The sequence below is a fragment of the Trifolium pratense genome, linkage group LG4, assembly GCF_020283565.1.
Source record: "Trifolium pratense cultivar HEN17-A07 linkage group LG4, ARS_RC_1.1, whole genome shotgun sequence".
Taxonomy (NCBI): domain Eukaryota; kingdom Viridiplantae; phylum Streptophyta; class Magnoliopsida; order Fabales; family Fabaceae; genus Trifolium; species Trifolium pratense.
The window spans coordinates 31041795-31185973 of record NC_060062.1 but is presented as its reverse complement, the minus strand read 5'-3'; the positions used below and the strand labels follow the sequence as shown (position 1 = coordinate 31185973).

Below are 144179 nucleotides of genomic sequence, written 5' to 3'. Positions count from 1 at the left end.
ATGTATTTTATTTATTAATTGGCTTTTATTATTTTAGTGAGCGACGAATAATTATTTAGCCGAACGTAAGTTATTAGACGCGAGAACCTTTGTTTTGGGCTTAATGGGCGTGAGAGGCCATTTGGGCCTAAGCCACTTGGGCTTGGTTCATGACTTTTAGGGAGAGGTATTTAAGGAAACCTTGTCATGAGACTTAGCTCATTTCATGACTTTTGTCTTAGAAGCAAGAATAGAACAAGGGCTAGGGTTTGATCAAGAGAGAAAGCTTGAGCAAGAGAAGGCTTGGATCATCATCTTTGCTTAAGGTAAGAGATTAGAATTCATGATTCTTGAGTGGCAAGGAGAGGGGAGATTGTCTATGTCTCCATTCCCGAACTCTCCCACTCAATTTCTTTTAGACTTTTGATTAAGCTTTTGTATGTGAGTGTGATGTTCTTCATCATCACTTTGTATGTGTTAATCACTAACTTGATTTCATGAAAAATATGCATGTGTTTGGATCATGTTGAAAAGTTTATGAAAGTTGCTTAAAACCCAAGAAATTGGCATGATTTTGATTGTTTGAGGTATTTGGATGTTTGGAAGGGATGATTAATGTTCCTTGATACCATATATGCTTGAAATAGCTGTTTATAAGAATTTATAACATGTTTGAATGAATTTTTGAGTTGATTCAATGTTAAACCGCCTTATTGAAACTCAAGAACAGATATTTTTCTGGTATAGTTCGCTAAGCGACCAGGAGTTCGCTGTAGCGAACATGTTCGCTGAAGCTCGCCAATGCTCGCCATGAGCAGGTGATTTCCTGGTGATGTTCGCGTAGGCTCGCTAAGCCTTCGCTCAGCGAATAGTTCGTTGAAGCTCGCCAATGCTCGCCATGAGCAGGTGACTTCCTGGATCGTGGTTCGCCATGTCTCGCTAAGCCCTCGCTTAGCGAAGGCCTCTGTGACAGCAATTGTTGTTGATGTTTGTAAGTGTGATTTGGCACTTGTAACATGGTTTAAGGGTATCCTTACATGATTGTTGATACATGTTGATACTGTTAATGCTTATTGTTAATCGTTATATGATTGATAAACGTGTATGCAATAAGTTGTAGCTTAAAATGAGCAATGTGATGTTTTGGCATTAAATTGTAATGTTAAGTGAATGTGTTAGGATTGTGTTCCCGCATTCATAAAAGAGTAGCTTCGAGCTAGAGAATATCATATGGTTGATATGTGTATGCATACATGCATTCATGATTGTATGTGAACATTGGAAACTTGGGTTCCAATAACGAAAATGGATTATGTGTCCATAATGAAGCCGAGGATCGGATTAGATGAATCCATGAGTCCGGAGTTGCTATCCAACAGGATATAAAACTGTGTTGGCTTATCCAAGGGAGATAAGATGGTTCGGTAAGTTCCGACATATCCAGCAAGATATAAAACTGTTCTTGGTCCACCGTTGGTGAGACACCTTGGTACCACATGCATTTAGTTATGTCTAGGGATGGCATGACAGTGAATTAATTGGCATTAGATACCTTAGGGTAAATGCGCATATATTTGATAAATGGTATGTGACATTATTTGGTTGAAATGTGTTGAACTTTATTAATTGATAATTGTTTAGTGAGATGTTTTGGCGTGAGTTAGAATATGTATGATGTAGTTCGAAAGTGTAAGACCTTTCTTATGCTCGTATGTTATGCGATTATGTTTTCCAACTCTCTGCTTTGTGTTATTTGCTGGACCTTTGGGGGTTCAGATATTCAGGCTGAGGACTGTGCCGACGTTTAGACTGCTGTTTTAGCTTGGTGTTGAAGTACCTTTTGGTGAGGAGACTTAGCATAGATTTCTCCTTTTAGTACTAGCTTTTGACTAGAGGTTGTAAATAGTAAATGCTCTGGTAATGTAACATCGAGTCGGGGTTTTCGCTTGGATTTCATCGTATATCGGTGTTACCTTTTTGATATGCTAGTTCTTGTATAAGTGACATCCTTAGGGATGAATATGGCTTATGTATATATATATATATATATGTATATATATGCATGCTTGGTGTGATTGAATCCGCTGTTGCTTTTGATGTTAAACTTCATGACGCTCTGTGTGTATGCTTGTGTTTTAATTACCGCGTGGCACTCTGCCTTTACACTTGTTGAAAAGTTTTTAAAATTACGTTTTTAAGGGTAGTATGGGTTAGGGTGTTACAATAGTGGTATCAGAGCAGGTCGGTTCGGGTGAACCAATTAGGACTTTTCTTTTCCCCGTATGAGCATGTGTAGGGAACACTGTTAGTACTTTCTAACGTCTAGTTGTGATTCGTTCAGGAATCATGGCTGCTGCGAGAACGAATGCCCAGATTGCGGAAGCTTTGGCCGCACTCACCAACATAGTGGTTAGAGATCATCAACCTGGAAGAGAGGTAGAGATGAGGTTGGAAAGGTTCATGAAGCAGAAACCGCCAACATTTACCGGAGGTTACAACCCGGATGGAGCTCACAAGTGGCTGGAGGAACTTGAAATAATTTTTGAAGCAATGGATTGTTCTGAGGAAGGGAAGACAACCCTTGGGACATATGTGTTGCGTGAGGAAGCGAACGTGTGGTGGAAGAACGCCAAGTTGAGGCTAGGACCCGGTGGTATGGCTATACCATGGGCAATGTTTAAAAGAGAATTTTTGGTTAAGTATTTTCCTGTTGATGTGAAGAATAAGAAGGTGGTGGAATTCATGGAGTTGAAACAGGGAAATATGACGGTAGCTGACTATGCCGTCAAGTTTGAGACTTTGTGTGCGTTTAGTCCGCATTACAACACTTTGGAGGCGGAGAACGACAAGTGCGTGAAGTTTGAAAGTGGTCTACGTCCAGACATCAAGCATATGATTGGATTTTCACAGATAAGGGATTTTGCGACCCTTGTGAACAAGAGTAGGATTTGTGATGAAGATGGTAGGGCAAAGGTGAACTACTACAAAGCTGTGAACGACCGAAAAGGGAAAGGACAAGAGCGCGGAAAACCTTATGACAACCGCGGTAAAGGGAATACAAGTGGTGGTAAGAAGCCGGTGAATGGGAATTGTTACAACTGTGGAGAACGGGGTCATATGTCTTATGATTGCCCGAAGAAGGGAGATAGGTGTAAGAATTGTGGAAAGCTGGGCCACAAGACCGAAGCTTGCAGAGTAAAAGTGGTGTGTTTCAATTGTGGTGAAGAAGGCCACAAGAGTCCGACTTGTAAGAAGCCCAAGAAGGTGATGGGCAAGGTGTTTGCTTTGAGTGAAGAGGATGCTAGCCTTGAGGACAATCTCATTAGAGGTACGTGTTTCATCTATGACACTCCTTTAATTGCGATTATAGATACGGGAGCGACGCATTCTTTTATTTCTTTGGATTGTGCGAAGCGTCTTAGTATTCCTTTAACGGATATGACGGGTAGGATGGAAATAGAAACTCCTGCTAATGGTTCAGTGATTACCCGACAAGTATGTCGTAATTGCCCCGTAACCATTTTTGGTAGGCACTTTGGTATGGATTTAGTGTGTATTCCACTTAGTGGTATGGATGTAATTTTTGGTATGAATTGGTTAATCTTCAACCGAATTCATATCAACTGTCGTGAGAAGGCCGTTGTTTTTCCGAAGCCGGAGGAGAACTTGCATTTGATGAGCGGGAAGGAAGTATCGGAAGCGTTGAAAGAACATGCCGAGATGTTCATGATGTTTGCATCATTGAAACTCGAAGGAGGAGTTAAGATAGAAGAGTTACCGATCGTTTGTGAATTCCCAGATGTGTTTCCGGATGATATATCTGACGTGCCTCCAAAGCGAGAGGTAGAGTTTTCTATCGACCTAGTACCTGGAACTAGCCCGATATCGATGGCGACGTATCGAATGTCAGCGTCAGAGTTGAATGAGTTGAAGAAGCAACTTGAAGAGCTGCTTGAGAAGAGGTTTGTTCGACCGAGTGTTTCGCCATGGGGAGCGCCGGTATTGCTTGTGAAGAAGAAAGATGGAAGCATGAGATTATGTATAGACTATCGTCAGTTGAACAAAGTGACGATCAAGAATAAATATCCACTTCCGAGGATAGATGATTTGATGGATCAACTAGTTGGAGCTTGCGTGTTTAGTAAGATCGATTTGAGATCTGGATACCATCAGATTAGAGTGAAGACGGAAGACATACCTAAGACTGCATTCAGGACGAGGTATGGGCACTACGAGTATTCAGTTATGCCGTTTGGTGTGACCAATGCACCCGGAGTTTTCATGGAATATATGAACCGAATTTTCCATTCATTTTTGGATAGATTCGTGGTGGTGTTCATCGACGACATTTTGATTTACTCAAAATCCGAGGAAGAGCACGAAGAGCACTTGAGGATTGTTTTGCAAGTCTTGAAGGAGAAGAAGTTGTATGCCAAGTTGTCAAAGTGTGAATTTTGGATGAAAGAAGTGAGTTTCTTAGGGCATATAATTTCAAGTGGAGGAATCGCGGTAGATCCTGCGAAGGTTGACGCTGTGTCACAGTGGGGAACGCCGGAATCTGTTTCAGAGATTAGAAGTTTCCTTGGTTTAGCCATTATAGAAGATTCATCGAAGGTTTTTCGAAGTTGGCTTTGCCGTTAACCAAGTTGACGAGGAAAGATCAAGCGTTTGTTTGGGATGGTAATTGTGAGAAGAGCTTCCAAGAGCTCAAGAGAAGATTGACTACTGCACCCGTGTTGATTTTACCTGATGCCAAAGAGTCGTTCGTCGTGTATTGCGATGCTTCGAAGTTAGGACTTGGCGGAGTGCTTATGCAAGGGGGTAATGTGGTAGCATATGCTTCAAGGCAACTGAAGGTTCACGAGAGGAACTATCCAACGCATGATTTGGAGTTAGCCGCAGTGGTGTTCGCTTTGAAAGTGTGAAGACACTACTTGTATGGATCGAGATTTGAAGTGTTTAGTGATCACAAGAGTCTGAAATACTTATTCGACCAGAAGGAGTTGAATATGAGGCAACGAAGATGGCTAGAATTCTTAAAGGACTACGACTTTGGATTGAGTTATCACCCCGGAAAAGCCAATGTGGTGGCCGATGCATTAAGTAGGAAAACTTTGCATATGTCATCATTGATGGTGAAAGAGTTAGAGTTGATTGAAGAATTCCGAGACTTGAGTCTTGTGTGTGAGGTTACTTCTTCAAGTGTGAAGCTTGGAATGTTAAAATTGACGAATCCTTTTCTCGAGGATATTAAAGAACGTCAGAAATCGGATAAGAAATTGATGGAGAAAATGGTACTCATCAATGAAGGCAAGGAGACCAATATCAAGATTGACGAAGGTGGAGTCATGAGATTTCACGGAAGAGTTTGTGTACCGGATGTACCCGAATTAAAGAGAATGATCATGGAAGAAGGTCACAGAAGTGGTTTGAGTATTCATCCTGGAGTAACCAAGATGTATCAGGATTTGAGGAAGTTATTTTGGTGGCCGGGAATGAAGAGGCAAATTTCTGAATTTGTTTATTCATGCTTAACTTGTCAGAAATCGAAGATCGAACATCAGAAGCCGTTTGGTTTGTTGCAACCAATGTTTATACCAGAATGGAAATGGGATAGCATTGCAATGGATTTTGTGGGAGGTTTACCGAAGACCAAGAAAGGTAACGAGGTGATTTGGGTAGTGGTAGATCGTCTGACGAAGTGTGCTCACTTCATTGCTATCAGGAAAGGTACTTTGGTGCCTAAGTTGGCCGAGATTTATGTGGAGCAGATTGTGAAGCTACATGGTATTCCAACAAGTATTATTTCGGATAGAGATCCGAGATTTACTTCTAGATTTTGGGAAAGCTTGCAAGAAGCTTTAGGAACGAAGTTGAGGTTGAGTTCAGCGTATCATCCTCAGACAGATGGTCAGTCGGAGAGGACGATACAATCCTTAGAGGATTTGTTGAGGGCTTGTGTTTTGGAGCAAAACGTGAATTGGGATTCTTGTTTGCCGTTGGTAGAGTTTACATACAACAACAGTTACCATTCTAGTATCGGAATGGCACCGTTTGAGGCTTTGTATGGGAGAAGGTGTAGGACACCTCTGTGTTGGTATGAAACTGGAGAAGGTGCAATTCTTGGACCAGAGATTGTACAAGAAACAACAGAGAAGATTCGGATGATTCGTGAGAAGATGAAAGCGTCTCAGAGTCGACAGAAGAGTTATCATGATAAGAGGAGGAAGGACATTGAATTCCAAGAGGGGGATCATGTATTCCTACGAGTTACATCGACTACTGGAGTAGGACGTGCGTTGAAGTCGCGAAAGTTGACGTCGAGGTTTATTGGGCCGTTTGAGATTTTGAAGCGAGTTGGGAAAGTTGCGTATAGGATTGCATTACCGCCATCATTGGCGAATTTGCACGATGTTTTCCATGTATCACAGTTGCGCAAGTATGTGTCTGATCCGACACACGTGATTGAATCGGACGATGTTCAAGTGAGGGATGACTTGACCATCGAGACTGTGCCTTTGAGAATCGAAGGAAGAGAGGTGAAGAGGTTGAGGAACAAAGAGATTGCATCCGTGAAAGTCGTGTGGGGAGGACCGGCTGGTGAGAATGCAACGTGGGAGCTGGAAAGCAAGATGAGAGATTCTTATCCCGATCTGTTTCTAGGTAATTTCGAGGGCGAAATTCTTTTAAGGGGGGTAGGATTGTAACGACCCATTTTTCGTATTCGTATATTTTATTAAATGTATTTTATTTATTAATTGGCTTTTATTATTTTAGTGAGCGACGAATAATTATTTAGCCGAACGTAAGTTATTAGACGCGAGAACCTTTGTTTTGGGCTTAATGGGCGTGAGAGGCCATTTGGGCCTAAGCCACTTGGGCTTGGTTCATGACTTTTAGGGAGAGGTATTTAAGGAAACCTTGTCATGAGACTTAGCTCATTTCATGACTTTTGTCTTAGAAGCAAGAATAGAACAAGGGCTAGGGTTTGACAAGAGAGAAAGCTTGAGCAAGAGAAGGCTTGGATCATCATCTTTGCTTAAGGTAAGAGATTAGAATTCATGATTCTTGAGTGGCAAGGAGAGGGGAGATTGTCTATGTCTCCATTCCCGAACTCTCCCTCTCAATTTCTTTTAGACTTTTGATTAAGCTTTTGTATGTGAGTGTGATGTTCTTCATCATCACTTTGTATGTGTTAATCACTAACTTGATTTCATGAAAAATATGCATGTGTTTGGATCATGTTGAAAAGTTTATGAAAGTTGCTTAAAACCCAAGAAATTGGCATGATTTTGATTGTTTGAGGTATTTGGATGTTTGGAAGGGATGATTAATGTTCTTTGATACCATATATGCTTGAAATAGCTGTTTATAAGAATTTATAACATGTTTGAATGAATTTTTGAGTTGATTCAATGTTAAACCGCCTTATTGAAACTCAAGAACAGATATTTTTCTGGTATAGTTCGCTAAGCGACCAGGAGTTCGCTGTAGCGAACATGTTCGCTGAAGCTCGCCAATGCTCGCCATGAGCAGGTGATTTCCTGGTGATGTTCGCGTAGGCTCGCTAAGCCTTCGCTCAGCGAATAGTTCGTTGAAGCTCGCCAATGCTCGCCATGAGCAGGTGACTTCCTGGATCGTGGTTCGCCATGTCTCGCTAAGCCCTCGCTTAGCGAAGGCCTCTGTGACAGCAATTGTTGTTGATGTTTGTAAGTGTGATTTGGCACTTGTAACATGGTTTAAGGGTATCCTTACATGATTGTTGATACATGTTGATACTGTTAATGCTTATTGTTAATCGTTATATGATTGATAAACGTGTATGCAATAAGTTGTAGCTTAAAATGAGCAATGTGATGTTTTGGCATTAAATTGTAATGTTAAGTGAATGTGTTAGGATTGTGTTCCCGCATTCATAAAAGAGTAGCTTCGAGCTAGAGAATATCATATGGTTGATATGTGTATGCATACATGCATTCATGATTGTATGTGAACATTGGAAACTTGGGTTCCAATAACGAAAATGGATTATGTGTCCATAATGAAGCCGAGGATCGGATTAGATGAATCCATGAGTCCGGAGTTGCTATCCAACAGGATATAAAACTGTGTTGGCTTATCCAAGGGAGATAAGATGGTTCGGTAAGTTCCGACATATCCAGCAAGATATAAAACTGTTCTTGGTCCACCGTTGGTGAGACACCTTGGTACCACATGCATTTAGTTATGTCTAGGGATGGCATGACAGTGAATTAATTGGCATTAGATACCTTAGGGTAAATGCGCATATATTTGATAAATGGTATGTGACATTATTTGGTTGAAATGTGTTGAACTTTATTAATTGATAATTGTTTAGTGAGATGTTTTGGCGTGAGTTAGAATATGTATGATGTAGTTCGAAAGTGTAAGACCTTTCTTATGCTCGTATGTTATGCGATTATGTTTTCCAACTCTCTGCTTTGTGTTATTTGCTGGACCTTTGGGGGTTCAGATATTCAGGCTGAGGACTGTGCCGACGTTTAGACTGCTGTTTTAGCTTGGTGTTGAAGTACCTTTTGGTGAGGAGACTTAGCATAGATTTCTCCTTTTAGTACTAGCTTTTGACTAGAGGTTGTAAATAGTAAATGCTCTGGTAATGTAACATCGAGTCGGGGTTTTCGCTTGGATTTCATCGTATATCGGTGTTACCTTTTTGATATGCTAGTTCTTGTATAAGTGACATCCTTAGGGATGAATATGGCTTATGTATATATATATATATATATGTATATATATGCATGCTTGGTGTGATTGAATCCGCTGTTGCTTTTCATGTTAAACTTCATGACGCTCTGTGTGTATGCTTGTGTTTTAATTACCGCGTGGCACTCTGCCTTTACACTTGTTGAAAAGTTTTTAAAATTACGTTTTTAAGGGTAGTATGGGTTAGGGTGTTACAGCTACTAAGTACAGATGCATTAAAACAAAGAACTTGAGGTCTCTATATATAACTTTGAACTCCCCCTTGCTTCACTTTTCTAAGCATTGTGGTGGGACTTCTCCAGGCTTAATTAGTAAAATGGTCCGTTAAAGACATTTTTTGTTTCAGATTGGTCCCTTAAAGAAAAAAAATGTTTGAATAGGTCCCTTAAAGAAAAAAATGTATGAATAGGTCCCTTAAAGACATCTCTGTTAATCAGTTTGGTCCCTAAAAAAAGGTCCGAATATGACCAAACTAATTAATGGATATGTCTTTAAGGGACCTATTCGGATCTTTTTTTTTTAAGGGACCTATTCGGACCTTTTTTTTAAGGGACCTATTCGGACCTTTTTTTCTTTAAGGGACCAATGTGAAACCAAAAATGTCTTTAAGGGACCATTTTAATAATTAAGCCTTTTAAAAAATACCTTAAGTTTCATACGCTACTAATAAGTGGCCCTGCAAAACTATGTCATATTTATGCAACTCATACACATTTTACTGGAATGGTAATTTTTTGAATCCAATTGTTATGTCTCAATTGACTTTCAATCTCTATTGACGTTAAAATTCCTTAGTCACAGTCAATTAAATCAATTGAGTCATGATTATTCTAACTAGTTGAATCGTTAGATTGTTGGAATTTGAATTCATAAATGATTGTTAGTCTAAATAGGTAGGATTGAGAAAATTATAATTCTTTTGTCAACGTTGGTAGAATTATTTGAAACTTCATGATTTTTCTTAGGAATCAGGTTTCTTAAGTCACAGTTACTGCAATTAGTTGAGATGGAACTGTTAGATTGTCGAAATTTAAATGTAGGCTTAAATGCATTTTTGATGCCCATATTTAATATTTTTAAACTTTTACTCTCCTATTGTAGAATTTTTTGGAAAATTCTACAATACATATGAAAAATTAATAATCGACAGATAGCTTTTTAATTTATAAAATAATCGTTAATTTATGAATTAATTGATCTAATGTATCGGTACATTGAAATTTTCATATATACCGTAGAAACTTCCTAATTTTCTAGTCCTCGTATTAGTTTTAACAATGTGGCACTAGACTTTGTTACCGTTTGGCCTAGCTTTTTTTCTTTTTTTTTCATTAGAATTAAGAAATTAGACCAATCAACAATTTTTAAAAGCTCTGAGAGAAAAAACAACTTTTATATTTTAAGAAAAATTATAAGATATTATCAAATATATCTTTTAACCTTATTATAATAAAATTTAAAAAAAACACTTTTTAAATACTTTTTATAAAAAAAATAAGGTTTACCAAATAACTTTAATTTTAAAAGCTGGAACAAACGATAGATAACATGATGTGATGGAACTAACTTTTTCCATGTCATTACTTTAATTTTTATCTCATTATAATACTTAATATAAATTTAATAATAATTAAATAGTAATTATTTGTTATAAAATAATAGAAAAATAAAAAACGCTCTCTGCATCGTTTGTGGCTTTGTTTACTGTAACAGCTCGGGCCCCTGCTCTTATATAGTAGGCGGCCCAGCATTGTGACTCAGAATCTTCTCTACTCTTCTCTCGGTAGAGTTTTTGCCTTCCGTGGAAATCGAACCACGTAACTCGGAGTTCCATTCATTCCTGCTACCACGGAAGGCAATCTTTTGATGAAAACATTGTCACTACTCAAATCATTATTTATTTCTTCCAGCCCCCTCTCGATCGCAAATACTGGGGATCGAATTGTGGTCCTTTCTACTAAATTCAGTATCAATCACCATTGAACCAATGATTAGTACTCGAACCAATTTTAAATAGAAGGTACTTATGCCAATTACCTTTTTTTTAAAAAAAAAAAATAAAAAATAGGCTAGACCACAACAATACATGTGTTTATTGTAAAAAAATTAAATAAAAAAACAATACATGTCTTTCTTATGTTTCGATTTCCTCAAATCTCATGTTTTTTATGGTTCTTACTGTTGGGAAATAACAAGCATAGAGGAAATGAAAGAACACAATGACAACACAAGAATATAACGTCGAAACTTTAAAAACAGAGAAAAAACCACGGTTGTCTCAACTGACAACCAGAGAATATCACTACGTGAAAATTGTTACAACATATAGACTATCCTCAACTTTCCCTCGGCCCTCAGTACACCCACACTCTCCAAATCAAATACCTAACTACATCTCACAACACTCTAACAAAAGAGTAAAAGAGAAAAACAAAAAAAGTCGGATATAAGTTTAAAGTACTACTAACAGATGCATTAAAACAAGGAACTTGAGGTCTCAGTATATAACCTTGAACTCCCCCTTGCTTCACTTTTCTAAGCATTGTGGTGGGACTTCTCCAGGCTTAATTAGTAAAATGGTCCCTTAAAGACATTTTTGGTTTCAGATTGGTCTCTTAAAGAAAAAAAGGTCCGAATAGGTCCCTTAAAGAAAAAAAGGTCTGAATAGGTCCCTTAAAGACATCTCCGTTAATCAATTTGGTCCTTAAAAAAAAGTCCGAATAGGACCAAACTAATTAACGGATATGTCTTTAAGGGACCTATTCGGACGTTTTTTTCTTTAAGGGACCTATACGGACCTTTTTTTCCTTTAAGGGACCAATGTGAAACCAAAAATGTCTTTAAGGGACCATTTTACTAATTAAGCCTTTTAAAAAAAAACCTTAAGTTTCATACGCTACTAATAAGTAACCCTGCAAAACTATGTCATATTTATGCAACTCATACAAATTTTGCTCGAATGGTAATTTTTTGAATCCAATTGTTATGTCTCAATTGACTTTCAATCTCTATTGACGTTAAAATTCCTTAGTCACGGTCAATTAAATCAATTGAGGCTTAATAATTATTTCACAAAACCCAAGTTTCTTAAGTCATGATTATTCTAACTAGTTGAATCGTTAGATTGTTGGAATTTGAATTCATAAATGATTGTTAGTCTAAATAGGTAGGATTGAGAAAATTATAATTCTTTTGTCAACGTTGGTAAAATTATTTGAAACTTCATGAATTTTCTTAGGAATCAGGTTTCTTAAGTCACAGTTACTGCAATTAGTTGAGATGGAACTGTTAGATTGTCGAAATTTAAATGTAGGCTTAAATGCATTTTTGATGCCCATATTTAATATTTTTAAACTTTTACTCTCCTATTGTAGAATTTTTTGGAAAATTCTACAATACATATGAAAAATTAATAATTGACAGATAGCTTTTTAATTTATAAAATAATCGTTAATTTATGAATTAATTGATCTAATGTATCGTTACATTGAAATTTTCATATATACCCTAGAAACTTTCTAATTTTCTAGTCCTCGTATTAGTTTTAACGATGTGGCACTAGACTTAGTTACCGTTTGGCCTAGCTTTTTTTCCTTTTTTTTTCATTAGAAGTAAGAAGCTTATTATAATCAACAATTTTTAAAAGCTCTGAGAAAAAACAATTTTTAAAAGCTCTAAAGAGAAAGCTCTAAGAGAAAAAAACAATTTTTAAAAGCTCTAAGAGAAAAAACAATTTTTAAAAGCTCTAAAGAGAAAAAACAACTTTTATATTTTAAGAAAAATTATAAGATATTATCAAATATATCTTTTAACCTTATTATAATAAAATAAAAAAACACCTTTTAAATTTTTAAAAAAATAATATAAGGAAAGAATATAAGGAAAAATAGTAACAAAAAAAAATTGTAGAAAGAATATAAGGAAAAAACTAACATAAAAAATTATAGAAAGATTATAAATAAAATAAGATGAATAATCATAAAACAGGAACAAAGGCTCTGTTTGGTAACACAAATAAGCTAGCTTATAGCTTATTATATGAGCTTATAAGCTTGTTTCAAAAATTTAGAGGTGTTTGGTAACAAGCTTTTTGTACTAGCTTATAGCTTTTTTTCAGATGCTATTTCAAGTAGCATTTGAGCTTATAGCTTATAGCTTTTTACACTTTATTCCATTTTTACCCTTTAATTTAATAACTACCCACTCTAAAAAATAAACTACCCACTATCAATTATGTAATTTTATATTTAATAACCACTTTAAAAGCTAATTTTACCAAACACTTTAATTTCAATAAGCTAGCTTTTCAGCTATCAGCTATAAGCTAGCTTTTCAGCTATCAGCTAGCTTATCAGCTATCAGCTAGCTTATAGCTTATTTTTACCAAACAGACCCAAAATACATAAATACACGCATAAAAAAGGATTGTAGAAAAAACAAACAAAAAGGAATATAGGAAAATAAAATTATGGGTCTATGCATTCATAGAAAAGAGAAATAACAAGGAAATAAAAAGAAGACTTAAATGCAGTTTTGACCCACCAAGTTTCACAAATGCTTGATTTTGGCCCTCACGTTTCAATTGCTTGATTTTAACCCTCTAAGTTTCACAATTGCTCGATATTAGCCCTCTAAGTTTCAATTGCTCGATTTTGACCCCCAAGTTTACCCCATTTTGCATTTGCTAGTACCCCGTTGAATTTTTTGACTAAAAATTGCTTATGTGGCATTTTAAAATTAAATAAGTATTTAAAAATAAATAAATTACAAATTGTTTTTTAAAAACTAAATTATAATTTTTTTTATTATATGTAGTTTATAAAATAATTTGTTATATTAAAAAGAAAAAAAAAGATTTATGAACTATTTTTTTAAAACTTTGTAAACTTTTTTTTAAGTAAGAAATAATTATTAAACCTTTTATTAATAAAAACAATTTTTAATACATTTTTGCATATTCTTTTTACGGTCTGGATGCCTACCCTTAAGCGGGTATTATAATCTTGAAAACACTTTTGCATATTCTTTTTACGGTCTATAAATTTGTAAAAAAATAAATATATTATTATTTAAAAAATTATGTAGAAACAATGCAGCTTCATTTTATTTAGTGAAAAAAAAAATATTGCATCATTTTGTGTACAATTTTAAATTTAAACATTATATACGGGAATAAACATTTAAAAATAAATGGGTAAAAATTTTGATATTAAAAAATACCAAATTTGATTGTTGGATCATCATCAACAACCAAAAATTAATTTTTATGATATTTCTTTTTACTATTAAAAACTATAACATGACATTGGATTTTGTCTACAGAATACGGGTACTTAACTAAATTTCGAATTATCAGAGCGTTCACATTTAATTAAAGTTTAAATATATTTACTTAAGTAATTCACAGTTGTTACAAAAAGAAATTAACAAAAAATATTATTTTTTATTCAAACAAAAATAATTATAAATGTAAATATTTTAGTTTATAAATACGAGTCATGCTAACCGGTGCTCAAAGAACTCTAATTAAAGAAACTAAAAAAAAATTGCATATAAAATGGGGTTAAATAAGTTTTTAGTCACTATAAATATGTCGAATTTTATTTTTAGTCCCTATAAAAAATTTCAAGAACTTTTGGTCCCTATCTTTGATGTTATTCTGAGTTGTATTACTACTATTATTATGAATGAAATACCATGAGTTTGTTTGCGTAAAAAATAAAAAAACTTTTGGTCCCTCATATGTTTTTTGTCACAACTTTTGGTCCTACTTTTAATCAAACTCTTGTGTACATTCACATATTTTTAATGATTTTTTGTGTTTATGTTTATAATATCATAAAAAACTTCTCCCACAAAAAATTAACTTTTTTTTAACATAAGATGAATTATTTATGAATTTTTATGCGCAAAAACCTAAAAAATTCATAATTAATTCATCCCTTGTTAAAATATTTAATGTTTTTCTACAACAAATAATGCAAGTCTTCTGCTGCCACAATTTTAAGCGTCATAAGCATTTCGCGGCGGTTAGAACCAATCGCTAGAATACACGCCGAAAGAGCATTTTGTGGCGGTTTCTGTGGCGGTTTATATTTAACGGCGGTTTGTAGTTACCGCAATGACCATTAAAATCGCCGCACTTATTTAATTAATTGTGGCGGTTCATATAATCGTTGCAATTGGGTTTTATAGTGGCGGTTCCGTGTCAACCGCCGATTGCCGCCATTAGACACTTTTTTTTTGTAGTGATTTGAAAGAAAGATTCCTATAGTGTACTAAACGTAACCACTGAAAATAATTTAAAATTTTGAATGATATACATAAGTTGACTGAAAAGTATGACAAAAAATCTTGACAATAAATATTTGAGCGATCAAAACTTGCTAAATTTTTTCATCAAACTGAAAATAAAATTTAAAATATTTATAGAGACTATAAATATATTTAACGAAAAAAATAACACTTTTACATTTTATGAAGTTGACTACACAAATTAAAAGACTTTACTATATTTAATTTATTAACTAATGCATTAGAGCCATGTATTTATTTTCCTTTTTCAAAAAATAAATTTTTTTTGATAAAATTCCTATAAATAATTTAGGGAGAAAAATGGTTTGTAATAGAAAAAGAAGAGAGAGAGAGAGAGATAGAGAGAGAGAGAGAGAGAGAGAGAGAGAGAGAGAGAGAGAGAGAGAGAGAGAGAGAGAGAGGAGAGAGTTGACTTAGAAGGAAAATCATGAAAATCATGTGTGGAGGGCTCATGGCATAATGGTGGGTTAAAAATCAATCTAAAGTTTGTTATTCATTCTCCATCATGGACCACTTGTGTCAAGGGTCCATTTTATAATTTGTCCCGGATCAAATGACATTAATTAGTTTGACATCAAATATTACATTTTTTAATAATGTTTTAACCGATATAAATTTTATAAAATCCACCATTAGATTGAAAGTTTATATTATATAAATCATTTGTGTCAGACAAATCTAAAATTAAAGAATGACTTGCCTTTATGTATGTATCTTTAATTGGTTATTAAGTTGTTTTTGTTAGTGCAGGGGTAATTAGGAACAACGTTAGCAATACTCATGAGACATTTACGTACTAAACATATTTTTAATTTTTTTTTAAATTGAAAATAAAATGCAATTTACACATTTATCCTTTACTTAAACCTATTTTAATAGATACAATTGGTATTTTTTGTCTTTATGTAGTGGGAGTAGGCTTGCTAACTTACTCCCACATGTTTTTAAGTGGGAGTAAATTAACAACCCCATATTGGCGCGCCATCTCATCTAAACAATTTTGAATATTCTCAATATTTCAAGTGCATGAGTTTAATCACTTTACCGCTTAACCAAAAATTTTCTAAACAATAATTTGACTAGAGCTTCGATGGGTAGGTGCAGAAACAAGTTTGTGTGGATTTGACTGAAATTTCTCCAATTGTGGGACTAGGGGTCGGGGATTTTACTGTGGGACGAGCAACCCTTAAAGCTGCTTCAAGCAAAATGGTCAAACATGATAAAACATGCTCTGGCAATCAACACGTTTTTATACCGTTTGCATTCGACAATTTTGGATTTCTAGCACCAAAGGTTGTAAACCTTTTGAAAATAGTTCAAAAGGTCATGCATTGTAATGTTGTGACGCCTAGGTCTTTGAATGTAGTTTTTCAAAGATTGAGTTTTGCTATTCAAAAAGGATTAGCGACGCAACTTGTTGTCCGTCTACCTTTAGTTCATCTATATATATATATATATATATATATATATATATATATATATATATATATATATATATATATATATATATATATATATATATATATATATATATATATATATATACATATGTGTGTGTGTGAGAGATTATAAATAAAAATAAAAATAATTTAAGAATACGTGTTTTTTTATTATAATTTAATAATATTAGGCTCTATTTGGTAAAAAATAGCAGATAGCTGATAAACTAACTTATAATGGATGAACTTGTAACGAATACTTTATAAGCTAGCTTTTAACTTTTAGCTAATAAGGCAGCTGATTGAATTTGTAATGTTTAGTAAAATTAGTGGTTGAACTAACTAAGTATGAAATGACATAAAAAAGAAATGATTAATTAATATTTAATTTTTTTTAAGTAAAATGTTAGGGGGTGTTTGTTTCAAGGTTAGGAATAATATTCCTGTGAATATATGGGTTGGAATAAATATACCCATGTTTGTTGCAAGGTTGACATGAAATTATTCTTGGATATGAAGTTTCCTTGGAATAAAATAACTTTCAATAACTTCTCTTATTCCCATGATTTTATTCCCAAGGAAATGGGTGGGAAAGAAAAGTTCCCATGAAAATGGGAATACATTTTAAATAACTTCAAATAACTTCTCTTTTACCCACTTTTATCAATAATTCCTAGGAATGTAGTTAATATGAACCAAACATATTTTTTCTAAAATACCTGGGAATAAAGTTATAACCTATAAGTTGTTTGAAATAGCATCTCGAAAATAAGTTATAAGCTAGTAAAATAAGCTATAACCTCATAACGAAAAGACAGTTCCAAAACAGAGTTGTTAGCTTATAAGTTACAAGCTATAAACTAACTTATTTGTCTTCCCAAATAGAGTCTTAGTTCAACGGATAAAAATGCCAAAATTGATAGCGCGAACGTCTGAATTCGAACCACAAATCCATGTGAATTTATAATAGTTTTATCATTTGTAGATATTAATATAATTAAATTAAATTTTGTCATATGTACAAAAAAAATATTAAATTTTGTCAAAAAAATAATAATAATTATACTCCCTCCGGTCCTTATTATAAGAAACACTTTGACAAAATCACACAGACCAAGGAAGGTAAATTTTCTCATTAATGATTCTATCATTTTATGTTATATTCCAAAACTAACCTTTGACTAGTATGAGAAATAGACTTCTCTAATTAATGCACTAGCATTATAATGAATTATTTGATTGTATTTAATAAAGGTACAAATGAAATTGTGTCAAAGTGTTTCTTATAAAAAGGACCAAATAAAAATTCCAAAGTGTTTCTTATAAAAAGGACCGGAGGGAGTATTAAATAATAATGGGAATGTAAGAAAAATCTCATTCCCAAATATTTGGAACCCTAGCATGATGGATTTATAACTTCATCAAAGCAAAGTCTACCACGCAATCCCATTATTCAATTTCAATCGAATTCATTACCCTTTCTTTAACTCCCAAAATCCCCAAATCAAAATCTTCAATCTCATAACCACCTTCGACAAAAAAAAAAATCCCAATCCTTCTCCTCGTTTATGGGACAACAAAACCCTATCAATTTCTCAATCCAAAACACAAAACCCCCAATTTTACACCTTCTTCAAACCCTAATCCCCAATTTCTCAATCCTTATTTTTACTAATCTTATTAGTTAATTTTAGTTTTTTTCTCCAATTTGTTAATTTTCGCCAAAACCATGGCAACAGAAGCAAGAGCAAAATTCCAAAACCCAGATTTCCGACCCGATTTCCAAACCCTAACGCCGTCAACTCACGACGGTCTTCACTTCTGGCAGTTCATGATTGCCGGATCCATCGCCGGTTGCATAGAGCACATGGCAATGTTTCCGGTTGACACCGTTAAAACTCACATGCAAGCAATCACATCCTGTCCAATTCGATCCGTTTCAGTTCGTCAAGCTTTGCGTTCAATTCTTCAATCGGAAGGTCCGTCGGCGTTATACCGTGGTATCGGTGCAATGGGCCTTGGCGCGGGTCCGGCACACGCCGTTTATTTTTCAGTTTATGAGACTTGTAAAAAAAAGTTCTCACAAGGGAACCCTAATAATGCTGTTGCTCATGCTGCTTCTGGTGTTTGTGCCACGATTTCGAGCGACGCTGTTTTTACGCCGATGGATATGGTGAAACAGAGATTGCAGTTGAGTAATAGTGGTTATAAAGGTGTTTTTGATTGTGTTAAGAGGGTTATGAGTGAGGAAGGGTTTGGTGCTTTTTATGCTAGTTATAGGACTACTGTTTTGATGAATGCGCCTTTTACGGCTGTGCATTTCGCGACTTATGAGGCAGCGAAACAGGCATTGAATGAGGTTTCACCGGAGAGTGTTGATGATGAACGGTTGATTATTCATGCTACGGCTGGTGCTGCGGCGGGTGGTTTGGCTGCTGCTGTTACAACACCACTTGATGTTGTTAAAACTCAATTGCAGTGTCAGGTATAGCTATATCTATAACAATAGTAGTAATAAATTATTGATTTTGAATTGCTTAGTAATAGGTCATGCCATTAAAGTTTAGCATATGAATTGGATGATGTGCTTTTTTGGGAATTTGTGTATTCTGCGCTTATGTGCTCTATTTCTGTGTTTGTGACTTGTAAATACAACAAAGTTTTTGAATAGCGTCTATTGCATAGCAGAATTTGAACAATTCGCAAATATTCCATGATATACTATTTAGTACAAACTGCTATTGACCACAATGGAATGCAATGGTTATTTTTTGGTTTGAGCTTGGATGTCAGTGTGTGTTTTGGTAATGTTAGTTTAATAGGAAAATTATGTGTTTAGGTAGTGTTTCCATGTTTGTTACGGCAGAGCCAGTGTGCAAAAAAGTGAAGCAAATGGTAATTAGTCTGGTTTCTATTGGTTGGGGATTACTAATAGAAGGTTGGATAGTTGTATAGCTATGGGTTGGATAGTTCAAATTAATCTATTATGAATGATTTTGAGTTAAGTAGTTTTTTTAGATATGATTCATTATAAGATGTTATGATGTTGTTTGATTTGATCTATGTAATTGACCCTCTTTAGTGGAAAAAGGTTACTATTAGTGCTGTTAAAATGGTTAGGGAATGATTTTTAAAACTTTTGGGGACCAATATTCTGTAAGTAGTTTGGTGTTTGAACCAATAGAGTCAATTTTATGTGGCCATCTCCTACGTTTTTTTATAGGACTTTGTTGTTAAATTCGTAAGACATGTTAAGGGGATGGCTAAAGCATAAAAATGGCTTGAGTGTGAGTTTACGAGACTGAATGAGGATCAAAACCCAGCCTTAGGTGCTCCAAAATGAATTTATGTTACTGGGTTTGGGCTGCTTCTAGATGCTATTATGTTACACAACAGAGAGTTTGGGTAGCCTTGTTGCATTATTTTTTTTTATTCCTTTTCTGAAGCCTCTTCCGGTGTGTACGATTTGTTATCCTCCTCTTTCATCATTAATGAGTTTTCTTTTTCTATCTAATTTCAATAATAAAACAGAATTTGGGTGCCAGCATGCTACCAGGCTAGGCCATTAGTTTATTACTTAGAATAAAAAACATTTTAAGTAACATGTCAGACACTTCTCTTAACTGATGACTGACTGACAGTCAAGAAACCAGTAAAAGCTAGGTAGTTAACGAGGTCAGTAGCGGTGCAATCACAGCGATGTGGAGCAACCGTTGGGGGCTACTGTGATGCCAGGTGTTTCGCGTATCACTGTCGAGGCCGCCACAGATGCATTAGTGAAGAACAACATGGCACACGTCGCTACCATTGTGGAGTCACTGCGCAGTGCACGTATCTGGACCAAGAAGCAGTGAAAAATCACAGTAGAATTTTGAGAGATGAAGAAGAATTGAAGAACCATAATTCGAAGGGAGAAAACAGTGACTTGCTTGATTTACAGTGGTTGCACTGTATGTCTGTATGTTTTGCTAGGTTAAATTAGAGGGGAGAAGATAAACTCTGGGCCTTTGACTTTGAGTGCCTTAGGCTTTGAAAGAAAACAATACTACTAGTAGTTAGCAATAATAAACAAATAATATGTACCAAAAAACAAAAATAACAAAGTAACATAATCAAATAAAAATAATATTTTTTAGTAATAAATGACCAAAAATTGATAAGCTATCCCGCTATCCCATTTTGGGGTTTCGCTCGCCACTCTGTGCCGTATCTGGGATTGACTACCTAAGTATAAAGTTTACCGTTAATTACTTTTATTAGTACCAACACCTTATTTAATTTGCATTACTTGCTTAAGATATGATAGGCACCAAGTGCAGAATGCACAAATCCCCTGTTACTGTATAATTCCAGAACTGTATATTAAATGAAATAACAATGAAGATGGAGCGATACTCCTTACAAGATATAGAAAAACAAATAATGCCTTGACCCTGAAGGAATAGCTCCTTGCTCAACCTCGCTGCCACCTTAAAAATCACTTTTTAATTCCAGGAAACCTATTCCTTCTCCATATAATCATTCTCTCTCTCTCTCTCTCTCTCTCTCCCTCCTACTTTAATGATTCCGTCATCCACTTCCTCCACTCCACTCCTTCCACGTACATTATGTTATTTTTCCTTTTGTCTCCTCTCTTTCTCCCTCTCCCTCCTTGTCCCACTTGTTTCTTTCTTATCTTATACGTGAAGTTGGATCCTCTCATGCACACATCCCTCTTCAACCATAAGAATGCGTGTGGTAGGAGAGAGAAGATGGGGGAAATGAGGAGTTGATTAGGAGGGAAATGAAATGTTGTAGAGGGAAAGTGTTGTTAAATGGATGTCATGGTGAGCTGTGGCAGATTTTTTGACAGCCGCCATAGCCAATTTTTGAAAGGATGCCCGTCATGGAGGCACCGTAGGCTGCAATGGTGTTTTTATATAGCGGATTTTTGGCCTTCCTCCATGTTTTGGCATCCGCCGTTGACAACACTGTAAATGATCCAAATCCCTCCCAACACCCATGCACTTTGGGCTTATATCAAGACAAGAAACATGCATGATGTATTGTACACACACATATACACATTAGTTAATAATATATAGATGCATGGTGTCTATCCTACCACAAATTGTAAAAGTTTATCGTTTGAAAATGATGATTGATTGCTAATAAGTAATAAGTAACACATTTACTTTTCGATACTAGTTTAGATAGAAGTGATATATTACATATACATGCCAGTTATGAGAAAGAATGAAATACAGGGTGATATTATATGATGAACCACAAACTGTATTGTTGCATTTAGTAGTTTCAAATGTTCCTTTCAATTGTTGCATTTTGATCACTAATATAAAATTGGATGACTGGAATTTTATGATTCTAATGTAAAATCTTATGTTGGTTGAGTAGCTGGCAAGATCCTCTTGTATAGATTAGCATCCTTAGAAACTTTTATCATCTTCCCATTGTTTATTTGGGGGTTTATAAGACCATGCTCCATGCACTAAGTCAGAATAACTTAATATTTTCTAATAAAAAAAGGTTTCAAATTAGTTAGGGTTTATACAATCATGGTTTGAATTATTTTTGGATATATGTTATTTTATGTTAGAGCATTACGGTGTAGTTTGATTCATGTAATCACTAGTCACTCCATCTAGTTGAAAATGCTTTGATTGTTATTGTTGTCCTATTATGTGATATAGTGTTTAATCAAGTTGATACTTTATTTGGAAATTGATTGTTCAGCAACTTTATTATATGAATGAATGTTGGGTATCCTTGGGTTGAGAGTGATGGTAAATCGTTTATAAAATGACTAAAGAATGATAGTAAATCAGAGGGAGTTAGACAGCAATTTTTTAAGCCCTATCTTTCCTTCCCTTGGGGAATTTATCTTGACATTGGTTTCATGGTGCAGGGTGTATGTGGGTGTGATAGGTTCAAAAGTGGTTCAATTGGTGATGTTATTAAAACAATAGTGAAAAAGGATGGTTACAAAGGGCTCATGCGAGGATGGGTTCCAAGGATGCTCTTTCATGCTCCTGCGGCCGCTATTTGCTGGTCTACATATGAAGCTGGAAAGTCCTTTTTCCAAGATTACAATGAGCAGAAAGATACCGGAACCATCACCTAAATAAAACTCAATTTAGAATATTCACCATTCATCGGTTCCACTACAGATTACTCTGTCTGTAACATTTGTTAAAAGCATCAAATAGATATGAGCAAGCAAGTCCTGACTTCTGAAAATTATATGCAAAGGACGTCGGATTAACTTCCGAAATAATCAGTTTTGTTTTTCTGGAATAGCTTTTTGCTTTAGACAGAGAATTTTGTTAGCTAATTCTTATAGACACCTGTGCTACATGAATTTTTTGTTCACAAGTTTGGTGACACTGTACTTTGAATTATGTGAAGGATTATTTGATGTATTATTATGTAATTTGGGGAGTCTCATTTCCCATCACAGTAATATGTTAGCATTTGTCAAATTTGGTGATAGAACACATCAGAAAATGCTAGCTTTTGGCGTTTGTTGGGTACTTGTTCATTAAAATGTCATTCTAGTTATTTTCCTTGGATTATCAATTCTTGTATTATCTCTATGATTAGTGGAACCCATTTCTATCGTTTCCTATATATCAAAATAAATAGTTTCGAACAAATTTTTCATTCCTTCGTTCCATTAGTCAGAACCATGAAACACAGTAGATTAGACGGGTGGGATAGTTCAACTGGTTTGAGTTATGAGTTTTTTTTTTTTTTTTTTTGTGACAAAAGTTTGAGTTATGAGTTAACAGCTAATTATTTACATTTGCCTATCCGAAGAAAAAAAACATAGGAGGTTTGTAGACAACATGATTCTCTTGTTACATGGTTTTTGATAGGATAACATCAATACTTGTAAAAATTCTATAAACCTTAGAGACCAATCTAATGTCCATTTCTAATACATTTTTATCTTGTATCATTCACTTTGTTTGAAGGATACTTTCATGGAACAACCTTTGTTACACACAAACTGCTTAGCTTGGTTATTTGTCTAGTTCCATGCTTTTTATCTTATTTTGAGCATTAGTTACTTCCAAACTGAATTTGTATAAATTAAAAAAATCGATGGAATTCCCGGTGATACGTAGTATTTTTGCTTCTACTATGTTATTACCAATCAATTTTTTTTTTTTTCATACAACAATTCTTCTTCAACAATTCTTTTTGTTTGAACACTTATTCATTTCTCGCTTTCCATATTACTCATATATGAGCAAACCCATATACTCAAAATTTCTTCACACTTAAAATATGTAAGTCTAGCCACTGGACTATTTGTCAAAACGAGAAAAAAAAAAAAAGGAAAATGTTTGATGTACCCTTAATTTATTTTTATTTTTTGTTAGATGAGTCACACAAAAAAAACTATGTGGATGAGTGTATGCAAATTATGGGGTGTCCATATATTTAAGGATGCTTATAGAATAAATAGCTCTCTTTCTCAGTTCTAATTCTCCACAACTATTTACTATTAGCAGTTATAGAATTTTTATTTTTAGCTGACTTAATGTTGTGATTATCAGGTATTTCTTCTTCTTTCTAGAAAGAGTGAGCTAATCAAGGTCGGGGCGGGAATATCGATGAAATTCAATCATTTCCTTTGATAATCATTTCCTTGTGAGAGATTTGGGTAGTATGTTAAATGTTTTAAATTCGATCCTCAGCTCCATTATAACCACAAAAAGAAAAGATAATAATTAAAAATGCTCCACTTTTTCTACAAAGACTAAATTTCATTACGACAATTCAGAAATTCTCTCTAATTTCTACCCATCTTAAGAGAGACTATGATGATTGAAAAAGTACAATGATTTGATTGAGGAAGAAATATAAGTTTATTATTATTGTTTGTAAGAGCATCTCCAATGGTTATACCATTTTGGGTATTATATATTATTAACAAGTGGTTCCTACAATGTCATCTAATATTTATGCAACTTATACATATCTTGTTTCAATGGTGATATCACTTTTAGTATCATACACTATTAACAATTGGTCTTTTTATATTAATTTTTTTAACTTAAAATTGATGATATTAAATTGATGATACAGTATCTTAAACAAGGTACTGTATCATCAATTTTGATGTCATTTATGTCACGTCATGAAACTCCAATAATTTAAAAAAAAAAGTACGAATCATACCTATAAAACTCTCTTAAATATTCTTATTGGAGATGCTCTAAGTGACCAATTATAACTTAATTTATATTTCATATAAAGTGATTAATACCTAACACTCTACATAGACACTATATAGAAATAAATTCGAAATTTGTCTCATTTTTCATCTAAGGAAATGAATTTCTAACTATTAAACTGCTTAAAACAACATTCAAAATAATTGTTGAAGTGTCAAAGAGAAAGATCGACAAATCAACAAAAATCATATAATCATATCGTATCATATTATATTTTCATAGGTGTCCGATAATTTTTAGTGGTCAAAGTAACTTTTTTGAATATCAATGATCCAAAAATATTTATTTAATTCTTAACTTTCTGGATGTGAAAACGATTTTGTCCTTGATTGATTTTATATGATTAAGGTTTTTTTTCTTTCTTGTCTTATATTGTAAGAATTTAAGGTTATTATGAATAAAGAATGGTTAAAAATTTAACACAACACCCATCCACTAGATGTGCTATTGACTTGTCTGTTTATTTGTGTGTCAGCAACAAAAGTTGTTTGGTTTATTTATTTAAGAGTGACGCTGAGATTTTTTTTTTTTTTTTTTTTTGACAAAAGAGTGACGCTGAGATAATATTCACCAATCATTACTTTATTATTTTTAAACAAAATAATATATATCACTGAATTTTTATATCGTTAAATTCTACGTTAGAATTTAAATAAAGATAGTCAATTTAGTAATATAAAAACATCTCCAATAATAGTATTAAATAGAGTTTTATAGGCTAATGATCCGTATCTTATTTTTTTCATTGTTAAAGTTTCATGACGTGACATAGATGATATCAAAATTGAAGATACAATATCTTATTTAAGATATGGTATCATCAATTTAATATCATCAATTTAAGTTAAAAAAATTAATATATAATGAATCACTTATTAATAATGTATGATATCCAAAGTTGTATCACTATTAGAGAAAAATATGTATGATTTACGTAAGATTACATGATATTGTAATTTATAAGGATCACTAATTAGTAATGTATGATATTCAAAGTGGTATCACCATTAAAAATACTCTAAGAATTGTCCGTTTAGCCAATACTAATAAATAGTTAAAAACATTTATTAGCATCACTCGTATATAAATAGTATATCTTTATTTATAAAATAAAGAAAATAGTATTTTTTTTATATTGATTTTTTTTTTAAGCAATAGTATATCTTTTCTAGTTACCGCAGTATATCTTTTCTTAAGCAAACAATTAAATGGAAACACAATTAAAGAAGTACAAGTTCGCTATGTTGTATTTAATGGAAGATTTTCGATTTCCATAACATAATATATGGACAATGGGTTGCGATTATGGTCCGGGAATTCCTGTGTATGAGCAATGTCTCTCTCACTTAAACTCATTATCATTAGCTGATACTATCGAGATAACTACCCTTAGAGTCATTGTTGTTTAGTTGCATCTTTCTTTGGGCTTAGGCCCCTTTGTACACCAAAAATATATATATATATATGGACATTTAGCTATTTTGTTCAAATCTCAACTTAGAAATACTACTTATATTATTTATTTATTAACATGTTCCCATAAAATATAGTTTAATTGGTAGAAATATTGTAGTTAAAAATATGCAGGGTTCGGAGTTTGTATCCAGTACTCTCATTATTTCACCTTAAAAAGTGAAATTCTAGTCACTAGGTTATTTGACCAAAAAAATGTCTCATACATAATAATAATAATAATAATAATGTTAGAACATTTGTTGGGGGTCCGCTGCAAATTCTTGAACAAAAGAAGTTGATGAAGAACATGACGAACATTGCACATAAATTCCAAAGTGTGTGTATTACACTAAGCTTTAGGTTCGATTCGCCCCCACCAGTTTATGTAAACCGAATGCAAATGGGTTAACCGGCGAATCCCCTTCAGGATACTTTGGAAACCTTGACATGGATTGCATACACACATCAAGCATATCGATCAATGATAGTTTACAGAATAAAGTTCTTTCGATTCCTCTCGTGCACTAGAGAAATGAAGAAATGATTTAGATAATTTAGGCAGAAATTCTGATTCAAGAAACTCATGATTTTCTCATTATTATTATCATTATGCCTCCTAAGTGTCTCTATTTATAGAGAAACTTATGCCAAATGGTGGAGGGACACAACCCTTGAAAGGTTTTCAAAATTCAAATTTGAATTTCAAATTAATCATTGCAACCTTTCAAATATATTTTGGAAATTCTCCAACAATCCCCCACCATTTTCAAAATATATCTAAATCCATTATTCCGGAAATCTCATGGTTTCAGATAAAGGTATCTCACGATTTGAACCATTACTTAGTAAGTTAAGTTTCCACTCATCCCCGAATAGATTGGTAGACAAGCTTTGAACCAACTATTCATCAGAACAAGTGTGCATAACTCACACATGAAATCTCGGTACCATTGATCGAATTATAAATATGACACATTTGTTAAGGCGTTGTGTCTCATATCCTTTTCATGAGAATTTAAGAGTCAAGCCCTTGAACTCTATGAAGCGGCCCCACTTCATTCTCATATAGGTAGACTATATCATAAATGCACCCATAATTATGCATTCAAGCAAATATATGCTTTTTTTTTTTTGGTATCACAAGCAAATATATGCTATATGTCTATTAAGAGGAAAACCTCATCCTACCACTTTGTTCTTATGGTCCAAGTACTTTTACTCCTTGGGATGTAATAATTATTGTCAAGTACTTCAATCACTCTAATAGTGTACTTTCACCATTGAACTCAAGACTTGATTTTATTCAAGTGTGAGTTGAGTTTCCACCATTGGTGATCAATTAGATATGGGCTTGTACCACATCCCAAATGATGTCTTCAATGACTTAACCATCATATCCGAAAACATCATATCCTTGTCAATTCCTTCGTCAAAGAATTGCAAGATTTTTCAACTTTATAATTTTGAATATTCAATCAACCACATAGCTATGCATTTTACAAACTTTGAATATTCCTTATACATTTTTGATAGTTTTAACCCACTATCACAAAGCCATGACACTTTTGTCATTTGATTATATTGTGTCATATGCACAATCTTTATGTCATTCTCCCTTTGCTATTACATATATAATAATCATTTCAATTTGAAATTTCAATTCCACTTGAATGTATCCAACAAGATACCATACATTCAATGCATTATAGATGTGTAGCACAAACAAAAATGATCATAAAGATTTGCCATGACCAACTTTTATTTAATAAGATGAGTCACATATGTAAGTCATATACCTCACATGAACTTAAAATAATACTTTAGAATTCATTTCAATTTTATCGTAAGAACATTTTCATATTAGTTATCACATAACTAATACATGTATCATAAATTCTAAATCTCAAAAGCAAGTTTCATGTATCATATGTTCTATGGTAAATTCAAATAATCATCATATTAGAAAAACAAACAATGATTTGAAATCATTAACATTTCCAATAGCATAATTTTCTCCATAAACAATTACCAACTTACAATAATTCAAAACATACTCAAATCATTTTTAATATCAATAAGCAAGAAATCAACAATAACTTTCATATTATCATGCACATATGAGATCATGACAATTCTAAATTTAAAAACTTCTTGCACAAAATACTAATATCACACAAAAATATGCATTTTCATATTCATGACAAGTCATATACACTACTTTTATATACAAATAAGATATCATAAAAACTTATCTCATAATCAAACTTATTCATACTTGTCAGAGTTCACATACTTGAATAGTTTCAATATCATGCATATCAAATATTGAGACAATTTAAGTGTGTACCTTTCACCATATTCATATGTATATGTGTGTTCATTTATTCTTCAATGATACAAACCAGCACCAAAATTGATGTAATAACCTTTTATGAACCAATGTGATTTTTCTTCATATCGACCACACACTGCTTTCTTGCATAAAGTAACGATTCTCTCCCTCATCATAATCGTCATTTGAAAACAATTTTTTAACACAAAAGTCATATCAAATTTGATTAGAAATAATACTAGTAAAAACTGTAATATATTCATATTGAAAGAAACTTCCATTCGCACATACATTTTATTGTCTGATGTGATATATCACAATGCATTATTACATACATGCAAATTGTTTCCAAGACATAAAACTAAATTTCGAAATTCAAAATATTAATGTCAGTTTAATTTGTAAATAACCACCTTTTTGTATCCTGTACATATCTTTTAAAAACAAATTCAAAATATATGTACCATTAGATACTTAAAACATGAAACGCATAACCACTGTATCAACAAGGCCATTACGTATAAATAGCAGCACTTTAACCAGTATTCAAAACACATGAATTTATGTATCTCAAAATTCATAACTATATTTTTGATATCAAATTGCATGGATTTTTAATCTATATCAATTAAAAGAAGCGATATTGGTACTTATCTCTTGAAGCCGATACCAATTGCATAATCATCTTCAAAATTTGCAGTCACTGAATCATCACAAATAAATTATAGATCGAACCTAAAGATTGTTAGAACATTTGTTGGGGGTCCGCTGCAAATTCTTGAACAAAAGAAGTTGATGAAGAACATGACGAACATTGCACATAAATTCCAAAGCGTGTGTATTACACTAAGCTTTAGGTTCGATTCGCCCCCACCAGTTTATGTAAACCGAATGCAAATGGGTTAACCGGCGAATCCCCTTCAGGATACTTTGGAAACCTTGACATGGATTGCATACACACATCAAGCATATCGATCAATGATAGTTTACAGAATAAAGTTCTTTCGATTCCTCTCGTGCACTAGAGAAATGAAGAAATGATTTAGATAATTTAGGCAGAAATTCTGATTCAAGAAACTCATGATTTTCTCATTATTATTATTATTATGCCTCCTAAGTGTCTCTATTTATAGAGAAACTTATGCCAAATGGTGGAGGGACACAACCCTTGAAAGGTTTTCAAAATTCAAATTTGAATTTCAAATTAATCATTGCAACCTTTCAAATATATTTTGGAAATTCTCCAACAAATAATAATAATAATAATAATAATTTTTTGTCAAGTTGTCTAGTAGAGTGTCCGGATTTCGAACTCCATCTTCTACATATATTGTACGATATCCCTACCGACTGAGCTAAAATATATCACTATTTTTATAGAATTTTATATCGAGCAAAAAGTTATTTAATTCAGAATAATTAGGGTCGGCTAGTAGTAGTACATATATGGAAGTATTCTTTTACTAAATTTTGCGCCGCCAATTATTTTATTCGTAAACCAAAATGAATCAACTCTCAAGATCAATTATTGCCACTATATTATTAACTGCCAAAAAAACACTCCCTCTAATCCTATATATAAAGAAAAAAAATTACTTTTTAGATTTATAGTAAAATTGATGAATCTAGTTTATATTATAGTCTAAACTAATCAATTTTAAATAAATCTAAACAACGAACTTTTTCTTTATATATAAGACCGAAGGGAGTAACACTAATAACTATTTTTAATTTAGAAAATATCTCCGCAGCGTGACAACCAATAAGGTTATGCATCCATCCCATGCTAGTAGTATATTCAAATTCAATTGCGACGAGTGTCTTGTTAACCTTGGTTAAAGAAGCTATATAATACGAGCAGGAACCAACATAGTGTGGCAGTTGATACATAGATACTTGAGTCTCTTAACTGTTTGGTCTGGATTTAATCTTCGGTCGATGTACATGGAGAAATATTTATTGGAAATGTCAACCTCTTAAATGAATCTCAGTCGGCTCGATGAGATTCGTTCATGTAGTTGCACGCAGAAAATACCATTAGTTTAAAAAAAAAAAAGAAACTATACAAGGAAATTTGTCTTATAAAACTAGCCTCTAGTAACACTAGTTAAAAGAAATTAAAAGAGATAAAATTTATATTGAAACTATAATTTTTTATTTTGAAAAAATATATTACACAAGTTTTAAGGTCATTTTATTATATTAAGCACCATCACTAGTGCGATAGTACAACTGTCAAAACGGGCGACCCGACCCGTTTCGGGCAGGTCCGGTCGGACTTTTATCGGGCTGGGTTAAAAAGTCCAGAAAAAATACGGGCTATAAAAATTAGTGCCCGAGCCCGGCCCGGTACGAGTTGTCGGGCTTTCGGGAAGCCCGGTTCTTTTTATTATTATTTTTTTTACTTTTATTGCTCAAACTCAACATTATAAATAACTAAACAACTACTAGTTGTGGATGTCAAAAGTGAACATTCAAATTAACTACTACGCTATGTTAACCATTACTCTTCTATTATACATATAAATATATGATAAAAAAATTCTAGCGTGCCCTATTTTTACTCACTCGCTACCTACAAGTTCATCGTGCGCCCTATTTTTATTCATCCGCTACCTAAGAGTTTCTCGCGCGCCATATTTTTATTTATCCGCAACTTACGAGTTTCTCGCGCACCGTATTTTTAATCATCCGCAACTTACGAGTTTCTCGCGCGCCCTATTTTTACTCATCCGCTACCTACGAGTTTCTCGCGCACCCTATTTTTACTCATCCGCTACTTAGGTAGTAAAAATTAGAAATTTGAGGAAAAACATCATCCGCTACTTAAGTAGTTGCTACTTAAGTAGCGGATGATATTTTGAGACACTCATAGAGCGGCAAGAAAAACTCATATAATACAAACTATGTTCAAATCATCCAAAACATGTTACTTATAGTATTTATTTTGAAAAAAAAGATTTATTATAATTTATTCAGGCTTGCGGGCCGCCCGCGGCCCATTCGGGCTAGCCCATTTTGACAGGAGAAATATTTGTTGGAAATGTCAACCTCTTAAATGAATCTCAGTTGGCTCGATGAGATCAGTTCATGCAGTTGCGCACAGAAAATACCTTTAGTTTTTTTTTTAAAAAAAACAACGAAACTATACAACGAATTTGTCTTATAAAACTAGCCTCTAGTAACACTAGTTAAGGAAATTAAAAGAGATAAAATTTATATTGAAACTATAATTTTATATTTTGAGAAAATATATTACACAAGTTTTAAGGTCATTCTATTATATTATGCACCATCATAGGACCACTAGTTAGTATTTTTCATAATTTTTTGGATTAAATAGCTTAATAATGTTTGTAAAAAAAAAAGTAGCTTAATATTGCGATATACAATATTTTTATCAATTTTATTAACTAAGTTATATATATTTCTGAAACTGTCAAAATAAAAAGTTATATTCCTCAAAGATAAATCAAACATTTGTTAAAAGTCAAACATATATTATTTAGGGTCTGTTTGTTTTAGATTTTTCACCAAAAAAATCTATTTTTCCCAAAAAAATAATCTATTTTTTTATCTTACTTGTGTTTTTTCAGATTTTTTCAAAAATCATTTTAGTAAAAAAATCATTTTTTTCATCAAAATGAAAATCTATTTCCAATAGTTTTTATCAAGATCCATTTTTTTTTATCATTCATCATCGCTCACCATCTTAAAAAATAGATTTTAATAATTTTAAACAAACGACAAATGACTTTAAATTTTTTCCAAAATCTCTAAAAAAAATCAATTTTTTTTTTAAATCTCAAACAAATGGGCCCTTAATTTGTTCATTTCTTAAACAATTACGAGAACTTGTTAGTCTTTTTCATTCCAAATATTCAAGCCAATTTATTATAAATGATGAAATAATGAGGCAAGAGATTCAGCGCATGTTTGTTTGAGATTTAAAAAAAAATGATTTTTTTTGAATAAAATCATTTTCAAGAAAATAGATTTTCTTGAAAAAAATTTAAAGCTATTTTCCGTTTGTTTATAATCATAAAAATCTATTTTTTTAAGATGGTGATGGATGATGAGTGATAAAAAAAAATGGATTTTGATAAAAGCTATTGAAAATAGATTCTCATTTTGATGAAAAAAATGATTTTTTTACTAAAATCATTTTTGAAAAAATCTGAAACAAACACAGGTAAGATAAAAAAATGGATTTTTTTTTTGAAAAAAATAAATTTTTTTGGTGAAAAATCTGAAACAAACAGACCCGCAAACAAACTTTTTAAAATCTGATTAGATACTGAACCACATACTTAAAGATGATTTTTTTTGATACATATCTTATTTAAATATGTACAAGTTGATAGATGATCATTGAAAAAAAATATTGACGTAAGGTGTTGGATCAGGAGGAGGCAGTCAGAACATTGCATATTACCTGAACTAAGTCAACAAAAAATATTAATAGATGATCATCCCTAGCCGTCACAACTTTTTCTTAATCTTTAGAGAGGGGTGATTCTAGGCCAGTTTTGACCTAGAATCACCCCTCCAAATTGTTTTTTTCCTTCTTGTTTTAAATAAGTGTGATTTTCACATATTTGTTTGTTTTGATTTTCCGTCTTTGTACGGTATATTTGTGTTTTCCCGTCTTTGTGCGGTGTATTTGTGTTTTCCCGTCTTTGTGCGGTGTTTGTTTTTTCAGGTTGAAGGATTATTTTCGATCTAGTGCAAACCCAATCAATGTCGACTTTTGTGTCATCAACGCTACAGATCTGGAGGCATGGACATTCCAGACACTTCAATATAGTCATATTCGTAGGCTTATGTAATTTGCCATTTTATGCTATTAACACGGATACTGTGAGTTTGTTCGCAGATTTATCCTTTTTGTTTTTAGCGAATTTGAATTTGTATTGCATCGATGTACTCTATCAATTTGAATGAATGAATATCGTTTGTTTTTTGTCAAAAAATCAAAAGAAAATAATGAATCAAAGTTATAATAACTCCAATTAGTAGTATAACCTTTTATTGGATCCATATATATTATGAAATTCATTATTGAATCGAAAGTTATACGTAAGTCTATCAATAAAACTTGATGTTAATCTAAAATTATCTGTTGGGAAGCGTGAAAATAACATCGTAATAAAAAGTGTATATAATGATAATCATTCTTGACATATTAATATATAGTGCACTATGAAGCACGGACTCCGACACGGACACCGCGACACGACACGGACACGGACACCACGACACCGCTAATGTAAAAAATATAGGACACCGACACCGCTACATATTTATAAAACATATAAATTGAGAATCAAAATATATACATGTAAATCTAATTTGAGCAAGTTATTTTTTTAAAAAAGTTTTAAAACAAGATATGATAGTATTTTACCTTTATTTATCCATCTACGATCGAAAAAACTAAAAATATCGTAATCAAAATGTAATGTCTTCAATCCCTAATTGATCAATATTGTTGTTTCTACACATCTTTAACTCTTGTAGATATGTCTAATATGTGCCTAAGGAGAGTATAAGCAAAGAAAAATATTTTTTTTGGGACACTTGTCCGACACGTGTCATACGAGTGTCTTACAGGTGTCGGATACCGATCAAAGGAGTGTCAAACTAAAGAAAAAATTGAATTTTTCCCGACACTGATATGAGCTATCCGACACGTGTCGGACGAGTGTCATAAGAGTGTCGGACACCGACACGTGTCGGACACCGCGACACACCTAATCATAGAGGTGTCGGTGCTTCCTAGATAGTGCAAGTTGTTGGTGCACAATGAGTGTTATAAATCTCAAGATATCGAGTTCCATTCCTACAAAATTTTCAACTAAGATATATACTTCATCCTTCCATTTCAAATTACTTTACTTTTTAAATATTATTTTTTTTCAAATTACTTGTCTTTTTGATAATTTATGTTATATTTTGTCTATTATACCCTCCTTATATTAAATTTATTGGAAAGATAAAGTGTGTGCAAAATAAAATATTGGTGAATTAAAATAAGGGTATAATAGGAAAATAAGGTGCAAAAATACACTTTCTTAATTTCTTGTTTTTTTCTAAAAATACAAGTAATTTGAAACGGAGGGAGTATTAATGGTTCGCTTTTGTTTTTTATTTTTTATTTTAAAATTCTGTATCCAACCCTAGGACCGACTAATATGGTTCGTTTTTGTTTGATTTCCAAAATATAAATATTGGGTAGAACAGTACAAGACAACAAGACAAACGTTAAGGTATATAATATATTTGGAACAAATTTTGTCTTGTATGATGTTTGGTGAACAAATTGTTATTTTGATATTTCAAACAACTTATGCGGAGGACAAAAAATTGTCTTTTGGTTTAGTGAAGGACAAAAATCTCTATTTTTATCCCGTCACTTGACCCCCAGTTTGTTCAGTCCTAAAAACAGTTTTAAAATCAAACAGAGTATAACTAAAATTATTCTGTCCAATCTTTTATTTTTTAACAGATCAAACACATTCACAGCCATTTTTGCTGAGCTAAAATGATGTAATATTATCCAAATATAACCTTCTCATACTCTGTTTAGTCCCAAAAACAGTTTTAAAATCAAACACAGTATAACTAAAGTTGTTCTATCCAATCTTTTACTTTTTAACAGATCAAACACATTTTAATATCACAATAATTTTTTTTTCTTTATGAGCTCACTCACAGCCATTTTTGCTGAGCTAAAATGATGTAATATTATCCAAATATAACCTTCTCATGCATATCTCACAATAGCACACTTCTCTTCCTTGATATTCCCCATAAATATGTATAAATATACACACACATACCCATGAGATTACAATAGCTGAATAGCCCTTAATTCATGAACCAAAACATGTCACCCCTTAATGTTCTTTTACCTTTAGCTCTCTTGCTAATCTTCTTCTACAAAAAACACAAAACATCTAAAACACAAACTCTTCCACCAGGTCCTAAAGGTCTTCCTTTCATTGGAAACTTACACCAACTTGATAGTTCATCTCTTGGTTTAAGTTTCTATGAACTCTCAAAGAAATATGGCTCTTTAGTCTTCCTTAAACTTGGTTCAAGACAAACACTTGTTGTTTCCTCAGCTAAAATGGCCAAACAAGTAATGAAAACACACGATATCGATTTTTGTAATAGACCGGCTTTAACGAGCCATATGAAATTCTCATATGATGGATTAGACCAAGTATTTTCACCATATAGAGAATATTGGAGACACACTAAGAAATTTTCTTTCATCCATTTTCTAAGTGTCAAAAGAGTCTCAATGTTTGCGCCGGTTAGAAAATACGAGGTAACTCAAATGATCAAGAGGATATCGGAACAATATGCTTCTTCCAACAAAGCTGTGAACTTACATGAGCTTCTCATGGGTCTTACAAGCGCGATAGTTTGTAAGACTGCATTCGGTAGAAGGTTCGAAGATGAAGGAACCGAGCGTAGTATGTTTCATGATTTGCTTAAAGAAGCGCAAGAATTGACTGTTTCGTTCTTTTACACGGATTATTTGCCTTTTGTTGGAGGGATTGTTGATAAGTTTAGTGGAATAATGAGTCGTCTCGAGAAATTGTTCAAGATTTTGGATGGATTTTTTCAAAGTGTTGTTGATGAACATCTTGATCCTCAAAGGAAACAGTTGCCTCCACATGAAGATGTAATTGATGCCTTGATTGGATTGAAGAATGATCCTTACTGGTCAATGGATCTCAAATCTGAGCACATCAAACCCTTGATCATGGTTAATGATTTTCTTATTTTGGTTTTCTTTTTTTCACTCTTATTAAGTCTTAATCTTGGTTCAGTTTTTAAATCCCTTTTTTCTTTTGCCAATGAAAGTTCGTTCATACCCCACAAGGACGTGAGTTCAACTCCCGCTATCAGACCTCTTTGGTGGGTGATCTGTAATAACTTACGTAAGAGGTCTGCCCTGATCCTGGTGAATCCACAGGACCCAACTCACGTGAACTTATATTATTTTATAAAAAAAAAACCTTCTATCTTTGAAGAACACTTCATGCCTCTTCCAAAAAATATAAATGGTTGAACTAATCTAACTTATGCAAGATCTCTACTTCAGAAAGTTGAATTATTGATAGAAAATAAAGAATGAAAAATGAAATGAATTTATCTCCAATTTTGGCACTTTAGTCTAATAATTAGTGACAAATTTCATTTTTATATTGTTTAGTTTCTTCAATAATTCAACTTTTTTTTAGCAGCAACTAATCTAATATATCTGTTATTTATGCTTACATTAGCATTTTTTTTTTCTTCTTTTCTATCTGTTACAATTTGGATCTATATGGCCTGCATCTCTTCCATTCAAACCTATCATAGTTTTAATCTAACAGCATTAGATGATCTATGTTGCTATTTATTTTTATATTTTTTGGTACAACTATGTTGCTATTTATTACTAGGTAAAATAATTGATATTGATTTGTCTCTTTTGTTGTTTGGCTTGGAGTTAATCATTATTATTAATATAAGATAAGATATGATATATTTTTATTGAAATAATATTATTAAAAGAAACTACAAAAAAAAAATACAAACAAGAACCAAAACTCGTTTATATTTTATCTTGTTATTATATTTTCTCATAAAATGGACTGTTTTTTGTCAATATTGCAGAATATGGTGTTGGCAGGGACAGACACAATTTCTTCTGCAGTGGTTTGGGCTATGACTGCACTAATGCAGAATCCAAGGGTGATGCAGAAAGTACAAGAAGAGATTCGCAAAGTGTATGAAGGGAAGAGTTTTATAGAGGAAGAAGATGTCGAAAAGCTTCCATATCTCAAGGCAGTTATAAAAGAAACAATGAGATTGTACCCATCATTGCCGATACTTTTGCCAAGAGAAACGATGAAAAAGTGTGAAATTGAAGGGTACGAAATTCCAGAGAAGACATTGGTGTTCGTGAATGCTTGGGCGATCCATAGAGACCCAGAAGCATATGAGAATCCAGAAGAGTTTTATCCAGAGAGATTCGTAGGCAGTGATATAGATTTTAAAGGACAAGATTTTGAGCTAGTTCCATTTGGTTCAGGGCGAAGAGTTTGCCCCGGCTTGAACATGGCTGTTGCTACCGTGGACCTATTACTTGCTAATCTTCTCTATTTGTTTGATTGGGAAATGCCCGAAGGAGTAAAGAAGGAAGATATAGACATTGAGGGTCTTCCAGGACTTGTTCAACACAAGAAAAACCCTCTCTGCCTTGTTCCTAAGAAGCGAATTGAATGTGCATGATCTTGAATGTGCATGCTAAGTTATATTATATGTTTAGAAAATAAAGTGTGGATGTTGTAACTAAGCCATTACTATATATACCATTTCCCTTGTATTATATGTTCAAAGAAATAAAAATCATCTTCCTATATAGATTTCTTGTGGTTCAAGGAAGTGGTAAATAGAATGTATTTGATCTAGCATGTTGTGTTGTGGGAAGTCTTGAATGTGCATGTCATGTTATGTTCACAAAAGATTTGAAATGAGAACAAACATTAATTGGCCTGTTACATACAGAAGCCAGTTTTGATGCAGTCAAATGAAATTGATCAAAACCAATAATGGAGCAATTAAGTTTGGGACTACTCAATGTAATTGTGATAATATAATTGATTAATAAGTACAATATTTTGATTATTTACCCTTCCCCATCTTTCCTATTTCCCCATCTTTATTCTTATGCATTCTATTTTCATCCTACTTTAAGCACTTTCACAGGCTACATTTAACTTATAAAACAAAAACTTGCCTTCATATTGTATCACTAAAATCATATGATACAAAATCCTTTGGACTTCCAAAACGAGTCCACTGCTGGATTCTTCACAAGTTGTATGTGAATTTGCCAATCGATATTCAAAATGTTTTGCCGATGTTGGACTTTACTAGATGTATGCCGGCAGTTCTGCAAAAAGACTATTGAAATTTCACCAAATTTACTACCAAATTTACACCAAACTAAGCCCTAGCTTTAGGGGAGCAATGACAATGAAGTAAGTTTGGAGTAAAAATAGAAGTGAAGGTAACAACCAGTTTGGTTCTTAAAACTGCAAAATCAGTTAAAAAATAGCCAATAGTTCAGTTTGCAAAGAAAACAGTTTGGTTCGTAAAGGTAACAACTCGGTTCTGTACAAATAGAATCAGTTCGGTTAAAAAACACAGAACCTGGTTCATTAGCCTTAAATCAAGTTTGGGATGAACCATGAACAGTTTGGTTTTACCGAACAGTGCTACAAGTTATCCCACTAGATAATGTTGAGTACATGGATTAAATGATGTCATTGGAGACCTATTGAAAACAAAACCAAAATTTCAAAAATTTATTTAGAGCAGTATTTTTCTTTTTCTAATTTTTTGTTAATAATTTTTTTTTTTTAATATAGTATAGTTTGACAGTGACGCAATATATTTTAACCGGCCAGAACAGGTCAAAGGATAAATATATAAATTTAAAGGAATAGGAATAGGAAACACCCTTGTCTAGGTGGAATGATTCAACTTGCAGATGCAGCATAGCAACACCAATGTATATTTCCAAATGAAAATAATGTTTCAGAATATCAATTGACTTTGTAACATCATAATCAATAGAAAAGAAATTTGTAATTTAATGTACCTGTTATACAATTTGTTTATCCTTAAGTATACGCAGCCGCCTGAAGTTCACTGTATCTGTCCCTTTCGCTCCTTATAACTCTTGCTTTATTGTCTATAATTTCTAAAACCTGGAGAATAAGAAGTCAACTGTAAATCACGATAATTACTAGTTGGAAAATGCCGGTGTAAGAGACTCGTCATGTATTCATTGCCTTAAGGTTGAGTCGCACGTTGAGCACATCTCTAACTCTACTTTAATTTAATCAGAATACTAACTATGATAACTTGAATTCACTTATTTACATAGTTTAAGGCTTTTTCTTTGGTCCGGGAGAAAGGTTTTGAAGCATGCTGGTCATCTCTTTTAATATTTAGTAAATAGTATTCAACTTCTATCGATTGATTCATAAAAATATGGCACTGAAAAATGGTCATTATCTAGGCATTTGATTTACCTCTGGTCTTGAATTAAGGACTCCACTGGACATTCCAACATCTACGCGCCATATGCTACAATTGTACTTACTGTAAAAAAACAAAGAACTGAATTAAATGAATAGAAGGTTTCCATCCACAATGTACTAACTGACCTAGATATAGTATCTGTCGTTTATGTTTAAATTAAATAAGTATAGCAATATAGAAATTATATTCTAAAGATTGTGACAACTTGAGAGGCTATTTATCTTCACTTACCAATTTACACCAATAGTTTGGGGAGTATGCCCGACCACCATTGCCTTAGCACCGACTGCTTGCAATGTTTCCTCGAGAATGGAACTTACCTGAATATTATATTATTAGGTTTCAAGATGTCAATCCAAATCATACCGAAAAAGAATTTCATTAATTTACTAAACATCTCAAAAAATAAGGTAAATAATGTAGTTAAGATTTAAGACGAAATCTGAAGTAAACTAGTTTTGTTTGATAGAATAATAAAAAGAGTCCCTATAGTTCTATACCATGCTAAATCAGTTGACATTTTTTGGGAACAATAAATAAAAAGTTACAGAAAGATGGAGTGACGAAGTTAGTATTCAGGGAAACGACTACACATCAGTGTCGTGTTTGATGTCTCTGATACTGCTTTATAGGTATTGACCATATAATCTTTGTAGTTACAAAAAGGGGGATGGATAGTGATCACGTTTCTTTTATTTTTTTCTTCATTTTTTTGTTGTTGGTATTAACCCTCTGGTTCCCAGGGGAAGGAGCCCCCGGTAATCAAAAGTTCGGCCGTGAGGAAAGTAAAGTCTGGCCAAGAATAGTTCCCAGTAGGAATTGAACTCGGGTTCTACCAAACAATTCATTCTAGGGGGAGCTCATTAACCACTTGAGCCCAATGTCTCAGTTAGTGATCATGTTTCTATTAACACCACATAATACCTTCCTATTAATTACAGAATATACTAATAAATTTTCCTACGTATATTTACCTGTTCAGCGTCATAGTCCATCAAATCTGATGAGTCTCTTGAGTATAACCGATTCCAAACAACACTGTCGTAACCCCTAGTGGCAATGAATGGTAATTGGAGAGTACTGTCATTCGTATTTGGATCTCTCATCCACTCAGACACTTCTTTGTTCATCCGCTCTAAGCCATATGCAACTACAGAAAATGAAGAGAAGAAAATTATGAAGAGAATATTACAAGGCTTCCACGATTAGAGAAATATTCAACATATTTGAAACAACAATGTATAGTAAAACCAAAAACAGACACAGTAAAATATTGACCGTGATGAGGAAGAAGGCCGCCATGACAGAAGACCCAATCATTAACCTTAAGCACAACAGGATGCCTTGAAAGCTCGCATGCCAGTAGCCCACCGGGCCTAAAGAGGACTGATCTGGCTATGACTCCCTTTTGCCTCTGTCCTAATGATTGGAAAACTTCATCAAAAACAACGATAAAATATCACATTTTGAATAACATAGAATTACATTTTGAGACAACAGAACTTATATTCTTAGTGATATGATTTCGGAGTTAGGATACTTTAATTTTGTGATTTTGCCAAATTAGTTTGAACGAGGAATTTATTCTTAGTGATATAAATAAAAGTACATGTTAATGAAAAGTGTGACCGAAATTTATAATACCTTCACTAAATTCCAAGGTCCCCAATGATTTGTTGACATTGTTCGATCTTCTTTCAACTTTGCAGATACATCAACCCAACCAGTAAATATTGTGTCCCAGTCATCTTCAGAATTACTGATATATTCCAAGAAATCACTACATTCATCAAATCCCCCAGAATCAGCATATCTGAAATCGCCTTCCACGTTCATGGTCTCATGATTTCCGTTTACCTAGACAAAACAGACTCAGTTATAGAAAATTAATTTTAAAATGTTAAAATGATAAATCAGATTTTACACACAATTTCTACTTAACCTCAAGATTTAGACCCTATATGGACATGTCATAAGTTGCTTCTATAAGCTCTATCAAATAGTCTCGCAAGTGTTTCCATAACAATGATAAGGGAAAGAGGGAAGTATCAAATTACAAACCTGAAACACAGCTCCCCCTTTAGCTTTTGCCTGTTTATTTAACGACCGCAGCAAGGACAAGATAGCAATTTCATCTTCACCTCGGTCTAATATATCTCCAAGTTGAATCAAGACCTAGTAATGGCAAAAAATAAAGTGTCATACGTTAAAATATCTCAAATTTATTGATAATCCTTTTTTTTTTTTACTTTAATAGATGACGTTTTCCTGATTTCATTTGTACAAGTTTGAGCATTCCATAAACTAAGTCTTTTCAACAACTTTAATATTAAATAGCTAAAACGGAAGATAACGATTCCAATTAAAACTAACAGTAACCGATTTTGAAAGACAGTAAGCATACATTTTCTCCACCAGTCCACAAGTCTTGACCATCAGAGCTCAACACACCAGCAATTTCAAGTGCAGATCTAGCTTGCTTAAGATCTCCATGTAGATCTCCAACTACTCAAACAAAACAAAACAAAAATCAGCTTCAACAAAATCTATACAAGACACAAATATGTGATAAAAATCAAAACTAGTTCAGATAATACTTAGCAAGAACACCGCCATATTAGTGAATTGAAATCACAGGACACCATTCTGTTCACAGAAATTTTCATCAATTTTACTTGAGAATTTACATTGAAGTTGTAAAGAATAAGACAATCAAATAGAGAATGAAAACAATTATTCATACCGATTATCTAAGTCAACAGAAACAATTAACTATCGGTAATTACTAATAAGTAAAGGATTGCATTTTCAGTTTCATATTTCAAACACAAAATACTAGACTCTTAGAGAGATTGCATAATAAAGATTCTGAATAACCAAACTGAGACGCAAACTTATAAGTTTCCTTCAAAAAATATTCACTCAGCCATTCTACATCTGTTTCACAAACCCATCAAAAGATTTACTATATAGCAACTAAACACAATATCAAGGTTTGTATTCTACTGCAAGTGTGGCATTATCAAAAGCAGTTGATCACAATTTTTCATAATACTGAGAATCATCGTGTTATTATAAATGTGTATGTTTTTTTTAATAAATATAGGATAATTAAACATGAATGAAAGACAAACGGGCAACAAGCTGCGCCGCTAACCATTTTGAATGGCAAAACCAATCCTCTTAAAAACAACAGTAATAGTCCTAGGAGTAGGAGACACAACATTGCTAATGGCTAACCATTTTTGAATGTTCACAATTTTTTGCAATTTAAAGAATCACAAACACAATTTTGGCAGCATCATAAGTATTGAAACACAATTTTTCACAATATAAAGAACCAATATGGACAATTTTTATTTTATTTTTAAATTGAGGCAGGGGAAATAATGAGTAGCAATTTTAAAATTGCCTCCGCCGAGGGTTTCTAAACTTCTAGACACATCATTGACTAGGATAGACAAATAAGACAAAGTGGCATTGCCACCAAAACCCACACACACAACCAAAAAGTCCCAATTTCAAACCAAGGCATCCAGCCTAGCAATATCGACATTTTCCAATTGAGTTAGGACTTCCGACTACTTGAATCTTTTTTTTTTTTTGTAGATAGACGAAATGGTAAGCTATCAGAAACTCACGTACACAAAGTGGAGAGACCGTGGTTCGAACCCCAGTCATGGCGTCCGGCCTAACAATTTCTCGACATTTGTGGACTACTGGACTACGACTACTTGATTCTAATCATGCAAATAAATAATATAGTTCAAGCACTAATCCAAAATATGCCAAATTTAATTATGACTAGTAACTTACTGTAAAATAAAATAAAAAATTATGACTAGTAACTATGGAAAATCCAATATATATAACAACATACAAGTATACAACCCAATTGAATCCTTCACATTAAAATTTTTTAAAAAAAAAATAACAAAAAACATAAACAACGTGAGAGTTACTAAACACATGAAACAAAAATAACAAAATTGTCGGAAGAAGAGAGAGAGAGAGAGAGAGAGAGAGAGAGAGAGAGAGAGAGAGAGACAAACCAGCGAGAATTGTGCGACCAGGAGCAGAAACAAAAGTAGGAGGGTCACCAACAACAACAATAGGTTTCAAGGTACTTGTTGTTCTAAGGCTATTATTGTTGTTGTTATCAAGAATCAAAGAAGAAGCAGAAAGAGAGGTATGAGTAGTGAGGTTGCGAGAGTGAGAAGATGATGAAAGTGGTACCAATGAGTTCATACATAGCGATGCCATTGAGAATATCTCTGCTATGTTATTATGTTCCCATTACTCAAAAAGACTAAAAAAATATGAGAAAATTTTGAGAAACAGTTTTACCATACACAAAAGCTCACTCCTCAGCCAAGTATTTTTAGTTGGATTTTGGTCTATAGCATTATCGATGGGCCACTCAATTTTCAATTATTTTTTTTTATTATAATTTTCAATTAAGTTAATACTAAAAAAAGTATCAAGAAAAAAGTATTTTATATTTTATTTCTCAAAAATGTACTGTTTTTAATACTGTTGGTGATACAAATGAAATTTTTACATTCATATTGATAGTTTAATATTAGTTTTAAAAAAATGCATGTTTGAATTTTAATTTTAGTCTTATAATCAAATTTAGAAGTGAAATTACTTACAAAAAAAATATTGAATTCTTTTTTAACATAATGTATTATGGATTTTTTGGAATGATGATATAACTATTTGGAATTCTTAAAACTTAAAAGAATATTCTTCCTAATTATGCCCACGCCAAAACAAAATAAACATGAGTCAAAAACATTACTAATTTGGATAGTTGGTGGTTGAATTCTTGTAGACCGTATTCAGTTTATGGTAGCCGGTCTTTCTTGATCTTCAAATAAATTGATTTGCATGCTCTTCGATTTTTCTCTTATGTTTTCTCTTATTTTTCTAATCTAATGGTTGATTCTCTCTCTTCTTAAGTGTATTTTTATTCTTTGTAATTTATCAACTCTTAGATTAAAAAAAAAGAGAGAAAACATGAGCGGAAGATTGAAGAGAATCCAAATCCCAAATAAATGTAGCTAGCCTTTTTTAATTTTTTTATTTAATGACTTGGTTAGTACCATAAATTGGGATTTAAATCCACATGAACGCAAAATTAATTTTTTTTATTTAATGATTTGTCCAAATCCCAAAAAAATATATATCAATGTTAGTTTAAATAAAAATAATAAGAGAACAAAAACAACAAAGAAAAAAAAAACTAATATCTCTAATTTAAATATACAATTCCACTTGTCCATTTATTAAATGAAATCAAATAATGCTTCAAAAAAAAATCAAATCAAATAATTCATGCTATTCTGGTGTAAATACTCCCTCCGTTTCAAATTACTAGTCGTTTTAGAAAAAAAAAAATTGTTAGCTATCTAAGTCACTCATGTAAATTCCAAATATTTAGAAGTAGTTGAAACCGTAAAAGATTTGTATATTTGGAAAATTAAAGTTTGTTTTTTTAAGTTTTCAAAAAAAAAAAGTTTGTTTTTAAAAAAAATTGGTACATAACATATTAAATTAATTGGAAAGATAAAGTGCGTGGAAAAAAACAAAATAAGCTTATTGGTGAATTAAAATAAGGGTATAATAGGAAATTAAGTGCAAAAATACACTTTCTTAATTTATTTCTTTTCTAAAACGACAAGTAATTTGAAACAGAGGGAGTATATAATATTTATTTTTTCAATCTCTTTAAATCATTGCATAGATTAACGTTGGTTGACATCATATGGTAGTCAATCGTGCGCGATCCCGGTGGGATCCCGGTGACGCGGCGCGGAGCGGTGGCCAACCGCTACGGGAAGGCTCGGAGCGGAGCAGCTCACCTTCTCGGTGGGATCCCGGGTTCTCAATGGAGCGGATTTGTGCGCGGGTCGCGTATATCCATCGCGGGATTGGACCGGGTTTTAAAAAACATGGGTTTTTGGGAATTTTATTGATTTTAGTAAGGGCATATTTGGTATTTTACATCTTGTTGTTCACAACTTCACAAAAGTAACCCTAGCCGCCGCAGCAATTCACGATCTATTATTTTCTTCACATCAAAATAACGATCCAAAATCAAAGCTTCATCGTACTTCATCAAAGCTTCATCGTATTATCATCTCCAAAATCAAAGCTTCATCGTATTATCATCTCCACCTCCTAACTTCTTCAAAGCTTCATCATCTCCACCTCCTAACTTCTTCAAAGCTTCATCAAAGCTTCACCATCTCTCCAAACTTCACCAAGGTTGGTTCTGTTTCTTTCATCATCTCTACTTCATCATCATCAACTCTGTTAATTATCACACCGAATGGTTTTTGGGAGAGATGGGAGAAGATGGTGAACCGGAAGAAGAATTGGTGTATGAAAATGATAATTTAACTTGGTCTCAAGTCGCCAAAGCAAGTGGGGTTAATGAGCCTCTAGTTTACACCAGGAACCAAAGAGCAAAAGATTTGGCAGCTGCATGTGCACGCAAGGAAACAATGGCACAACAAGTGGAGGATGAAGGTGTTGAAGAAATTGGAGATGATGTTGAAGATAATGTTGTGGAGGCTGATGAGGATTATGAAGAAGACAATGATTTTGATGATGATTATTAGACTTGATTATTTATTTTAGTTACTTTATTAATCTAAGTGACTTTTGCTTATTTATTTTGCTTGACTTTTGTTGGTAATTTTTGTTACTTTATGATGATGAAGGTGTTGAAGACTTGAGATTTGTGGTTTGAATTTATGATTTATGAATGTTTTATGGATTTTGAGATGTTTGTTTAGTTTTACATTAATTATATATTTATAGTATTATTTATGTAATTTATAAAAAAAAATAAAAAAATGAATAGCGGCATCCCGGCCATCCCGCTCCCCGGGATGCCGCTATCCCATTTTTGGGGTTGGCCGCTCCGCTCCGGGATCCGGGATTAACTACTATGGTTGACATGATGTCGGTCTTAGAAAAAAGAGGGGAAAAAAATTAGGTTAAGTAATTAGGTTTAGGTTTGCGACAATGATCCGACCTTTCTTTTAGTTCAGATGAACTATTTATGTTTTTACTTGTGATCAATAGTTAAACCCTAAACCCTAAACAAGTTCAAGAGTTAGTTCGTCTTCTTAAAATAGTCGAACCTTTTCATTTTGATCGGATAAATTTCAGGTAGACCGCACTTGTGATCAAGCGAGCTCCCGTGTGTATGTTTTCCGACAATGGTCCGACCTTTCTTTTAGTTCAGATGAACTATTTATATTTTTACTTCTAAAGAAGTTCAAGAATTAGTTCGTCTTCCTAAAATAGTTGAACCTTTTCATTTTGATCGGATAAATTTCAGGTAGACCGCACTTGTGATTGATCAAGCTTCTGTGTGATTGTTTTGCGACAATGGTCCGACCTTTCTTTTAGTTCAGATGAACTATTTAAATTTTTACTTATGATCAATAGTTAAACCCTAAACCCTAAACAAGTTCAAGAGTCGTCTTCCTAAAATAGTCGAACCTTTTCATTTTGATCGGATAAATTTCAGGTAGACCGCACTTGTGATCGATCAAGCTTCCGTGTGATTGTTTTCCGACAATGGTTCGACCTTTCTTTTAGTTCGGATGAACTATTTATATTTTTACTTCTGATCAGCTAAACCCTAAACAAGTTTAAGAGTACGTTACTTGATATACCTAGTCTCTATTTCCTTTTATGGAAAGGCAAAACAAATCATTTTTATTTATTACTAGCTCATTCCTTACAAAACTCATGTCCATTGCATATTGTAACCCGAGTAAACTGTGAAATACCCCCTGAAAATTTAAAATTCGTCAAATACCCCCTGAAATTTGGAAATTGGCAAATACCCCCTCTGAAATTTTAAAAAGTCAATTAAATTGTCTTCTGGCGTGGACTCTGTGACTGGTAGTGCAAGGGGGCAATTTGATTGACTTTTTAAAATTTCATGGGGTATTTGCCTATTTCCAAATTTCATGGGGTATTTGACGAATTTTAAAATTTTAAGGGGGTATTTGACGGTTTACTCATTGTAACCCATTACTTGGTGCAATTAATTCGATTCATTTGAGTTTTGAATTTTCAATAATATGGTAATAAATATTGAATCATATTCCTTATTAGTCAACAATCATAAATCAAATTCTTCTTAACTCAGTGGCCAATCAAGTGGATCAATTTTCTTGATTACATTCTCCTAATTTCATTTTGTCTTCTCTGAATTATTTTGTTTTCAATTTTTTCCCGATATGGACAACCAAAGAAAACAAAAACAAAATGACGATGAATAGGAATCACATTCTATGACATAACAGGAAAAAATAAGGAAAAGAAAAACAGGAAAAAATACGCTAAAAAACATAACATCTAAGAAATTGAAAATCACAAGTTTTAGAATCTTGAAGAAATCCGATAGATCGGTGGCGAAGGCTGTAGTAAAGATTGACATCGGATAACACAAAAGCGGAGGAGCCGTAGAATGCTAATATGACGAGGTGGAGGCTGCGGCAGAGATTGAAAGGATTAAGAAGAAGAAGAAAGTTTTTTGACGATAAGAAGAAAGTTTTTTTTTTTTTTTACGCCAAGAAGAAAGTTGTTTGAGACGTAATACAATTTGAAGAATAATCAAACAAATCAGAAGTAATTAGGTCCAAAATATAAATTCATAGAATATAATACATAAAATATAATTAAATGAAAATAAAAGTAGTCTAAATTACTTTATGGTAAAAAATTAATTATGTTTGACTTAAATAAATGTGGATAAATTTCATTGGTGCCACATCATCATAGGGCACCTACCCTCAATTTATGTGAGGGTTAATTAGAAAAAACCTTTAATTTTTCTCTAGGTCTAACTTATTCGTTTATCTTGTTTAAAAAAAAAACCTTATTCGTTTATCTATGTCAAAAAAAAAAAACTTATTAGTTTATCTTTTATTTATGTGTAATTATCTTCAATATACTATATTATAGTCAACAATAAATATCATAGCGCAAGTTCTTTAGCCTTGGAGCAAACTAGATTTAGGCTTGCGAGTTGCGACGATGTTAAACCTTTTTGGAATAGAGTGATCAAAGCATATCTTTGGAGAAAGTTCTTTAGCCTTGGTATATATGCTTGACTGGAATGGAACTTATCTGCAGCTGATGTTGGAATATGCCCCTGGCCGTGGAAGCTTTTTTTTTGGCGTGGCAGTTAATTTCTTGTGGAAAGACCATAACTCTTTAATTTTCTCTCATCAGACAAATCTTGATCGGGACTTATAGTACGAGGTGATTAATCAAATTGAACAGATTCATAATTCTTTAGCACAAAATCATCATTTGAACCAAAATGTGAACACTGCTATTGTCTGGGAAAAGCCTATGTTTGGTGAATTCAAAATGAATATTGATGGTGCACATTCTTGTGCAAATGGAGCTTCAGCTTGTGGTGGCCTTAGTCGTGATCATAATGGTCACTTCATAAAAGGTTTCTTCACAAAGGTTAGTTCTAGTAGCTCTCTCTTTTCAGAAATGTGAGCATTGCGCAGAGTAATATTTTGGCGCAGGATCTTGGAATTAAGAACATTATCTTTGAAACCGACTCTCTCACCATTTATAATATGGTCAAGAAATGTCATATCAACTACACTTTTTTTTTGCTGCTTAAGAAAATCTCAATCATGCTTTCATAGTGCAAACTAACTACTTCTATTTGTTTTTCTCCAAGAGAAACTAATAAGTGTGCCCATATGTTGGCTCAATGTGGCTTTATGGCTTGTTTTTCAATTTCAATTCTGAGCATGTTGCTCCTATTTTAAATTCTCTTTTGATGTATGATGATGTTGGAGTTTCTACCTCCCAACTTTCTTTTTAGTTAATACAAGGCCTCCTTTATCAAAAAAAATAAATAAATATCGTAGCACTAAATACAATAATCATAATCAAATTTCCCATAGGTCTCAAATTTGAGACTTTAACGAATGCTAAAAGCGAACGTCATTCTTAGCCGAAATTCGAACTTAACTCGCCATATTGTGGAAGATTAGTACATCATTTTAAAAAACAACTCATTCAATTTTAACGATATTGATAAACTCTTTAAGAAACTAGAATAGATTCGGAAATTTATCATATATTTATATTTTAAGTTGATGAACTATTGCTTGTTGAAAAACTCGTTTACTCGAATATTAATGATGAAGAACTGGAAAAAATTAGTTCTTAGACATATGAACCATAGGAGATTCTTTAACGGTGACTACAAACACATTTTGAAGTTAACTTCAAATTTAGAACATGAGTAGGATTTCAAATTTTCTTTGTACTTGAAAACAAATATTTCAATTCATTCGAAGACAACACAAATTGAGAATGTATCTTTGTTAGTAGTTGTTTTAGTATTTGGGCTTAGTCTAGTAGCTTTGGGCCTTGCGTTTGTATCAAGCCCATTGCTCTTATGTTGTAATGCCTATATAAAGGTGTGTATTGAGCAATTTATCGATTAATGAGAAAGCCTTTACAACATGTGGTATCTAGAGCCTAAAGACCAGGCCTAGCTCCAAGAAAACTGCAGTTTCATCTTGGTTAGTTGTAACCGTTTTTTCACTTTTCCGGCGACCGTTACAACCGCTCATTCTTTCTTCTCCGGCGAGCTACTCTTTCTTCTTGCATTCTCAACGATCCCTGTTCATTCTTTTCACTCCATTCATGGCAGAAAACTCCACTTTTCTTCAAACCTCAGTTCCTAAGTTTGATGGCTACTATGAGCATTGGTCAATGCTTATGGAAAATCTAATCCGATCGAAAGAACTATGGTCTCTGATAGAAACTGGTATCACGGTGGCTCCTCCCAATGCCACAGCTGAGAAAATCAAAGTTGCCAATGAAAGCAAGCTTCAAGATTTGAAGGTCAAGAACTATCTTTTTCAATCTATTGATCGCACGATTTTGGAAACGATGTTGGTTCGTGATACAGCTAAGAATATCTGGGATGCGATGAAACTTAGGTATCAAGGCTCAACCAAAGTGAAACGTGCTCAGTTACAGGCCTTGCGACGAGAGTTTGAGCTTCTTGAGATGAAAGAAGGTGAATCAGTGAATGATTTCTTCTCAAGAACACTTACTATAGCTAATCGCATGACAGCACAGGGAAAAAGAATAGAGCAACACACTATAGTGGAGAAGATTCTTAGATCTATGGCACCTAAATTCAACTATGTAGTTTGCTCAATTGAGCAATCAAATGATGTGACAAGTCTTTCAATTGAAGAATTGCAGAGTAATCTTTTGGTTCATGAGCAATGCATGCGTGGCCAACAAGTTAATCTTGAAGAACAAGCTCTTAAGATCTCAAATGGTGGCAGAGGATCTGGTAATGGAAGGGGTCGAGGTAGAAATTCCAGCAGAGGAAGGGGGAGAGGAAGGCAGAATCTTGAAGCAATTGAATGCTACAAGTGTCTCAAACTTGGACACTATCAAAGTGCTTGCCCAAATTGGGGTGATAGTGTCAACTATACTGAATTTGATCAGGAAGAGGAATTTCTTCTAATGGCTACAACTGAACAAAATCAAGAAATCAGAGAAGAAACTTGGTATTTGGACTCAGGATGCAGCAATCACATGATAGGGAATAAAGATTGGCTATTTGATTTTGATGCTTCATTCAAAGATTCTGTGAAATTAGGTAATGATGCAAAGATGGCTGTTATGGGAAAAGGGAATGTCAAATTGCTTATCAATGGTAAGGTGCATGTAATTTCCAATGTGTATTATCTCCCTGGTTTAAGCACAAACCTACTGAGTGTAGGCCAATTACAAGAAAGAAATGTGACAATTGTTTTCAAAAACAATACTTGCAAAGGGTATGTTGATGAAAGAGGACTGATTTTCTCAACTACAATGACTGCAAACAGGATGTTCTTGCTCACTGCACGTGTCATTATTCCAATGTGCTTGCAGGCATCAAAACAAGAGAGAACTCAACTTTGGCACCATAGATATGGACATTTGAGTATCAATGGCCTGAAACTTCTAACCAAATTGAAGATGGTTAATGGACTGCCTGAATTGGGAGATATGGAAGAAAAGTGCTCAGATTGCTTGTCAGGCAAGCAACAGAGAGCAGCCATACCAAAACAAGCCAAATGGAGAGCAACAGAAAAACTCCAACTTGTCCATTCAGACATTTGTGGACCAATAAATCCAAGCTCAAATGGTGGTAAAAGGTATTTCATAACCTTTACTGATGATTTTACCAGGAAAACTTGGGTTTATCTGTTAAAAGAAAAGTCAGAAGCTTTTGATATGTTCAAAAACTTCAAGGTATTGGTTGAAAATGAGTCTAGCAGTAAGATACAGTGTTTAAGAACAGATAGGGGAGGGGAGTATACATCAAATGATTTCAATGAATTTTGCATATCACATGGTATTAAGAGACAATTAACTGCTGCATATACTCCACAACAAAATGGAGTCTCTGAAAGAAAAAATAGAACCCTCTTGAACATTGTTAGAAGCATGTTGGCCAGTAGAAGTGTTCCTAAGAGATTTTGGCCAGAAGCACTAAAATGGAGCACTCACATTATGAATAGATGTCCTACTGTATCTGTCAAAAATCAGACCCCTGAAGAATGTTGGAGTGGTATTAAACCTTCTGTGAATCATTTCAGGATATTTGGATGCATTGCATATGCACATGTACCAGATAATCATAGAAAAAAGCTGGACAATAAAAGCATCAAATGTGTTCACTTAGGCTTAAGTGAAGAATCAAAGGCCTACAAGTTGTATGATCCAAGTGACAACAAGATTGTGATAAGTAGGGATGTTGTCTTTGATGAGGCAAAATCATGGAACTGGGATAATAAGCAACAAAAGGTTAGCACTGAAGGTATGATACCAGTTGATGATGAAGAAGTTACTGCAGTAGACAATAATGAAGCTCATGACAACAATAACACTCCAATACAAGATATAGATATGGATATTGGTTATGACAGCACAGATGCTGAAGATGAACCAACAGAAGGAACAAGCAACAATAGTGAAGATGACAATGTGCAATTGGGAAAGAGAATAAGAAAACCACCTAGTCATTTTGAAGATTTTGTAATGGGTCCAGAAGCTGAAGAGGAGCAAGAATTGCAAAATCTTGCTGTCTACAGTAGTCTTGAGGATCCATACACTTATGATGAAGCCAGTCAAAAGCAAGTGTGGAGAGATGCTATGGATGCTGAAATTCAAGCTATAGAGGACAACAACACTTGGGAACTAACAAATCTGCCTGAAGGTTCAAAAGCTATTGGAGTTAAATGGGTCTTTAAGACTAAATACAATGAAACTGGAAAGATTGACAAATACAAAGCCAGATTAGTAGCTAAAGGGTACACACAAAAGTATGGAATTGATTATAATGAAGTTTTTGCACCAGTTGCAAGGTGGGAAACTGATGTAGGAGGATTTCTTCTGTATTTTATTATTTTAGTTAGATTTAGTTCTATTATATTTTAGGTTGATTCCTTATTTTTATATTTCACCTAGGTTAGTTATTTTTATATTTTAGGTAGATTTGTAATTTTTATTTAGCTAGGTTTGTTGTTTTTATTTTTACAATCTTTAGGAGATTTGTTAATTTTATTTGTCACTCCTATTTAAGCTAAATTATTGTAGCCTTGAAGGCAACTTTTTGATTGAATAAAAATTCGGAGATTTTTCTCAAATTTGGTGGACTCCAAATTACTCTTTCGGTGGACTCCGAAACCCTATTTTGACAAGTTTGTGCTTGCGGCTTGTCTTTATCAATTAGGTTTAGCGTTTTGCTAACCTAGCGCTTCCGTACTGCGTCAGTTGGTATCAGAGCATGTTTCTCCTGTTCTTTTTCTAACGTGATCAGATGGGAGATCACCCGGTGACGAAAGCAGAGTTTTACGGTGCCATGACGGCTTTAACCGCGGCCATCACAGCTCTGACAACACAGGTGACAAAGTTATCCAACAACACCACCACTCAAAAAACTCAATTCAATTCCTCCGCCACCGCCTCTCTCACCATGGCCGCCGCCAACGATCCAAACAACCAAACTCAGATGGCGTTAATTCTCGGCCAAGATTCCACTCACTTCGAATCCCTAATTACAAATCTCATGTCAACCTCCAACGACCACCGTTCCCAAGCCGAAAATCTCTTCAATTTATGCAAGCAAACTTACCCTGATTCCTTGCTGGATATTGAAGATGATCCTGCTTGGCATGCTGCACTGACCGAGGATGAGGATGCTTGTGAGACTACTAACTATGGATTTGGACAGGAATGTTTGGACAGACTTTCAATTTCTTTGGGTGGGAACACGATTGTGCCGGTTGCGTCTGAGTTGTTGCCGACTTACTTGGTTTCCCCTGAATGGCAAAAGCACAATGCTGCGCTCGTTGCCATCGCACAAATTGCAGAGGGTTGTTCAAAAGTGATGACAAAGAATCTGGAGCATGTATTGTCAATGGTTTTGAATTCATTTTCTCACCCACACCCTAGGGTGCGATGGACGGCTATAAACGCAATTGGGCAGTTGTCCACAGATTTAGGGCCAGACTTGCAAGTTAAATATCACCACTTAGTGCTTTCGGCATTAGCTGGTGCCATGGATGATTTTGAAAATGCTCGAGTACAGGCTCATGCTGCTTCTGCAGTGCTAAACTTCACTGAGAATTGCACCCCAGATATTCTAATACCTCGTTTGGATGTGTTGACACGAGACAGGTCCTCTCACTTCATTCAATGGGATCCAGGAGGGTGGTCTCTTGTTCATTGGAGGAGTCAACCTGCAAAGGAAGCTCTTTATCAAGACGAGAACTCGGGGACGAGTTCTTTTGAGGTAGAGGAGACTGATGTAGGAGGATTTCTTGTGTATATTATTATTTTAGTTAGATTTAGTTTTATTATATTTTAGGTAGATTTCTTATTTTTATTTAGTTAGGTTTGTTATTTTCTTTTACAATCTTTTAGGAGATTTGTTATTTTTATTTCTCACTCCTATTTAAACTAAATTATTGTAGCCTTGAAGGCAACCTTTTGATTCAATAAAAATTCAGAGATTTTTCTCAAATTTGGTGGATTCCAAATTACTCTTTTGGTGGACTCCGAAACCCTATTTTGACAAGTTTGTGTTTGCGGCTTGTCTTTATCCATTAGGTTTAGCGTTTTGCTAACCTAGCGCTTCCGTACTGCGTCAGTTGAGACTGATGTAGGAGGATTTCTTGTGTATATTATTATTTTAGTTAAATTTAGTTTTATTATATTTTAGGTAGATTTCTTATTTTTATTTAGTTAGGTTTGTTATTTTCTTTTACAATCTTTTAGGAGATTTGTTATTTTTATTTCTCACTCCTATTTAAACTAAATTATTGTAGCCTTGAAGGCAACCTTTTGATTCAATAAAAATTCAGAGATTTTTCTCAAATTTGGTGGATTCCAAATTACTCTTTCGGTGGACTCCGAAACCCTATTTTGACAAGTTTGTGTTTGCGGCTTGTCTTTATCCATTAGGTTTAGCGCTTCCGTACTGCGTCAGTTGGTATCAGAGCAGGTTTCTCCTGTTCTTTTCTAACGTGATCAGATGGGAGATCAACCGGTGACGAAAGCAGAGTTTTACGGTGCCATGACGGCTTTAACCGCGGCCATCACAGCTCTGACAACACAGGTGACAACGTTATCCAACAACAACCGAAACTACAACAGCAATAGAAACAATAACAACAACAGAAACGGCGACAATAACCGCAACAACCCATCTACTGATGACTCGAGTTCTGAGGATGAGGAAGTTGTGTCCGAAGAGGGAGGTGAAGAGAATCCAACTAGGATAAAAAAAATTGTCTTGTGCAAGTCTGGTGATCCACAACTTGATGTCGACCTACCTGTGGCGGCTCCGTTTAAGCCAGATGTATTTGTTCGAAATCCGGCAACAACCTCACCGCCACTAGAACCTCCGGACACTAGGATGCAGGCGGCGACTTCCATCTCAGCAAAACCGCTGCATCACAGCTGTCACATTGAACTCAAGGATTTGCTTATAGATCGGGTTCAATTCGGATTTTACCTTAAATCTTATGGTTTAGGCACTAGCTCAAACATGTTAACTAAGTTGGGTCAAATACCCTTTTGTGATAAATTTCAAATTCTGTGTTCTATCTTTGAGCAATGGAACCCCAGTGGTTATTTGGATGTGTTGACACGAGACAAGTCCTCTCACTTAATTCAATGGGATCCAGGAGGGTGGTCTCTTGTTCATTGGAGGAGTCAACCTGCAAAGGAAGCTCTTTATCAAGACGAGAACTCGGGGTCGAGTTCTTTTGAGGTAGAGGAGACTGATGTAGGAGGATTTCTTCTGTATTTTATTATTTTAGTTAGATTTAGTTCTATTATATTTTAGGTTGATTCCTTATTTTTATATTTCACCTAGGTTAGTTATTTTTATATTTTAGGTAGATTTGTAATTTTTATTTAGCTAGGTTTGTTGTTTTTATTTTTACAATCTTTAGGAGATTTGTTAATTTTATTTGTCACTCATATTTAAGCTAAATTATTGTAGCCTTGAAGGCAACTTTTTGATTGAATAAAAATTTGGAGATTTTTCTCAAATTTGGTGGACACCAAATTACTCTTTCGGTGGACTCCGAAACCCTATTTTGACAAGTTTGTGCTTGCGGCTTGTCTTTATCAATTAGGTTTAGCGTTTTGCTAACCTAGCGCTTCCGTACTGCGTCAGAAACTATCAGAACTGTGTTAGCTTTAGCTGCAAGTAAAGGGTGGTGTGTGTATCAGCTGGATGTCAAAAGTGCATTTCTACATGGAGATCTATCTGAGGATATCTATGTGGAACAACCATTAGGATACCAGAATGGTGATCAAAGGAAGGTGTATAAATTGAAGAAAGCATTGTATGGGTTGAAATAAGCTCCCAGGGCTTGGTATAGCAAGATTGAAGCTCATTTCATAGTTGAAGGATTTGAAAAATGCCCTTCTGAACATACACTATTTGTCAAGCACAGTGACAATGGTGACATTCTTATAGTCAGTGTGTATGTAGATGACTTAATAGTCACTGGAAGTAATCAAAGCCTTATTGATTATTTCAAGCAGTCAATGACAAGGAAATTTGCTATGTCAGATTTGGGAAAAATGAAATTCTTTCTTGGAGTTGAAGTATGTCAAACTGTTGAAGGAATCTTCATTCACCAGAAGAAGTATGCCTCAGAAATCTTAGCAAAATTTGGAATGGAAGATTGCAATGCAGTCAGCAGTCCCATTGTAACAGGCTGTAAGCTAGTGAAAAATGAGGCAGGCAAAGCTTGTGATGAAACTCAGTACAAGCAAATGGTTGGAAGTTTGATGTATTTGCTTGCTACTAGGCCTGACCTAGCTTACTCAGTGTGTCTTGTAGCTAGATTCATGGAAAGACCAACTGAAATACACATAGCAGCAGTCAAAAGGATTATGAGGTATGTTAAAGGCACAGTGGGTTATGGCTTGCTATACAAGAAAACTGGTATGGAATTGCAACTCAATGGATGGACAGATTCTGATTATGCAGGGGATCTTGATGACAGAAAAAGTACATCTGGATATGTTTTTATGTTAGGAAATGGTGCTATTTCATGGTCTTCCAAAAAGCAGCCCATTGTGACACTTTCAACAACAGAGGCTGAATTTATTGCTGCAGCCTCGTGCTCTTATCAATGTATCTGGATCAACAATGTGCTAAAGCATCTGAAGGTTAAGCAAAACAAGTCTACTGTGATTCACTGTGATAATAGCTCATCCATAAAGTTGTCAAAAAATCCCATTTTACATGGAAGGTGTAAACATATCGATGTTAGATTCCACTTTCTTAGAGACCTTGTTAAAGATGGAGTCATTGAATTGGTGCATTGCAAGTCTCAAGATCAGTTGGCAGATGTTATGACTAAGCCATTGAAGCTGGAAACCTTCTGCAAACTTAGAAGTAGCTTGGGAATGATTGATTTGGTTTGTTTAAACTGAATTTGTGCATGATATGCTTGACCGTCAAATGAGTATTCAGTTTAAGGGAGGGTATGTTAGTAGTTGTTTTAGTATTTGGGCTTAGTCTAGTAGCTTTGGGCCTTGCGTTTGTATCAAGCCCATTGCTCTTATGTTGTAATGCCTATATAAAAGTGTGTATTGAGCAATTTATCAATTAATGAGAAAGCCTTTACAACAATCTTCAGTTAAGTCGAAAACTATGTATTTGCATGAAGATTTACTTAAAAAGAAAAATAAACTAGCCTTTACCAAGGGAAAAAAACAGTCAATTATTGGAAAAGCTCTTTGCTAATAAAAAAGGAAAATGCTAAACAGTGCCCCCGGGCACTGGTTAAGCATCTTAAAATAAAAATTCTGTCTCAAAATGCGTGCATTCAATGCCTCAAAAGTACAAAAAATTGTCTTTTCAATATAAATTTTATTTTTTATTTCCTTTTTAGGTATGCTTAACAAGTGCCCCGGGGGCACTGTTTAGCATGACCCAATAAAAAATTATTGGCAGCAAACTACCAACAATAGATCGTCAACATTTGACTCCTCAGTAAAAGCTTGTTGACATATTTGTTGAAACTCTCGTTTCTTGTCGCGATCACCCTAGTTCCAACTAAAATCCGTCACTAAACATATAACTAACGTTTCAATTGTGCATGATATAGACACAAACCTTGTAAATATAAATTCTAAAATTTGAATATCACAAACTTTGATTACCTTGTAGTAGTACTACTACTTTTTTTATTTTGAACAGCAAATATATTATTACCCAGGTCTATGCATAAGACAAATATAGACCGGTAAAAAAGAAATTACATAATACTATAAAGGGAGATTACAATAAGACAATATATCTTACTCTATGGTTTGGCTCCATGTAATATATGACCAAGAAATTCTTCCATATTATTTTCTGATGACCCTCCACTTGCAATTGAACTTTGACATACTTGTTGAAGCTCTCTTGCTCTTTTCCTCATTTCCTTCACTTCATAATCATCCAGATCCATAAATCTTCTAACAAGCCTAGCAATTTCATCTCTTCTAATCAAAACAGTCTCTTTAACTTCCTTTTCCACTCTCCACCCAACTTTCCAATCCTCAACTATATACTTACTATTCAAAGGTTGGTCCATCATTATTGGAAAAGTAAGAAAAGGCACACCACAAAACAAACCTTCTCTAGTTGAATTCCACCCACAATGTGACCAAAAACCACCTATAGCACTATGCATCAACACTCTCAATTGGTCACACCATGGCAAAACAAACCCTTTATCGCCACAAATATTTTTCCAATTCGAACTCTCTCCACGCATAACCCACAAGAATCGTACACCACTTTCACGCAAACCATTTGCAATTTCATCGATTTGTTCACTCGAAACCGAAAGAAAGCTCCCTTGTGAGACATATAGAACAGAACCTAATGGTTGATTATCTAGCCAATTTATATAATCATGGTTTGTGCTTACTACTTGATTGTGAGTTAAATAAGGTATTGTTGGGCCAATTGTGTAAATTGGTATAGATAGTTCTTGTCTTAAAACATCAATTGCTTGAGGCTCAAGTTCATATATTGAAGGGAACAATAGATATTGTGATTTCTCCGCCCATGGTATGGTAGCCAAAGCAAATTGTAATAATCTACGGCTGCGAAAGCTTGCATCCTTAAGTGGAAAATCAACTAGACGAATTGATGAGTTCCCCGGAATATAATCCACTCGTTTGTCACCAACTTCTGTTGCAACCATTTAAAAAAGAATTAAAAAGTTCACATATTCTAAATTGGAGTATTGTCTAAAATAATGAAATTAAGATTTAGACTATGTTTGGCATTGCTATGGTTATGCAAGAATCACGATAAGCCACCATAATTTAATAGAAGCTATATCTTTTGAAAAATCACGGTGGATTATCATGATTCTGTCGTATCCACCGTGATACCAAACATAGATTTAGTATTTTTCTTCTTCATTTTTACATCCTAATTATTTGACTATGAAAACATTTTATATGGGTGTGTATGGGTTGGATCCCAAGTCTCCGCACCTAAACGTTTTTCAAAAAGAGTTTATAACTTATTTTTTAAATGTTATTTCAAGTAGCTTATAGCTTATATTTTTTCTTTCAATTTTATTTACTTCTGATATCTTATATGAAAAAGTTAAATATTAACTAAACATATACTCCGTATTTTTTTAAAGTTATTTCATACTAGTTTAATAGCCAATTTTATTAAACACCACAAATTCAATTAACTAGCTTATTCGCTCAAAGCTAAAAGCTAACTTTATTCGCTATAAATTCATCCTTTACAAGCTAGTTAGGGGTGTGCAAAAAATTTGGCTATCCTTAACCAAATTATTAACCAATCCATATTCAATTTTAGTTTGCAAAATCTATTTAAAAAAAAAACACACTACTCCAATAAAAAAACACCAATTATAAACCATAAGCACATTTTATAATTTGGTTTGGAATTGGTTTGCAAATTCAGGCCCAATAGCTAATTCATTCCCAATATTCAATTTTTTAAAATTCTTTAAATTGTTTATTATATAATAAAATAATTAATTAAAAGAGGTGGTGGAGGACCGGTGGTCAACGCCGGACCACCGGTGGCCGACATGGCGGCGCTCCGACCGGCAAAACGGCGGGCAGCGGTTTTCCGGTGGACCTCCAGAGACTTTTGCGGCGGCCGGTGGTAGTGCTCCGGCAGCCGGCCGCCACCAACCACCCATACTATTTATTATTATTTAATTTTAAAAATCAGACTTTTAATAATTATTTTAAAAATAATTAAAAAATCAGTTTTTAATGTTTTTAGTTTTTCAAAAAATCAGTATTTTAATGTTTTTCCTATAATAAATATTAGTTTTTTTAATTTAAAAATTAGATTTTTTAATTTTAAAAATTACTCTTTTTTTAAATAATAAAAAATATTTTTAAAACAATATAAAAAACATGTTTTCGGCTAAGTAAAAAATAATTTGGGTTTAGAAAAAAAAACTTTGTGGGTTGATTATAAACAAATTCAATCATAAAATTAATGAAAAATTATGTTTTTAAAATAATTAATAAATCTATTTTTTTTAATCAACTAATAAAAAAATTAGTTTAAGTAAAAAACCTATTTAAAATTGGATCATGTGAATAACCTAAATTTTATTACAAATCGGTTATAAATTGGTTTCGATCCGATTAATAACCAAATCCAGTCTTTTCAAAAAAATAATCAAATCCAAATTAGTTTTAAAAAATAATCAGTTTGTCATTGAAATGATTTTGATTTAGAGCCAAAACCATCAATTAGGTGTGGTGTGGTTTTCAAACCATGCGCACCCCTAAGCTAGTTTATACTATTTTTGGGTCATGCTAACCGGTGCCCCCGGGGCACTGGTTAAGGAAACCAAAAAAAGAAAGTTTTGAAAAGAAAAGAACACTTTTTAAACTTTTGAGGAGTTGATTGCACAAACTCCAATGTCAAATTACTATTTTTGCATCCTTAAACAGTGCCCGGGGCACTGTTTAGCATTTTCCTTTTTTTTTTATACCGAACACTGTCTATAGCTCAAGTCTTCAATAAATCATGTGAATTGAAAAGTAACTGACCTGAAGCGTTTACTGGATAATGACCATTTTGCTCAAGAAGCTGATAATGTTTAAGCACAAGAAAAAACGACGCCGACATTGGCCAAAACGACGCAACAGGAACATTTCTCTTAGTCGCAACTCTTACAACCCATGCTAAATAACTGTCGTGTATAATCACCGACGGCGGCGGCTCAAGCCGATCGAGAAGCCGTTCAAAAGGGTCTTCCATTTTGGTCATAACAGATTCGAGGAAGTTAACGAAATCATTAGCTCGACCTTCTTCGGAGGGAATAACGTTTGGGATTGTGGCGAATTGAATGTTGTTTGGTTTTGGTTCGGAGCCGATGAAGCTGAGCCATTCTTCGGTGACTACGAAAGTTATGAGGATGTTTGGGTTTTTTGATACGAGGATTTTGGTGAGGTTCATCATTGGGTTTATGTGGCCACGACCTGGATATGGTATAGCTACCACGTGGCTGGTTATGGTTGGTGGAACTGTGTTTAGATTTGGAGCTTCCATGGAGATGGAGATGGAGATTGGTTGAGTATTTTGGAGAGTGAAAGAAATATTTTGTATCGTATGAAATTATACTCGTGGTGGTGGTAGGGAAATTAGATTTTCCATGGTCACGGAATCTGATTTGGATTATGATGTCATAAATTCATTGCGGTCCAAGTCAAATAGTCACATGTTTTTTATTATATTGTCTTAATTAGATGATCCTCATTCAAGTCAAATATTATTGTCAAAAGAAAATCTAGCATTATTAAATAAACATAAATTTGGTTCACAAATTCACAAGTTACCGGTAGTTGGTTTAGTGGTGATTGATGCTGAATTTAGTAGGAAGAATCACGGCTTGATTCCCTACAATTGCGATTGGGAGGAGGCTGAAATCACTTGATGACAGAACCGACCCCCGAACCAAATTAAAATAGTGGTGAAAACAAATAAAAAATAAAAAATTCAAAAAAAAGTTTTAGGTCAACCGACAAAAAATGTCAAAATTGTTAGTTCAGAGGTCATGATCAGGGTTCGAACTCGGCTTTCTCACTTAAGTGTATGACTTTATGATAACTTTGTCATTTTGACTTTATGTAAAAAAAATAAAACATAAATTTGTATTTTCTCGACAATTAGATCTTGATCAAACGGACACAAATGTTGTGACTGCACGGAAAAGCCACCGCATCTAATGCATTTCCCACAAAATGGCTCATTTATGGCATTGACCGCTTTCAATAATTCAATTAAGATTAGACCAACTTGAATGATGGAAAGCCTAAAAAAGGTAGTTACGTGGATCAATATGGATTTGGATTTAATTCAATTATTACGAATATAATTGTTTGTGTTAATTGTCTAATTCGAAATTGACAGTTAAAATTATGTGTAATTATTATATTAAATATGCATCATTGGACTATCCTCATAACATATAAAAATCACACTTAATAATAAAAAATAAAATATGATAATTTAAAATATGTTTTTATGGGTTATCCTTAGAATAAGTTTCACAGGAAGAAAGGGTCTTCCTATATATTTCTCTCTCTTTTTTCTATTCATTAATTTATATTTCACATACTATTAAATGTGGGCAAGCCTAATATGGACCCCCAAAAAAAGTTCCAGCAATGATCCCTCACTATTTAACCTGCTACCAACAGTCACCAAATAAATTTTGTTTTTACAAAAAATAATAAAAATAATTGACAGGTCACTTATATATAAACTTTAAATAAAAATAATTATTAAAGAATTGTTTACCGTTTTGCGCATAAAAAAAATTGTTAAAGTTCTTCCATCTTATTCTCTTCGCATACATGACGGCGGACATGAGTTCTCCAATAATCACCACTCGCCGAAGTGCCAACGCCTTACTCAACAATCTCCGATAAACCTTTCTGTCTCTGTGTCTTTTGGTTGGGAGTGAACGCAGATCGGCATCGACATAGATCTATTCCCGTAAGTGTCTCTTATTTGCTTTCCCAATTTACCTTTCTTCTTCCTTTTTCATCAAATGGGTTTATCACTAAATCCTTCTATTTCTCCTATAATAGTAAAAAATTTCATCTTTCTTGTTGGATTTGTGGAGTTTTGTGTTACTGAGAAGAATTAATAAAAAAAAATATCAATGAATATGAAAAGAAAGTGTAAAGAATACATGAATTTGATTTAAGAATTGATGATTTCATTTCTAGAATTTTATTTGTGCTCTCATTTCTTTGTTTAATTTAACATGAAATGCAATATGAAAAATGTCAGTATTTAATTCGGCCACATATAACATTGTTGGGAAATCGTTTCATAAAACACTTTTATAAACGTAGCGGAATTTTAAATTAAAATTTCCCATCAATGGATTCTTGTGAATGAGCATGATCAGGTCTAGAATATTACCTTTGAAGAACAAATTTGTGGTCGCCTTTCTTGATCACAAGCACCGCACTTGCAGCACCTCCACTTAGTCCACACGAACAGGAACCTTCGATCTCACAGTGCTAGCTGTTCTTGGATGAAGGCTGAGGGAATTTTGTGCGGTTTAGGGTTTAGAGAAATTCAGAATTTTTCTAAACTCAGTTAGGGTTTTTAAAAAACGTAACTACTGAACTTCATAAGGCTCTATTTATAGAGTTTCTTATGAGGTCTTTAGTTTACACGAAATTGGGCTTCTCAAGCCCAATAACCGTTTTTCACTAACTGCACCCCCACAATAAGTCTTACTTATTTTTCCTTCTTAACTGTCCTTATGTGTGTGACCCTGTAGGTTCTTATGACGTTGGCAATAATATTAATCGTAATATTATAAACAGTGAGCGGTATCTAGCAACACATCACTGTTACCCAAGTCACAGGAATGTCACGTGATCTGACTAACCTTTCCGTGATAAATATCTTGTGTACAATTACCCTTTTGTCCTCATGTCTATATTGAACACAAGGCATAGTATGTCATCCTTGTCTAGTTCAATATTGGGCCCATAGACATATCTCCCGTTATGTAGGAGGTACAAATTCCATCTAGGTCACTCATGTCCCTCAGCATGATTCGTGGGATACCCATCAACCAACTTTATAATTATCCAGTTACGGATAACGTTTGAATGGCAACAAGGTATTACACTCCTGCATCTAGGGTACATAGTGGTTTCAGGTCGAAGGGTGGAATACACCTTTTATCACTATGAGAAAACTTATGACATTTCATAACACTCTATGTAGTATTCTCATGGTGGGTCAATCCGATATAAAGTTACCCTTAACATTTATATCTATGTGAAGACTTGATAACTCATTATCCATGATCAGTGAGATATGATCATCAGTCTACCAACATAATAGTCTTTATGCTTTAACGTTATCCCATTTCACAATAAAGCTTGACTATGGATATGTTTAAGAATAGTGTTCTTATATTTAATGGAATCTCACGATTAAGTCATACTTAACGTTCCATACAATGAACTTACTATTCTAGGGACTCTATTATTATTTAACACATAAACATAATAAAGAAAAGCCTTTATTTAATAAGTAAATTATTCAATACATTTATTATGCAATTATAAATAATTGGCCTCTAGGGCTTACACCAACAAACATATGATTGAGGGAAATTAGGGAGTAAATGGAGAACACTGGGTGACTAAACTGGCTTAAAAAGAAGGAAATCAGCATCACACAATCGTCTTACTTAATATTTGTTGTTTAAAAAAAAAAAACTCTTTTGTGTGTCTTAAATTTTCACTGTATGATTTAACTTGTTTGTCTCTTATTTCATTCAATAGAAGAATAATTTTAACTTGTTCTAATGAGATGTTGTGGAATTTTTTGAAATATAGATATTAAATATTCCTGCAATGACTAACAGTAACGAGGAACAACTTATGAGTAGTGGTGAAAATACATCACAGGTACCTCCTATTCCATTGTAATTTGATATAATAATTCAGGTTAATTTAAGCTAGTTAGAATTTGCAATGTAGATAACAATAGCTACAGTTTCTTAGATGTGTTTATATATTTATTTTTTGTTAGCGTATGGAGTTTGGAGATATTCAAAGTGATATGAAATGCATCGTTGGCTTTGCTATTGGCGGAATGGAAGATATGGGTAGACTTGATTTAAAAAATTTAAGTGCAAGTGATTTGATGAAGTTCTATTTTCCAAATGTTGGGGTGACTTTTACATTTTACAATTGGTATGCTTGAATGAATGAGTTTTCTTCCCGTAAAAGCAAAGTAAGGAGAAACAAAAATAAAGAGATTATACAACAGAGGTTTGTTTGCTATAGACAAGGTTTTAGAGAAGAAAAGTTTGGGAATGACAAAATTTGTAAGCGTGAGGCAAGGGTTGATACTAGGTGTAGATGTGATGCCAAATTTAGTGTGCACATTGATTTTGTTAGTCAACGTTGGTATGTATGGGATTTTAACAATGTCCACAATCATATGCTTTTGGATGAAGATTTTATTGGATTTCTACCGGGTCACAGGGGGATGGATGATGATGATATTTTACAAATGAAAACTTTTAGAAAGTCTGTTATTAGAACCTCACAAGCTTATGGCTCATTTGCTAATCATTATGGGGGGTAAAAAAATATGACATTTTTGAAACAAGACATGTACAATGAAGTTGATAAGGATAGGCGAAGTAAAGGTAGTGATTCAATAGCTGCTTTGGCGTTCTTACGTTCTCTGATGAATGATGATCCAACAATGTTCATGAGGCATACAATTGATGAACAAGGAAGGCTAGAACATTTATTCTGGAGTGATGGTAGGAGTCAATTGGATTATTCAATATTTGGTGATGTTTTGGCTTTTGATGCAACATATAAGAAGAACAAGTACTTGTGCCCACTTGTTGTTTTTTCAGGGGTTAATCATCACAATCAAACTGTGGTGTTTGCTACAGCTTGAAGGTGAGAAAACACAAGAAGGGGGGGTTGAATTGTGTTTTAGTCAAGTTTAAAACTTTTTCAAGTTCTTAACTTAACTACAACAGCAGCGGATAAATAACACAATAAAATACGTTGAGAGAGAGAGAGATCACACAAGCAATTTATACTGGTTCCTCTCACAAAACGAGAGTAGTCCAGTCCCCTTGCACTTCCAAGGGATTTCACTATAATCACACAAGATTACAACTGCTCAAGCACACAAGCAAGAGACTTCTCAACAATGCTCAAGCACACAAGCTTAAGACTTCACACTTAAGCACACAAGCTTAAGTTATCTCAAGTACTAGATATAATAAAGTAATGAAAGTATACAACAGCTCTTAGACAGAACCTAGAAGAACAAATACTAAATATTTGAACTAAAAGTGCAACAACACAGTTCAGAGGTTCAGAGCTTTGTATGAGGAATTCAGAGTTTGTTCGTGCGTGATAGTAAACCTTGATCAATAATTCTTTGTGTACAACTGATTCCTTTAGAATATATACGACTAGAAAAGAGTCGTTGCAAAGAAGACCGTTGAAGTAGATAATCGTTTGTCTTCAAGCAGCCTGTCTTGATGCAGTTGGTTGTATCCAAAACTAAGTAAGAGTTTCAGGTACTTTGACTACTGTAGAGAAGACTTTCCTTATTCAGCTAACACAACTGATGACCCACGTTCTCAAAAGAGAACAGACAGAAAGAGATTAGCTGTCCTGATCAGGCTTGAAAGGTCCTTTTCTTCATTGGTAGAAGAGTTGACTTGCAAAAGAGAATCTTTACAAACTTCAAGAAGATCATCAGAGTTTGATGAAGCTAAGACCTTAAGAGGTTCTGAAGACTTCATCGTCTGAAGAGTATAACTTCTGAGTCTCACAATCTTCTGATCGCTTACAAACTTCTGAAGTCCTTAACTTCTGATCATTAATCAGAACTTAATTGAATCTAAGTCCTGCACACTTAAATTAAATTTTTAGTCCTTCCAATTGTTTATTAATACTTTGTTATCATCAAAACCTTAATAGATTTAGGGGCAAACATTTTTAAATCAATTTTGTTCCAACACAGCTATTGTTGCCAATGAAGTTGAAGATACATACATGTGGTTGCTTGAGCAATTAATGGAGGTAATGAAAGGGAAAATGCTAAAATCAGTGATAATTAGAAGATTTTTTTCTGATACCCACCATAGGTTGTGTGCTTGACATCTTATACGGAATGTAACGTGCAATGTCAAGAATACCAGGTTCACTTATTTATTTAAGAAGTGTATGTTGTGTGATTACGAAATTGTTGACTTTGAAAGAAAATGGAATGAAATGGTGAAAGAGTGTGGTGTCGAAGATAGTGATTGGGTTTTAGAATTGTATGAGAAGAAGGATATGTGGGCTATGGCACACATACGAGGCAAGTTTTTTGGTGGTTTTAGGACTACTTCCCGCTGTGAGGGTTTGAATGCACAAATTGGAAAGTACGTAAACTATCAAAATAATTTGTTCGAGTTTCTGCAACATTACAAGCAGTGCATTGAATATTTACGGTTTAAGGAACTTGAGGCTGATTTTGCGTCACTACACGGTGATCGAGTTTTATAAACCCAATTTCGTTATTTGGAGAAATCTGCATCGAAGGTGTATACGAAGGCAATATTTCTATTATTCCGTACTGTTCTTCAAAAGTCTTCTACTGTCACAGTCATTGGTTGCAAGCAAACAACAAGTTGTTTCATATATTCTGTGACTAAATATTGTATACAAGGAACTGAGTGGAGTGTTTCATATTGGCCATCGAGTATGGAAATTAAATGTTCTTGCCTTCGAATGGAATCAATGGGTATTCCTTGTGAACACATAGTTGGTGTTATGGTTTATTTGAACATGGTTGAAATACCTTCTTATTTGGTTCTTGATAGATGGACAAAAAATGTCAAAGACTCAATAAGTTGTTCAAAACTAGTACAAGGCACTAGCTGGGATTCAATGACAATATGTCGATATAAAGCTTTAAATCAAAGATTTAGGGATGTGAATGGTTTAGGATGTAAATCGGTTGAAGATTATTTGGATACTATGGATGTGTTGAATGCCCATTTTGAGCGTCTTAAAATTAAGCACGACATACAATTCGAGGAAGTATCCAATGACGCAAATAGAAAAGAACGCTTTGTACAAAACCCAAAAGTTGCCAAGACTAAGGGACATGGTGGTGGTAGGGGAACTTCTAGACGTCAAACTAAGAGAGGTAGGCGTAGTGTGCATTGTGGTTTTTGTGGAAATGTTGGACATAATAAAGCAAATTGTGAGGTAAGGAGAAAAGTAAATGGAGTAGATGATGAAGATGAAACAAATAATAGTGTAACTGATGAAGACTTGTACTCTAAAGATGATGAATAGAAAGTGTGTTAATGATGATACAGGTAATTCTTGATACATTAGTAGATGTGATATTTGATTTAGCATACTTTCTTTTATGAAATAACTTACCTCAATTTTTTCTATTTTTCAGTTCTGTTATTGCGGGTCAAAATGTTGATGATGTGGTGTTGTCAACATAGCTAGCATTGATTTATAGAAAAGATAACTAATTTGAACTATTAGGGGATGGTTATTGTTTCCAAAATGCTACACAACGACTTGTTAATTAACTTTAATAGACCTAGCTGTGTTCAAAACAACTTTAATAGACCCAGTACGTAGGTGTTATGATATGATTCTTGCTTTGTTTACACGGATACACGACTATTTTCAAGCAACGGGGCGGGAGATGAAAAATGAATTGGAATTTGAGTTGAAAAATGGAGCGGGAGGATGAAAAATGTATTATATATCAAATTTGAAAAATGTATGTTAGTCTAATTAGATGATATTGAACGGTCAGATTGATATAATTCAAAATCTTCAGTCGAAATCGGTAGTTTTAGTCAAACTTCATATCCATTTCATTAAAACAAGATTTCATATGAGACTTTTATTACAATCAGTCTATACATTCAAAGTTTTATTATCCAAATTATTATCCTCATTTGTTCGTTAGTCTAATTAGGTGATATTGAACGGTCGAATTGATAAAATTTAAAATCTTTTGTCGAAATCGGTAGTTTTAGTCAAACATCATGTTTATTTCATTAAATCTAGGTTTTAGATGAGACTCTTTTTACAATTGGTCTATGCATTCGGAGTCCGATCATCAAAATTCGTATTCCCATTTGTTTGTTAGTATAATTAGGTGATATTGAACGGTCGGATTGATAAATTCAAAATCTTTTGTCGAAATCGGTAGTTTTAGTCAAACTTCATGGCCCTTTTAATAAAACTAGGTTTCCGGTGAGACTATTATTACAATCGGTCTATACATTCGGAGTCCGATCATCAAAATTCTTATTCACATTTGTTCATTAGTCTAATTAGGTGATATTGAACAGTCGGATTGATAAAATTCAAAATCTTTTGTCGAAATCGGTAGTTTTAGTCAAACTTCATGATCCTTTTAATAAACTAGGTTTCCGGTGAGACTGTTATTACAATTGGTCTATACATTTAGAGTCCGATCATCAAAATTCTTATTCACATTTGTTCATTAGTCTAATTAGGTGATATTGAACGGTCGGATTGATAAAATTCAAAATCTTTTGTCGAAATCAGTAGTTTTAGTCAAACTTCATAGCCCTTTTAATAAAGCTAGGTTTCCGGTGAGACTGTTGTTACCATCGGTCTATACATTCGGAGTCCGATCATCAAAAATTTTATTCACATTTGTTCATTAGTCTAATTAGGTGATATTGAACGGTCGCATTGATAAAATTCAAAATCTTTTGTCGAAATCGGTAGTTTTAGTCAAACTTCATGGCCCTGTTAATAAAATTAGGTTTCCGGTGAGACTGTTATTACAATCAGTCTATACATTCGGATTCTGATCATCAAAATTCTTATTCACATTTGTTCATTAGTCTAATTAGGTGATATTGAACGGTCGGATTGATAAAATTCAAAATCTTTGGTCGAAATTGGTAGTTTTAGTCAAACTTCATGGCCCTTTTAATAAAACTAGGTTTCCGGTGAGACTGTTATTACAATCGGTCTATACATTCGGAGTCTGATCATCAAAATTCTTATTCACATTTGTTCATTAGTCTAATTAGGTGATATTGAACGGTCGTATTGATAAAATTCAAAATCTTTTGTCGAAATCGGTAGTTTTAGTCAAACAACATGTTTATTTCATTAAATCTAGGTTTTAGATGAGTCTGTTTTTACAATTAGTCTGTGCATTCGGAGTCCGATCATCAAAATTCTTATTCACATTTGTTCATTAGTCTAATTAGGTGATATTGAACGGTCGGATTGATAAAATTCAAAATCTTTTGTCGAAATTGGTAGTTTTAGTCAAACTTCATGGCCCTGTTAATAAAACTAGGTTTCCGGTGAGTCTGTTGTTACCATCGGTCTATACATTCGGAGTCCAATCATAAAAAAATTTATTCACATTTGTTCATTAGTCTAATTAGGTGATATTGAACGGTCGCATTGATAAAATTCAAAATCTTTTGTCGAAATCGGTAGTTTTAGTCAAACTTCATGGCCCTGTTAATAAAATTAGGTTTCTGGTGAGACTGTTATTACAATCAGTCTATACATTCGGATTCCAATCATCAAAATTCTTATTCACATTTGTTCATTAGTCTAATTAGGTGATATTGAACTGTCGGATTGATAAAATTCAAAATCTTTTGTCGAAATTTGTAGTTTTAGTCAAACTTCATGGCCCTTTTAATAAAACTAGGTTTCCGGTGAGACTGTTATTACAATCGGTCTATACATTCGAGTCTGATCATCAAAATTCTCATTCACATTTGTTCATTAGTCTAATTAGGTGATATTGAACGGTCGTATTGATAAAATTCAAAATCTTTTGTCGAAATCAGTAGTTTTAGTCAAACATCATGTTTATTTCATTAAATCTAGGTTTTAGATGAGTCTGTTTTTACAATTAGTCTGTGCATTCGGAGTCCGATCATCAAAATTCTTATTCCCATTTGTTCGTTAGTAGAATTAGGTCATATTGAACGGTCGGATTGATAAAATTCAAAATGTTTTGTTGAAATCGGTAGTTTTAGTCAAACTTCATGGCCCTTTTAATAAAACTAGGTTTCCGGTGAGACTGTTATTACCATCGGTCTATACATTCGGAGTCCGATCATCAAAAATTTTATTCTCATTTGTTTGTTAGTCTAAGTAGGTGATATTTAACGGTCGAATTGATAAAACTCAAAATCTCTTAAAAACCATAAATTAGGTCACCGTTTATATTCCATCGATAAAAAACTAATTAAGAAATCTTAAATTAGAACAATATGTATATTGAGTCGATGAAAACTAATTAAAAACCCTTATATGAGAACTACTTAAGAAACATTAAATTAGGTGAATACGTATATTCATTACGCACTCATGTTTGCTCATTTCCATTAAAAATATTTCATGGTTGCTCATTTAACAAACATATCTCTCACACCAGTTCACCACTCACACTCAAATACTATCACCAAAACTTAAAAACATGTCATCATCAAGTGCTACCAACTTTGGACGTGCAAGTCATTTACAATATCAAAAGAGGAAATGCAGATGTGATAAAGTTGCAGAGGTGAACATAGCAATTACGCCAAAGAATCCAAACAAACTTTACTATTGTTGCAAGCAACACGTTTGTGGATTCTTTGATTGGGCACACCCGACTAACGGCGATTATTTTCAATCACAGAATGTTACTGATTATAGAACTGAGATATGGTCTCAAGGCAATAGGCTACCATCCATGGAGGAAGAGCTTGATGTAATCAGGAAGGATGTTAAGGATATAAAAAGTCTTGGACTTGGACACTTTTTAAAGATCATGTTCATTGTGATTGCATTTATGATTTTTATGAATCTTTTTGTTGTTTTAGTTAAGTAAACTTTGTGTTAGCCAATTCAAAACCCTTTATATTATGTTATCTTTCTGCCTGCTCCTTTTCCATGTAGTCTACGTTGGTTGATTCACTTAACTTCCTAGTTTTATATTTTTAAATAGTACAATTGGAGTATAAATTTGCTTAAATGAAAGAAAAAATTTGTTACTTTACTAATTACATTGAGTTTCCATAAAAGTAAAGACTGATACTGTAACACCCTAACCCATACTACCCTTAAAAGACGTAATTTTAAAAACTTTTCAACAAGTGTAAAGGCAGAGTGCCACGCGGTAATTAAAACACAAGCATACACACAGAGCGTCATGAAATTTAACATGAAAAGCAACAGCGGATTCAAATCAAACCAAGCATGCATATATATACATATATATATACATAAGCCATATTCATCCCTAAGGATGTCACTTATACAAGAACTAGCATATCAAAAAGGTAACACCGATATACGATGAAATCCAAGCGTAACCCCCGACTCGATGTTACATTACCAGAGCATTTACTATTTACAAACTCTAGTCAAAAGCTAGTACTAAGAGGAGTAATCTATGCTAAGTCTCCTCACCAAAAGGTACTTCAATACCACGCTAGAACAGCAGTCTAAACGTCGGCACAATCCTCAGCCTGAATATCTGAACCCCCAAAGGTCCAGCAAATAACACAAAGCAGAGAGTTAGAAAACATAATCGCATATCATACGAGCATAAGAAAGGTCTTACACTTTCGAACTACATCATACATATTCTAACTCACGCCAAAACATCGCACTAAACGATTATCAATTAATAAGGTTCAACACATTTCAACCAACTAATGTCACATACCATTTACCAAATATATGCGCATTTACCCTAAGGTATCTAATGCCAATTAATTCACTGTCATGCCATCCCTAGACATAACTAAATGCATGTGGTACCAAGATGTCTCACCAACGGTGGACCAAGAACAGTTTTATATCATGCTGGATATGTCGGAACTTACCGAACCATCTTATCTCCCTTGGATAAGCCAACACAGTTTTATATCCTGTTGGATAGCAACTCCGGACTCATGGATTCATCTAATCCGATCCTCGGCTTCATTATGGACACATAATCCATTTTCGTTATTGGGACCCAAGTTTCCAATGTTCACATACAATCATGAATGCATGTATGTATACACATATCAACCATATGATATTCTCTAGCTCGAAGCTACTCTTTTATGAATGCGGGAACACAAATCCTAACACATTCACTTAACATTGCAAATTAATGCCAAAACATAACATTGCTCACTTTAAGCTACAACTTATTGCATACGCGTTTATCAATCATATAACGATTAACAATAAGCATTAACAGTATCAACATGTATCAACAATCATGTAAGGATACCCTTAAACCATGTTACAAGTGCCTAATCACACTTACAAACATTAACAAAAGTTGCAGGTTCAGTACTGTTCGCTAAGTGAATCCATAGCGAACAGGTAGCGAACTTATTCGCTAAGTGAAGCTCAGTTCGCTGTAGCGAACTACATCAGAGGATTACAGGTACATGGCGAACAGGTAGCGAGCTGGTGGCAAACAGGTTCGCTGCAGCGAACTCCTGTTCGCTCAGCGAACTACACCAGAAAGAAAATCTGTTCTTGAGCTTTCTAAGGCGGTTTAACATTAAATCAACTCAAAAATTCCTCCAAACATGTTATAAATTCTTATAAACAGCCATTCCAAACATATATGGTATCAAGGAACATTAATCATCCCTTCCAAACATCCAAATACCTCAAATAATCAAAATCATGCCAATTTCTTGGGTTTTAAGTAACTTTCATAAACTTTTCAAATATGATTCAAACACATACATATTTTTCATGAAATCAATCTAGTGATTAACACATACAAAGTGATGATGAAGAACATCACACTCACATACATAAGCTTAATCAAAAGTCTAAAAGAAATTGAGTGGGAGAGTTCGGGAATGGAGACATAGACAATCTCCCCTCTCCTTGCCACTCAAGAATCATGAATTCTAATCTCTTACCTTAAGTTTGGTGATGATTCAAGCCTTCTCTTGCTCAAGCTTTCTCTCTTGATCAAACCCTAGCCCTTGCTCTATGGTTTTGCTCTTGCTCTTACTCACTCAAACTCAAAGAAATGAATTGTGAAACTATTCATATGTTTGACTTGCTACTTATACTACTTCCCATTATCATGAACCAAGCCCAAATGGCTTAGGCCCATTGCCTCTCACGCCCATAAGCCCAAAACGAGTGTTCTCGCGTCTAATAACTTACGCTCGGCTGAATAATTATTCGTCGCTCACTAAAATAATAAAAGCCAATTAATAAATAAAATACATTTAATAAAATATACGAATACGAAAAATGGGTCGTTACAATCCTACCCCCCTTAAAAGAATTTCGCCCTCGAAATTACCTAGAAACAGATCGGGATAAGAATCTCTCATCTTGCTTTCCAACTCCCACGTTGCATTCTCACCAGCCGGTCCTCCCCACACGACTTTCACGGATGCAATCTCTTTGTTTCTCAACCTCTTCACTTCTCTCCCTTCGATTCTCAAAGGCACAGTCTCGATGGTCAAGTCATCCCTCACTTGAACATCGTCCGATTCAATCACGTGTGTCGGATCAGACACATACTTGCGCAACTGTGATACATGGAAAACATCGTGCAAATTCGCCAATGATGGCGGTAATGCAATCCTATACGCAACTTTCCCAACTCGCTTCAAAATCTCAAACGGTCCAATAAACCTCGATGTCAATTTCCTTGACTTCAACGCACGTCCTACTCCAGTAGTCGATGTAACTCGTAGGAATACATGATCCCCTTCTTGGAATTCAATGTCCTTCCTCCTCTTATCATGATAACTCTTCTGTCGACTCTGAGACGCTTTCATCTTCTCACGAATCATCCGAATCTTCTCTGTTGTCTCTTGTACAATCTCTGGTCCAAGAATTGCACCTTCTCCAGTTTCATACCAACACAGAGGTGTCCTACACCTTCTCCCATACAAAGCCTCAAACGGTGCCATTCCGATACTAGAATGGTAACTGTTGTTGTATGTAAACTCTACCAACGGCAAACAAGAATCCCAATTCACGTTTTGCTCCAAAACACAAGCCCTCAACAAATCTTCTAAGGATTGTATCGTCCTCTCCGACTGACCATCTGTCTGAGGATGATACGCTGAACTCAACCTCAACTTCGTTCCTAAAGCTTCTTGCAAGCTTTCCCAAAATCTAGAAGTAAATCTCGGATCTCTATCCGAAATAATACTTGTTGGAATACCATGTAGCTTCACAATCTGCTCCACATAAATCTCGGCCAACTTAGGCACCAAAGTACCTTTCCTGATAGCAATGAAGTGAGCACACTTCGTCAGACGATCTACTACTACCCAAATCACCTCGTTACCTTTCTTGGTCTTCGGTAAACCTCCCACAAAATCCATTGCAATGCTATCCCATTTCCATTCGGGTATAAACATTGGTTGTAACAAACCAAACGGCTTCTGATGTTCAATCTTCGATTTCTGACAAGTTAAGTATGAATAAACAAATTCAGAAATTTGCCTCTTCATTCCCGGCCACCAAAACAACTTCCTCAAATCCTGATACATCTTGGTTACTCCAGGATGAATACTCAAACCACTCCTGTGACCTTCTTCCATGATCATTCTCTTTAATTCGGGTACATCCGGTACACAAACTCTTCCGTGAAATCTCATGACTCCACTTTCGTCAATCTTGATATTGGTCTCCTTACCTTCATTGATGAGTACCATCTTCTCCATCAATTTCTCATCCGATTTCTGACGTTCTTTAATATCTTCAAGAAAAGGATTCGTCAATCTTAACATTCCAAGCTTCACACTTGAAGAAGTAACCTCACACACAAGACTCAAGTCTCGGAATTCTTCAATCAACTCTAACTCTTTCACCATCAATGATGACATATGCAAAGTTTTCCTACTTAATGCATCGGCCACTACATTGGCTTTTCCGGGGTGATAACTCAATTCAAAATCGTAGTCCTTTAAGAATTCGAGCCATCTTCGTTGCCTCATATTCAACTCCTTCTGGTCGAATAAGTATTTCAGACTCTTGTGATCACTAAACACTTCAAACCTCGATCCATACAAGTAGTGTCTCCACACTTTCAAAGCAAACACCACTGCGGCTAACTCCAAATCATGCGTTGGATAGTTCCTCTCGTGAACCTTCAGTTGCCTTGAAGCATAAGCTACCACATTACCCCCTTGCATAAGCACTCCGCCAAGTCCTAACTTCGAAGCATCGCAATACACGACGAACGACTCTTTGGCATCAGGTAAAATCAACACGGGTGCAGTAGTCAATCTTCTCTTGAGCTCTTGGAAACTCTTCTCACAAATACCATCCCAAACAAACGCTTGATCTTTCCTTGTCAACTTGGTTAACGGTAAAGCCAACTTCGAAAAACCTTCGATGAATCTTCTATAATAACCGGCTAAACCAAGGAAACTTCTAATCTCTGAAACAGATTCCGGCGTTCCCCACTGTGACACAGCGTCAACCTTCGCAGGATCTACCGCGATTCCTCCACTTGAAATTATATGCCCTAGGAAACTCACCTCTTTCATCCAAAATTCACACTTTGACAACTTGGCATACAACTTCTTCTCCTTCAAGACTTGCAAAACAATCCTCAAGTGCTCTTCGTGCTCTTCCTCAGATTTTGAGTAAATCAAAATGTCGTCGATGAACACCACCACGAATCTATCCAAAAATGAATGGAAAATCCGGTTCATATACTCCATGAAAACTCCAGGTGCATTGGTCACACCAAACGGCATAACTGAATACTCGTAGTGCCCATACCTCGTCCTAAATGCAGTCTTAGGTATGTCTTCCGTCTTCACTCTAATCTGATGATATCCAGATCTCAAATCGATCTTACTAAACACGCAAGCTCCAACTAGTTGATCCATCAAATCATCTATCCTCGGAAGTGGATATTTATTCTTGATCGTCACTTTGTTCAACTGACGATAGTCTATACATAATCTCATGCTTCCATCTTTCTTCTTTACAAGCAATACCGGCGCTCCCCATGGCGAAACACTCGGTCGAACAAACCTCTTCTCAAGCAGCTCTTCAAGTTGCTTCTTCAATTCATTCAACTCTGACGCTGACATTCGATACGGCGCCATCGATATCGGACTAGTTCCAGGTACTAGGTCGATAGAAAACTCTACCTCTCGCTTTGGAGGCACGTCAGATATATCATCCGGAAACACATCTGGGAATTCACAAACGATCGGTAACTCTTCTATCTTAACTCCTCCCTCGAGTTTCAATGATGCAAACATCATGAACATCTCGGCATGTTCTTTCAACGCTTCCGATACTTCCTTCCCGCTCATCAAATGCAAGTTCTCCCCCGGCTTCGGAAAAACAACGGCCTTCTCTCGACAGTTGATATGAATTCGGTTGAAGATTAACCAATTCATACCAAAAATTACATCCATACCACTAAGTGGAATACATACTAAATCCATACCAAAGTGCCTATCAAAAATGGTTACGGGGCAATTACGACATACTTGTCGGGTAATCACTGAACCATTAGCAGGAGTTTCTATTTCCATCCTACCCGTCATATCCGTTAAAGGAATACTAAGACGCTTCACACAATCCAAAGAAATAAAAGAATGCGTCGCTCCCGTATCTGTAATCGCAATTAAAGGAGTGTTATAGATGAAACACGTACCTCTAATGAGATTGTCCTCAAGGCTAGCATCCTTTCCACTCAAAGCAAACACCTTGCCCATCACCTTCTTGGGCTTCTTACAAGTCGGACTCTTGTGGCCTTCTTCACCACAGTTGAAACACACCACTTTTCCTCTACAAACCTCGGTCTTGTGGCCCAGCTTTCCACAATTCTTACACCTATCTCCTCTCTTCGGGCAATCATAAGACATATGACCCCGTTCTCCACAGTTGTAACAACTCCCATTCACCGGCTTCTTACCACCACTTGTATTCCCTTTACCGCGGTTGTCATAAGGTTTTCCGCGCTCTTGTCCTTTCCCTTTTCGGTCATTCACAGCTTTGTAGTAGTTCACCTTTGCCCTACCATCTTCATCACAGATCCTACTCTTGTTCACAAGGGTCGCAAAATCCCTTATCTGTGAAAATCCAATCATATGCTTAATGTCTGGACGTAGACCACTTTCAAACTTCACACACTTGTCGTCCTCCGCTTCCAAGGTGTTGTAATGCGGACTAAACGCACACAAAGTCTCAAACTTGACGGCATAGTCAGCTACCGTCATATTTCCCTGTTTCAACTCCATGAATTCCACCACCTTCTTATTCTTCACATCCACAGGAAAATACTTAACCAAAAATTCTCTTTTAAACATTGCCCATGGTATAGCCATACCACCGGGTCCTAGCCTCAACTTGGCGTTCTTCCACCACACGTTCGCTTCCTCACGCAACACATATGTCCCAAGGGTTGTCTTCCCTTCCTCGGAACAATCCATTGCTTCAAAAATTATTTCAAGTTCCTCCAGCCACTTGTGAGCTCCATCCGGGTTGTAACCTCCGGTAAATGTTGGCGGTTTCTGCTTCATGAACCTTTCCAACCTCATCTCTACCTCTCTTCCAGGTTGATGATCTCTAACCACTATGTTGGTGAGTGCGGCCAAAGCCTCCGCAATCTGAGCATTCGTTCTCGCAGCAGCCATGATTCCTGAACGAATCACAACTAGACGTTAGAAAGTACTAACAGTGTTCCCTACACATGCTCATACGGGGAAAAGAAAAGTCCTAATTGGTTCACATGAACCGACCTGCTCTGATACCACTATTGTAACACCCTAACCCATACTACCCTTAAAAGACGTAATTTTAAAAACTTTTCAACAAGTGTAAAGGCAGAGTGCCACGCGGTAATTAAAACACAAGCATACACACAGAGCGTCATGAAATTTAACATGAAAAGCAACAGCGGATTCAAATCAAACCAAGCATGCATATATATACATATATATATATATATACATAAGCCATATTCATCCCTAAGGATGTCACTTATACAAGAACTAGCATATCAAAAAGGTAACACCGATATACGATGAAATCCAAGCGTAACCCCCGACTCGATGTTACATTACCAGAGCATTTACTATTTACAAACTCTAGTCAAAAGCTAGTACTAAGAGGAGTAATCTATGCTAAGTCTCCTCACCAAAAGGTACTTCAACACCACGCTAGAACAGCAGTCTAAACGTCGGCACAATCCTCAGCCTGAATATCTGAACCCCCAAAGGTCCAGCAAATAACACAAAGCAGAGAGTTAGAAAACATAATCGCATATCATACGAGCATAAGAAAGGTCTTACACTTTCGAACTACATCATACATATTCTAACTCACGCCAAAACATCGCACTAAACGATTATCAATTAATAAGGTTCAACACATTTCAACCAACTAATGTCACATACCATTTACCAAATATATGCGCATTTACCCTAAGGTATCTAATGCCAATTAATTCACTGTCATGCCATCCCTAGACATAACTAAATGCATGTGGTACCAAGATGTCTCACCAACGGTGGACCAAGAACAGTTTTATATCATGCTGGATATGTCGGAACTTACCGAACCATCTTATCTCCCTTGGATAAGCCAACACAGTTTTATATCCTGTTGGATAGCAACTCCGGACTCATGGATTCATCTAATCCGATCCTCGGCTTCATTATGGACACATAATCCATTTTCGTTATTGGAACCCAAGTTTCCAATGTTCACATACAATCATGAATGCATGTATGTATACACATATCAACCATATGATATTCTCTAGCTCGAAGCTACTCTTTTATGAATGCGGGAACACAAATCCTAACACATTCACTTAACATTGCAAATTAATGCCAAAACATAACATTGCTCACTTTAAGCTACAACTTATTGCATACGCGTTTATCAATCATATAACGATTAACAATAAGCATTAACAGTATCAACATGTATCAACAATCATGTAAGGATACCCTTAAACCATGTTACAAGTGCCTAATCACACTTACAAACATTAACAAAAGTTGCAGGTTCAGTACTGTTCGCTAAGCGAATCCATAGCGAACAGGTAGCGAACTTATTCGCTAAGCGAAGCTCAGTTCGCTGTAGCGAACTACATCAGAGGATTACAGGTACATGGCGAACAGGTAGCGAGCTGGTGGCGAACAGGTTCGCTGCAGCGAACTCCTGTTCGCTCAGCAAACTACACCAGAAAGAAAATCTGTTCTTGAGCTTTCTAAGGCGGTTTAACATTAAATCAACTCAAAAATTCCTCCAAACATGTTATAAATTCTTATAAACAGCCATTCCAAACATATATGGTATCAAGGAACATTAATCATCCCTTCCAAACATCCAAATACCTCAAATAATCAAAATCATGCCAATTTCTTGGGTTTTAAGTAACTTTCATAAACTTTTCAAATATGATTCAAACACATACATATTTTTCATGAAATCAATCTAGTGATTAACACATACAAAGTGATGATGAAGAACATCACACTCACATACATAAGCTTAATCAAAAGTCTAAAAGAAATTGAGTGGGAGAGTTCGAGAATGGAGACATAGACAATCTCCCCTCTCCTTGCCACTCAAGAATCATGAATTCTAATCTCTTACCTTAAGTTTGGTGATGATTCAAGCCTTCTCTTGCTCAAGCTTTCTCTCTTGATCAAACCCTAGCCCTTGCTCTATGGTTTTGCTCTTGCTCTTACTCACTCAAACTCAAAGAAATGAATTGTGAAACTATTCATATGTTTGACTTGCTACTTATACTACTTCCCATTATCATGAACCAAGCCCAAATGGCTTAGGCCCATTGCCTCTCACGCCCATAAGCCCAAAACGAGTGTTCTCGCGTCTAATAACTTACGCTCGGCTGAATAATTATTCGTCGCTCACTAAAATAATAAAAGCCAATTAATAAATAAAATACATTTAATAAAATATACGAATACGAAAAATGGGTCGTTACAGATACTATATATATAACAACTATATAGAATCAATTACACTTAACTCTCTTAACAACAAATACTTATTCTCTCAACAACAAAATCTATTATTCAAGTGAGTCTTTAACATGGGAGGTGATGGAGACCATTCAAATGTCATGACTGCAAGTGACATTCATTTAAGTTGGTGAGTAGTAAATATAGTCATAAATATGAATTTATAACAATTTTTTTCTATTCTACAAGGAATGAAGAGTTAATGTTGGGAAGTAACACAGATATGCCTCATGGGGCAACATTCTAAAACTATAAACATGCTTAAATGCTAAATATTTATAACTTATGCTATTTTTACACTGTGTAGAAGCATCATGAACTGCTCAATGAAGTGATGTCAAATATGAAAAACATGACATCAATTGTGCAACATGCCTTGGAACTCATTAGGGTATTGAAATCTTAAAATTCATTTTTTCCGCCTTAAAAGATAAACATATATATATATATATATATATATATATATATAATAAAAGAAATTTATGGCTTAACTATGTTTACTTATCTAATCACATTTCCAGGCTAATCAGTCTCAGACGGATTATCGTATTGATGGTTTACACACCATACACAATTTAATGTTGGTAAAACTAGATAACTTAGAAAACTTGATGCATAAGGCTACACCACCTACTTCAGCAAGAGCTTTGTTGCCAATGAGTACAACATATCCACTGGAAGATGACATATCAAACATTGTTCTTTACATTTCATCTGATGATGATAACAACATATTACCTAAAGGAACTTCTGTTCATAAAGGGTCATCAAGCAAAAAAAAAAAACAACTTCCACTTATAAGAAGCTCAATGTGAAATCTGTCACTTCAGACTCAACCTACACAGAGTCATCAATCCGTTTTGGATCTTCATCAAAGGTATATAATAATGTAAAAAACTATCAAGATTTACGTGTAAGCTTAAAGAAATGATACTGATTAACCATTTATTTTCTTAAATGGTAGATGACACATTTGTTTCCAACTGCTACTGACAATGAATGCATGGTGGGGAGGAGGAGGCTATCTTTTGTGCCCTCACCAAGTTCTAGGGCAATGCAAATTCCTAAGAAAGAACCCTTGGATGCTAAGACTGAAGTGAAGAATGTTCCAATGCATACTATTAAACACACCTTGTCTAAGGTGAATGAATACAACTATTAAGTCTTTTTTTATATTTTTAATACCAATGCCTAATACTAGACATATATTTATAGTTTATCAAGACCAACTTTACTATCACACCAGCCATGAGTCTAACAGAAGAGGAAGCTCAACTTTCTGCATATGTTTTTCACCCTTTTAATGACCTGGGGTAATTGTTACACATCATAAAACTTTATATCATTTAGTTCTGTATGATAAACAAATTGTGATATTTTACCTCATTCATGTAGTGAGATACTATTCAAGCTTGATGGCTTTGAAGGAATTCGTAAAGATTTCATGACCTTGTGTCCTGCAAAAATAGTTGAAACAGAGGTAATATATTACACTTTGCTTTCCAATTGATATAACTAACTAGTCTTTGTGTATATTGAAAGAGAAATTTATATCTTGTTGGCAGATTGCACACATGATGGCATTAAAGGTTAATTGGACTCAAAAGCAAATGTTAACCCCTACAAAGTGGACACTGCCCCCTGCATTTGTGGTACAATTTTTTTTAGTCATAAACATCTATTTTTAATATTTTCATGTTTATAGCATTCTATAAACAAAGGAGACACAATAGAGAAAATCATTGAAGAGTATGCTAAGTATTGGATGCCGGATTTTGAAAACCTCAGCCATGTATGAACATTTAGATCTATGTGCCAATTGAAGATAATATTTAACATAATTTTGTATTCCAATATCCCTTTAATTAATCAACTAATGAGTTATTCCATCATTATACAATTTTAGATCTATGTGCCAATTGAAGATATTTGTGGCTTGTGGTACCTTATGGTTGCTTCCATTGATGAGAAAATGTTGTACCACATTGATCCATTCTTCGAAGAACAAAATGTCAACCCTACAAACAGTCATTCAAGATGTGGTAATGATAATTTTGTCAACTTACTTTATTATGTCCTTTTACTTTGTCAACGTACTTTGACAACTCATTGTAATTTAAATGTAAATATGCAGTGGGAAGTGATCACTCAAATGTTACGAAGCCCACTCATCCCGACTCCCTTTAGAGCTGAAACCCTCAATGGACAAAACTGGACTGTATCTGACCCAATGGGCATTGGAAAAAAAAAGGATTTTGGTATGGAGAATACAACATATTATATATATATATATATATATATATATATATATATATATATATATATATATATTATATTTATTGATTTTTAGATCATGAGTCCTAATATGATAGATAATGTGTATTTAACATTTTATGTTATCTCTTTCTATGTTATGCATAACAGCCAATATACATCATTGTATGTTGTTGATTGGTTGCAAAAAGAATTCCCAATTCAAACCAGGAACCTTCATGAGGTCTGAACACTTTTATTAACTATTTTAGTCATTAAACCTGAAATTCTGGTATCACTAGAATGATGTTGCCTAAGATGTCCCAACAACTACTTTGTGTATAATGTTGTTTTCTATTGTTGGCACATCTTATATAACATATAAAAAGCTGACAGAAAATAAATAAATGACACAAGTAATTGTTAACCCAGTTCAGCCAACTGCCTACTCTGGGGGATACCAATCCAGGAAGGAAATCCACTAATAGCTCTAGTTACTAAGACCTCCAGCAAACCCTAGGATTTACGCCTTACACTAAGACCTCCAGCAAACCCTGGTTTACGCCTTATAACCTCGACACTACTTATGCAACTTCTGCCTAGGAACTCCTAGACATGAGATCCCATCTCACTTCCACTCACACAACACAACCTGTGTTGATTATACGATGTTTGGAAAGATGTGGTGACAACTTGTCAAGACAACACTTCACTTTTGCTTAAAAGCTTCAAGTGAATCACACATGGTAAACTCCGTACTTCAAAGCTTAGGAGTAACCTTAAAATAACAAACTTACTTCTTAACTCGTGTTATAGAATCCACAAGCAAGAATTACAATCAAACAATAAAACACTCAACAAAGACTCAACAAAGACTCAATATGTGTAACTAATATTTTCAATGAGATATATATTCTTGAGCTTGGTCTTCGTATATATAATGATTAGGCACGCTCCTCTTTCTTCACAAATGCTCAGACGCTCCTTGAGAATCATAAAGGATGATTTGATACTTTACCAATCTTCATTAAGGATATATCAAGACTTTCCAAAAATGTTTAAAGGACTTTTTATGACAGGATAAGTCATCCAGCTATTTCATTAACTTTGTCTTATCCTCAAAACTCCTGATCAGATCAAATCTCCATTGAGCGTGCTCTTTAAGTGGATTTCCATATATAGTAGATGCTCTCATAAATGCGCGAGATTTCCTTGAATAAATATGATGTTGTAACATGTTTTCCAACATCTTGTTAGCATATTTGTTTTAGCAAAATTAAGCCAATTCAAATATCCAACAATCTCCCCCTTTGGCAATTTTTGGCTAAAACAATTTCAGGCCATTACCCTTGAGAGATTAAAAAGCGCAATCCTTCAAATCACCATGGTCACACAAAAGAAGGAATATTAGAGCATCATTTAAACAAAATTTCACATAGGTGAAAAATATATGCATCAGAGGCAGCAGCAGCGGAGATATCATCAAATAGCCTCGAGCAAAAATAAAAACGTGGTATCAGAGCAAAACATATATCATATGTCATATGTCATCAAAGTTGTTGTGACATATGGGAGCACATCTTCTAGCACATGTTCGTCCAATCAGGGCAGCATCCATTCAGCAGCAAACTCCCCCTGACTTTATCAGCTTGTGCATCATCTCAGGGTAAACAAAATTTTACTCCCCCTGAATACTTGCTTACTGCTACTTAAAACATGTCATAACAAAAGACACAACAACATGTAGCAGAAACAAACAAACCAAACCAAAATGCTACTCCCCCTTTTTAGCCACAAAATGTGCCAAAACAGGAAAGTAAAGTATCCAAAGTGCAGAATTAAAAGTACAGACCATGCACTCAGAAGGTGCTAAATCCAGGGCACAAACACCCACAAACAAATAACAAAGTGCAGTAAAACATTAAAAAGATTACAAAATCATGCATCATCACTACTGTCAGAGGCTTCATCCTCATCTGTAGCAGTAGCATAACCTTCATCCTCATCTGCATTGTCTTGATCACCTGTAGCAGCCACATTTTTACTAGCTTTCACAGGTACCTCATCAGCTTCCAATCCTTCAATCATCTTTAAGAACACATTCTTCCTTTCTTCAAGCTCAGCCTGCTGTTTATCAATGTCCTGACATTGAACTTTCAAACCAGCAATAATCTCTCTTTTGGTCATAACACCAGCTCCAGCAGCAGATGTCCCAACATGATCAGTAACATTGTGATTACCAAAGAGCTTATGATGAAAAGTAAAACCAGATTCCCTTTTCTTGGGAGTGTCAGTCACAGCCTTAATGTCTGGATATTGGGCCAAGATAATTCCACATAGCAAAGATGGAAATGCTATTGGCATTTTCACAGCTGTTGATCTAATATGCTTAATGGTTTGATCAAAGATAAAGGTTCCATAGTCATAGTCAAACTTGGTTCCTACAGCATATATAAATCTACCCAGATTGGTAGCAACATTGGTTGCATGCTTGGTTGGCACCCAATTTGTTGACCCTATCCTATTGAGGATGGCATATTTGACATTCAATTTACTCGTGGGTATCAGCTTCTTTGTAGGCCAGACTTTAACCTTACCACCAGTTATCTCAGCACTCACAACATCATTAGCAACCTCTAATTCAGCCTTAGGTTCTACTGACCTACCTAAGTAGTTATTTATGACAACAGGAGAAAAATTGATACATTTACCTCTGACAAAAACTTTATGGTAGTCCTTGCTCAGTGGGTTATCACATTCTTCAGGGATGTTCACCAGAAATTCTTTCACAAGCAGCTCATAACATGGACTGAAATCACAGACTGTCTTCATCAGGCCAGCTTCCTTGATGTATTCAAAGATGTCTTGACATTTGAGAGCATCTTTGGACAGTTCCCTTTCAACAGCCAATCTCCTTTGGTAAATGTAGTCCCATCTCAGTGCAAAGGCAGCACGATGGAAGGAGATGTTATCACATGGGGCTTCTTCAACACCTTGTGGAGCCTTCTTCACAGTAGTCTTCTTAGGATTGGCAGAGGAGATGTTAACAGCATCTTCAGCAACATCATAGTCTGAGTCACTAGATGACTCCTTCTTTCTCTTCAATGTTTCCTTCTTCTTGGCAGGAGGGGAGAGAACCTTGCTCCAACCTTTGACTGGTCCAACACCTTTTGTTTTCACTCTTGGTGCAGGAGTCTTGCTTGCAGTGGCCACAGCCTTCCCTGTACAGCTTCTCAATCTCTTTGTTATACCACCAGTTGGTTTTACAGCAGTCTTGGTGGTGACATAATCATCAACATCAACAACATCTTTCTCTTTTTCTTTCTCAGGTTCTGCAGGCTTGTCAGCTTCAACTTCTTGCTCATCTGTAGGAATGGACTGGTTACTCTCTTCAGATTGAGTGTCCCCTTCATTATCAGAAGTACCCTCATCAGCAGTCCCAGTTTCTTCATCTGTAGACTCAGATGTTGTGGCAGTTGTCTCAACATCCTTTTCAGCAACAGTTTCCTTCACAGGTTCTTCCTCAGCAGTTGTAGTTTCAACTTCTTCATTCTCATTCAAGGATGTGTCAACATCCTTCATAACAACTTCTTCAGTAACAGCAGGGGTTGATTTTTCAGCCACCATCTCAGCAATTGTTGGTGATTTCTCAGCAATATCAGGCTCAACCTCTGTAGGAGTGTCTTCCATCTCAGTATCAACAGGCATATTATTCAGATCTCTCTTCTCAGCATCAGACCCCAAATTATCTTGATTAGGGTTACCAGCAATTGAAATGAGTGTTTCAACAACTTCAGACACAGATTTAGGGTTCTGAGATTCTTCTTCAGTTGTTTGCTCGGATGTTTTAACATTAGATTCAAAAACCAGATCAGACATAGAAAGAGGAATTCTAGACTTATAATCCCTTTTCTTCTTCTTAGAACTTCCTTTACCAGATTTATCAATAGAAGGGGAAGTATTGTCACTTACTTTTGGAGCTTTCATCTTTTCAACTGATTTTCCCTTTACCTTCTTCTCAGCAACACTTGATTGAGTTTTGGATTTGGAAGCACGAACAATTGTAACAGGGACGGCGTCTTTGATGATCTTCGATGGTTCGATTTTTGCTTTTGATCGAGTAGAACGACCGGTAATTGTAGTTTGTGATGATTCAGACATGTTTGGATGAAGATTTTTGAGGTTTAGGAAGTTGAATGGATGAAGGTTGAGGTTGGAAGTGGAAGAATAGGGTTTACGATAGAAAATTAGGATTTGAATGGAAGTGCATTGATTGCGTGTACAGACATATTTAAGGGAAGTTTGTAATGATTTCCCTAAATTAGCGTGCATTGAATGATGGGAGAGAAAACGGTTTCCTTTTGCACGCCTCAACTGCTGTAACTGCTATGCTTCTTCATGCAGGCAAATTCCCAATTTGCCCCTTAAAAATTCAAACTGATTAGCATCAAGCGCCTTTGTAAAAATGTCAGCTAGCTGTTCACTTGTACCAATGTGCTTGAGTTCCACACAATTTTCTTCAACAAGGTCTCTGATAAAATGATGTCTGATGTCTATGTGTTTGGTTCTTGAGTGTTGAACTGGATTCTTGGATATATTGATCGCACTCAAGTTGTCACAATATAATGTCATGACATCTTGGTCGACATTATATTCTTTCAGCATCTGTTTCATCCACATCAGCTGGGAACAACTGCTTCCTGCAGCTATGTATTCAGCCTCTGCAGTTGACAGAGACACACAATTCTGCTTCTTGCTGAACCATGAGATCAAATTATCACCCAAAAAGAAGCATCCTCCTGAAGTGCTCTTTCTATCATCAGCACTTCCAGCCCAATCTGCATCACAATACCCTATCAAAGTTGAGTTCTTGGTCTGGGAATACAGAATCCCATAATCACTGGTGCCCTTTATATATTTCAGAATCCTTTTGACTTGTACAAGATGGCTCATCTTTGGCTTTGCTTGATATCTTGCACAAACACCCACAGCAAAGGTGATGTCTGGTCTACTAGCTGTAAGATACAATAGACTGCCAATCATGCTCCTGTATAGGCTTTGATCAACATCAATGCCATTTTCATCTTTGGTTAGCTTTAGATGAGTAGCAGCTGGTGTTCTCTTGTGTGCTGCAGTGTCCATTCCAAACTTTTTGATCATGTTCTTTGCATACTTGCTTTGAGAGACAAATATGGTGTCTTCCATTTGTTTTACTTGGAGACCAAGGAAGTATGTTAGCTCACCTACCAAACTCATTTCAAACTCAGATTGCATCTGTTGTACAAAATGTTCCACCATCTTTTCAGACATTCCACCAAATACTATATCATCAACATAAATCTGGGCAATCATCAGCTTCTCTTCTTGTTCTTTAACAAACAAGGTTTTGTCATGGCCTCCTTTTCTGTATCCTTGACTAACAAGGAAATTTGTCAGCCTCTCATACCAGGCCCTTGGAGCTTGTTTTAATCCATAAAGCGCCTTCTTCAGCTTGTACACATGATCAGGATTGGCAGGATCTACAAAACCTTTTGGCTGCTCCACATAAACCTCTTCATGCAAGTACCCATTTAGAAAGGCACTCTTGACATCCATTTGGTACAGCTTAAATTTGAAAATGCATGCTATACCAAGGAGTAGCCTAATAGATTCTAGTCTTGCTACAGGCGCAAATGTTTCATCAAAATCAAGTCCTTCAACCTGAGTGTACCCTTGAGCCACTAATCTTGCCTTGTTTCTTGTTACAACACCATTTTCATCTGACTTGTTCTTGAACACCCATTTTGTGCCTATGACATTAACACCATTGGGTCTAGGAACAAGATCCCACACATCACTTCTCCTAAACTGAGTTAATTCATCTTGCATGGCTTCTATCCAGAACTCATCAGTGAGAGCCTCTTTTACATTTTTAGGCTCAACCTTTGAGACAAAACATGCATTAGTAACCACTTCATTTGTCCTTCTTGTAGCAATTCCCTGGTTAGGATTTCCTATGATGAGATCCTTGGGATGGTTCTTCTGTATTCTTATTGAAGGAACTTTGCTCACAGGGCGAGGTGTAAGAATGGTTGATTCATCATCTGAATCTGATTCCTTTTCTGCTATAGTTTCTTCAGATGTTGGCAAAGTTGTTGCAACATCATCTTCAGTATCAGATGTTTTAGCAGATGTCAAATCATCTATCACAACATTAATAGATTCTACTATTACCTTAGTTCTCTGGTTGTAAACTCTGTAGGCCCTGCTGTTTGTTGAGTATCCCAGAAACAATCCTTCTTCACTTTTAGGATCCATTTTTCTTCTGTGCTCTCTATCAGATAGGATATAGCACTTACTTCCAAACACATGAAAGTGTTTGACAGTTGGTTTTCTGCCTTTCCACAGTTCATATAGAGTAGTAGAAGTTCCAGTTCTGAGTGTGACTCGATTGTGAATATAACAAGCAGTATGCATAGCCTCAGCCCAGAATTGATATGGGAGATGTTTTGCATGCAACATCACTCTGGCTGACTCTTGTATTGTCCTGTTCTTCCTCTCAACAACACCATTTTGTTGAGGTGTGATTGGAGCTGAGAATTCATGCTTGATTCCTTCAGATATGCAGAATTCAAGAAAGCTTGCATTCTCAAACTCTTTACCATGATCACTTCGTATCCTAACAATAGCAGAGTTCTTTTCTCTTTGGAGTTGAAGACAAAGTTCTTTGAATGCATCAAAACTTTCAGATTTGTCTTTTAGAAATTCAATCCATGTGAACCTTGAAAAGTCATCTACCATGACAAACGCGTACCTTTTTCCTCCAAGGCTCTCCACTTGCATTGGCCCCATCAAGTCTATGTGCAGTAATTCTAGAACCCTTGTTGTGGTAAGATGTTGCAACTTTGGATGCGACATCTTTGTCTGCTTCCCTATTTGACATTCTCCACATATATTTCCTTCCTCTATTTTGAGCTTTGGAAGTCCTCTGATAGCCTCTTTAGCTATTGCCTTCTTCATGCCTTTAAGGTGCAGATGGCCAAGTTTTTGGTGCCACAACTTTACCTCATCTTCTTTGCTAATAAGACATGTTGGTACATCTTCTTCTTTAGGGATCCAGAGATAGCAGTTGTCTCTTGACCTTACTCCTTTCATTAACAGCTCTCCTTGCTCATTTGTAACTAGACATTCAGCTTTCGTGAAGTTAACTTTCATGCCTTGATCACAAAGTTGGCTTATGCTGATTAGATTTGCTTTAAGCCCTTTTACAAGCAGCACATTATCTAGCTTTGGTAAGCCATGGTTTGCAAGTTTACCAACTCCCTTGATCTCTCCTTTGGCTCCATCTCCAAAAGTCACAAAGCTGGTAGCATATGACTTCAAGTCTTCAAGATAGTGTTCAACACCTGTCATGTGTCTAGAACAGCCACTATCAAAGTACCAGGTTTCTCTTGAAGAGGCTCTTAAGGATGTATGAGCTATTAGACCTGTGATCTTCTTCTTTTCTCTCCATTCTTGTCTTGTTGTAACATTAGGAAAGACAGGAGTATAGAATTCTTGATGAACTCTCCTTGGATATCCGTGCAGCCTATAGCAGAAAGGCCTAATGTGTCCTTTCCTGCCACAATGATGACATGTCCAGTTGTAGAACCTGGGCATAGAATGTCCCATCAGATGTTGCGACAATCCTCCTGACACAAACGTGCTACTGATTGGAGTATGTATAGTAGCATTGTTGAACTTCATCTGCTGCTTTACTCTTTCATGTTCAAAACCAATGGGCTTAGGTTTCCCATAGTTTTGTCTCTGTAACATTTCCTCAAAAGCATCAGTACCTTTGGTCATCATTTTAGCCACTTTTGTGACTTGATCTAAATCAGCATTTAATTTGGTTACTTCTACATTCTGTTCAGCAACTTTACACAGGAGGTTAGACTTCTCCATTTCCAGCTGTTGAATTTGACTACTCTGATCTTCAACCTTAGCATTGAGATTATCAATGTTTATGAGTAAGTCATTTTTCTCAGCTTGTAGTTTACCATTGATCTTCTTTTGTTTCTCTAATGCTTTGCAAACTTCTATACTTCTAGTATGAAGATCTTTATAAGTAGCAGCTAGTTCCTCATAGGTTACCTCCTCATCACATGACTCTGAATCAGATTCACAGACTCCTGTTAAAGCATTAACATATTTGGCAGATTCTTCCTCCTCTGAATCTGTATCAGACCATGAAACAACAAGACTTTTCTTTTGCCTTTTTAGAAAGGTTGGACATTCAGGTCTGATATGGCCAAAACCTTCACATTCGTGGCATTTCACTCCTCTTTCATCTTCATTTGTCTTTTTCTGAAAGCTGGACTGTTTGTTGTTGTTGAGTCGACCATTTGGCTTGTGCCTTTGATCCACTTTCTTCATCAACTTGTTGAACTGTCTTCCAAGCATAGCCATAGACTCAGCTAAGCTTTCTTCACCTTCAGATTCAATTTGTAAATCATCAGCAGCACTTTTCGAAGCAAAGGCTAGATTCTTATCTTTCTTTTCATTTCTCCTGTTTAGACCAATTTCATAGGTCTGAAGTGATCCTATGAGTTCATCTAAATTTAGACTTGAAAGGTCATGAGCCTCCTCAATAGCTGTTACTTTCATATCAAATCTTTTAGGCAAAGATCTGAGTATTTTTCCAACTAGCTCCTCATCTGAGATAGGTTTTCCAAGTGCATCAAACGAATTTGCAAAGTCAAGCACATTCATCTGAAAGTCATGAATGGTTTCTTCCTCCTTCATTCTGAGATTCTCAAAATTTGTTTTGAGCATCTGAAGTTTAGATAGCTTAACTTTTGATGTTCCTTCATGAGCTTTTCTCAGAATTTCCCAGGCATGCTTAGCAGTAATACATCTCTTAACAAGCCTGAACATATTTGCATCCACACCATTAAAAATTGCATACAAGGCTTTGGAGTTGCCAAGTGCCAGATCATCCTCATCTTTAGTCCATTCATCATTTGGCTTCTTGACATCAGTTTTATTGCCATCTTTGTCAAGAACCATTGGTGGTTCCCATCCGCGTAACACAGCCTTCCATGTCCTGCTGTCAATTGATTTTATGAAAGCCTCCATTTTAGCTTTCCAATAATCATAGTTCTCAGGACCTGTCAGTAAGGGGGGTTTAGACACTGACCCTCCTTCTTTATCCATTGTACCAGAAAGTACTCTCCCTGGAGCTCACCCAAAATAACAGAACAGGGTGCCTGCTCTGATACCAATTGAAATTCTGGTATCACTAGAATGATGTTGCCTAAGATGTCCCAACAACTACTTTGTGTATAATGTTGTTTTCTATTGTTGGCACATCTTATATAACATATAAAAAGCTGACAGAAAATAAATAAATGACACAAGTAATTGTTAACCCAGTTCAGCCAACTGCCTACTCTGGGGGATACCAATCCAGGAAGGAAATCCACTAATAGCTCTAGTTACTAAGACCTCCAGCAAACCCTAGGATTTACGCCTTACACTAAGACCTCCAGCAAACCCTGGTTTACGCCTTATAACCTCGACACTACTTATGCAACTTCTGCCTAGGAACTCCTAGACATGAGATCCCATCTCACTTCCACTCACACAACACAACCTGTGTTGATTATACGATGTTTGGAAAGATGTGGTGACAACTTGTCAAGACAACACTTCACTTTTGCTTAAAAGCTTCAAGTGAATCACACATGGTAAACTCCGTACTTCAAAGCTTAGGAGTAACCTTAAAATAACAAACTTACTTCTTAACTCGTGTTATAGAATCCACAAGCAAGAATTACAATCAAACAATAAAAGACTCAACAAAGACTCAATATGTGTAACTAATATTTTCAATGAGATATATATTCTTGAGCTTGGTCTTCGTATATATAATGATTAGGCACGCTCCTCTTTCTTCACAAATGCTCAGACGCTCCTTGAGAATCATAAAGGATGATTTGATACTTTACCAATCTTCATTAAGGATATATCAAGACTTTCCAAAAATGTTTAAAGGACTTTTTATGACAGGATAAGTCATCCAGCTATTTCATTAACTTTGTCTTATCCTCAAAACTCCTGATCAGATCAAATCTCCATTGAGCGTGCTCTTTAAGTGGATTTCCATATATAGCAGATGCTCTCATAAATGCGCGAGATTTCCTTGAATAAATATGATGTTGTAACATGTTTTCCAACATCTTGTTAGCATATTTGTTTTAGCAAAATTAAGCCAATTCAAATATCCAACAAAACCAATTTCATAAATCCATTTTTAAAGAATTTTGATTAAAAAAAAAAAATCAATTTTTTGCAGTCGGAAGAGGATGTGCTAAGAATGAGGTTGGTGATGACAATTTTAGCAAGTGAACTAAATTCGTCGCTGAGTAATAAAATTTATAAGATTCGTATCCACAGGGATTGTTCTTATTTTCAACTAAACAATTAAATTAAATTAGGATTAATAAATAAATTGCAAAGGGAGGTTTTCAGATTGATTTGTAGTAACAATGACAATAATTAAAATCGCAAGAAAATTGAAACGTGAACTTTTATTAGAGAAAGACGATTAGGAATTATTTTGAATCCTCTCTTTGTCCCTAACTAGTACTCTAGGTTCTAGCCCTCAACAATGAAATTCTTATAATTACGACAATATAACAAAATAGACCGAGTCCAATTCCTTGGCTCATCAATCCCGTTTATCTAATAAAGTACCCTAATTCCTTAGGCGAAACTAATATTATCAAAAGCTTTAACGAACGTTATATTAACCATCATGCCAATTAATTCTATATTCCTATAGCAATTATGATTGACAAACAATTAATCTAGTTCCAGTATAAACCCTAGGGTCAATAGTTATAGTGATTTATAACTTAAAATCAATTCGAAAGTGATCAATTAACGAAAAGCAATAAACACGAGATTAACTGAATAATTATAAGTTTTCATTGAATAAACTAGAACACGTAGTTACATGGCTCAGATAGTTTCAAAGAGAATCATCTATAATTCCTAATCTAATGAGATTAGTTACTCATAATAATAATTGACATAACAAAAAGAGTTAAGAAAATTATACATGAATAACCGATGAAGACCGCGACGGCGAAACCCTCAATTTGTCTTTCTCCTTTTGCTAGATCGTAACTTTTTTTCTCTGCAAAGTGATTTCCCCTTGTGTTAATAAAGCTCCTATTTATATGCTTAGGAAAGAACCAATCGTGACCCTCCTTTGAATTGTGTCCCATATCTTGCTTTGACTGACACGTCACATGCAAGAATAATTGCAAAATCGCGCCACTACAGGGTGTCTATGGGGCTGCGAAAAATACAGAGAGTACATGCATATTTGAGCTTCAAAACTTGGAATTTTTTTCTAAGTTTTTCCTTATTTGATATTTGGTCTTCACATTCTTTGGTATGTCAATTTCTTCAAGCATTCTTCTTCTTGACCATGTAAAACTATTAAAATTTCACTAAAATACTATAAAATAATAAATAAAAATACTCAAATGACTGAATGTCATCAGTTGGCAATGAATCTTTTGCTGGGTGATCACAATGTTAACGAAACAAAGTTGAAGAACAAGTCTATGGAGTCTTGGCGTACAAAGAGATATGCATAGGTCTTCAACAAGGAACACTTCATTTTGAGCGGATAGACTATCTATTTTGATGTCCGTGTAGCAACTCTACAATATTTAAGTTATCTATTTTGATGTAACGTCTTTTTAGTATTGATGCTCATTTGGCTAATGTCGACCTTTTTGCTAATGTTTTGTAAGCACTTAATTATCCTAAGAAATATAGTTTGTCTAATGTCGACCTCGTTGTGCTAATGTTTTGTAAGAACCTACTTATTATAAGAAATGTAATGGACTATCCTACTACAAGATATATATCTATATATTTATATGAAAGGCTACTATCATCCTTTTGTAACTTATATTTTGTGTTATCTTCAATTAATCAATGTGGAATCATATTATTGTCTGCATTTAAGTAGGACCGGTTTATTTGTTAAGTTAGAAAGATTATAGGGTCTTTAAGGTACTTGTGTTGCACAAGACTTGGTATGACATTCAAAGCAGTCAAACAAGAGGATCAAGATGCGTTACCTGTTCTATTCTTTTCAATTTACCTTCTCTAGCTTGAAGTTCTTTTTCCTTTGCCTTGAGATCCTAAAGGTAAAAAAAAATGTAATTAAATTTTTGGCAGCAACAAACACCTTGACATCATAACTTTGACATTTACTTCAACATTTTGATAATTCAGTCTCAACCTTTGGCATGTCAAGAGCAATGCCAACAATTGACTCACGATCAGTTTCATAGTTACTATATCAAACAAAAACTAAAAGGCCTCTAGGCACAACAAAACAACAACAACATTATGTAGGAAGCAAAGACACTAACACCAAAACTCAAACTAAATCTTTTGGTGTCAAACCTTTTTGACTTCTGATGTTTTCCTCGATGACCACTGGGAGTGGTCTCTCCATGCTGATTCAAGTTGAAATTAGGAAGTAAAGGCATAAGAAATGACAATGACAACAAGAGTACATAAGCTACAAGTCCACATGAACCAAAATGTACAAATCTATCAAAACTACCAACAATCTACCTTCTCACTAGATACAAAGAACAAATCCAATGCTAATTCCCAAAAAAACGCTATGAACAACGCTATGAACAGCTTTAAACAAATTAACCTAGGGTCCCAATAAACTCAATTTGAAATAGATAGTTTTTAATTTCCCCTGATTTCTTTAATTATCAAGGTTTCAAAGGATAAAAGATGTTCATGATAAAACAAATCATTATAGACATTAAAATAATAAAAAAGCAGAATAACTCATACATGCTGGGTTTCATTGAATGTGAAAAATGTAAAAGATTAAAGACAAACTATAACATGATTCAAGCACCTCAAAACATATTTTTCATTTTCCAATAAATTACTCAAACTGGTACAAAATTGACCGAACTAAAAGAATTGAAATGTGTTTGGTACACTCAAATTACTCAAATCATGTCTAGATCTAAAGAATTCAAAGTCAGTACAGGATAACCAAGCTATAATTGCACAAATCAGCGACAAAAGGGAGTTGGGTTGTCGGAGAGAACCCAATCAGCGACAAAAGGGATGACGAGATCTTCGTCGTCTGGATTCGAAGAAGTTGGGTTGTTGGAGAACATAATCCAATCAGTGACAACCCCTAATTGATTTTTCTTGTTTCAAGAAGATGAAGGTGCAAAGAAGAAGAGGAATGAAGGTGCAAATAAGGTTTATCGGAGATTGTTGGCACTGCGGCGAGTGGTGATTATTGGAGAACTCATGGCCACCGTCGTGTATGCAAAGAGAACAAGATAGAAGAACTTTAACAATTTTTTTTAAGCGCAAAACAGTAAACAATTCTTTAATAATTATTTTTATTTAAAATTTATAAGTGACCTGTCAATTATTTTTATTATTTTTTGTAAAAACAAAATTTATTTGGTGACCGTTGGTAGCAGGTCAAATGGTGAGGATCATTGCTGGACCTTTTTTTGGGGGTCCATATTAGGCTTGCCCATTAATGAAGGTTAATTTTTGTAAACTTACTTATATTTTTATTTTCTACACAAAATTAATTATTTTTTAAGCTTTCCCTACAAGATGATGTAAGCAATGGCATAGTATCAAACAAAGCTTCCTGGACAGTCAAATTTAGACTTGATCTAGAGAATTTTCTCCTTAATTTTTCTAGGATTTCAATTTAACCCAGTTTTTGCGTGCATGCAAGAACTGTTTGATGGTAATCTGATCAAATATTAAAATTTATACAGTAACAACAGATGAGAGAGAGAGAGAGAGGTAGAGAGAGAAACAGAAAAGCCGCCTCTAGGGCAAGCTTAGAGGGGCGATTCCGGTCACCGCCTTCACCGGAAGTAAGGCACAAACGGGGGGGCTGTTCGGTTGATAGCGGGGAATGGATTGAAGTGAGTCGACGACGTCGGAGAGAGTCACGACAGTTTGATGGAAGACAAGACAGTCTTCGCGATACCAGATTTCACCACCACCATGATCGAGCGATCTTTCATTCCAGAACTCATTCCTTTCACGACCGGCAGCGTAGCTTGAGTCCAGACGAGCGCCGTCATGATCTTGCAGGAAGGAACAGAGCGCGTTACAACGTTGAGGATGATCGCGAGAATCGTCGGCGAGGTAACGGGTATTATTCACGTTCCAATTCATGCTATCGTTTTAATCGATTTTCTTCTGGTTATGGCCGTGACAATCTGGAACCTTGTAAGCGCTCTGCATCGGCTGTTTCTCGGAGAAAGAAGGAACGTAACGCACGCAGGTTCTCGACGAGGCGGAAGGATGAAAGGGAGTTTAGCAGTGGACGTTTTTGCGATCAACGGAAGGAGTTTCATGGTGCTGCACCTGCTGGTAGGTGTAAGGAGCAGGGAGGTTATGTTGATGGAGGAAACTTGATTCATAAGGATGGGAGGGTGAGGAACTTTGGCAATAATCGTATGCATAGGAAGGAGGACATGGATGCTATGGGTTATGGCCAACAAAAGCAGCAAAGCAATAGTGGTCTTGGTGGAAAATTGAACGTCCAACGGTATGTATCGTTTTATTTCACAAATTTTCCGCCTTTGCTTTCGAATTTTTTCCTTAGAAAGGGTTTTGAGGTATGCGGGATGTTGGAGGACGTGTATGTAGCTAAAAAGAAGAATAAGTACGGCGAACCCTATGGATTTGTAAGATTTTCCAATGTTAAAAATGTGCCTAAATTGACAAAAGCCTTGAATGATGTCTGGTTCGGACACTATCGGGTCCGAGCTAGTGTGGCTTTATTTAATCGTTATAACTCTGGAGAGGACGATAGTCTTGAATATAATAAGGGTGGTCAGTCAAAGGGCATGGATCAAATCCCAACGAAGGATGGTTCCAAAGTGTTAGGGCAGCCAGCTATGCTGAAAGGTAGTGAGGATCTTTTGGTTGAGCAAAAGATACTTCCTGAGAAGGAGGACTATGGCCCTATGGATTGTGTGCAGGTGGGGGATGTAGTCGTAAAGGTTGGGGCTGGACAGAAACGAGTAGCTCGAAATGACGCTCAGAAGAATGGGGGGGGAATGAAAAGCATCGAAGTGGTGAAGCCTAAACAAGTTGCTCAAGCAAATGAGCGCGGTGTTTTCTTAAGCAAGTATCGATCATTGTCAGACGACGTGGAATGGGTTCAAAAGGGTCTGGTGGCAACAGTCCTTAATGGAGAGGCCATTCCCGTGGTGCAGAATAGATTATCAGACGCAGGCTTTAGTGATTTGATACTTATTCCCATGGGGGCTGACAAAGTTTTTGTTAGGAGTTTGGAGGGGGTGGATGCGTTGTTAATTGTGAATGGCGCAAAGGAGTTTTTTAAACTCGTTTTTTCACACTGGGTACGATGGGACCAAGATGTGACGCCTTACCGGAGAGGGGCTTGGGTTCGTCTGTATGGTGTTCCGTTGAATGCTTGGAATATCAACTTCTTCAAGCTATGTGTCCTTGACTGTGGAAGCTACTTACGCACGGATAAGTGTACTGCTGATAAGGATAGATTGGATTTTGCTCGGGTTCTTGTTGCTACGCCCGACTTAGGTACCATTAAAAGTGTGGTGACTATACTGGTGGACGGGGCACATGTAGAGATTCAGGTTGTGGAGGAATGGGGGTATGCTTTGGGAGAGGACACTTGCCTTTTTGAGGAGGAGAGTGAGGCTGAAGAGTACTATTCCGATCTTGGAGAGGGGCCTGTTGATATGGAAGCTCGTCGCAATGTTGACGGTTTGATTGAGAGCCTTGTGGAGGGGCTGAGGAACGAGGATGGCGACGGTCATCAAGATCAGGGGGACGTTGAGTTGGCAGATAAGAAAGAAGTTAGTCAGGACGCCGAGAAAGTTGTTGAGAAGGAGTTTGAACGGGTTGCGGAAACCGTTAACTCTGAAGGGAACTGTGTGGAGTCTTCTTTAAAGCACTCTAGTTCTCCTAAAGCGGGTACTATTTTTGGACGTGAAGAACACAATACGCTCCATCGTAAGAGATCTGAATCTTGTCCACCAAAAGTGAGTCGCTCTATTATCTCGGGGCCATGGAGCCTGGAATGGTTACATGATCACAATTATGGGGATGCGGGGGTTATTTTTTCGGCACGTAAGAGACCCACCTCGAAGGAACATAGTGGAGTGAGGAAACAGAAAGGCAGTCAAATTGACTCTAGGAGAAGGAAAGAAAGAGGGTTGCTTAGTCATCCACTCCATAGTATAAAAAAGGTGGCTAGAATGCCAAGTAAGGATCGTGGAGAGGTTCTAAAAGTTTTAAAGAAGAATGTGAGGCGTCGTCGGGGTGGGGATGAGGTGAATCGTTCTTGTTCGATGAGTCGACGGATTTCTTCTGAGGAGTCTTCTTCATCGCTCTCTGTAAACAACGATTGGCAGAATTGGGTGGCTATGCAAGGTACTGCACAAATGGCAGTGGATGACGTGTGGGGGATAGGAAAATCTATTGGGGTAAAGTTCAATGGTGATAATGTGAATATGTTTCGAGTTTTATCTAGGGCAGGAAAAGGTAAGAAGACGACATCAAGTTCGAGACTGGAGGGGGGAACACATCATGACTCGGAGTGCTAGGTCTACGAGGTTTTGTGAAGCGAGGGGGGAGTGTGTTTGATGAAGATTATATCTTGGAATATTAGAGGCTTGGGTGGGTTTGAAAAGAGGAAGGAAGTGCGTAAGTTGGTGGGGGACCAGAAACCTTTCATCCTCTGTCTTCAGGAGACCAAGTTATCACACTGCGACGTTTTTATGTGCTCGGCCCTTTGGGGTAGCTCGCAACATGCGTTTTCTTATCGGCCTTCAGTTGGGGCATCGGGGGGTTTGCTAACACTTTGGGATACATCTGAGGTGGAGGTGTGGACGTCTGAGACTAGCAACCATGTCTTGTGGTGTCGGGGTAGGTTTGTTAAATCTGGAGATGAGTTTCTACTGGCCAATGTCTATGCGCCATGTGATGATGGTGCTAAGCAAGGGCTTTGGGACTCTTTATCGGCTCGGATTCAATTGATGGGGAGAGAGAGGGTGTGTATTTGCGGTGATTTTAATGCAGTTAGACAACCTGAGGAAAGGCGCTCCTCTAGAGGGAGCCATCGCAGTGTGGATATTGCTCCTTTTAATCGGTTTATTGATGAGAATAATCTTATTGATCTTCCCCTTATTGGTCGCAAATTTACGTGGTTTAAAGGGGATGGCCTCGCGATGAGCCGTTTAGATAGGTTTTTGCTTTCTGAGGAATGGTGCTTGACTTGGCCCAATTGCAAGCAGGTGGCTAATTTGCGAGGGCTTTCTGATCACTGTCCCCTAGTTCTTTCTGCAAATGAGGAAGATTGGGGACCCCGTCCTTCAAGGATGCTTAAATGTTGGACAGATATTCCGGGTTACAATTCTTTTGTTAAAGAGAAATGGAATTCTTTTCATGTCGATGGCTGGGGAGGGTTTGTGCTTAAGGAGAAGCTTAAGATGATAAAGGTAGCTTTGAAAGGTTGGCACCAAGCTCACGTTCAGAATTTGCCTAGCAGAATTGAATCCTTGAAAGAGCGCTTGTCGGTTTTAGATCAGAAGGGGGAGGAGGAAGAGTTGACGGAAGTAGAGTTAACTGAGCTTCATGGGGTCACTGCTGGTATTCACTCGATGTCTCGCTTGCATGCTAGTATTAGTTGGCAACAGTCGCGTTCGCTGTGGCTCAAGGAGGGTGACGCTAATACTAAGTACTTCCATTCAGTCTTGGCGGAACGCAGACGACGGAATGCTATCTCGGTAATTCAAGTGGGTGGGGTTAATTTGGAGGGTGTGACTCCGATCAGGCAGGCTGTGTTCTCGCATTTTGCGTCTCACTTCAAGAATCCAAATATGGAAAGACCCGGAGTGGATAATCTTCAGTTTAAGAAGTTGAACCATATTGAGTGTAGTAGCCTTATCAAACCTTTTACGGAAGCAGAGGTGAAAGCAGCTGTGTGGGATTGTGATAGTTTTAAAAGTCCTGGGCCTGATGGGATAAACTTTGGTTTCTTTAAGGATTTTTGGACGGAGTTGAGTGGAGATGTCATGCGTTTTATTATAGATTTTCATCGGAATGGAAAACTGACAAAAGGTATTAATTCTACTTTTATTGCATTGATCCCAAAGGTTGATAGCCCTCAACGGCTGAATGATTTTCGACCGATTTCGTTAGTTGGTAGTATTTATAAAATCTTGGCGAAGGTCCTTGCGAATCGGTTACGTCTTGTTATTGGGAGTGTGATATCGGAGTCTCAGACGGCGTTCGTTAAAGATAGGCAGATTCTGGATGGAATTCTTATAGCTAATGAGGTTGTGGATGAGGCTCGGAAGTCTAAGAAGGAACTTATGCTTTTCAAGGTGGATTTCGAGAAAGCCTATGATTCGGTGGATTGGAGTTATTTGGACAAGGTTATGGAGAGTATGTCGTTTCCTACTTTGTGGAGGAAGTGGATTAGGGAGTGTGTGGGTACGGCTACGGCATCTATTCTGGTTAATGGTAGCCCAACTGATGAGTTTACTCTCGAGAGAGGCCTTAGACAAGGAGATCCATTGTCTCCATTTCTTTTCCTCTTGGCCGCGGAGGGGTTAAATGTGTTGATGGAGGCTATGGTAGCGCGTAATTTATTTGTGGGATATAGTTTAGGGGAGTCGGATCCTATTTCGGTGTCGCACTTGCAGTTTGCTGATGACACTCTTCTAATGGGGGAGAAGAGTTGGGCTAATGTTCGGGCACTGAGAGCGTTACTAGTGTTGTTTGAGACTATGTCAGGTTTAAAGGTCAATTTTAACAAAAGTATGCTTGTTGGGGTGAATATTCCCGAATCCTGGTTAGGCGAAGCTGCGTCTGCTTTATGTTGTAAAGTGGGAAAAATACCTTTTCTTTATCTGGGCCTTCCTATTGGGGGTGACTCGAGGCGTTTGGACTTTTGGAAATCGGTGTTGGAACGTTTAAAGAATAGATTATCTGGGTGGAAGAGTCGCTTTCTTTCTTTTGGTGGTCGTCTGGTTTTGATTAAGTCTGTCTTGACATCTCTACCTGTCTATGCTCTATCCTTCTTCAAAGCTCCTTCAGGTATCATTTCCTCTATTGAATCTCTTTTAATTAAATTTTTTTGGGGGGGGAGTGAGGATTTTAGGAAAACAGCTTGGGTAAATTGGAAAACTATTTGCTTACGGAAAGAGTATGGAGGTTTGGGGGTACGACAGTTGCGGGAGTTTAATTTGGCACTGTTAGGTAAATGGTGTTGGAGGATGTTAGTGGATCGAGAGGGGTTGTGGTTTCGTGTGTTGGCAGCTCGTTATGGGGTGGAGCGAGGGAGATTGAGAGATGGAGGGCGGCGAGGATCTTTGTGGTGGCGAGAGATAGTGAGCATTCGGGATGGTGTTGGAGAGCCGGGGGGAGGTTGGTTCGGGGAGAATGTTGTTAGGATGGTGGGGGATGGTTCAGATACTCTTTTTTGGACTGACCCCTGGGTGGGTGAGTCTCCTTTATGTGAGCGATTTGGCCGTCTGTTTGCTTTATCAGAGACCAAATTGCGTACGGTGGCTGAGATGTTCTCGTTAGGGTGGGGGATGGATGGGGCGGCTTGGGTTTGGCGGAGGCAGTTGAGGGCGTGGGAGGAGGACATGTTGAGGGAGTGTCAGTCTTTACTTGCTAACATTTCTTTACAGGCACAGTTCTCAGATAGGTGGCGGTGGCAGCCAGATCCTGACACAGGTTACACTGTTCGAGGAGTTTACCAGCTTTTGACTACTCGTGATTCGGTTACTATGGATGATGCAGATCATCTTATTTGGCATCCTCAGGTTCCTCTGAAGGTATCCATCTTTGCGTGGCGACTACTTCGTGACAGGTTACCTACAAAGACAAACCTGGTTATTCGAGGCATCATATCTTCTTCAGCACAGGTGTGTGTAGCTGGTTGTGGGGAGGCAGAGTCGGCTCATCATTTATTCATCTCTTGTAGTTTCTTTGGTTCTCTTTGGGCTTTGGTATGCACGTGGATTGACATTTCTTTGACGGACTCCAGTACTATCCGGGACCACTTCGTCCATTTCACATCATCTTTGGGTGGATCTCGGGCACGCCGGTCTTTTTTGCAGCTTATTTGGCTTGTCAGCGTATGGGTCATATGGACGGAAAGAAATCACATATTGTTCAGAGGCTCAACTAGCACTTCCCTTCAGTTATTGGATAAGATCAAGTTATTTTCGTATAGGTGGCTGAAGTCAAAGAATATTACTTTGGCTTTAAACTACCATAGATGGTGGTCGAGTCCTTTGTTATGTTTGGGCCTTGTATGATTTTGATCTTTATATTTTTCTTTTTGTCTCTTTGTAAACTCTAGTAGCTCATCTAGGCACACCTTGTGCTGAGGTGACTATTTTTGGTTAATATATATATCTCATTTTAGCTTCTTCAAAAAAAAAATCTGATCAAATATTAAGGGTCAAAATTAAATACTATATTATATTATTAAATTTATATTGTATATCTAAACCGTTGGATCATAAAATGATGATCGAGAACAATTATTGCTTACAATTATTATAGTAGCCGATTCAGATTCAATTTTCCATCACCTCCATCAAACCCTATGTCCACACCTTCCGCACTCTATACCTCCCTCATCAATTCTTAATTTCTTTCCTCCTACTTCCTAACATTTATTGTTCTTTGTAATTCATTTTACTCATTGTAAAAGTTACATCTTGAAACAAAATCAATTTTACTAAAAAAATATTTAAATATGTTAAAATTAATTCTACATATTCAAAATCAATTTTTGAACTTTTAGAAGTGAAATCAAATATACACTAATATTATGTGTTGAAATTACATATTATACTATATTAAATAGGGTCATGCTAAACAGTGCCCCTGGGGCACTAGTTAAGCATACTAAAAAAGAAAACAAATGATAAAGTTAATGATGAGAGAGAATAACTTTTAACATCATTAAAACATTGAATGCACAATTTACGAGATAAAACTTCTATATTTATATCCTTAACTAGTGCCCCGGAGCACTGTTTAGCATTTTCCTTAAATAAAAACCTAGGCGTTATTTTAACCTTATAATTTCAAAAATAAAATATAATTCTTTAACTTTTATAGAAAAAATATAATAGTCAATTTTGTCCCAAAGATATGACAATTGACAATGATTAGGAGTTCAGGTTAATTAGTACATCGAATATGTCATATGATGTTATGATGTTGTCTAACGGCGGAACTTAACAAAATTTTGATTGATCGGTACAATTTGAAGGCAAAATTGTCAATTCATAAAAGTCGGAAATAAATTTGACCGATCGTTACAAATTTAGAGATAAAATTGTCTTTTCACTCTTTTCACACATCACACGAAAATAAACTTGAGTGATCATTACAAATTTAGGGATAAAATAGTCTTTTCACTCTTTTCATACATCACGCAACTGGAGTAATTTATTTCAACAAAGAGCAAACAAGAATAGGCATGAAAAAAACATGAAGATGAACATGAACATTCCAATCCGGACCTTTTTTTTACTTTCACCACCAGTTTAATCTGGTTCGTAGGTTAGTTCTGACATCAAATAGTTTCAACCTCCTCCCGATCGTAGTTGCGGGGATCAAATTGTGGTCCTCCCTACCAAGTTCAATGTCAATCACCATTGAACCAACTAACAATGGGTAATAAAGTCGTACCTTCAAGCATATGTGAACTTTGAATAATGCAACATATCACTAATGAAGCCATTCAAATCTTTATGAGCTGACCCACCATTTTCAATTGCTTGACAACATATCTTTTTAAGGTTCCTACTTCTGTCCCTAATATCCCTTGTAAGGTCACTATCCAAATCCATAAATTCACAAATTATCTTCACAATTTCACATTTCTTCACCAAAATATCTCCCTTAACATCTTTCTTCACTCTCAACCCAATCTTCCAATCCTCAACTATCATCTTACTATTAAATGGTTGGTCCAAATTTATTGGAAATGTCAAAAAAGGCACTCCAACAAAAACACTTTCTTTTGTGGAATTCCAACCACAATGTGACCAAAATCCACCAATAGAAGAATGTGACAACACTCTCAATTGGTCACACCATTCCAAAACCAATCCCATGTGGCCACAAATTTGTTTCAACCTTGTAGCTTCACCACGAGCAACCCATAAAAATCTAACATTACTTTCACATAAAGCATTTGCAATTTCATTAATTTGTTCACTTGAAGCTGAGAAAAAACTACCTTGTGCTATGTAAAGAACAGAACCAATAGGTTGTGAATCTAGCCACTCAATGTAACTATTGTTAATGTTTGGTTTGGGATTGTTTTTAAGGTTAAGGTGTGGTATGGTAAGGCCAATAGTGTAAATTGGTAAGGATAATTTTGATTTTAAGGTATCAATGGCTTGAGATTCAAGCTCATAAATTGAAGTGAATAGAAGATATTGTGCTTTGTGAATCCATTGAAAACCTTTCAAAGTCATTTGCATCATTCGCTTGCTTCGGTTACTATTATCGTTTAGAGGTAAATCAGCTAGGCGCGTTGAGGAAATTCCGGGAATATAATTCACACGCTCATCGCCATTTTCTGTCATGCGCCATTTAGTATTGGATATAAGTACAATTGAACTTAGAGAACTAAAAAAAAGAAAGCCATACATGTTATATAATTAATCAAATATACTAGACCAAGCTTAGTGACTAGAAAAAATAATTTTTTAACAATTAATTTTGTCTTTTTTGTCTATTAATTTGATTATTGTTTTAACATTGCTCGTATAGAATCCTAAAAAAAATGTATAATAAAAAGGGTAAATGATCATTTACCCCCCTGCAAAATAAGCAAATTTTCGTTTACCCCCTATGCAGATTTTTTTTCTGTTTACCCCCCTACAAAAAATAGATTCACTCATTTTGCCCCCCGTGTGTACAGCAGGACATGTGAATGTGCAAATCTGCTGACATGGCTTGTACACGTGGAAAAAATAATTAATATTTATTTTTTAAATTCCACGTCAAATAATATATTTTTTTTAATAAAAAAATTCCTACAAAATAAAAAAATGGATTTTCTTTTTTTTTCCCAAAAAAATCCTACAAATAAATTTTTTAAAAAATTTCCTGCAAAAAAGTATTTTTTTTTTTCCTACAAAGAATTTTAAAAAATTTCCAACAAAAAAAAAATGAATTTTCTTATTTTGCTCCCAAAATAAATATTTACTCCAAAATAAAGTTTATTTTCAAAATAAAAATTTTAAAGATTTATTTTCAAATCTTTTTGAATTAAAAAAACATGATCTTTATTTTTTAAAAACAAAACATTATTTTTTTGTTAATCTCTTTGAATTAAAAAAAATAGAAAAAGATGTTTTATTCGAGTTTTCCTCTTATACCAAAATCATTTTCCCTAGAACTAGAAAAATAGAAGAAGCAGAAGACGATTCCGGTGATTGAAGAAGACGACGACGAATATGATCACGACGGTGGAAGCAAACCGGCGAAGATTCTGTTTTTTTTAAACCAAAAAGAATTGAAAATAAATTTTTAAAATCTTTATTTTGAAAATAAACTTTATTTGGGAGAAAAATATGAAAATTCGTTTTTTTATTTTAGGAAAAAAATAATAATTTTGTACGAAAAAAACTATTTGTAGGAATTTTTAAAAATTTTGTGGTGAAAAAAAATTTATTTGTAGGATTTTCTTTTAATTTTGGAAAAAAAATTCGTTTTATTAATTTTGTAGGAAAAGTTTTTTTTTGAAAAAAATATTATCTGACGTGGAATTTAAAAATAAATATAAATGTTTTTTTCCACGTGTACAAGCCACGTCAGCAAATTTGCACAATCACATGTCCTGCTGTACACACAGGGGGCAAAATAAGTGAATCTATTTTTTGCAGGGGGGTAAACAGAAAAAAAATCTGCATAGGGGGTAAATGAAAATTTGCTTATTTTGCGGGGGGTAAATGATCATTTACCCTAATAAAAATCATATTTACATCATACCTGATTAGCTGTATGATAAATTTATAAGCTTTTAATATTGCTTACTATACTTGCTCAAAAAAACATTACGTACAACGTTTTGTCAACAAAATAACATTGTTGTCCTCGAAGGTGTAGCCCAATGGTTAATGGTTTTAACGAGTTTGAGAAGGAGATCCTAACGCAAAAAAATTGTTATATAATTGAGAGAAAAAAATATATCAAACTTTTGTCAAAAATAAAATAAAATATCAAACAAAATATCAAACTAGTTATTCATGTTATTAGCCATCCATCTATAGTTTAACAATTTTTTTTAGTAGATAGAGAAAATGACAAAATCATTATAAATTCACACACACAAGTGAATGAGCCTGAGTTCGAACCTCGGGCTCGGCCATGACGTTTAACCTAACAATTTTGGCAGTTTTTTGTCAGTTGAGCCAGCTAGGACTTATGTACAGTTTATCAATTCTTTTATAAATTAGTTTCTAGATCAATTCTAATCTCATTGAGTAATCAATATAGAATTCAGTTTCTAAATTGAATGTTGCATATTTAGTCTCTAAATTGGTCAGTAAATAATAAAATTTCTTTAAAGAACTTGAAACATGTTTATTACTTGTGTTGCTGGTTTTGGTTACCTGAGATGTTGATGGGGTAGTGACCATTTTGTTCCAAAAGATGTTGATGTAGGAAAACCGAGAAAATCGAAGCAGACATTGTCCAAAACGATGCTACCGGAATATTCCTTTTGTTTCCGACGACAACAACCCAATACAACATGGTATCATGTACAATGATTGAAGGAGAGTAATCAAGTTTGTCAAGTAGCTCATCAAATGGTTCTTCCATCTTTGTCATGATAGCTTCCATGAAAGCAGGGTGGTCGCGACCGCGAATGAGTTCGGAAGGAATAATGTTGGGGATCGAACGGAAGATAATGTTGTCGGGTTTTGGATCGGATGAGATAAAGCTTAACCATTCTTCCGTGACGACAAAGGTAACGAGGATGTTTTTGTTGTTGAAGACTAGGAGCTTGCATAGGTTCATCATGGGATTGATGTGGCCTCTTGCAGGGTAAGGCATGGCTACTATGTGGCAGAGGGGAGTTTGTGGTGCTTCTTCCATTGCCATATTGGGAGAGGAATAATTGTGAGGTAAGATATTTTTAGAGAGAATTGAAGAGACAAAGGTGAAGATTGATGAAAGTTTGAATCTTATCTTCGTTTTTGGTTTGTGTGAATTTCTAATTCCGTACATGAAATAATTGAGTGAGGTTAATGGCATGAGATTGTAACTTATAGATTATTATTTTTGTTTAGGGTTTGGGCATTACTAATTAGAGTGTATCCGAGGTATTGTAGTAAAAAGTTTCCTTTTTCTTTTTCGTTAAAGTGATATAAGAAGTTTGGTTTCCCTTAATACTTCAAATTATAGTCTTACAAATGTGAAAAAAAGGGTGTTAGAAGAGTTTTACCCTCTCTTATATGAATTCATCTTACTGGTATTAAATTAATTATCTATAGAAAAAACTAAAACTTGTTCATATACTTTCATATATTTTTTTATCAAGAAAGTTTTAAGCAAGTTGAAATGAATCCCAAGGGGATTACAAGGATAAGGGTGGATCTCAAGGTTTAAAATGAATCACAAGGGGATTACAATAATAAGGTTGGATCTCAAGATTTAAATAAGGTTGATTATTTTTTTAAGTACCTTATAGATATTTTCATTGGAGCAAAACATAATTGGATACCTAATAAGTAACGTTTTTTAAATAACTATTGGTACCTATACATTTTAGCGGGACTCATTCGTAATGATGTGGAGTTATTGTCCGTTTGATCTGCAAAATATAAATACTGCACAGAACAATACAAGATAGAACACCACAAAACAAACGTTTAATGTATTGAACAATCTTTGTATTGTACGATGTTTGGTGGACAAAATATTATTTTGGTATTTTAGACAACTTGTGCTGAACAAAAAAAGTTGTCCCGTGATTTTATGAGGACAAAAATTTCTGTTTTTGACCTGTCCCTTGGCCCCCGGTTTGTCCAGTACCAAAAACACTTTTAAAATCAAACATAGTACAACAGATGCTGTCCTGTTCGGTCCTTTATTTTTTTAGCAGATCAAACGCACACCATAACCATTTAAAACTTTTTAAAAGGTGGTGAATTTAAGTACTATTATAAAAAAAATTATAAATGATGATGTATACACATAAAACCCGATTAAGTAATAAAAAAATGAGCAGCTCCATAATATATGCCATACATATCATCACTCATCAAAGAACGGAAATTGAATCCACATTTATGCAATATTAACCAACTCGTTATCAACTAACCAACCGACATTGACTTATACTTCACCATATTGTGCATATATGTTTTCTCCAAACATAATAAATTATTTTAAAATTAAGCTTGATATTTTAACCAGTCCAAATATAACCCCATTATAAATCACACTTATAGGATTTTTAATAAGAGTGTCAGGGGAGTTTTACCTCATTATATCAAATTAATTGGGTGGGATTCAATATATTTCACAATGTCCCTGAATGTCTATAGGAAAAAAACAATTGTATTCCAAACTTCAAATTTTACTTTCTTTCTTTAGATATGCAAAACTTATGTCATTTCATTAGCAAATATCATTCAGAGCACAGTGTAGGATACAATTTCATTAACTTTCTTTCTCCGCTGTATTACTGCAGCGAGGATAGAGCAGGCTGTTATTCTCCACTGTATGCTATCATTTCATGTGAACACATTCCTTTGTGGGAAAACAGTTTCTAAGAAGGCACCAAGTAAAATTCTTGATTGTGAGAGAAGCCTTCACATATACCAAGCATTTAACCAGTGAACAACAATGTGATTGGAAGATGTATCAATGAGGCTAACATGGATAATTTATAAGTACTTTTCACCGTGAAAGTGCTCTTCGGATCTGGCCACCACATCAATCTGTCTTCGATAACAGAAGGTATCTTGGGAGTGTTAAAATCAGAAATAGCAGATTGCTCGTCAAACAGGCCATGCACCAAGTCTTCGTCCCGTTGTTTCACACACTTTATAATTAAGTCTCTGACCTGTAAGATAGGGTTCATCGGAAAGGTAAATTTCTATATAGTAGGGTCCGGTCTACCCAAACTCAAAAATGTTTTCTGCATACCCTATGGACCAACTGGTGCCTGCTTGCAATAAGACTCTCGAGGTACACAGCACACCCACCCCTCCAAGGTTGTGTAAAAATCCTCCTAGCTTTATTAGCCAACATAGCCGAGTGGAAAGCAAAGAGGTTGGGGAATCCCATACCTCCTTGTAACTTTGGCATGCAAAGATAGTCACATTTCATCTAATGTATACCTTGGTTTCCACCTGCTGAAGAGCCCCACCATAAAGAACTCATCATCTTCTGAATCTAATCCCCCAAGAACTCGGGGATAAGATAAATACCAATGATATAAGTGGGAATAGATTGAAGGAAGGATTTTATCAAAATATCCCTGCCTAGGGATCTGTCACTCCAAGATATTATTTTCTGCTACACCCTATCCTTGATAAAATTGAAGGCTGTTTATTGCTTCACCCAATCATGGATGGAAGCCTAGACATTTTCCTGTGCAAAGACAATCCTGGATCCAAGTAAATCAGACATAGCTTCCTTGCTTTCCGGTAAAACATTCCTACTGAATTTTTTCTCTCAGATTGGTGGATATTGATCAGCTGACCCGATGCTCTCCATAAGGGGTTAGGATGTTTCTCATAACCATAGCCTCCTACTTATTGGCCCTGAAAAACAAAAATCAATCATCTACAAACAACAAGTGAGTAATAATAGGGGCACCCCAACAAATCTTGGATCCAATAATAGATCCAATTCTCTCAGTCTCAGCTTTATGAATAAGGGATAAAATAAAAGACCTGGCTGAAATTTGACCTGCCAGCCAGTTTATCAACCGACAATTTCAGTTTTGTTTTTTATGACATTGAAATTGCATAACTTCATCCGTTGAGCCTGTTTAAGTTTGTACCAGTAACAAAATCTGTGCCATTCAAAACATTATCTTCATCAGTTATGCAACTATATGTTTCTAAACAAAAGTATCCCCATTATTCAACATTGATAAGCAAATAGGCATAATGCAGCAGCTACATTTTGCTTAGAAGTTCAAATTGCTGAATGTACAAGTACAAATCGCCTTTCAGTTACAATTTTATGACTTTTCACAATCTAAATACATTCTAACATTCAACAACAATATCCTTCACTCTATTAATTCATTGCTTATTTGTGTAACTGAACCAAAGCTTCTCAACACATCAGTGCCTTGAATTATTTTTTTATCAGTAGGAATCAAACTCGATACACCGTACTATACAACAGTCAGACACACTGCACACCAACCACTCGCACTAGACCTCAGTGCTATCAAGATGAAATGTCGCTGATAAATGCATTGAGATTCCTATCTGAGGATCCACCTTTGCCAATAGCTTTATGACACATAGCCTTAAGTTCTCTTGCTCTATCTCTGAATTTCCTTCCCTCTTGGCTTTCAACATCCATAAACCTTTTAACGAGAACTTCTATATATTCTTTAACTAGAAACACGTCACTCTCCAACTTTGATGACATCTCTACCTTCCACCCATTTTTCCATTCATCTACAATTTGAGTGCAATTAGGAACTTGATCCAAGAAAAGAGGAAATGTCAAAATTGGTACACCAGCAAAAACTGTTTCCAAAGTTGAATTCCATCCACAATGGCTCCAAAATCCACCTACAGAAGAATGAGACAACACCTTGAGTTGATCACACCAAGGTATCACCATGCCTTTTTCTCCACACTTTTCTTTCAACCGTGACGTTTCACCACGGGCCACATAAAGATACCGAATTCCGCTACTGTTTAGTGCTTCGACGATTACGTCCATTTGGGCACTGGACACCGAAAGGAAACTACCTAAAGAAATGTATAATACTGATTCAGATGGCTGAGAATCTAACCATTTTATATAGTCGTGGCTTTGATCAGTGTTCACCAAGTTTTTTTCTTCGAGTTCTAAATAAGGTATTGAAGGGCCGATAGGATAGATTGGGAAGGGGAATATAGATTTAAGGGTATCAATTGTTTCAGCTTCCAACTCTTGCACTGTGGTAAGCAGAAGATAATTTGCATTTGGCACCTTGGAAATGCATTCCAATGCAAGCTGCAAAACTGGGTGATCGTTTTCGTGAAGTACAGTTCGAAGGTCTTCTGTATGAAGTGAAGAAATTCCTGGAACGTTCCCTGCTCTTTCATCTACATTATATAAAACAGCACAGATCAGACATGCAGTCATGTACAATTGCATTAATCTTCTGCGATGACATGCAATACATAAAAGTATCACTACGTCACAATAATTACAACTATATGGTCACCACAAAATGAAATTGAAGAATGAATTCTCAAAGTCTATTCTTGTGATTATTCAGCCAAATTTTTAACTGGTAAAAATCCCAAACTTACAACTCACTCTCTGGCTATTTTAAGTATAGATAGTAATCTCTACCAGTGCAATAAGTAGTTTGACATATTATTATGAAAATTACCAAGAGAATGAATGTTTAAGCTTCATATAGGCCAAATATAACTTAACACTAATATTAGTCTCCACAATGCATCTTTAAGGTTATTAAAAATTACCTTTCTTAAACCTTCTTTTGTTTTAAAAGATCTATTTCTTAAATTTTGGTGGCTTACAGTTGAGTGAAACTTCCCTTGCGATATCCTTTTTTTGAGCAAAAATCTAATGGTATTAGTATTCACTATTGCTTTGAAAAATGAAACTTCGAATTTTAGGAACTTTGTAGTGCCCCTAGTACATAAGTATAAACTAATAACTATAGAGTTCCTAAAATTCAAAGTTTCACTTATTACTTTCAAGGCTAAAATGCAGTAGTGTCCCCCTAACTTTCCCTAAATTGCGATTTTGGCCCCCTAACTTTCATAATAGCACTTTTGCCCCCCCCCCCCCCTAATTTTAGCCATTTTGCAAAAGGTTGGCCCCCTAGTGATTTTGATCAAGTCAAACGCACACGTGAACATGTACATTGACTCACATGCCACGTCAGCATGTCATGTGAGTCAATGTCCACATGTGCATTGACTTGCTGACATGGCATGCGAGTCATTGTCCATGAGTGCATTGACTTGGTCAAAATCAATCGGGGCTCACCTTTTGAAAAAGGGGCTAAAATTAAAGGGCCAAAAGTGCTATTATGAAAGTTAGGGGATCAAAAGTGCAATTTAGTCTACTTTCAATTATTTAACTTTCTCAAATTATCATCAATATGGACGGGTTAGTGCTAGTGTCTTACTAGATGTCTGTGTCAATCTTTCATAGATTTATACTGAAATTTTTTTCAAAAACAGAAATCACACTCAGTAACTAGCCCAAAGACCGACCAGTCCAAGGGACAAATTCAACCGTCCACCGAGGGAGGGAATTGAGAGTAAAGCTCAGTATAGACTGACCCAACACAGTAATTGGCGCCGACAGGATTCGAAGTTTCGAACCTAAAACCTATAGAGGAGCACACTCCCCTGGACCAACCCCTAACACAGTAATACTAATAAACTACTTATAAATATCATATTTAGCATTATTGGTTGATGTTTGACATTTAATTGAGTTGTGTTGTGTCATCCAGTGATGTTCCAATTCTTTTCCTAATAAGAGTTTATTTCCTAATAAGAGCTAATTGACTTGTGTTGTGTCATCCAGTGATGTTCCGATACTCACGTTAACTATAAAATTGAAAAATGCACAAATAATGGTTTTCTCTTAAGTAAATAAATAAATAAATAAATAAATAATTACCCAATTTATCAACTGTTAATTGATGGTTTCGTGAAAAGACATCAAGATGATGTAACATGGAGTAAAACGATGCTGACATAGTCCAAAACGCCGCCACCGGAATATTCCTCCGATTAGCAACAGCAACAGGCCACCGCAGCTCAACGTCACCAATTATGGCATTCACAGTTGGCTCAAGCTGATCAAGAAGCCGCTCAAACGGCTCTTCCATCTTCGTCATGACGGCTTCATAAAATCCAGGAAAATCGGCTGCTCTCTCGCGCTCCGGTGGGATCACGTTGGGAATTGTAGTGAAGCTGATGGCTTCTGGCTTTGGATCGGCGCCGATATAGCTGAGCCATTCCTCGGTGACTACAAAGGTGATGAAAATTTTGTTGGGTTTTCTTGATGCAAGGATTTTGCAGAAGTTTAGCATGGGGTTTATGTGTCCTCTTCCCGGATACGGCATTGCCACCACGTGGGACACGGCTTTGCCGTCGCCGGAGAAATTCATTTGGGTTTGGGAGAGTTGTGTGGTTTGTGTTGTGGATTCCTGTGATCAGTTAAATTGTTTGTAGGTGGTGGCAAAATGTGGCCAACCCGCCCGTTTAACCGTTATTTTTTGCAGCTTAGCCGATGATAGAGTTTTACTTTTCACACCCGGGCATACATATGCCATTTGATATTTCAAATTTACCCCTACTCGCTAGTTAGAAAATAGGAAAAATTGAGGAAAAATGAATTTGATTTTTAGAATGCGAACCATATAAAAATCAAAAATATTTGTCTTGTTCACTGTTCTCTCATCTCCCATAGAATAATTTTGAATGAAACACAATTTGCAAGTTAAAGTGTGAACCATTTATCTTTGATATATGTTTATTTCAAGTATAAATCCAGTATAGTTATGTTTACGGTGTGTGATTGGTCAATAATGTCACAACCACTCCAATAGCAAATAAAAATATGATATAAGATTATAGCCACTTTTTTATAAGGTACGCTAGTTAAAGTGTAAATTGAGTTCACACTCTAAATAGAAAATCGTGTTTCAGGTGGCACTCTACATAGTAAGTGGCAATATTTTATACTCAAACTCAACATCTGCGCTCCTTAAATGAAAAAATATCATGAAATAAAGAGCTTGTTTTTCTAGATAGCAAACTGCAAACCGAGTTTGCTTTCTAGAATAGGAACTCTTTTTTTTTATCTGAGGGGACGCAGACGCTGAGTTTGAGTTAACAATATTGGCACTCGCTACTTAGAGTGTGAAAAGTGATCATATCCTAAAAGGGGATGGGTTGGTTTTCTAATTTCAGGGGGTGCGTGAGGAATTTCAGGGAACACGAAAAACAAATCTCCCGAAGTTATGAGCTCGGTCCTTCTAGTTGGCCTAACCAGCAAAACTCACTTAAAAAATGGAGTGTGGGCGTGGCAGGTTGGCCCGGCCCGTGAATTACATAAACTCTGTCTTTTTTAATTTTATTTTTTCCATTGAATCACATAAAAAAGTCTTGATAAAAATGAGGTTATCTAATTTCCTATTTATAATACTTAAGTAAACTTAGTTTTCTTTTTCCTATTTATTTTGGATTTATTTTATATTGGTGAATTTGTTTTTAGTTTGACATTTGTTTAATGTTGGATTTATAATGGTATATCTTTTATATTATAAGCTTGTATACACAAGCAATCTTTTATATTATAAGCTTGTATACACAAGCAATTTCTAAACCCTAATTTGCTTTTCCCGTTTCCCTCCATTTTGTCTTGCAATTTTTAATAAAAAATAATATAATTTTGTCTTGACTAAGATTCGAACCCGCAACCCTTCAGTGCAAAGCAATATTCTCAACCACTATGCCAAGTATACAAATTATGATTAAAATTATGTGCAATAATTGATAAACACCATCAATAATTTCCTTTATATTTATTAACATTCCTTTTTTTTTACGTGTTTGCAAAGTATTTAGGATTCAAATATTGTTTAGTGATTAAATGTATTCTATATATATATTGGTTGTCCTTTTGTAGATCTAAATATTGTTTTTTTTTTTACGTGTTTGCAAAGTATTTAGGATTCAAATAAAAAAATTTTGCAATACAACCAAACACAACCATAGTCATGTCACTAATCACATTCATTATTTTGATTTTAACATTGCAGATTTAATATTAACCGATGATCAATTGATACAACATGCACTAGCAAATATTGAGATGATGTTACATAGTTGTAGGAAGAGTTTAAAAGATTATCCTCCAATGCCTAGAGCAGACAAATCATTAGTTCCTGATATACAAAATAGTTTAATACACGACGAGTTGAATTATAACAAACAATCATTAGCAGAGGAACATGTCAGATTGATGTCAACTATGACTTCAGAGCAACATAAAGTATATGACACAATCATGACAAGACTTAACTAAAACAAACCGGGTGTGTTTTTTCTTTGTGGTTATGGCGGTATAAGGAAGACATTTATTTAGAGGGTCATGTCAGTCGCATTACACTCAAAATGTGAGATAGTTTTAACAGTTGCCCCAAGTGGGATCGCTGCATTGCTTATACATGGCGGTAGAACAACACATTCAAGATTTTGTATTCCTCTAAATGTTGACGAGTTTTCAACATGTACCATAGTTCCTAAAAGCCCTTTGGCGCTATTAATACAAAAAACAAAGCTCATTATATGGGATGACGGACCAATGATGCACAAATACTGTTTCGAAGCTGTTGATCGAACTTTAAAAGATATTCTCAAGTCTGTTGATGAAAAAAATAAACACATTCCCTTCGGTGGAAAAGTTGTTTTTGGCAGAGATTTTAGACAAATTCTACCAGTAATACCCAAAGCAGGGACGGATCTGGCGGGAGCAAGAAGTGGCCAAGGCCCCCCTCCCCTCCATCTCTTACATATAAATATACATATATTATACTCCTATATTATATATTATAAGTTTAACTCCAAATCTAATAGTATATATACTTAGTATTAATATATTATATAAGTTATGTTCCTATAAATATAGCTCAGTTAATAGGAATATTGCATGTAATATTAATTGATGTTCAAAGTTTAATTTCAGACTCATGCGTATGAAAAAAATTCAGTTGAGAGAGAATAACTTCGTACTTATAATATGATACCAAAAGAAAATTATATGGACAATGTAAACAAATATAATCTCTATAAATAAAATAGGTTAGTTACTTTTCGGCCCCCGGTATGAATTGTTTCTGGATCCGTGCCTGACCCAAAGGTACAAGGTCAGAAGTTTTCATGCTACTATTAATTCTTCGGTTCTTTGGAATTTTTTGTGAAGTTTTAACATTAAGTAAAAACAAGAGGCTTTTCGGTGGTGTTTCGAGTGCAGACGTTGAACAAAGAAGATTGTTTTCTGAATGGGTTTTGGGTGTTGGCGATGGAGAAATTGGAGATGAAAACGACGATGATTTAGAACATGACATTCCATCAGATTTATTGATTCCAAATTCAGGTGATCCTCTTGCTTCTATCGTTGAAAGCACATATCCCCAACTTTTACAAAACATGAACGATATAACGTATTTCCAAAATAGAGCTATACTAGCTCCTAAAAATTCAATAGTCGACACAATAAATGATTATATGTTGGATTTAATTTCTGGTGAAGAAAAAACATATTTGAGTTATGATACTCCACTCACACAAAATGTAGACGGTCAAACAGTGAATGATGTTCATACTCCCGAATTTTTTAACACGATTTCTACGTCGGGACTTCTAAATCACAAGTTGAGACTTAAAGTTGGAGTTCCAGTTATGCTATTAAGGAATTTGAATAAAAAATTAGGATTATGAAATGGAACAAGACTTATTATTATGAGATTGGGAAAACGTGCTCTTGAAGGAAAATTTATTTCAAGAAGTAATATTGGTAATCATACTTAGATTTACTATGACATCATCTGACGTGATAATTCCTTTTAAATTTCAACGGAGATAATTTCCTATAATGATTTCTTTTGCGATGACTATTAAGGGACAACCTTTAAAGCATGTTGGGATATATCTTCCGTCGCCAGTGTTTTCACATGGTCAGTTGTATGTTGCAATTTCAAGAGTTACTTCTAGAAAATGATTAAAAATATTGATCATCAATGACGACGGTGAAGATACGACTAAGACTTCGAATGTGGTCTATAAGGAAGTCTTCCGTAATATAACATAATTTTCTTTTATTGAATATTTATCCAAAATTATTGTTGAACTATCGTTTAATGTTATTCAACTTTTTTCATATACCTTACATTATTTGAATTATCATATCTTATTTAATCATTATATATCTTACAACTAATTAGACACGTGCACCGCACGGGTCGATGTTCTAGTTGTTAGATGTGTTTGATTTGTCTCATAAGCCGATTTTTCTCATAAATATGTTTGCTTACAATTATTTTAATAACACAAGTGTCAAACTAAACATAAAAAAAAATAAAAAATAAAAATAAAAATAAAAAAAATTTAAAACAAATTTGTTTGACGGGACAACCCACCAACTCACTTGTCTGCCAATAAACAGGAATGAGGTGTGATTTTAAACTAGGCCATCTAAGTTTTAAACCCTAAACAAACATGGATCTCATGAGGGGACCGGAACCACTTGATACCCCAAACCAGATTAACCTTGCTGAAATTTGACATGCCAGCCACTTTATCAACAGACAATTTAAGTTTTGCTGTTTATGACTTTGAAATTGCATAACTTCATCACTTGAACATGTTTATGTGACAGGTATATGGTATCCCCCTTGTACCAGTAACAAAGTCTGTGCCATTCAAAGCATTATCTTTGTCAGTTATGCAATGCTTCGAAACAAAAGTCATTGCATTATTCAACATTGATGAGTAAATGTGCATAATGCAGCAGAATACATTTTTCTTATAAGATCAAATTGCTGAATGTGTAAGTACAAATTCACCTATAAAAGAGCTTTTCAGTTGCAATTTCATGACATTTTACAATGTTACTTATCTAAATACATTTTAACAGTCAATTACAATATCCTTCACTCTATTAATTTATTGCTTATTTGTGTAACTGAACCAAAGCTTCTCAACAGATCAGTGCCTTGAATTATTTTTTATCAGTAGGAATCAAACTCGATACTCCGTAATATACAACAGTCACACACACTGCACACTAACTACTTGCACTAGACCTAATGCTTAATTAGTAGTGACCTTCAAGATGAAATGTCGCTGATAAATGCATTGAGGTTCCTATCTGAGGATCCACCTTTGCCAATAGCTTTACGACACATAGCCTTAAGTTCTCTTGCTCTATCTCTGATTTTCCTTCCCTCTTGGCTTTCAATATCCATAAACATCGTAACGAGAACTTCTATATCTTCTTTTGATAGAAACACATCACTCTCCAACTTTAATGATACATCTACCTTCCACCCATTTTTCCATTCATCTACAATTTGAGTGCTATTAGGAACTTGATCCAAGAAAAGAGGAAATGTCAAAATTGGCACACCAGCAAAAACTGTTTCCAAAGTTGAATTCCATCCACAATGGCTCAAAAATCCACCTATAGAAGAATGAGACAACACCTTGAGTTGATCACACCAAGGTATCACCATGCCTTTTTCCCCACACTTTTCTTTCAACCGTGACGTTTCACCACGGGCCACATAAAGATACCGAATTCCGCTACTGTTTAGTGCTTCGACGATTACGTCCATTTGGGCACTGGACACCGAAAGGAAACTACCTAAAGAAATGTATAATACTGATTCAGAAGGCTGAGAATCTAACCATTTTATATAGTCGTGGCTATGATCAGTGTTTACCAAGTTTTTTTCTTCGAGTTCTAAATAAGGTATTGAAGGGCCGATAGGATAGATTGGGAAGGGGAATATAGATTTAAGGGTATCAATTGTTTCAGCTTCCAACTCTTGCACTGTGGTAAGGAGAAGATAATTTGCATTAGGCACCTTGGAAATGCATTCCAAAGCAAGCTGCAAAACACGGTGATCATTTTCGTGAAGTACAGTTCGAAGGTCTTCTGTATGAAGTGAAGAAATTCCTGGCATATTCCCTGCTCTTTCATCTACATTAAATAAAACAGCACAGATCAGACATGTAGTCATGTAAAATTGCATTAATCTTCTGCTGATGACATGCAATACATAAAAGTATCACTACGTCACAATAATTACAACTATATAGTCACCACAAAATGAAATTGAACAATGAATTCTCAAAGTCTATTCTTGTGATTATTCAGCCAAATTCTTAACTGCTAAAATCCCAAACTTACAACTAATTCTCTGTCTATTTTAAGAAGATAGTAATATCTACCAGTGCCAAAAAGTAGTTTGACATATTATTATGAAAATTACCAAGAGAATGAATCTTTAAGCTTCATATAGGCCAAATATAACTTAACACTAATATTAGTCTCCACAATGCATCTTTAAGGTTATTAAAAATTAGTTGTCTTAAACTTTTGTTTTAAAAGACCTATATCTTACATTTTGGTGGTTTACAGTTGAGTGAAACTTCCCTTGCCATATCCTTTTTTTGAGCAAAAATCTAATGGAATTAGTATTCACTATTGCTTTCAAAATGAAACTTCGAATTTTAGGAACTTTGTAGTGCCCTGCTACATAAGTATAAACTATAGAGTTCCTAAAATTCAAAGTTTCATTTATTACTATCAAGGCTAAAATGCACTTTTGTCCGCCTAACTTTCACAAATTTGCAATTTTGGTTCCCTAACTTTCATAATAGCACTTTTGGCCCCCTAATTTTAGCCATTTTGCAAAAGGTTGACCCATTGATTTTGACCAAGTCAACGCACACGTGAACAAAGACTCACATGCCACGTCAGCATGTCATGTGAGTCTATGTCCACATGTGCATTGACTTGCTGACATGGCATGTGAGTCATTGTCCACGTGTGTGTTGACTTGGTCAAAATCAATGGGGGTTCGCCTTTTGCAAAAGGGGCTAAAATTAACAAGCCAAAAGTGCTAGTATTATGAAAGGTATGGGGTCAAAAGTGCAATTTAGTCTACTTTCAATTATTTCACGTTCTCAACTTATTATCAATATGGACGGGTTAGTGCTAGTGCTTACTAGATGTCTGTGTCAATCTTTTATATATTTATATTGAAAAAAATTTCAAAAAAAAAAAATCACACTCGGTAACTAGCTCAAAGACCGACTAATCCAACGGACCAATTCCACCATGAGGGAGGGAGGGAATTAATTGAGAGTAATGCTCAGTATAGACTGACCCAATACAGTAATTGGCGCCGGCAGGATTCGAAGTTTCGAACCTATAGAGGAGCACACTCCACCGGGCCAACCTCTAACATAGCAAGACTAATACTGATAAATATCAAATTTAGCAGTAACCAAAAAAAAAAATATATCAAATTTAGCATTATTAGTTGATGCTTGACATTTAATTGACTTGTGTCATCCAGTGATGTTCCAATTCTTTTCCTAATAAGAGTTTATTTCCTAAAAAATTGCACTACAGTCTACAGATAACAATACTCACTATAACTATAAGATTGAAAAAGGTTTTTTCTAATTAACCCTCACATAAATTGAGGGTAGGTGCCCTATGATGATGTGGCACCAATGAAATTCATCCACATTTATTTAAGTCAAACATAATTAATTTTTTACCATAAATTATTTTGACTACTTTTATTTTCAATTAATTATATTTTATGTATTATATTCTATGAATTTGTATTTTGGACCTAATTACTTTTGATTTGTTTGCTTCTTCTTCAAATTGTATTACGTCTCAAACAACTTTCTTCTTCGCGTAAAAAAAAAAAAAAAACTTTCTTCTTATCGTCAAAAAACTTTCTTCTTCTTCTTAATGCTTTCAATCTCTGCCGCAACCTCCACCACCGTCATGTTAGCATTCTACGGCTCCTCCGCTTTTGTGTTATCCGATGTCAATCTTTACTGCAGCCTTCGCCACCGATCTACCGGATTTCTTCAAGATTCTAAAACTTGTTATTTTCAATTTCTTAGATGTTATGTTTTTTAGCATATTTTTTCCTTTTTTTTTTCCTTATTTTTTCCTGTTATGTCATAGAATGTGATTCCTATTCATCGTCATTTTGTTTTTGTTTTCTTTAGTCGTCCATATCAGGAAAAAATTGAAAACTAAATAGTTTAGAGAAGACAAAACGAAATTAGGTGAAAATTAGGAAGACGAACTAATTTTTAAATTGTTTAGAAGTAAAAATATAAATAGTTCATCTGAACTAAAAGAAAGGTCGGACCATTGTCGGAAAACATACACACGGGAGCTCGCCTGATCACAAGTGCGGTCTACCTGAAATTTATCCGGTCAAAAAGAAAAGGTTCGACTATTATAAGAAGACGAACTAACTCTTGAACTTGTTTAGGGTTTAGGGTTTAACTATTGATCACAAGTAAAAATATAAATAGTTCATCTGAACTAAAAGAAAGGTCGGACCATTGTCGCAAACCTAAACCTAATTACTTAACCTAATTTTTTCCCCTCTTCTTTCTAAGATCGACATCATGTCAACCAACGTTAATCTATGCAATGATTTAAAGAGATTGAAAAAATAAATACTATATACTCCCTTTGTTTCAAATTACTTGTCGTTTTAGAAAAAAAATAAAATTAAGAAAGTGTATTTTTGCACTTAATTTCCTATTATACCTTATTTTAATTCACCAATAAGCTTAATTTGTTTTTTTCCATGCATTTTATCTTTTCAATAAATTTAATATGTTATGTACCATTTTTTTTTAAAAACAAACATTTTTTTTTTAAAACTTAAAAAAACAAACTTTAATTCTCCAAATATATAAATCTTTTACGGTTTCGACTACTCCTAAATATTTGGAATTTACATGAGTGACTTAGATAGTTAACAATTTTTTTTTTCTAAAACGACAAATAATTTGAAACGGAGGGAGTATTTACACCGGAATAGCATAAATTATTTGATTTGATTTTTTTTGAAGCATTATTTGATTTCATTTAATAAATGTACAAGTGGAATTGTATATTTAAATTAGAGATATTAGTTTTTTTTTCTTTGTTGTTTTTGTTCTCTTATTATTTTTATTTAAACTAACATTGATATATATTTATTTTTTCGAGCCTATAACATTGATTTTTTTTTTACTAATAACATTGATATTTTAGAATCAATATATAATGTTTAGAAACAATCATTCAATGATCAAATTAATTCTAGTTATATTTACACATAGTCTAAAATATAATTAAAGAAAACTAGTAACATAAAATATAATTAATTGAAAATAAAATTAGTCAAAATAATTTATGGTAAAAAATTAATTATGTTTGACTTAAATACACGTGGATGAATTTCATTGGTGCCACATCAGCATAGGACAACTACCCTCAATTTATGTGAGGGTAGAGAAGTAGTCACCTAATATGCACAAATAATGTTTTTCTCCTAAGAAAATAAATTAGGAACTAAAATTAATAGTAATAGTTATAACAAATGAGTAATTACCCAGTTTATCAACTGTTAATTGATGTGTTCGTGAAAAGACATCAAGATGATGTAACATGGAGTAAAACGACGCCGACATGGTCCAAAACGCCGCCACCGGAATATTCCTCCGATTAGCAACAGCAACAGGCCACCGCAGCTCAACATCACCAATTATCGCATTCACAGTTGGCTCAAGCTGATCAAGAAGCCGTTCAAACGGCTCTTCCATCTTCGTCATGACGGCTTCATAGAATCCAGGAAAATTGGCTGCTTTCTCGCGCTCCGGTGGAATCACGTTGGGAATTGTAGCGAAGCGGATGGCTTCCGGCTTTGGATCGGTGCCGATATAGCCGAGCCATTCCTCGGTGACTACAAAGGTGATGAGAATTTTGTTGGGTTTTCTTGATGCTAGGATTTTGCAGAAGTTTAGCATAGGGTTTATGTGTCCTCTTCCCGGAAAGGGCATCGCTACCACGTGGGACACGCCGGAGAAGTTCATTGCCGGAGAAATGGGTTAGGGAGAGTTGAGTGGTTTGTGTTGTGGATTCTTTGTGATCTAATACTACTATTACTAGCACTCTGCTGTAAAAAACAACATAGAAAATGCTTTAAAAATTGTTTTATTTTGGATTTGATGATTTCACTGTCATTACTAGTTTTTTTGTTTAGACTTCATTTGTTTTAAAATGAGAAATGACACTGTTACTAAATTAATCCTATAATTTATTATGTTCATTTTTTAAAAAATAGTGTATACAATAATAGTTAGGGGCACAATTGAAAAACTTAGCATTATGGATGATAGGAAAACCCAAACTCGATAGACTCATCCGAACTCAAACCCAAGTCAACGGACAAAATCCGAGTTGACTGAGTTTGAGTTTGGGTGGCACCCGAATGTATGAGTGTGAGTTTGAATAGGGCACTCATTGTCATCCCTACTTAGCATTGAAACTCGTGTCTTGGTTTAAGGTCATGACCGCTAAATATGGAATGAGGATGGTCAGGTGGATAGTGGGTGGGAATAGTGAGTGTTAAGTTGGTGGTTACTGGATTCTTAAGCAGGTTATTTAGTTAGTGCTGCCTATTATATCTTGACTCTTTTGACATCGAAAAAATTGTCTACTCATTGTGATCTCATTTGGAATAAGTTTGTCCCGTCAACAAAGGTTTCTACTTTGTGTGGCACTTCATTGTCGATAGGTTACCTACGAAGGCTAATTTTTTTGCTCGTGTTTGTGTCTTTGTAATGAGTTTATCTTGTGCTCGACTGGATGCACCGAAGTGGAGGATCTTATACTTGTAGCTATCTGGAGATGAAAATAAAGCAAAAAGGTTGTTAGCTAGTCCAAAATACTTAAATATAAAGCACAAAATGACTATCAATCGTTAGTTGGTTCAGTGGTGATTGACGCTGAACTTGTTAGGGAGCACTGCGGATCGATCCCCCGCAACTGCGATCGGGAGGGGGCTGGAACCACTTGATGTCAGAACTGACCCTCGAACCAGATTCAACTGGTGGTGAAAAACCAAAAAAAAAAAAAAAAAAAAGCACAAAATGGATTAGTGAGTCTTTGCTTGCCCTCGAAATATGCTTAAAATATGCTTGAGTAAGATATGCTTGCCCTCGAAATATGCTTAAATTATGCTTGAGTAGGCATAAAATATGCTTATCAAATTTCTTCATGCTTGAGTCTTTGCTTGCCCTCGAACAAAACTACCTTACAGTCAAAAGTAAGATCAGTGAAATGGACATTTGTTACTGAGAACTTCAAGCATATCATCTCACTCATACAAGCATCAGACTCGTTCAAATTTGAGTACAACCATCTAGGATCCAAATTAGAGGCTTTTGGCTTCTCAAGAATGGATCCTCATTAGCTGGCACTCACCTCTCAAGATCACTCAAGACATAATAGGTAAGTTGCATATTTTAAACCGATTATGATTTAAATTTGTAATCGCCCAAACAAATCCAACTTAAAATTGACATTTTTTAAAGTGGAGTGATAAAGTTTTGACAATTTTTCACAATGACATTCACAATTTTTTCATGCCTTAGGAGAGCACTAAATGCCATGGTTTTGTTTTTGTTTCTATTTTCTTTCAAGTTTAATTTTCAATTACTATACTTCGCAATTCCTCTTCACTAGAATTTAGTAGGAGGGATTACATATATTGCTATACTCAAAATTTTAATGAGATTCAGAGTGTATTATAGTTTTATCTTTCGTGTTTTAGATGTTAAACAATTTCCTTGTTTCTTGAGATTATTTCTTACTAACAAATTAACAAGAAATTTTGTTCTTGTAATTGCTAAATAAATACCTTACATGTGAAGCCATATTCGACATATGAAGCCATGTTCAAGACAATGGTTTGATCCTCAAGGGTGTCGGTTCAAACCCTTCTATAGATTAAATTTTATTAATAGTTTAATAGTATAATTAAACTAATTTGATGGATACTTCTTATGTAGAAAAATTTGTCCTTGTGCATTGCACATGCTCTTGGTATTAGTATATCTACAAACAATGAAACCATGACAACATGTTGGAATAATAAATATAAAATAAAAGGTGCACCGCTTCCAATATATTGGCGGTGCTCTGGTGTAGTAGATTGGTGCTTAAACACCCAACAACATACAATATTTTAAATGCAGTCAGTGCCAAAATTGACTGTAGTATGAGGTGGACCACGATTCATCCCGAAAAAAAATGAAATTATTGAAATACCTTTGATATTTTTATAAAATACATGTGTATGCTATATTTTTTTTTAACAGACATGTATATACTATAATTATATTTGTTTCGGCGTAAAAATATTAAATTGAAGATGTAGTCATCTATTACAATGTTGAAGGTATAAAATTTAATGTATAAATCGATAAAGTTGCTTTTACATTTATATATTAAATATTAATACAAAAAATTATATTTCTATTTTTGGTAAAAGAAAACCACAACCAGTGGCGGAGCTACATAGATCCGAGGTATGCAGCTGCACACCATAAACTTCCAAAATTTGCACATATAATCTTGGATTTCTGTTTTTTCTTAACTAACTAACTATGGTTATTCTTAACTAACTCAATAGGTAGTTACTTACAACACAAGTAACAAACTAACCAACATTGTAACTAACTTCTTAAACTTGAATTATTGCTTCAATAATGTTGACATCAGTAACGTGAAATACCAATTTAAAACTTTTTAAACATAGATGACCAACTTGTAATTAAGAATGCATTTTAAATGCAAACTATTGATTTTAATCTCACGGTTAATATTGATTGTTACATTTCTCACATTAACAAAGTGTTTGCACTCGAATCGCTTCTTGTATTCTCGCATTAACAAAATATTCCCACTCGAGTTACTCCTTTTACATTATATTTTAGTATATAGTCATGATATACATATTATATAGTAGTGAAAATTTCACCGTATATTTTAGTATAGTTCATGATGTTAGCAATGCTAGAATTTTATTTTTGAGTGGGCAGTTAAAAAATTATGTTATATAAAGTTTTTAAAAAATTATATTACATACAAAAATTAAAGTAATAATAAACATTAATTTGATCATAAAAAAATATTCGGGAATTGCTTGATTAATTTTTTGTCTGCTTAATATTAGGGATCGAATACAAAAGAGAAGAAATAAACGTGAAAGAGTGAGAAAAGCAAGAGAAATTAATTAAAGTATGAGAAAGATGTTGAATAAAAAAAATGTATGAGAAATATATGTAAAAAATTATGAGATGCAGATATCCAAGTTCATGTTCATTATGAAGATATTAGAATTTGTATGAAAAAAACATGAAATTTGAGAGTACTCGATATTGTTAACATTATATGAGGTGATATTTGGCGCAGGTGATGGGATCAAATTAAATGACTCAACTATTCAAATATAGCAAGAGGATCTCATAGTAATTAATGAGTTTGTTGTAATTTGAGAATTTCACATGGATAGCTCATGACTCATGAGAGAAGGAAGTTGGTTCATACCTTCATTGCTTACGATTGGAGATGTCTCATTAATCATTTCATTAGTAATATTTTGTGTTTTAACAATGACTATTAAGCAAAATTAGTGGATGTAAACTTATAGTTCAGTTGGTATATTTTAATAAGTAGGCTATCTGAAAAAGAAAAAAAAGTAAACAAAATTTTAGCCATTGTGTTTTGCTTTAATTTTTTTTTTTAGTGTTTTTTTTTTATTTAATTTTTTGTTTTACATGTTTTTAGGTTTTTTATTTAATTTAAGTGATGACACGTGTCACCACATTATTGGTAGCACGTTAAAACAATAGAACTCATACTGCCACATCAGCATTCCGTTAGTGAAACAAACAGAAATGACCATACTTGATAACGGAAAAATTTACTAGTATAAGGTTTTTTACACAATTTTAAAAATATAAGGATTATTTTTAAATATAGATCAAAATTAATATAAGGACTAAAAAAATATTTTATCCGAATACCAAAAAAAATATATTTTACCAAAGCTAACATGTGTCCTAAGGCACATGTTAGTGATTCAAAAAAGAAAATATTTTATCATAATACATACAAAAATTAAAGTAATAATAAACATTAATTTGATCATAAAAAAATATTCGGGAATTGCTTGATTAATTTTTTGTCTGCTTAATATTAGGGATCGAATACAAAAGAGAAGAAATAAACGTGAAAGAGTGAGAAAAGCAAGAGAAATTAATTAAAGTATGAGAAAAATGTTGAATAAAAAAAATGTATGAGAAATATATGTAAAAAATTATGAGATGCGGATATCCAAGTTCATGTTCATTATGAAATATTAGAATTTATATGAAAAAAACATGAAATTTGAGAGTACTGGATATCAAGGTTATCAAAGCCGGACCGGACCGGCCGGTCGGACCGGTCGGATCGTGAACCGGTCATAAAAACGGTTCGGTTTTGAGCAAAAAACTGATAGGAAATCGACCGGCAAAAAACCGCATGAACCGGGTCGAACCGGGACGAACCGGTGAACCGGCCGGACGGTTCAAGCGGTTTTGCAGATTTTTATTTTTTTTAAAAAAAATAGGGCAAAACGACGTCGTTTTAACTTTTTTTTTTAAAAAAATGAAACAAAACAACGACGTCGTAGGAATAAGAAAGATTTTTGTTTTTCATCTATTTTTCATTTGGTTTGAATTATATATTTTATTTTATTTTGACTTGTGATATTTTATCTTTTTAATGTGTGAAATTATGAAATATTGAGCAATTATTCATATATTTTTATTTATATATTAATTAACATATATATTTAATTAAAAACGGTTCGACCTCGATTGAACCCGGTCCGACCAATTGAACCTTGAACCGGTGAGCTCGCCGGTTCGATGACCGGTCCGGTTCTGACAAACTTGCTCGATATTGTTAACATTATATGAGGTGATATTTGGCGCAGGTGATGGGGTCAAGTTAAATGACTCAACTATTCAAATATAGCAAGAGGATCTCATGGTAATTAATGAGTTTGTTGTAATTTGAGAATTTCACATGGATAGCTGATGAGAGAAGGAAGTTGGTTCATACCTTCATTGCTTACGATTGGAGATGTCTCTTTAATCATTTCATTAGTAATATTTTGTTTTTTAACAATGACTATTAAGCAAAATTAGTGGATGTAAACTTATAGTTCAGTTGGTAGGATATTATATTTTAATAAGTAGGCTATCTGAAAAAGAAAAAAAAGTAAACAAAATTTTAGCCATTGTGTTTTGCTTTAATTTTTTTTTTAGTGTTTTTTTTTTATTTAATTTTTTGTTTTACATGTTTTTAGGTTTTTTATTTAATTTAAGTGATGACACGTGTCACCACATTATTGGTAGCACGTTAAAACAATAGAACTCATACTGCCACATTAGCATTCCGTTAGTCAAACAAACAGAAATGACCATACTTGATAACGGAAAAATTTACTAGTATAAGGTTTTTTACACAATTTTAAAAATATAAGGATTATTTTTAAATATAGATCAAAATTAATATAAGGACTAAAAAATATTTTATCCGAATACCAAAAAAAAAAATATTTTATCCTAAAGTTAAAATGGATTTAGATTTTGGGAAAAGCTAACATGTGTCCTAAGGCACATGTTGGTGATTAAAAAAGGAAAATATTTTATCATAATTAATGCATTTACTTTACTTTTAAAATTTGATCACAAATTAATTACAGAAAATTTAAGAGAATATTTCTACTTTTATATTTTTAACATGTGCCCTTAGGGCACATGTTAACAAGACCCTTAAATTTTTTACACCGGCATAAAAGATTCTTCTTGTAGAGAAATGCTGGATTTCGAGAGAGGATATTTCACGAAGCATAGCGAATGACGAGTTGCTTTTATTTTCTCAACGCGTGCTCTCACACAAGCGTCTTTATTTTTTTCTCTCCTTAGTTTTTTTTTTTGGTAAAGCGTTATCTTCCACAATTCAAACCTCTTCTTCCTTTTTCCATTTTCATTCCCTTCAATTCATAATTGGTCCCTGTTTCTTTCTCTAGTTGTAAAACTTCTATGGTCCAATGGTTTTAAATTTTGATCTCTCTTCAACCCTTACTTTTCCTCTTCTTTCAACTGACATTCATCAAGTACAAAAATCACTCCTAAACTACCATTTTTCTCATCTGACAAATCTGTTTCTCCATCACTTCAATTTGGCACAAAATTAAGTGTTTCTTCTTCAAAGACAAATGCAAATCTGCACCAAAATTGTAGAACCAAAGCAACAACAAGAAGATGAATCTGGTTAGATCTGTTTCGTTGCCCAAGAGTGAAGGGTTTGTAGTTTTGTAAAGAGAGAGAAACAACAGCGTAGTTGCAGAGTTGTTTTCAGTATTCAATAACTTAGAGAAATATAAGTGAAATATACAGTAAACTGCAATTCGTGAAATTTTACGAGCGAAATCTTTCGCTGTATATAGCACGGCTCTTACTTATAGAGCAATGCTGGATTTCTCGAGATGATATTTCACGAAGCATAGCGAATGATGTGTTGCTTCTATTTTCTCAACACGTGCTCTCACACTCTCACACAAGTGTCAAATGGACCACATACATCTGTGTACACTATATCAAGTAACTGCTTAGCTCTCATTGCAATATCCTTGACAAAATATTTTCTGGCTTGCTTGCCTAACAAGCAATGTTGACATATATTTCTAGGGATCTTAATTGCAGGTAATCCATTGACCAGTTCATTGTTTTGCAGATAACTAAAGCTTTTAAAGTTGAGATGACCATACCTCAGATGCCATAACCAAGCTTGGTCATTGATCTTTATTGTAGCCAGACATTGGGATTGATTTGCAGTCAAGCTAACTTGGAATGTTCTATTTTGAGAGAGAGAGGGGCTCTCAGAATAGTGTTGTTCTGAGAATCATATACTTCCATGATGTTATTCTCCATATGCATAATGAATCCCTTCTCTAGTAGTTGTCCCATACTTAGTAAATTTGTTTTCATGTCTGGTACATATAGAACACCAGTGATGATGGCTTGATTTCCTTTCTTGCCTTTGATCAACACATCACCTACTCCTTCAGCTGGAATTGTTCTATTGTCTGCAAACCTTATTTTAGTTTTTGATGAACTGTTGAAGTTGATTAGCCAATCTCTATGGCTTGTCATGTGATTGCTGCAACCTGTGTCAAGATACCAATGTTCTTGATGATTTTCATCATCTGTAGTGGTTTCCATGTATAGTGTTGGATCAACCTCTGAGTCACTATCTTCCTGAGCAATATGTGCTTCAGCCTTATTCTTTCCTCCATACCTTGGAACCTTCTTGCCTCTGCAATCTTTTGCAAAATGACCATATTTCTGACAATTGTAACATTGAATCTTTTTCAAATTCACTTTTCCCTTCTTTTCTTGATTTGAACCATTATTCTGATGTGATGATTCTCCTTGATCACTGTTCTTCTTTGAAGTATCTTGGTGATTGCTGTCTTTATGAACCTTATCTTTCCCTTTCCATTTACCATTGCCTTTCTTAATTGCATGAGCTTGCAGTTCCTGATATGCATCCCTATCTTTCTGTCTTTCACTCAGTCTTTGATCATGTGATTCCAAAGAACATTACAATTCATCCAATGTCATAGTGCTTATATATTTGGATTCCATGATTGCAACAGTAATGAAATCAAACTTTGGAGCTAGGGTTCGTATTACCTTTTCAACAATAGTTGCATCAGCCAATGTTTCTCCACAGCTTCTTATCTGATTTGAAATATTGGTGATTCTGTTGAAGTAGGCAGTGATTGTTTCAGTATCTTCCATCTGAAGCAATTCAAACTTTCTCTTCCATGTCTGCAATCGATCTTTCTTCAATTTCTCATTCCCTTCATGCATGACACTTAGCAAGAATATCCCAACACTCTTTTGCAGACCCAGCATTCTCAATCTTCTGAAAGTTTATCACATCAACACATTGATGGATAAAGAACATAGCCTTGAAGTCTTTCTTCTTGGAATTTCTGTGTGCAGTCCTCTGATTCTCATTTGCATCTGCTGGTAGTGGAGTCACACCAGTTTCTACCACATCTTGCACTTCTTGAAAGCCAAAGATGACTTTCATCTGCTTGTTCCATATATCCCAGTTGGAACCATCAAGAATTGGAAGTTTTCCTCCAAAACTGTTGCTCAGAGTTTCCAATTGGCTTGTCATCTTCAAGCCTCTGCTACACAGTGATCTTTCTTGAATCTTTAATGCCAAGAACCTTGAGGCTCTGATACCAGTTGTTAGAACATGAAAAGAGAATGAGGGAAATTAATAATGAAAGAATGATGAAAATTGAGAGAGTAAAGGGAGAATTATTATTGATCAAGGTTATGAGATTGTGTTACAAATTACAATGACTAATGTGCTTATATACACATTCAATCTAACTAACTATGGTTATTCTTAACTAACTCAATAGGTAGTTACTTACAACACAAGTAACAAACTAACCAACATTGTAACTAACTTCTTAAACTTGAATTATTGCTTCAATAATGTTGACATCAGTAACGTAAAATACCAATTTAAAACTTTTTAAACATAGATGACCAACTTGTAATTAAGAATGCATTTTAAATGCAAACTATTGATTTTAATCTCACGGTTAATATTGATTGTTATCATTTCTCACATTAACAAAGTGTTTGCACTCGAATCGCTTCTTGTATTCTCGCATTAACAAAATATTCCCACTCGAGTTACTCCTTTTACATTATATTTTAGTATATAGTCATGATATACATATTATATAGTAGTGAAAATTTCACCGTATATTTTAGTATAGCTCATGATGTTAGCAATGCTAGAATTTTATTTTTGAGTGGGCAGTTAAAAAATTATGTTATATAAAGTTTTTAAAAAATTATATTACATACAAAAATTAAAGTAATAATAAACATTAATTTGATCATAAAAAAATATTCGGGAATTGCTTGATTAATTTTTTGTCTGCTTAATATTAGGGATCGAATACAAAAGAGAAGAAATAAACGTGAAAGAGTGAGAAAAGCAAGAGAAATTAATTAAAGTATGAGAAAGATGTTGAATAAAAAAAATGTATGAGAAATATATGTAAAAAATTATGAGATGCAGATATCCAAGTTCATGTTCATTATGAAGATATTAGAATTTGTATGAAAAAAACATGAAATTTGAGAGTACTCGATATTGTTAACATTATATGAGGTGATATTTGGCGCAGGTGATGGGATCAAATTAAATGACTCAACTATTCAAATATAGCAAGAGGATCTCATAGTAATTAATGAGTTTGTTGTAATTTGAGAATTTCACATGGATAGCTCATGACTCATGAGAGAAGGAAGTTGGTTCATACCTTCATTGCTTACGATTGGAGATGTCTCATTAATCATTTCATTAGTAATATTTTGTGTTTTAACAATGACTATTAAGCAAAATTAGTGGATGTAAACTTATAGTTCAGTTGGTATATTTTAATAAGTAGGCTATCTGAAAAAGAAAAAAAAGTAAACAAAATTTTAGCCATTGTGTTTTGCTTTAATTTTTTTTTTTTAGTGTTTTTTTTTTATTTAATTTTTTGTTTTACATGTTTTTAGGTTTTTTATTTAATTTAAGTGATGACACGTGTCACCACATTATTGGTAGCACGTTAAAACAATAGAACTCATACTGCCACATCAGCATTCCGTTAGTGAAACAAACAGAAATGACCATACTTGATAACGGAAAAATTTACTAGTATAAGGTTTTTTACACAATTTTAAAAATATAAGGATTATTTTTAAATATAGATCAAAATTAATATAAGGACTAAAAAAATATTTTATCCGAATACCAAAAAAAATATATTTTACCAAAGCTAACATGTGTTGGAACAAAATTGATTTAAAAATGTTTGCCCCTAAATCTATAAAGGTTTTGATGATAACAAAGTATTAATTAACAATTGGAAGGACTAAAAATTTATTTTAAGTGTGCAGATATAAGCATCATATGAAGTTCAGAGGATGTGAATTCAGAAGTTCACAAGCGCTCAGAAGATGTTGGACTTCAGAAGTTACAACCTTCAGAGGATGGAGTCTTCAGAACTTCTTGACTGACTACTAAGCTTCATCAAAGTCTGAAGATCTTTTTGATATCTGTGAAGATTCTCTTTGCAAGTCAACTCTTCTACCAATGAAGAAAAGGACCTTTCAAGCCTGATCAGTTCAGCTACCCTCTGTTTGTCTGTTCTATCTTGAGAACGTGGGTCTTCAGTTTTTGTTAGCTGAATAAGGAAAGTCTTCTCTGCTGTAGTCAAAGTACCTGAAACTCTTTCTTAGTTTTGGATACAACCAAACTGCATCAAGACAGACTGCTTGAAGACAAAAGATTATCAACTCCAACGGTTCTTTTTGCAACGACTCTCTTCTAGTAGTATATATACTAGAAGATTCAGCTACAACATATATACAATTTATCAAGAATTGAACGTGCGCTGAACAAACTCTGAACTCTGTGTATACAAGCTCTGAACCTTTCATCAAGTGTTTTTGCACTTTAGTCAAATACTCTGTATTATTTGTATTTGCTCTCTTTAGGTTCATCTAAGAGCACTTGTATATTTTTATACACTTTACTATTACTTGAGGAAACTTAAGCTTGTGTGCTTAAGTGTGAAGTCTCTTGCTTGTGTGCTTGAGCATTGTTGAGAAGTCTCTTGCTTGTGTGCTTGAGCAGGTGTAATCTTGTGTGATTATAGTGAACTCCCTTGGAAGTGCAAGGGGACTGGACTACTCTCGTTTTGTGAGAGGAACCAGTATAAACTGCTTGTGTGATTTCTCTCTCTCTCTCTCTCTTGTTATTATTTGTGTTATTTATCCGCTGCGAACGTAGTTGAGTTAAGAACTTGAAAAAGTTTTAACTTAGCTAAAACACAATTCAACCCCCCCCCCCCTTCTTGTGTTTTCACACCTTCAATTGGCATCAGAGCGCCTGGTCTGTTACTTTCACTTAACAGTGAGACAGTAAAGATCTTGTGAGAACACTATGTCTGGAGGAGACGATAGTAGTACTAGAACAACCGGTGAAGCCGGTGAGGCCAGTGGTGCTGGTGGTGGTCCTAGAAATGCTTTTGGGTATGACTACTTAAGTAATGAATCACATGATCATAGTGGCAATAGAAAAGCCCCTATATTCAATGGTGATGCATCATTATTTGAGTGGTGGAAGGAAAGACTGTATAGCAATATTACTGCTATTGATCATGAGTTGTGGGATTTGGTTGAGCTGGGAGTAACTTTTGAAAACTTAAATGAACATGGAAGGTTGTCCATTGAGCATAGAAAGTTACTCACACCAGCTAACTTAAAAACCTACACTAAGCATCATAGAGTAAAGGACATTGTTGTTGGTGCTATTAGACATGAGGATTATGTCAGAATAGAGAACAAGTCTACTGCTAAATCTATCTTTGATTCTATGTGTGCTACCTATGATGGTAATGAAAAGGTTCAAGAGGCTAAAGCTAGTCTTTTGATAAGGCAATATGAACTATTCACTATGCAACAAGATGAAAACATTGAGACTATGTTTACAAGGTTTCAAATCCTTGTATCTGGTCTTAAAGCTCTTAAGAGAAGTTATTCCACCTATGACCATGTTCAGAAGATTCTGAGAAGTCTTCCTATTGCTTGGAGACCCAAGGTCACTGCAATAGAGGAAGCTCAAAATCTCAAGACTCTGAGTCTTGAAGCTCTGATAAGCAATCTCAGAAGCCATGAGATGGTTCTGGATGCTGACTCAGAAACTAAGAAGAAGTCTAAGTCAGTGGCTTTACAGTCAACTAAGACTACTTCTAAGGCTCTTAAGACTCAGCTTCTTGATATTGAAGAAGAATCTTCTGCTGATGGTCAAGAGGATGAGATGAATGAGGATGAGTTTGCTTTATTCACCAAGTTTCAGCAATGGAACAGATTTAACAAAAGAAATTTCAGAGGTAACAGCTCCAGAAATTTTGTCAGCAAAAAGGATGATCAGAAGAACTGCTTCAACTGTAAGAAGGCAGGACACTTTATTGCTGATTGTCCAGAAATGTCTGCTAAAGACAAAAGCAAAAGATACAGCTCAAAGAAGCAACAATTCAAGAGTAAATTGAGAAAGAGTCTGATGGCTACCTTTGAAGAGCTATCATCTGAGGAAGAAGTTGAGGAAGAAGAAGAGGCAAATCTAGCCCTGATGGCTTCAACTGACTCAGATGCAGACTCAGACGATGAATCAGAATCAGATTCAGAAGTAACTGATGAGGTATTTTCTGACTGTTCTAAATCTCAACTTATAACTGCACTTAACAAGGTCATTGAGAAACATCTCAGAGTGCTAAGTAAACAAAAAGTTTTACAAGAAAAGCTTAACACTCTGACTGAGCAAGCAGAACATTTTCAAGGTCTATATCAAGAAACTCTGAATAGAGTAGATGACTTTGAAAAGGGTTGTGCTGTTTGTCACAAACCTATTGATGAGCAGGAAATAGCTCTTCAACAGTTTGTGCATCTCAACCTTGGGAAGAGCAAAGCTGCTAATAGAATTTATAATGTTTTAAGACATAGAGGAGAAGGACTTGGCTATGAATATGGTAGAACATATTCAAAGCTGAAGACCTTTGCCAAAAAGGTTGGAAAATCTTGGGTTTATTATGTTGTTCCACCAAGTGAAGAGGGAAAGAATCCTGGTATTGTTGAAAATGACAATGATGATCTGAGTGATTTAGAAGCTGACAGCTCAGAGGAACCTAGTTCCTCAGGATCTGGAAAGAAAAGTTCAGAAGATAGAAGTTGTTCAGAACCTGAGAACATTAGTTCAGAAGTTCTGAAAGCTTCAACATCTGAGACTTCAAATTCTGGATTCAAAGGAACTTCAGTACCTGAAGCTAGTCAACCTAAAACATCAGAAGTTTTTAAAAAGAAAAATTCTAACTCCAAATCTCAGATGAAGTACAAGACTCAGATTATTTATGATTCTAGAGTCAGTAGATATAATCAATCAGAACATGGGATTGATAATAGATACAAATCTTGGAATCATAAACAATCCAAATCTTGGAACAATAACAAATTTCAAACAAAGATGGGTACCAAAAGCTGAAATTATGTACCATTCAGATTTACCAACTAGGAAAGGATATGTCTTACCTAAAGTATGGAAACAAGTCCTATGCAAAGGAAGAAGGGCTTATGTCCTAGACACATGGTTGACAAGTTCTCAAGTTAACAATCAGAACTTGGAAAATGAAGAGGAAGAATACTGGGATGACTTTATCATTAACCTTGATGAAGAGTTCTATCGCAATGATTAAAGTTGTTTCTCATACAGCCTGCCACTCAAAGAAGTATCATGAATCATTCATGGTATTTGGATAGTGGATGTTCAAGGCATATGACTGGTGACAAACAACTATTTTCTAAGCTGACTATGAAAGAAGGAGGATCTGTTGGCTTTGGAGGTAATCAAAAGGGAAAGATAATAGGTACAGGTACAGTAGGTAATTCTTCCCTATCTATTAATGATGTTTGGTTAGTGGATGGACTCAAACATAACCTATTGAGCATAAGTCAATTTTGCGACAATGGTTATGTAGTTGTCTTTAATAAGGAATCATGTACTGTGTCTAAACAATCTGATAACTCCATGATATTCAAAGGTCTGAGAAAGAACAATGTTTATAAAATTAATCTTTCTGATTTGAATGAACAAAAAGTGATGTGTCTTTTGACCTTGAGTGAAGAAAAATGGATCTGGCATAAGAGGTTAGGCCATGCTAACTGGAGGTTAATCTCTAAGCTTAGTAAGCTTGACCTTGTCAGAGGTTTACCTAAAATCAAATATCACTCAAACACACTTTGTGGTTCATGTCAAAAAGGAAAGATTACAAAATCATCTTTTAAACCTAAGAACATTGTCTCTACCTCAAGACCATTGGAACTTCTTCACATTGATCTTTTTGGGCCAGTTCACACTGCCTCTATCAATGGAAAGAAGTATGGATTAGTGATTGTTGATGACTACAGTAGATGGACTTGGGTAAAATTCCTAAGAACAAAAGATGAAGCTTATGATGAGTTTAGCATCTTCTGCAAACAAATTCAAAATGAAAAAGGCTACACTATTTTAAAAGTTAGAAGTGATCATGGTGGAGAATTTGAAAATGAACCTTTTGAAAACTTTTGTGAAAAATATGGCATTCTGCATGAATTCTCTTCTCCTAGAACTCCTCAACAAAATGGGGTTGTAGAAAGGAAGAATAGAACTCTGCAAGAAATGGCCAGAACCATGATGCATGAAACAAATGTAGCAAAGTTTTTATGGGCAGAAGCTGTAAACACAGCATGTTATGTTCAAAATAGAATCTATATCAGATCTAAGTTGAACAAAACTGCTTATGAATTGTTCAAAGGAAGAAAACCTGATATTTCTTATTTTCATCAGTTTGGATGTACGTGTTACATCTTAAATAACAAAGTCCATCTAAGAAATTTGATGCTAGAGGCTATAAGGGTATCTTTATAGGATACTCTGAGCGCTCAAAAGCATACAGACTGTATATTTCTGAAACACATACTGTGGAAGAAACTATGCATGTCAAATTTGATGACAAAGAGCCTGACCAAGTGTCAGAGCTTGTGGAAGGTTTGTCTAGATTTCAGGTATCAGAGGATCAATATTCAGATATTCCAAACTACTCAGAACATCCATTCTCTGAAGTACCTCTGAACACAATAGTTCCTACAGACTCTGAACAACCAAGAACTGAAGTATCTGCTGAACCTGATGTTGATGAGTCTGAAGATGATGAGCCCCCAAGAAATACTTTCAAATACAAATCATCACATCCAGAGGAACTGATATTAGGCAACAAGGATAGTCCAAGGAAGACAAGATCTCAACTGAGAAATGAGGAGTCATTAGTTGGTCTTATCTCAATGATGGAACCTTCAAAGATTGATGAAGCTCTGAAGGATGATGCTTGGATTGTAGCAATGCAAGAAGAGCTGAATCAATTTCAAAGGAATGATGTGTGGACTCTAGTGCCTAAGCCTTCACACAAGAACATTATTGGAACAAAATGGGTATTCAGAAACAAGCTGAATGAACAAGGTGAAGTGGTAAGAAACAAGGCTAGATTGGTTGCACAAGGTTATAGTCAACAAGAGGGGATTGACTATACTGAAACCTTTGCACCAGTTGCTAGACTTGAAGCAATCAGGTTACTTCTATCCTATGCTGTTAATCATGGAATAACCTTGTATCAGATGGATGTTAAAAGTGCCTTCTTAAATGGTTTTATTTCTGAAGAAGTGTATGTTAAGCAACCTCCTGGTTTTGAAGATATCTCAAACCCAGAACATGTTTTTAAATTGAAGAAATCACTGTATGGTCTGAAACAAGCTCCAAGAGCTTGGTATGATAGACTCAGTAATTTCCTTCTTGAAAAAGGTTTTGAAAAAGGAAAGGTTGACTGCACACTCTTTAGAAAAACAACCAAAGAAGATATTTTAATCATTCAAATTTATGTTGATGATATTATTTTTGGTTCAACTAATGCTTCCTTGTGCAAGAATTTTTCTAAGATAATGCAGGATGAATTTGAAATGAGCATGATGGGAGAATTGAAATTCCTTCTTGGAATTCAAATCAATCAGAAGAAGGAAGGAACTTATGTTCATCAATCAAAATATACAAAGGAACTTCTGAAGAAATTCAATCTAGATGACTGCAAGATAATGAACACTCCTATGCACTCAACCACCAACATGAGCAAGTCAGATGATGAAGGAAAAGTAGATCAAAAGGTCTACAAAGGTATGATTGGTTCCTTACTCTATCTGACAGCCTCTAGACCAGATATTTTATTCAGTGTATGCTTATGTGCAAGATTCCAGTCAGATCCTAGAGAATCTCATCTTACAGCTGTAAAGAGAATCTTTAGATATCTGAAGGGAACAACTAATCTTGGACTTCTCTATAAGAAATCCAATGATTATGTGCTAAATGGATTCTGTGATGCTGACTATGCTGGAGATAAAATTGAAAGAAAATCCACAAGTGGCAATTGTCAATTTGTTGGTGAAAACCTTATCTCCTGGGCTAGTAAGAGACAAACTACTATAGCTTTGTCTACAGCAGAAGCAGAATACATTTCAGCAGCTAAGTGTTGTACACAACTACTCTGGTTAAAATATCAGTTAGAAGATTATCAGGTAAGCAGTAACAATATTCCTTTATATTGTGATAATACTGCAGCCATTCATTTATCTAAAAATCCTATCCTACACTCTAGAGCCAAACATATTGAAATTAAACACCATTTTATCAGAGATTATGTTCAGAGAGGCATTATAGATATTAAGTTTGTTGATACTGAAAATCAATGGGCTGACATATTTACTAAAGCCTTACCTGTTGAAAGATTTGATTTTATAAAGAAACATCTGAACATGTTTTCAATCTCTGAATGAAAATTTTTTTTGGCATTTAAAGTGTAAGAGGTTATGTATATCAGAACTTATGAGTCAGAACATCTGAAACACAAGCTCTGAAGTACTTGACTCTGATAGAGAATTTTAAATAACTCAGAGGCTCTGAACTATTTAAGTGGGAAACGTTTAGTATTCACTGCTGAACAGTTGTCCATTAAAATAGCAGTTACCGAGTAAATTTCTGCACGTGGTCTACGTGTGTCAGGTAGTGGGTGGTTAATGATGACTTTTGGTATTCAACTTTCTGTCAATTAGCGTAACTTCCCAAATTTGCTATTTTCGTGATAACTGTGTGCATTTAAATAAAACTTACACAATACACTTGCACACTTCTCACTCTCACAACCTACACTTTCATATTCTCTCTAAACCTCCAACAAACTTTCTTTCTCTCTCGTTAGTTTTCCAAACCCTACCCTATCTCCAACAATGGCTGGACCTTCGTCTTCGTCGTCAACAAAGATTCCACCTTTTATGTTCAAAAATCTCCAAATCGTTGGGAACGAGATGGAGTTTCCAGAATCTGAGCTCATATTCCTTTCTGAAAAGATGATCGACTTCGACAGTATAAAGGCAAATGGGTTTGATGTGAAACATTACTTCTCCGCTCAAGGTTGGGATAAATACTTCAGCATGTTAAATGGTCCTATTTACCCAGATCTCTTGAAGAAATTCTGGATGAAAGCTAAAGTTTTTGACAAGCATGAAGCTAAGGAAGAAGAACGTGCTGCTATTGAGAGAAATCCTAGTTTAAAAGGTAAATCTAGGAAAGAAATGGGTTTATTGGAATTCATTGGGAAACAAATTAGGTCTAACATCTGTGGTATGAACCTAGCTTTCTCACCTATTCACTTTAATGCGCTGCTTGGTTTAGATAACTCTGGGATAGAGTTGGATGTTTTTGAGAAGGACACTAGGTACAGAGATGATCTTCTGGCTCTGATGTGTACAGATTTGAAACTGAAGGGTAAAGTCAAGGGTTTGACTGACGTCTGCAGAGTACTTTTCAAGATCATACTAGCTTCTATCAGTCCAAGAGTTGGTGGTACTGATACCATTTCCTGGACTCATCGTCATCTGATCTACTTTCTTCTGAAAGAAATGAAGGTGAATCTGGGAGAATATTTCTTTGAGAGGATCTGTGAGGCAATCTTCTTAAGCAAATCTCAGAGGAAGACAGCTATAGCCTATCCAAGATTACTCTCAGACCTTCTATATCAAGGTCATGTTGTTGAGAATCTGAAGAAGTTTCATCCGGAACTTGTTGAAAAGAAATTCACTCCTGAAATTCTGAATGCCAGCTTCCTCACCAAGATGCGTCTCATTTCATCCAAAGTGGTTCCACCTCCACAAGAGTTTACAGCTAGTCTTGAAGATCGTCTGTATGTGGATGGATATCCAGTAATTTCTGAAATGGATGTTGAGCACATCATCCAAGACTATCTGGAAGTTCTGAGAAAAGAAGGATATACTGTTGATAGGAGTATGGTCCCTCCAGCTCCTGTAAACATGTATAATCCTAAGAGGAAACCAAAGAGGAAAGCTGAACAAGAAAAACCAGATCTTCTGGCTCAGAAGAAGGTTAAGGTAGAAGAAGCTACTGCTGAGCAAAGAACAAAGAGGAAACATGAAGCTTTGACTGGAAAAGCTGCTGCACCATCATCAAAGGAGCCTATCATTGTTGATGATGAAGAGGATAGTGAGGAAAGTGAATCCTCTGAATCGGAAACTGAATCTGATGAAGAGTCTCTGGCTGCTCGTTTGAAGAAAAGACCTGCTCCTACTCCTAAAGGTAAAGGTAAGTCTACTAAGTATGTCTTTAATGAAAATGAGATTGGATTAGGTTACACCAAACCTCTCAGAACTATTTTACCAACCTCTGATATTCCAACCTCTGACAACCCTCTTTCTGAACTAGAAAAACATCTGAGCCCTGACCCTCTCAATAATCAACCTCTTTCTCATGAAACCCACAAATCTAGCTCATCTCCTAAACCAAAATCACCTCTACCTCAACCACAACAACTATCACCTGACATTCCACCATCTGAACCTCAACCAGATATTCCAAATGCTGAACAAACCTCTCCTATCAAACAACCCTCTCCTGAACCAACCCCTGAACAACTTGCTCCTGAACCAACCCCTGAACAACCTGCTCCCGAACCAACCCCTGAATATAAATCTCCTGAACCATCTCCTGACCATATTTACCCTGAATCAACTTCTGACATCTCATCATCTGAACCAACCCCTGAACCCCATCCTAACCCAAGTGCTGAACACGCTTCTCCTGAGCGTATTCACACTTGTGCTCCCAAGCCTTCAAAGGCAGAAGTTGTGATTATTGACAACCCTGCTACTGAAACACCTAATCTCTCTACCATTCCCAATCCTTCACCCTCAACATGTAACCCTTTTAGTAATCTATCCACTCAGTTTCATGATGACTTGGTTAGATTATCTTTGCTAAAGGACAGGTTTCTAGTTTGTCCTACTGATGTGGATTTGGAAGTTTCAAGCATTAAGGCAAGGATTTGCAATGCTTTGGATGGTGCTGCTGAGGAAATTAAGGCTGTGATTGGAAGAAGAGACTTGGATGTGATAAGCTTCATGAGGGAAAGTCTGGCTAGGGCTGAATTGAAAAGGTTAACCATGTTTAATCATGCTGGATTTGAACTTGCTAAGCTGGAAGCACTTGCTGCTGCTGAACAACGTCTGAACGCTTTCAAAGTCATCTGGATAGACTCCAAGCTGTTTCAGAGTCTTGAAGCTCAGAGGTCTGAGTCTGAAAGGTTAGAAGAAGCTGCTGCAAGAGTTGCTCAGTTGGCAAATGAGTTGCAACCAGAGGACATTTCAGAGGATGATGTGCTTGCTGTTCAGAATCAAGAGGATGTACTGATGATTGATTACCCAGAGGAAGGTGAACCCTCTGATAAAGGCAAGGCACCTTTGGTTGAAGAACAAGCGCCTTTGGTTCAAGATCAAGTTCCTGTTGTGGCTGATCAATTGCAAATCTTTCAAGAAGCTCTGAGGGAGCAGCAAGAAGGTTTGGAAAGGCAAAGGACAGCTCACCTCAA

General features: G+C 35.0%; 9 protein-coding genes and 1 pseudogene across 13 annotated transcripts; 5 read left to right on the top strand and 5 right to left on the bottom strand.

Moving 5' to 3' along the window:
- The first annotated feature begins 17840 nt into the window (after window positions 1-17840).
- Window positions 17841-23050, top strand: LOC123923459 (mitoferrin-like). Its single transcript, XM_045976146.1, has 2 exons — window positions 17841-18963; window positions 22384-23050. Exons 1-2 carry the CDS (start codon window positions 18208-18210, stop codon window positions 22597-22599), a joined length of 972 nt encoding a protein of 323 aa, XP_045832102.1. The 5' UTR covers window positions 17841-18207; the 3' UTR covers window positions 22600-23050.
- Window positions 23051-35241: 12191 nt separating this feature from the next.
- Window positions 35242-37932, top strand: LOC123921368 (cytochrome P450 83B1-like). The gene is made up of 2 exons (XM_045973878.1): window positions 35242-36288; window positions 37185-37932. The coding sequence occupies exons 1-2, from the start codon at window positions 35386-35388 to the stop codon at window positions 37800-37802; spliced, it is 1521 nt and encodes a 506-aa protein (XP_045829834.1). The 5' UTR covers window positions 35242-35385; the 3' UTR covers window positions 37803-37932.
- Window positions 37933-38106: 174 nt separating this feature from the next.
- LOC123921369 (shewanella-like protein phosphatase 1) lies at window positions 38107-44036 on the bottom strand. Of its 5 annotated transcripts, none has more exons than XR_006814051.1 (11): window positions 43676-43988; window positions 42028-42128; window positions 41685-41798; window positions 41268-41480; window positions 40902-41037; window positions 40598-40773; window positions 39855-39943; window positions 39614-39683; window positions 39178-39286; window positions 38727-38850; window positions 38107-38466 (listed from the first exon to the last, which is right to left on the bottom strand). XR_006814051.1 is itself a non-coding variant. In XM_045973881.1 (11 exons), exons 1-9 carry the CDS (start codon window positions 43884-43886, stop codon window positions 39200-39202), a joined length of 1197 nt encoding a protein of 398 aa, XP_045829837.1. In that variant the 5' UTR covers window positions 43887-43988; the 3' UTR covers window positions 38107-38381; window positions 38453-38477; window positions 39178-39199. The 5 variants fall into 5 exon arrangements, 4 of the variants coding, with proteins under 4 accessions (XP_045829837.1, XP_045829838.1, XP_045829836.1 ...); XM_045973881.1 differs by lacking the exon at window positions 38727-38850 and having other exon boundaries at window positions 38107-38381; window positions 38453-38477; XM_045973882.1 differs by lacking the exon at window positions 38727-38850 and having other exon boundaries at window positions 38107-38381; window positions 38453-38466.
- Window positions 44037-58339: 14303 nt separating this feature from the next.
- LOC123881854 (UDP-glycosyltransferase 87A1-like) lies at window positions 58340-61906 on the bottom strand. Its single transcript, XM_045930599.1, has 2 exons — window positions 61296-61906; window positions 58340-59421 (listed from the first exon to the last, which is right to left on the bottom strand). Exons 1-2 carry the CDS (start codon window positions 61795-61797, stop codon window positions 58541-58543), a joined length of 1383 nt encoding a protein of 460 aa, XP_045786555.1. The 5' UTR covers window positions 61798-61906; the 3' UTR covers window positions 58340-58540.
- Window positions 61907-62999: 1093 nt separating this feature from the next.
- LOC123924659 lies at window positions 63000-66198 on the top strand (annotated as a pseudogene).
- Window positions 66199-67829: 1631 nt separating this feature from the next.
- LOC123924661 (protein FAR1-RELATED SEQUENCE 3-like) lies at window positions 67830-69188 on the top strand. The gene is made up of 2 exons (XM_045977613.1): window positions 67830-68641; window positions 68731-69188. The coding sequence occupies exon 1, from the start codon at window positions 68019-68021 to the stop codon at window positions 68616-68618; it is 600 nt and encodes a 199-aa protein (XP_045833569.1). The 5' UTR covers window positions 67830-68018; the 3' UTR covers window positions 68619-68641; window positions 68731-69188.
- Window positions 69189-81848: 12660 nt separating this feature from the next.
- Window positions 81849-83574, top strand: LOC123924395. Its single transcript, XM_045977271.1, has 8 exons — window positions 81849-82184; window positions 82272-82448; window positions 82523-82620; window positions 82703-82787; window positions 82873-82959; window positions 83013-83099; window positions 83214-83349; window positions 83442-83574. Exons 2-8 carry the CDS (start codon window positions 82272-82274, stop codon window positions 83492-83494), a joined length of 723 nt encoding a protein of 240 aa, XP_045833227.1. The 5' UTR covers window positions 81849-82184; the 3' UTR covers window positions 83495-83574.
- Window positions 83575-104974: 21400 nt separating this feature from the next.
- LOC123881548 (UDP-glycosyltransferase 87A1-like) lies at window positions 104975-109012 on the bottom strand. The gene is made up of 2 exons (XM_045930260.1): window positions 108283-109012; window positions 104975-106241 (listed from the first exon to the last, which is right to left on the bottom strand). The coding sequence occupies exons 1-2, from the start codon at window positions 108926-108928 to the stop codon at window positions 105346-105348; spliced, it is 1542 nt and encodes a 513-aa protein (XP_045786216.1). The 5' UTR covers window positions 108929-109012; the 3' UTR covers window positions 104975-105345.
- Window positions 109013-111746: 2734 nt separating this feature from the next.
- Window positions 111747-115158, bottom strand: LOC123921887 (UDP-glycosyltransferase 87A1-like). Its single transcript, XM_045974590.1, has 2 exons — window positions 114527-115158; window positions 111747-112962 (listed from the first exon to the last, which is right to left on the bottom strand). Exons 1-2 carry the CDS (start codon window positions 115017-115019, stop codon window positions 112088-112090), a joined length of 1368 nt encoding a protein of 455 aa, XP_045830546.1. The 5' UTR covers window positions 115020-115158; the 3' UTR covers window positions 111747-112087.
- A 4262-nt stretch (window positions 115159-119420) lies between these two features.
- LOC123921888 (UDP-glycosyltransferase 87A1-like) lies at window positions 119421-124702 on the bottom strand. The gene is made up of 2 exons (XM_045974591.1): window positions 124068-124702; window positions 119421-120619 (listed from the first exon to the last, which is right to left on the bottom strand). The coding sequence occupies exons 1-2, from the start codon at window positions 124546-124548 to the stop codon at window positions 119745-119747; spliced, it is 1356 nt and encodes a 451-aa protein (XP_045830547.1). The 5' UTR covers window positions 124549-124702; the 3' UTR covers window positions 119421-119744.
- Window positions 124703-144179: the final 19477 nt, after the last annotated feature.

What these genes read in the sequence shown, in the direction of transcription:
- LOC123923459 (XM_045976146.1), top strand. Translation starts at nt 18,208, where the DNA reads ATGGCAACAGAAGCAAGAGCAAAATTCCAAAACCCAGATTTCCGACCC. An exon ending in AAACTCAATTGCAGTGTCAG is followed by an intron (nt 18,964 to 22,383) that starts GTATAGCTATAT and finishes TTCATGGTGCAG; the next exon opens with GGTGTATGTGGGTGTGATAG.
- LOC123921368 (XM_045973878.1), top strand. Translation starts at nt 35,386, where the DNA reads ATGAACCAAAACATGTCACCCCTTAATGTTCTTTTACCTTTAGCTCTC. An exon ending in ACATCAAACCCTTGATCATG is followed by an intron (nt 36,289 to 37,184) that starts GTTAATGATTTT and finishes TCAATATTGCAG; the next exon opens with AATATGGTGTTGGCAGGGAC.
- LOC123921369 (XM_045973880.1), bottom strand. Translation starts at nt 43,886, where the DNA reads ATGGCATCGCTATGTATGAACTCATTGGTACCACTTTCATCATCTTCT. An exon ending in TGGTCGCACAATTCTCGCTG is followed by an intron (nt 42,129 to 43,675) that starts GTTTGTCTCTCT and finishes TTGTTTGAGTAG; the next exon opens with TTGGAGATCTACATGGAGAT. An exon ending in TGTGGACTGGTGGAGAAAAT is followed by an intron (nt 41,799 to 42,027) that starts GTATGCTTACTG and finishes TGCCATTACTAG; the next exon opens with GTCTTGATTCAACTTGGAGA.
- LOC123881854 (XM_045930599.1), bottom strand. Translation starts at nt 61,797, where the DNA reads ATGGAAGCTCCAAATCTAAACACAGTTCCACCAACCATAACCAGCCAC. An exon ending in TTATCCAGTAAACGCTTCAG is followed by an intron (nt 59,422 to 61,295) that starts GTCAGTTACTTT and finishes TGGTTGCAACAG; the next exon opens with AAGTTGGTGACAAACGAGTG.
- LOC123924661 (XM_045977613.1), top strand. Translation starts at nt 68,019, where the DNA reads ATGGAAATTAAATGTTCTTGCCTTCGAATGGAATCAATGGGTATTCCT.
- LOC123924395 (XM_045977271.1), top strand. Translation starts at nt 82,272, where the DNA reads ATGACACATTTGTTTCCAACTGCTACTGACAATGAATGCATGGTGGGG. An exon ending in TTAAACACACCTTGTCTAAG is followed by an intron (nt 82,449 to 82,522) that starts GTGAATGAATAC and finishes ATATATTTATAG; the next exon opens with TTTATCAAGACCAACTTTAC. An exon ending in ATTTTGAAAACCTCAGCCAT is followed by an intron (nt 83,100 to 83,213) that starts GTATGAACATTT and finishes ATACAATTTTAG; the next exon opens with ATCTATGTGCCAATTGAAGA.
- LOC123881548 (XM_045930260.1), bottom strand. Translation starts at nt 108,928, where the DNA reads ATGCCATTAACCTCACTCAATTATTTCATGTACGGAATTAGAAATTCA. An exon ending in CTACCCCATCAACATCTCAG is followed by an intron (nt 106,242 to 108,282) that starts GTAACCAAAACC and finishes GGCGCATGACAG; the next exon opens with AAAATGGCGATGAGCGTGTG.
- LOC123921887 (XM_045974590.1), bottom strand. Translation starts at nt 115,019, where the DNA reads ATGAATTTCTCCGGCGACGGCAAAGCCGTGTCCCACGTGGTGGCAATG. An exon ending in ATTAACAGTTGATAAATTGG is followed by an intron (nt 112,963 to 114,526) that starts GTAATTATTTAT and finishes TATATAATGTAG; the next exon opens with ATGAAAGAGCAGGGAACGTT.
- LOC123921888 (XM_045974591.1), bottom strand. Translation starts at nt 124,548, where the DNA reads ATGAACTTCTCCGGCGTGTCCCACGTGGTAGCGATGCCCTTTCCGGGA. An exon ending in ATTAACAGTTGATAAACTGG is followed by an intron (nt 120,620 to 124,067) that starts GTAATTACTCAT and finishes TATTTAATGTAG; the next exon opens with ATGAAAGAGCAGGGAATATG.